The sequence below is a fragment of the Somniosus microcephalus genome, chromosome 2 (genome assembly GCF_052327205.1).
Source record: "Somniosus microcephalus isolate GS21.2 chromosome 2, FLI_Smic_1.0, whole genome shotgun sequence".
In the NCBI taxonomy this organism is placed as follows: domain Eukaryota; kingdom Metazoa; phylum Chordata; class Chondrichthyes; order Squaliformes; family Somniosidae; genus Somniosus; species Somniosus microcephalus.
This window is the reverse complement of record NC_140988.1, coordinates 274996251-275140429: the sequence shown is the minus strand read 5'-3', so window position 1 is coordinate 275140429 and position 144179 is coordinate 274996251.

The window sequence follows — 144179 nt, the reverse complement described above, 5'->3', positions numbered from 1 at the left end:
AGCAGGTGTAGAAGAAGCAAAATGGAATATGGATGGGGAGGTGCTGAATGTAAAGGGAAGTGTGCGTGATGTGAAGTGAGGAAGGAATGGCGGAAGGAGTTGATGGCTGCCCAAGCGGTAGGAATTGAGAAGAGAATGGTATTATTGTGTGGTGTGAAGAGAGGAAAGGAAGGTGAGTGGGTTTGAAATGAGCAAGAGAGGTATTTTAGCGTGTTTGTATGTTGAAGAATGTGATGGAGGGGAAGTAATAGCTGAGAGTGGTGGGCAGGTGGTGAGGGGAGTGTTGAGAGAGGTGAAGAACTGCACTCCCACTTGCTGCCCTTATGAGCTTGTTAAACCTCTTTCTACATTGAACTCAGGTCCGGGGGGGGGGGGGGGAGGGGGGAGATGCTATTGGCACTGAGCCTGTCAGCCACCTCTGTGAACGCCTGCCTGACAGTGATCTTGGAGATGTTCCTGTGGGTACTGGGAAACTGTACCTCTCTCCTGGCCCTCGCTTCCTCCACTCGGACACTAGGACCGCCAGAGTGGGATCAGGAAAGCGGGAGGGGCTGGGTGAGGGTGGGGGGTAGCCTGTTTACCAATCTCTGCAGCCAAAATGTCCTGTACAGTTGCTGTGAAACATGCAAGCCGGGGATGCAACTTCAACAACAACAACAAGTTGCATTTATATAGCACCGTCCCAAGGCGCTTCACAGCAGTGTTATCAGACAACATTTGATACCAAGTCACATAAGGAGGTATTAGGACAGGTGATCAAAAGCTTGGTCAAAGAGGTATGTTTGAAGGAGAGTCTGCACTTTAAGAGGCTGTTGTTGTTTTTGTATCATCACACTCTTCTCTTGGAAAATACAGTGAAGTAGTGGAAGGATTCTCGGGCTGATTAACAACCTGACTGGCCGTAACATGCATGCTCACATCCGTGAACCAGCCAAGAGGGTGGTTCATTCTATGCAGTGGAAGGCTTTTATGGACTCCCACAACCCTTACGATGAGAGGGATGGGCATCCACACCCACCAGACGTGAGTATCCCGTTGGACATCAACCCAGAATTTAGAGTCGGTGCTCCAGTCTCCATTCACCAGGGTTTGAACCCTACAACTTCTAACGCAGAGGTGGGAATGTTACCAGTAAGCCAAAGGCTCACTCCATTTTAAGAGGTGCATCCCGCTTTAAGTATAGTATGTGCCTGAACCTGCATGAATCATGTGAGTGGGGTTCCCTATTCTGCATGTGATTGGGGGGGCAGCCTGCCCTTCAAATGTTAATGAGGTTCAGGAGTTAAAATGGGATGGGCTTTATGCTGTCATGGGGATTCCTGTCCTCCCCACTCCCGCACTCGCACGATACCTGCCCCATGGAGGCATTGGGACCATTTCTGGGGAAGGTGGGACCTGTACAAGCCGGACGGGTTACACCTCGACAGAGCCAGGACCAATATTCTCGCGGGGAGGTTTGCTGGTGCTGTTGGGGAGGGTTTAAACTAGCTTGGCAGGGGGATGGGCACCAACATATAGGAGAAGAAAAGAGGAAGAAGGTGTACGAAAGAGTGAGTGCGTTGGATAGTACTAGAGAAGAAAGTAGTACTAGAGGCGGAAGTATAACCATATTAGATAGGAGCAGACTAAGAAAGACTAAAAAATATTCAAAAATGGGTTTAGAATGCATGTACGTAAATGCACAAAGTGTGATGAATAAGGTTGGTGAGCTACAAGCACAATTAGCCGTGTGATAATATGATGTTGTGGCAATAACAGAAACAGAGCTTAAAAACGGTGAGGACTCGGCACTTAATATTCAAGGGTACAAGGTGTTCAGAAAAGATAGAGAAGGAAAAAAGGGAGATGGGTGGCAGTGCTGATTAAGGAAGATATTGTAGTGTTGGAAAGGGAGGATATTCTTGAGGGGACAAGAACAGAATCCATTTGGTTAGAGTTGAAGAGCAAAAAGGGTATGATCACACTATTGGGGGTATTCTACAGGCCTCCAAATAGTGAGAGGGAGGTAGAGGAGCAAATCTGCAGGGGGAATCGCAGAGATATGCAAGAGCTATATTGGGGGACTTTAATTACCCAAATATTGATTGTGATAATGCTAGGCTAAAGGGAAAGGAGGGGGAGGAACTTATGAAATGTGTTCAGGAGAATTTCCATGACCAGTATGTTCTTGGCTGAACTAGGAAGGTGGCATTGCTGGATCTGGTGCTGGGGAATGAGGTGGGCCAGGTCGACCAAGTGTCTGTGGGAGAACACTTGGGGACGAGTGATCATTGTATCATGAGATTTAAATTAGCAATGGAGAGGAGCAAGGAACAATCTAGAGTGGAACTTCTAAACTGGAATAGGGCTAACTTCAATGGTATGCAAAAGGATCTAGCCAGGGTAAAATGGAACCAAAGACTGACAGGAAAACTGTAACGGAACAATGGGCGGTCTTTAAGGAAGCGATGTTCCAAGTACTGGCTAGGTACATTCCAACAAGAGGGAACAGTAAGGGAGCCAAAGCAAGGGCTCCTTGGATGACGAGGAAGATAGAGAAGATGATGAAACAAAAAAAGAGGGTGTATGCTGCATGTCAGGCGAATTCTTCAAGGGAGAACCAGACCAAATATAATAAGTTGAGAGGGGATGTGAAGGTGAAAATAAGATTGGCAAAGAGAGAATATGAGAGTAGAATAACGGTTAACATAAAAGGAAAACCAAAAATCTTCTACCGGCATGTAAACAGTAAGCGGGTAGTAAGAGGCGGGGTGGGGACAAAGAAGGTGATATATGCTTAGAGGCGCAGGGCAAGGCTAGAATACTCAATGAGTAAGTATTTTGTATCGGTGTTTATTAAGGAGATGAATGCTGACAAAATATCGATAGCGGTGGAAAAGGTAGAAGCAATGGAAGGGGTGAAAATTGACAGGCAGGATGTACTAGAAGGGCTGGGTATGCTTAGAATGGATAAGTTGCCTGGTCCAGATGGCTTGCATCCCGGGTTGCTAAGGGAATTGGGGGAGGAGATAGTGGAAGTGCTTGCCATAATTTTCCAATCTTCCCTAGATGCGGGGGTGGTGCCTGAGGATTGGAAAGTGACAAATGTGACACCATTGTTCAAGAAAGGGTGTAAGGACAATCCTAGTAACTACAGGCTGGTGAGTTTAACATCAGTGGTGGGTAAAGTTTTAGAAACAATAATCAAGGAAAAAGTTAATGGGCACTTGGAGAGGTTTAAGCTAATTAAGGAGGGCCAATACGGATTTGTAAAAGGCAGATCATGTTTGACTAATCTAATTTAATTTTTTGATGAAATAACAGGGAGGATCGATGAAGGGAATCCAATTGATGTTGTCTACATGGATTTTAGGAAGGCGTTTGACAAAGTACCACATAGAAGGCTGGTTAACAAAATTGAGGCTCATGGAATAGGTGGATCAGTGGCAGCTTGGATAAAGAATTGTCTTAAGGACAGAAAACAGCAAGTTGTGGTAAATGGCTGTTTTTCAGACTGGAGGATGGTAGACAGTGGTGTTCCCCAAGGGTCAGCGCTGGGGCCACGGCTGGTGTATTGCGTCCAGTTCTGGTCATCACACTTTAGGAAGGATTTAAAGGCCCTTGAGAGGGTGCAGAGGAGATTTACCAGAATGGTTCTGGGGATGGGTGATCTTAGCTACAAGGACAGGTTGGAGAAGCTGGATTTGTTTTCATTAGAGCAAAGGAGGTTGAGGGGTGATTTGATAGAGGTGTACAAGATTATGACGGGTTTGGATAGGCTAGATGGGGAAAGGCTATTCCCACTGGTTGATGGTACAAGGACTACGGGACACAGATTTAAGGTTTTGGGCAAGAGATACAAGGGGGGGGGGGAATGTGAGGAAAAACGTTTTTACGCAGCAAGCGGTGAGGACCTGGAACTCGCTGCCGACGGAAGTGGTGGAAGCAGAAACACTCAATGTTTTCAAGGGGAGACTGGATAGGCATTTGAGGGAAATAAACTTGCAGGGCTACAGGGATAGAGCGGGAGAATGGAACTGACTCGATTGCTCTGCAGAGAGCTGGCGCGGACTTGATGGGCCAAATGGCCTCCTTCTGTGCCATTATGACACTTGGGCCTAGAAATTCAGTTGGGCGCGCCAGCCGTTAGCGCCTTTGGAGGAGTAGATCTCGAGCGCTAGGCGCTTAGCGCCCGGGCGCAGCGCGATCTGCGCCTCGCCCCAACTTCAGTACACATTTAGCGCCAGCGCAAAGTCTTAGCGCGTGCCCTGCTGCGCGCGCAGATCATGACGTCATTTACTAGTGCAATGCCCTTTGTGCGCCCCGAACCGGAACTTCACTCGCGCCGGGCCATTGTGCGCCGGGCGACCCTAACGACTGTGAAGTGGAACGGTACACAGCCGAGGCGGGCCGCGGGGAGCGCTAATTAAAGGGCATTTACCCTGCACTATAAAGGCCAGCCATTTTGCAGCATTCACTCTTGTGCAACGGTGTTTTGGAGAGAGACCAAGGAGGAGAGCTTACTGGTTTGGACCAACACTAGGACAGGTATTTTTGGCTCAGGCCAGAGCTTAGCAATTATCTTTGCCTTCATTGAGAGCTCATTGTTTGCCAGCATATAATGGGGGCTGCATTGGGTGCCAACGCTGACTTTCAGCCTTATGCCAGAAGGGCTTACAGACGCCGTGAGAGAGTGGCAGCCCTGGCTAGATGCAGAGGGGGCAACAGGCGTCGCCAACTGAGGCCTTACCCACCCAGGGTATACCGCCAGCAGTCCTCCTATCTGACCATGTCTGCCGCGATGTGTGTAAGGAGGCTGCGATTCAGAAGGGAGGTGGTTGCAGACATCTGCCAGCTGCTTCAGAGAGATCTGCAGCCACAGCTGATGCGCAGGACGTCTCTGTCGGTGGCAGTGAAGGTGACGGTGGCTCTCAACTTCTATGCCACCGGCTCCTTCCAATCCGCTGCTGGGGACATCGCTAACATCTCCCAGTTCGCCGTGAATTGCTGCATCCGCCAGGTGACCGAAGCCCTTTTCAGAAGGAGACATCAATTCATCTCCTTCCCCATGACCCTGGACAAGCAGCAGCAGCGTGCGGTGGGATTTGCAAGAATAGTGGGCTTCCCCATGGTGCAGGGCGCCATTGACTGCACGCATGTGGCTTTGCGGGCACCTCTGGAGCATGCCGAGGATTACCGCAACCGGAAGGGCTACCATTCCCTCAACGTACAGCTGGTGTGTGACCACAGGCAGCGCATCCTAGCTGTCAATGCCCGCTTTCCAGGCAGCAGCCACGATGCCTTTATCCTGCGACAGACAACTGTGGCTGACATGTTCCAGGCACAGCCTCCCCCAAGAGGATGGCTTATCGGGGACAAAGGCTATCCTTTGTGTACCTGGCTCATGACCCCACTCCGCGCGCCCACGACCCCTGCTGAAGAGGCATACAACGAGAGCCATCAAGCGACTAGGAACATCATAGAACAAACAATCGGCGTCCTCAAGCAATGGTTCCGCTGTCTCGATCGCTCCGGGGGAGCCCTCCAGTATTCGCAGGAGCGAGTCTCCCAATTCGTCGTCGTTTGCTGCATGCTGCAAAACCTGGCTATCCGCAGGGCTCAGGCACTGCCACCTCACGTTGGACCCCCACCTCAGGAGGAGGAGCAGGAGGAGCATGAGGAGGAGGAGGACGAGGAGTACCAGCCCAGGAGGGAGGCACAAGGTCCAAGGGCCGCCCGTCGGCGGCTTATTGAACGTCACTTCTAGGTCCCCTGTCAGGGAATGGCTTGTGCCAATGAAAGAACATGATTGCAGCTGCTCCGCAAGCCCTCAGCCGGTTAAGGCAACAAACACTTCAAAGATCAAACATGGACAATGTTAATAAATAAAATGCTTTATTGTACAAACTCAGGGCCCTTCCCACATGAAAACCAAAAACAGACGAAACCCCCAAAAAACACTCAAACACATTACTCGCTCCCACAACCTGGAGAGGATTAACAAAACAGTGCAACTAAAATGGCCGTCATCCTCGGACTTCGTAAAATACAAACATCACATCCTCGGCCTCAAAAAACAAACATCCAATTCTCGGCCTCAAAAAACACAAACATCCAATTCTCGGCCTCAAAAAACAAACACAACTGGCCACACATTCGACTTTTTGGCCCACTAGGGCGATGCCTTGGCCATCTTTGAGTGGCCCCTGCCCGCCCTGCTGCTCCTCCTCAAAGTAAGGCCATTGGCTGCTGCAAGGCTGGGGGAAGGCTCCAGAGGGGCACATGTCGTGACGGCAGATGCCCTTGGGGGTCGGCCTAGTCGAGGTCTGGCCGTCGAGCGGGCGGCTGTTGAATGCTGCAGCTGTGGCTGGCCAGCATCAGTCGCTGCAGCAGCTCCTGGCAGCTCCACTGGGGGAGTGGCAGTGGCGGCTGGAGGAATGGGGGCAAGCTGGCGGATGGCAGGCGCCCGCTGGTCACCTGAGACACTGGCACTCGCCCGGGCCAGCACTGCAGCATGCGCACCAATCTGCCGAGGGACAGACCGCTGTGCTGCTGCAGCGCGCCGGGTGCCCTGGCGATGCCTGGCTGACACAGCGAGTGTGGCAGCAGTGAGTGCCCGTGTTGACCTGTTCAGTGACCTCATCAGAGCACCCAGTGACTGCACGGCACCACTGATCAGCTGCCCACTCGCTGCCTGGGCTGCCCCGAATGCCGCCCGACTCGCTGCCTGATCTGCCCCGAATGCCGCCCGACTCACTGCCTGCTCTGCCCCGAATTCCGCCAAACTGATGGCCTGTGAGGCCCCGACGTCGGTGACACTCCGAGAGAGGGACTCGATGGCCTCAGGCAACCGTGCCACTACCCCCATGAGCTCCGTGTGCTGGCGCTCCGAGTCCGCGGACAAGTCCTCGAGGCGTTCCAGCTCCTCGGCGAAGACCATCTCCGGACTGGAGGCCGGACTCTCCCTCTGGGGAGAAGGCCGCCGAGCTGGCCGACCCTTCCTGCGTTGCTGGACGCCGCTGGGCCCAGCAATTGAACTCCCCTCCGACCCTTCCCCCCTCTGGGGAGAAGGCCGCCGAGCTGGCACCCCCCTCCCGCGTTTCTGCAGGCCGCAGGTCCCATGAGCTCCCCTCCCCTCCGACACTTCCGCGACGCCCCCCTCCAGGGAAGACGTGTCCCCTACATTGGCATGGGTTGCCACGGCTGAGGGTTCCCCTGATGGGCCGCATTCCTCTTGCTCCTCCTCCTCCTCCTCCTCTGAGGGGCTGTCACTGGCAAGTTCAGAGACCTCCTCCTCACCATCTGAAAGCAGGAAGGCACAAGAGTAGCTTTAGAGTGAGGAGAGGGCGTCAGCGAGGGATGCATGAGTGGTGGCATTCAGCGCATTGGTCGGACAGTGGCAAAGGATGTAGATCTGATGCGCAAGTGGGACGAGAGAGGTCCAAACGTTGATGTCCTTACCATTGGTGCCCAGAACAGGGTTGGCATCTCCACATGCAACGGGGCCAATCACCTGGCCACCCATGATGCGCTCCACGCGATGTTGCAGCTCGGTGAGCGGCTGGACCTGGGGTCGGCCTCCCCCGGTTGCAGTCCGGCTCTTCTTGTTATCGGCCAGCTTGGCCTGCAAGAGCAAGGACGGCCTCTAAGTACAGTGTGTAGCCCTGATCTTGTGTGCACTGCCTCCCATGGTGGAATAGCCTGGCCAGTGTGTCGCCCTGACCTTGTGTGCACTGCCTCCCATGGTGGAATAGCCTGACCAGTGTGTCGCCCTGATCTTGTGTGCACTGCCTCCCATGGTGGAATAGCCTGGCCAGTGTGTCGCCCTGATCGTGTGTGCACTGCCTCCCGTGGTGGAATAGCTTGGCCAGTGTGTTAAGTGCAGAATGTGCAATTGATGTTCATGCCTGTTCCATAGCTGCTGGATGAGGGCTGGCCATTAGGGCTTTCAGGTCCCTTTGCCCATAATGTGAGGTGCACATGCAAGGATGAGGAGGTCACTGGAAAGGGTACTCACCCTGACAATCCGCGTGAGGTCATTAAACTTTTTGCGGCATTGGACACCGGTCCTGGGGACCTCGCTGTTGGCTGACACCTTGCTGGCGACATGCCTCCAGGCTCTCCGGTAGGCGCGGACCGGCACCTTCCTGCCATTGTCCGGGTACAAAATATGGCGCCTCTTCTCCACACCACCAATCAGCACACTCAGATCACGCTCTGAGAAGCGCTGCACTCATTCATGGGCCCTCTGCATGGCTTCAGGTGCTATTTGGGTCCAGCAGCAGTGTTCAGGCCTAGCTGGAGGGCTCCACTATCCAGGGCGTGGCAGCAGACAAAGTCGACCCTTCCCCCTTAAGAGCTGGCCGGCGCCAGGGTGTCTGCTGTCAATCACGAGATGGCCGCACCTGCGCTGCGCCCGGCCTGGGCGCTCTCGCTCAGCACCTCTGGCTTAGCGCCTAAAGAGAGGCGTCCAGCGCCAGTTTTAGCGCTCGAGCAAACTCTTAGGGCGAAGCGAATGAATATCGGAGAAGTGGCCTCGATTTGGCGGCGGGCGCAAACTTTAGCGGCCGCCCGACTTTAACGCCCCAAAAGTGGCTACAATGAATTTCTAGGCCAATGACTATAACTATAAGTTAAAATCGGAGCTTATATTTCTGGATTATCTCACTCTACTGAGGAAGGGAGGATGCAGCAGAGGCAACTGAATGGATGGTCTCAATCTTAGTAGCAGAGATATCCATGAGCTCCTCACACGTACTTTTGGAGGTGAAGGTGGAGAGGGCAGGGGAGAGGAATTTATGGAGACAGTTGGTAGTAGAGAAATGAAGCCAGTAGTTATCTTTGTATTCAAGTTGATCCTGGAGTCATGAGCAGTTTTGGCAGAGGAGAGCAGGGCCCAATATTGCTCGACAAGGTGCAGCCAGATCTGGCAATGAACTTCTGAACCAGTTGTGTGCTGTATATGTTCAAGTTGGCGCCCCTTGGAGTAAGGGAGTGAAGATGGGGGTCTGTACCAAAGGAAACGATCCAGGTGGGAGAGAGTAAGGAGTTTTACTGGGGCATAAAAAAGACTATTTTATTGAAGAGTCCTGTTGTTTATCAAGCAATGTTATAAATACATTCTAAAATAGGGATTTTCCCCCCTATTGTAGACTAATTCTACCGTTATTATGTCCAATATTGTATGTTTAGTAATTTGCTCTGTCTTACTGCTTCTTTGTAATACTTGATCTATTAATTTTAGCTGAATGAATTGATCAGTCGGTGTGATATTTACGTCCTTTTGGAGAACGCAGGGGAATGTGGTAGTCATCCCGTGATCTACTGTGGCCAATATCACAAGGAAAAAATAACATAGAAACATAGAAACATAGAAGATAGGAGCAGGAGTAGGCCATTCGGCCCCTCGAGCCTGCTCCGCCATTCAATGAGATCATGGCTGATCATCCAAATTCAATACCCTGTCCCTGCCTTCTCCCCATATCCGTTGATCCCTTGATCCCTTTAGCCTTAAGAAATATATCCAACTCCTTCTTGAATATATTTAATGAACTGGCCTCCACCGCCCTCTGTGGCAGAGAATTCCACAGGTTCACCACTCTCTGGGTAAAGAAATTCCTCCTCATCTCAGTCCAAAATGGCATACACCTTTATCCTTAGACTATGACCCCTGGTTCTGGACTCCCCGGCCATCGGGAACATCCTTCCTGCATCTAGTCTGTCCAGGCCTGACAGAATTTTATAGGTTTCGATGAGATCCCCTCTCAATCTTCTAAACTCCAGTGAGTAAAAGCCCAATCGACACAATCTCTCCTCATACGTCATTCCTGCCATCCCAGGTATCAGCCTGGTGAATATTTGCTGCACTCCTTCCATGGCAAGAACATCCTTCCTCAGATAAGGCGACCAAAACTGCACACAATACTCAAGGTGTGGTCTCACCAAGGCCCTGTACAACTGCAGGAAGACACCCTTGTTCCTGTACTCGAACCCACTTGCTACATACCATTTGCCTTCTTAACCGCCTGCTGCACCTGCGTGCTTACCTTCAGCGACTGGTGCACAAGAACACCCAGGTCTCTTTGCCCTTCCCCTTCTCCCAATCTATTGCCATTCAAATAATAATCTGCCTTCCTGTTTTTGCCACCAAAGTGGATAACCTCACATTTATCCACATTATAGTGCATTTGCCATGTTTCTGCCCAATCACCCAACCTGTCCAAATCGTACTGGAGTTTCACGACATCCTCCTCACAACATACCCTCCCACCCAGCTTTGTGTCGTCTGCAAATTTGGAGCTACAACATCCAATTCCCTTGTCCAGATCATTAATATACATTGTGAACAGCTGGGGTCCTAGGACCGATCCTTGCAGTACCCCACTAGTCACTGCCTGCCACTCGGAAAACGACCCGTTTATTCCAACTCTTTGCTTTCTATCTGCCAACCAGTTCTCTATCCAAGTTAATACCTTGCCCCCAATCCCATGTGCCTTAATTTTGCAAGCTAATCTCTTATGCGGGACCTTATCGAAAGCCTTCTGAAAGTCCAAATACACCACATCCACTGGTTCTCCCTTATCTATTTTACCAGTTACATCCTCAAAAAATTCCAGTAGATTAGTCAAGCACGATTTACCTTTTGTAAATCCATGTTGACTTTGTCCGATCCTGTCACTGCTTTCCAAGTGCTCTGCTATTGCATCTTTTATAATGGACTCTAGCATTTTCCCTGCTTTTTCTCTACCACCTTTTTTGAATAGTGGGGTAACATTAGCTACCCTCCAATCCATGCGTACTGTTCCAGAATCTATCGAGTTCTGGAAGATGACCAGCAATGCATCTACTATCTCCAGGGCCACTTCCTTAAGTACCCTAGGATGTAGATTATCAGGCCCTGGGGATTTATCGGCCTTCAATCCCGTCAACTTCCCCAACACCATTTCCCTACAAATACTGATTTCTTTCAGTTCTTCCCTCTCATTAGTCCCTATGTTCCCCGACATCTCTGCGAGGTTATTTGTGTCCTCCTTTGTGAAGACAGAACCAAAATATGTATTTAATTGGTCTGCCATTTCTTTGTTCCCCATTATAAATTCCCCTGATTCTGACTGTAAGGGACCTACGCTTGACTTCACCAATCTTTTTCTCTTCACATATCTATAAAAGCTTTTACAGTCAGTTTTTATGTTCCCTGCAAGCTTACTTTCATAATCTATTTTCCCCTTCTTAATTAATCCCTTTGTCCTCCTTTGCTGAATCCTAAACTGCTCCCACTCCTCAGGTTTGCTGCTTTTTTTGGCCAATTTATATGTCCTCTCTTTGGATCTTATGTTATCCCTAATTTCCCTTGTTAGCCACGGTTGAGTCACCTTTTTTGACTTATTTTTATGCTAAACTGGGATAAACAAATTCTGTAGTTCATCCATGCGATCTTTGAATGTTTGCCATTGCCTACCCGCTGTCAACCCTTTGAGTGACATTACCCAATCAATCCTACCCAACTCGCGTCTCATACCATCATAGTTCCCTTTATTTAAATTCAGGACCTTAGTCTCTGAGTCAACTGCTTCACTCTCCATCTTAATGAAGAATTCTATCATATTATGATCGCTCCAACCCAAGGGGCCTCGCACAACAAGATTGCTAATTAATCCTTTCTCATTGCATAATACCCAGTCTAAGATGGCCTGATCCCTAGTTGGTTCCTCGACATATTGGTCCAGGAAACCATCCTGTATACACTCCAGGAATTCCTCCTCCACAGTATTGTTACTAATTTGGTTAGCCCAATCTATATGTAGATAAAAGTCACCCATGATGACTGCTGTGCCCTTATTGCACACTTCTCTAATTTCCCTTTTAATGCCATTCCCAACCTCTGCATTACTGTTTGGGGGGTCTATACACCACTCCCACTAACGTTTTCTGCCCTTTGGTATTTCTCAGTTCTACCCATACAGATTCCACATCATCAGAGCCAATATCTTTCCTTACAATTGTGTTAATCCCCTCTTTAACCAGCAATGCTACCCACCTCCTTTACCTTTTTGCCTATCTGTCCTGACTATTGAATACCCCTGGATGTTGAGTTCCCAGCCTTGGTCCCCCTGGAGCCATGTTTCCGTAATTCCAATCATATCATATTCATTTACCTCTATTTGCACTGCTAATTCGTCCACCTTATTACGAATGCTTCCTGCATTAAGACACAAAGCCTTCAGGCTTGTTTTTTTAACACTCTTAGACCTTTTAGAATTATTATTTACTGTGGCCATGTTTGTTTTAAACCCTTGATTTCTCTGATTGCCACCTTTGTTTTTCTCCTTCCTGTCTTTTGCTTCTATCCTTGTTTCCCTTTCCTTTGTCTCCCTGCTCAGGTTCTCAACCCCCTGCCATTTTAGTTTAAACCCTCCCCCACAGCACCAGCAAACACTCCCCCAAGGACATCAGTCCCGGTCCTGCCCAGGTGCAGACCGTCCGGTTTGTACTGGTCCCACCTCCCCCAGAACCGGTTCCAATGTGCTAGGAATTTGAATCCCTCCTCGTTGCACCATTCCTCTAGCCACGCATTCATTTGAAGTATCCTTCTATTTCTACTCTGATTAGCACGTGGCACTGGTAGCAATCCTGAGATTACTACCTTTGAGGTCGTATCTTTTAATTTACCTCCTAACTCCCTCTATTCAGCTTTTAGGACCTCATCCCGTTCTTTACCTATATCGTTGGTACCTATGTGCACCACGACAACTGGCTGTTCACCCTCCCTTTCCCTAATTTTCTGCAGCTTCTCCGAGATAGCCTTGACCCTTGCACCAGAGAGGCAACGCCCCATCCTGGAGTCTCGTTTGCTGCCGCAGAAATGCCTATCTATTCCCCTTACAATAGAATCCCCTATCACTATAGCTCTACCCCTCTTTTTCCTCCCGTCCTGTGCAGCAGAACCACCCCTGGTGCCAGGGGTTTGGCTGCTGCTGCCTTCCCCTGTTAAGCCATCCCCCCCAACAGTATCCAAAATGGTATAACTATTCGAGATGGGGATGACCCCAGGGGATTCCTGCACTACCTGTCTGCACCGATTATTCTGCCTGATGGTCACCCATTCCTTTCTGCCTGTGCAACCTTTACCTGCGGTGTGACCACCTCCCTAAACGTGCTATCCACGACTTCCTCAGCCTCGCGAATGCTCCAATATCTATTCATCCCCTGCTCCAGTGCCGCAATGCGGTCTGTCAGTAGCTTCAGCTGGACACACTTCCCGCACACGTGGTCGTCAGGGACACAGGAAGTGTCCCTGATTTCCCACATCGTGCAGGAGTGTTATGTTAATTAATAACTAATCGTTTTTATGGAGACATCTCATTCAGGTTCTTTTTTATGATGGGAACCAGTGGGCTGTGGTCTGTCTCAACTATGAAGGTGGGCAGTCCATATATGTAGCCATGAAACTTTTCTAGTCCAACTACCAAGCCTAGGCATTCCTTTTCAATCTGGGCGTATCGACACTCAGTATCAGTCATAGACCTGGAGGCATAGGCAACAGGCTTCCCATCTTCACCCTCTGCTTGTAGCAAGACTGCACCTAGGCCATCTTTTGATGCATCCGTTGACACTTTGATTCTTTTTGTTGGGTCAAAGAAGGTGAGTACAGGTGTGGTTGTCAGCACTGTTTTGAGGTTTATCCACTCTTGTTCATGTCTTTCTGTCCATGCGAACTCATTTGTTTTATGTAGCAGGTCTCGCAGACAGGCTGTCTTGGCTGACAAGTTAGGAATGAACTTTCCAATGAAGTTTACCATCCCCATGATGTGTAGCACTCCTTTTTTGTCAGTGGGTCGGGGCATTTTGAGTATGGCGTTTACTTTTTCCATATCTGGCTCTATTCCTTTACCAGATAGATTATCTCCTAGGAAAGTGACTTCCTGGATGCCAAACTGACACTTGGCTTTGTTGAGCTTTAGTCCATTCCAGCGTATGCTCTGTAGCACTTTAGTCAGTCTCTCATTGTGTTCTTTCAGTGTGGAGCCCCAGATGATGATGTCATCAACATAGACCCGAACTCCTTCCAGACCTTCAATTATGTGTTCCATCGCTCTATGAAAGATTTCAGATGCAGATATTATCCCGAAAGGCATTCTGAGGAAACAATACCTGCCAAATGGTGTGTTGAAGGTACTGTATTTGGTGCTCTCTTCACCCAGTTTTAGTTGCCAAAATCCTTGTGAGGCATCAAGCTTTGTAAAGTATCTGGCACCTGACATTTCACTGGTGATTTCTTCTAGCTTGGGAATCTGGTAGTGTTCATGTTTTATATTTGCATTTAAGTCCTTTGGAACCATGCATATTCTTAGATCATTGTTCTTTTTCATTACACATACCATGGAGTTAACCCAGTCTGTTGGCTCTTCGACTTTCCTGATGACTCCTAGTGTGGTCATTTTGTCCAGTTCGTTCTTGAGCCGGTCACGCAGGGGTGCTGGAACTCTTCGTGGAGCATGTACCACTGGCTAAGCATCCTCTTTTAGCTGGATCTTGTAAGTGAATGGTAGAACTCCAAATCCTTTGAACACATCCTGGAAATTATTCACTACAGAATCCACCAAGTCATCTGGTCTGCTTATGGCACAGTTTATACGGTAGACTCTCTTGACCAGTTCTAAGTCCTCAGAAGCTTTGTCACCCAGTAGTGAATCAAGTCCTTCAGCCACAACAGAAAACATGAGATGATGCACTTTGTCTTTGACTGTCACTTTAAGTCTGCATACACCTAAGCTATCTATTTTCTGTCCATTATAGTCCTTCAGTAGTACTGACTTTTTCTTTATTTTGGGCTTTTCTTTCATATTGTTAATGTCACTCACACTGATTAAGTTTGCTTTTGCCCCAGTGTCTAGTTTCAATGTAACTAATGCTCCATTTAACTGCAGTGGGATCATCCATTTGTCCTCTTTTACTGCATTAACTTTATGTTCAGCATTGTTAATTCCTGAGGGCTGCACATTTTCTGTATCCTTTTTGATATTGTCACATGACACCATTCCTACAAAACATGTCTCACTTCAATCAGTGTCCTCAATTACATTAACTCGTTGCCCTTTCTTAGTTTTTACTTTTGAAAAGCATTGTTTGGCAAAGTGATTGTTTCCATGACATTTTGTGCACATTGTTCCAAACGCTGGACATTGTTTTAACTGGTGTTTGTAACCACAGCATTTACAATTAAAAATTCCTTCCTCCGATTGCTTTTCACTTCTGTTCTGCCCATGTTTCTTCCACTTGTAGGACACAGCAACGACAGCAGCACTTACTGCAATCACATCATCATTGATTTCACTGAAAGTCTTGGCATGCTTTTGAGCTAGCTCGCTAGCTTGGCATATTTTCACAGCAATTTCCAATGTTAGTTCGGTTTCTCTCAACAGACGTTCCCTGACTTTTTTATCATGAATACCAAACACAATCTGGTCACGAATCATGGATGCTTTCAGCTCAGAGAAATTACATGTCTGTGCTTTCAGTTTCAGATCAGTCAAAAAGCTATCAAAAGTCTCATTTTGCTGCTGTGTCCGAGAACGGAAGATGTACCTTTCATAGGTTTCATTCTTTTTGGGAGAACAATGTGTATCAAACTTCTTTAGCACATCGTCTAATTTTTCTCTGTTCTCCTCTGGATTAAATACAAATGTATTAAATACCTCTATCGCCTGTGGGCCTGCAACCGTGAGCAGCAACGCTATTTTCCTTGCATCTGGCTTCGTACCATACCCGATGGCAGCAATGTAGAGTTCGAATTGTTGTTTAAAAGTCTGCCAATTGTAGTCAACATTTCCTGTGAGTTTCATGCGCTCTGGTGGCTTCAAATTCTCCATGTCACATTGCACAATATTCAGCAGATCTTACCAATCCTGGTACCATGTTATGTTCATTAATAACTAGTCGTTTTTATTAAGAACAGCTAGCTTTTGCTAGACACTTTATTGAGCACATGTGGACTAGGTACAGTATCTGTAGAGGCCTCCATCTTGACTGCTGCCTTGTGGGTAGCCTAGAGCATCCTGGGTAGCCCACTCTTATATACATACAGCACCACCTAGTGTACCATTCCAGAATGACAGGTTACTGATCATTACAAGGAGGAGCAAACTATGGGGCTGAGCTGTCCTGATATGACTTACCCTTTACTTCCTTTAAATTAAGTTAAAAAAAAAATTGGCTACCAGCAGCCCCCGCTGCACCTCAGAGCTTAGAAACTATAAACCACAGAGTGTAAGTTTGGAAATAAAAGGAGAAAGAGAGAAATAACATTTAAATTATAACTCTTAGCACGCGACGTTAGACACAGCATGCAGGTTTTGGTTCATAGGAGATTCGGTCTGCTTAGAGAAGCTGCTTGATATGAGCGCAGAGGTTTTGGGAGAAACACTGACTGTAAAGGGTAACTTTTAAGAAAATGCAATCTTAAACAAATATGTGGTCTGAAAAGCGATTGTTTTGTATTTTTGAACTATTTTGACTCTCACAGCTCACCCTGCAAATTTCTATAATGTAGCACATTTTATCATTCTCCACGCCACCCCTCATCTCACTGCATCATCAGTTTTATAAAATGCATTTCATACAGTCCGGTTGCATTGTTTTTTTAGCTTTCCTCAGCAGCTATACTTTGCTCCCTCTCTCCCGTACTGGGGCTCCTTCTGTGTGGTTTATATTTGCTGTCTCATATGTCAGTTATATAATACATATTTTGCATTAATGTGAAACATTTCATCATTATGTTGGGATAAATCATCCAGTATGATTTCTGACACAAAGCTTCCCAAACTGCATTTAAGCAAGCAGTGTGAAATCACCTTGAGGAGATAATCTCACATCACTTTGGTTTCACTTTCACTGCTCTATAACCAGAACCAATACAAAATGAAGTTTAAAACGTTTTCAAGTAATCCAGCAGCTCGAGAACTTTTTAATCTTAAGATTCTCCATGTCACCTTTTTAATGTTAACTATCGTCTCGGCTGTCTGCTAACACTAAAATTCAGCTAGGATTGCTAGTGAGCACAGTTCTATGCGTTTATTGCTATAAGTACACATCACAAATCCGCAGTCTAACTGCACTGTCACTTTCAACTTCCCTTACTTTGTATCGCTGTTGATATTTCTGTACTTTTTTGTACTTTGTCTTACATTCTTACCTTTCTTCTGTCTTCCATTTCTCTTGCCCTTGTCCTTGTCTCTCTTGACCTGTCACTCATGGTATTTATATTGCTTTTGCACTGCAATTAATTGGGTATACAAATACTTTACATATCCTAGCTTCTTTATTTATTGCACTTTGATCTTCTTGGTTCGATCCCCTCCCTTCTCTGATTCTCCGCTCTGTAATCCAAACACTGCAAAGGTTTAACTCAAGTGGAGGCCTGGATACCTAAATCATATCAGCTGACTCTGCACAACAAACAACACCTGTAATGTGGGAGAAAGCTTAAACAATGATTTAATTATGCTTTAAAATACAACAGTTATGTGTCACGTAAAACAGACAAGGTTTGGGCTCAGTGTTTTACTGACAAATAAACCTCACAGGAGAGGCAGCCAACATCTGTTAAAAAGTTCCTGAGTTAGAGTCATTCCTCATTGAGACCCATTATGCATCTGTTATCTATTGCTATTAATACAGCTTCAGTATTGATCAAACTATCTTTGTTAATATCTATTGGGGGGAGTCGACAGTGGAAATGTCATCAGCTGAACAATAATGTAAAGGAATAGCTGAAAATGGACAAATGCCAGACCAGGAAATCCACATAATGCTGCAGTGGTCTCTATTTATTTATTTACTAGCTGGAGTGCCCGGCGGTGCCGAGGCTTTTTTGAGGGCATGTTGTTGTTGGAAGAGAGAGAGAGAGCGACTGGGGGGAAGAGAGAGAGCGACTGCGTGGAAGAGAGAGAGCGACTGGGGGGAAGAGAGAGAGCGACTGGGGGGCAGAGAGAGAGCGACTGGGGGGAAGAGAGAGAGCGACTGGGGGGAAGAGAGAGAGCGACTGGGGGGAAGAGAGAGAGCGACGGGGGGAAGAGAGAGAGCGACTGGGGGGAAGAGAGAGAGCGACTGTGGGAAGAGAGAGAGTGACTGGGTGGAAGAGAGAGAACAACTGGGGGAAGAGAGAGAGCGACGGGGGGAAGAGAGAGAGCGACTGGGGGGAAGAGAGAGAGCGACTGTGGGAAGAGAGAGAGCGACTGGGGGGAAGAGAGAGAGCGACTGGGGGGAAGAGAGAGAGTGACTGGGCGGAAGAGTGAGAGCGACTGGGGGGAAGAGAGCGAGCGACTGGGGGGAAGAGAGAGAGCGACTGGGGGGAAGAGAGAGAGCGACTGGGGGGAAGAGAGAGAGAGACTGGGGGGAGAGGAGAGAGAGAGAGACTGGGGGGAGAGAGAGAGAGAGACAGGGGAGAGAGAGAGAGAGAGACTGGGGGAGAGAGAGAGAGACTGGGGGAGAGAGAGAAAGAGAGACTGGGGAGAGAGAGAGAGAGAGACTGGGGGAGAGAGAGAGACTGGGGGGAGAGAGAGAGAGAGAGACTGGGCGAGAGAGAGAGAGACTGGGGAGAGAGAGAGAGCGAGAGATGGGGAGAGAGAGAGCGACTGGGGGGAAGAGAGAGAGTGACTGGGGGAAGGGAGAGAGCAACTGGGGGGAAGAGAGAGAGCGACTGGGGGGAAGAGAGAGAGTGACTGGGGGGAAGAGAGAGAACAACTGGGGGGAAGAGAGAGAGCGACTGGTGGGAAGAGAGAGAGCGACTGGGGGGAAGAGAGAGAGCGACTGGGGGAAGAGAGAGAGCGACTGGGGGAAGAGAGAGAGAGAGAGACTGGGGGGAGAGAGAGAGAGAGAAACTGGGGGAGAGAGAGAGAGAGACTGGGGAAGAGAGAGGGAGAGAGACTGGGGGAGAGAGAGAGAGAGAGACTGGGGGAGAGAGAGAGAGAGACTGGGGGAGAGAGAGAGAGAGAGACTGGGGGAGAGAGAGAGAGAGACTGGGGGGAGAGAGAGAGAAAGAGACTGGGGGAGAGAGAGAGAGAGAGACTGGGGAGAGAGAGAGAGGGGGAGGGAGTGGGCAGAGAGAGAGAGGGAGGGGAGGGAGGGGAGGGGGGGATGGGGAGGAAGGGAGGGAGGGAGGGGGGAGGGAGGGAGGGAGGGGGCAGAGAGAGGGGGAGAGAGAGCGGGGGAGAGAGGGGGAGGGAGGGGGCGGGGAGTGAGGGGGCGGGGAGAGAGGGGGAGGGAGGGGGTGGGGAGAGAGGGGGAGGGAGGGGGCAGAGAGAGAGGGGGAGAGAGGGGGAGGGAGGGGGCAGGGAGAGAGGGGGAGAGAGAGAGGGCGAGGGAGGGGGGAGAGAGAGAGGGGGAGGGAGGGGGGAGAGAGAGAAGGGCAGGGAGGGGGCAGAGAGAGAGGGAGAGAGAGAGAGGGTGAGGCAGGGGGGAGAGAGAGGGGGAGAGAGAATTTGCAAAATGGGACAAACACCCAATTGAGATCCTACATGCAGAATTCTGTAAAAGTATCCTCCGGACTCAAAGGAAAACCATAAACAATGCATGCAGGGCAGAACTAGGCCAATATCCATTAATAATCACTATCCAAAAAAGAGCCACCAAATTTTGGAAACACCTAGAAATGAGCAACCCCCAATGCTATCATTACGAAGCCCTGAAATGCCAAGAGAGGACCATAAAGAAGAATACCCTCAGTCAACTAGTCTTGGGACTCAGTGAAGTAACTACTAACACTACTCTCAATAACCAGCCCCAGGACAGTGACAGGGTAACACAAATAATTCGACCCAACACAATCGTCGCTAAGCAAAAGGAAAAATATCTGTCATATTGGGCAGAAACAACAAAAACCCAAAGCAAACTCAATTGCTACTTGGCCCTAAACAGACAACACAACATGGCTGATTACCTGACCATGGTAAAGGATAGCAAACTGAGAAAAACCTTGACAATGTACAGACTTAGTGAACATAGCCTGGCGATCAAAAAAGGTAGACACAGGCAGACCCGGCTACCAAGAGAGGACAGGATATGCTCTCACTGCAGTCAGGGAGTGGTGGAGACAGAGATGCACTTCCTCACAGCTTGTAGAAAATATCAGGGCATAAAGGAGAATTTCTACCCAAAATTCACAAAAATATGCCCGGAATTCAGAAATCTGAATGACGACCAAAAACTCCCATACCTACTAGGGGAAGAGAGAAATTGTGTAACATTAGCGGCACACTATGTTACAGCTTGCCATAAACAGAAGGACAACCACTAAATATAAGAAAAGAGTATATACAAATTATATGAATGTATATTTATACACTCAGGGATATATCTGTTTATACACTGTAAGGATAGATCTGTATTTTTGTGCACAACCATGAATGTTTTTCGATGCTTTGGCAACATAAGATGTACCTTGTCATGCCAATAAAGCGATTTGAATTAAATTGAATTGAATTGAGAGGGTGAGGCGGGGGGAGAGAGAGGGGGAGAGAGGAGAGGGGAGGGGGGAGGGCGGGAGAGGGGAGAGGGGGGAGGGGAGGAGAGGGGAGAGGGGGGAGGGGGGAGGGAGGGAGGAAGGGGGAGAGGAGACGGGGGAGAGGGGAGGGGGGAGGAGAGAGAGACAGAGGGAAGGAGAGAGAGAGGGTGAGTGGCCCGCGGCCGCAAATGGAGTCAAGCCCCGGGAACGGGCGTGAGCCGGCTTGAGGCTGTGAGAGAGGGCCGGGCCCGGTTGCCGGGGTAACCCTTCCCCCCCCTTCCCGCCCTCCCGAGCTCCGCCCCCCGCCCGAGCCGGCTTCAAGACCGCCGATTCGCTCGCGCTCCGGGCCGACGTTGACACGCGTGCTGACTCCCGCCCCACCCCTTGTACGGGGAGCGGGCAGGAATTTGGACATGAGTCTAGGTTCGGATCGTACATGGCCCTGTGGGTAGCAGAGCGGGCCCAGGGGCCGTGTAGCCTGATCCTGCTCCTATTTCGTGTGTCTAATTCTGTTAGATTCAGGAGATGGTTCTGTGATAGTAGATTGGCGGTTAGGATCAGATCAGCCATGATCTTATTGAATGGCGGAGCAGGCTCGAGGGGCCGATTGGCCTACTCCTGCTCCTATTTCTTATATTCTTATGTTCTTATGTAAGATGGCGGCGATGGCTACGCTCGCCTCAGTCCCGCGCCGCCAGCCTTTAGAAAGATGGCGGCGACCACGGGCCGCTTATTGAGCGGGACGGGAGGTGCGTAGCTCGGGCGTGGCTGGGCAACAGAGGCCCAGGCTTCGAGGCCTGCCTGCAAAAATGGTGAAAGGTAGGAAAATTATAGAGGTTAGAGAAAAGATTTACAAATGAATTACCTTTTTTTAAAAACATATTGGCCTAGAAATTCAGTATAGCCACTTTTGGGCGCTAAAGTTGGGCGGCCGCTAAAGTTTGCGCCCGGCGCAAAGTCGCGCCACCTTCGCCGATATTCAGTCACATCGCCCCAAGAGGTTGCTGCTGCGCTAAAACAGGCGATGCACGACTATCTTTAGGCGCTAAGCCGGCAGCCCGCGGCTGGGCGCAGCGCCGGTGTGGCGAGTTGTTGATTGACGGCAGACACTCTGGCGCCGGTCAGCTCTTAAAGGGGGAGGGTGGATTTGTTTGCCTGCCACGCCCTGCGCACTGCAGCCCTCAACCTAGGCCTGACCACTTCAGCTTCATCTGCACAATGCCCAGGGCTATGGAGAAGGCCAGGGAGAGAGCGCAGCGCTTCAGCGACGGTGACCTGAGGGTGCTGGTTGGCGGAGTGGAGCGCAGGCGCCATGTTCTGTTCCCAGAAGGTGGCAAGAGGCCGCTGCCCAGCGCCTACCGGAAAGCCTGGAGGGAGGTCTCAAACAGGGCGTCTTCCAACAGCGTGGTTGCCAGGACTCCTGTGCAATGCCGGAAAAAGTTCAACGACCTCACTCGGGTTGTCAGTGTGAGTACCCTTTCCAGTGTCCTCCTCATCCCTGCATGTGCACCTCACTTTATGGGCAAAGCCCTAATGGCCAGCCCTCATCCAGCAGCTATGGGACTGTCATGAAAATCATTTGCACATTCAGCACTTTACACACTGTACAAGCTATTCGACCATGGGAGGCATTGCAGACAAGATCAGGGCTTCACACTGTACTTAGAGGCCGTCCTTTCTCTTGCAGGCCAAGGTGGCGCACAACCGGCGGAAACGAAGTGAGACCGGGGGAGGCCGTCCTGACGTCAAAGAGCTCTCCGACCTCGACCAGCGTGTGGAGCGCATTATGGCAGGCCGGCTGATTGGCCCCGTCGCCAGTGGAGATGCCGACCCTGTTCTGGGCACCAATGGTAAGGGCATCACCTTTTTGACCTCTCTCGTTCCACTTGCGCCTCAGATCAGCATCCTTTGCCACTGTCCGACCAATGCAGTGAATGGCACCACTCATGCCTCCCTCGCTGCCGCCCTGTCCTCACTCTAAAGCTACTCTTGTGCCTTCCTGCTTTCAGATGGTGAATCGCCAGGTGAGGAGGCGGGCCCTCAAGCTGCCACTGTCAGTGCTTCCGAATTAGAGGAGGAGGAAGAGGAAGCCAACCCATCAGTGCCACCCTCAGCCGTGCCAGCCCATGGCGAGGAAGGGGACACGTCTTCCCTAGAGGGGAGCCGGGGGGAAGGGTCGGAGGAGAGTGAAGCTCCGGGGCCCAGCGGGCTGCAGCAACGCGGGAGGGGTGGGGAAGCTCGGCAGACTTCTCCCCAGAGGGTGAGTGCGGCCTCCAGTCCTGCGACGGTGAGCGCAGAGGAGGTGCGGCTCCTGGAGGAAATGGCCGTCCAGGCTGAGCGCAGGCACAATGAGCTCATGGCTGCAGTGGCAAGGATGCCTGACTCCATTGAGTCTTTGTCAAGGAGTGTGCAGCAATTTGGAGCAGCACAGGCCAGGAGTCTGGATCAATTCAGTGCAGCACAGGCCAGGAGTCTGCAGGACTTCGCGGCAGCACAGGCGGCTTCGAGCCAAGTGCTCAGTCATGCCGTCCATTCACTGGTTGTTGTCATGCGGACATAGACCAGGGCCACACGGGCACTAACTGCTGCCACCCTCGCTGGATCAGCCAGGCATCGCCAGGGCACTCGCCGCGCAGCAGCAGCCCAGCAGTCTGTTCTTCAGCTGTTTGCTGCGCATGCTGCAGTGCTGGCCCGTGCGAGTGCCAATGTATCAGGCGACCAGGGAGCACCTGCGATCTGTCAGGTTGGCACCATTCCTGCAGCCGACACTGCCACTCCGCCATTGCAGCTGCCACGAGCCGCTGGACAGACTGCTGCTGCCCAAGCAGAGTTGGAGCAGTCAGCAGCCGGCCCCTCCAGGGCCAGAGCTGGTGCAGGCCGACCCCCAAGGGCATCTGCCGTCTCGCCATCTGACCCTCAGCAGCCTTCCCCCAGCCTTGCTGCAGCCACTGGGCTCCCATTGAGGAGGAGCTGCAGGGCGGGCAGGGGCCAGGCAAGGATGCGAAAGGCATCGCCCTCGCAGGGCAAAAAGTAGAAGGTCTGCACAAATGCTTTGTGGTTGTTGAAAGGCCGAGACTGGTGTAGTTGTGTTTTTGTAAGGCCGAGACTGGTGTCTTTCTTTGTTTTTGTAAGGCCGAGACTGGTGTCTTTTTTAGTTTTTGTAAGGCCGAGACTGTTAGTTTTGTGTTTTTGGAGGGGGCTTCTCCACATGAGGTTGTAATGTGGGAAGGACAGAGGTTTGCAATAAATTAATGTTCTTAAATTGCACTGTGCATGGTTTTTTTGTCAAGTCCTGGTTGCCCTGCTCGGCTGAGGGCTTGTGGAGCGGCTACATTCATCTGCTGACATTGGCACAAGCCATTCCCTGAGAGGGGGCCTAGAACCGACGTTCAATAAGCCGGCGACGGGCGGCCCTTGCACTTTCTGCCTCCCTCCTGTGCTGGTCCTCCTCCTCCTCCTCCTCCTCCTCCTCCTCCTCAGGTGGTCCTCCAATCTCTGGTGGCAGTGGCTGAGTCCTGCGGATAGCCAGGTTGTGCAGCATGCAGCAAACGACCACGAATTGGGAGACTCGCTCCGGCGAATATTGTAGGGCTCCACCGGAACGATCCAGACAGCGGAACCGTTGCTTCAGGACGCCGATTGTTTGTTCAATGATGTTCCTGGTCGCTTGATGGCTATCGTTGTATCCCTCTTCAGCAGGGGTGCTGGGCGAACGGAGCGGGGTCATCAGCCAGGTACACAAAGGATAGCCTTTGTCCCCGAGAAGCCATCCTCGTGGGTGAGGCTGGGCCTGGAACATGTCTGCCACCGAAGTCTGGCGCAGGATGAAGGCATCGTGGCTGCTGCCTGGAAAGCGGGCATTGACAGCTAGGATGAGCTGCCTGTGGTCACACACCAGCTGGACGTTGAGCGAATGGTAGCCCTTCCGGTTGCGGTAATCCTCGGAATTCTCCAGAGGTGCCCGCAAAGCCACATGCGTGCAGTCAATGGCGCCCTGCACCATGGGGAAGCCCGCGAATGCTGCAAAGCCCATTGCACGCTGTTGCTGTTTGGCAAGGGCCATGGAGAAGGAGATGAACTGACGTCTCCTTTTGAAAAGGGCATTGGTCACCTGGCGGATGCAGCAATGCACGGCGAACTGGGAGATGTTGGAAATGTCCCCAGTAGCGGATTGGAAGGAGCCGGTGGCATAGAAGTTGAGAGCCACCGTCACCTTCACTGCCACCGACAGAGACGTCCTGCTCCTCAGATGTGGCTGCAGATCACCGCCAAGCAGGTGGCAGATCTCTGTGGCCACCTCCCTTCGGAATCGCAGCCTCCGAACACACTGCTCGTCAGACATGTTGAGATAGGAGAACTGCTGGCGGTATACCCTGGGTGGGTAAGGCCTCTGTTCCCGACGCCTGTTGCCCCCTCTCCGTCTAGCCAGGACTGCCACTCTCTCACGGCGTCTGTGAGCCCTTTGGATGCAACGGAGAAGGCCAGCGTTTGCACCCATTGCAGCCCCCATAATATGTTAGCAAACAATGATATGTCAATGAAGGCAAAGACAAGTGGAAAGCTGTGGCCTGAAGCCACAAGTACCTGTCCGAGTGTTGAGCCAAAGCAGAAAGCTCTCTACCTTGGTCTCTCTGCAAAGATCCGTCTCTCAAGAAGGAGTGCTGCGAAATGGCAGCCTTTTATAGTGCAGGAGGAATGCCCTTTAATTTGCGCCCCCCGCGCCCCGCATCGACTGAGCACCGTTCCACTCTACCAGTCGCTAGGGGCGCCAGGCGCACAATGGGGCGTCGCGACTGAATTTCCGGTTTGGGGCGCACAAAGGGCGTTGCACGAGGAAATGACGTCAGGATCTGTGCGCGCAGCTGAGCGCGCGCAAAGACTTTGCGCCGCCGCTAAATCGTGAGTGAAGTTGGGGAGAGGCGCAGATCGCGCTGCGCCCGGCCGCTAGCCGCCTAGCGCCCAACATCTCCTCCTCCTAAGGCGCTACCGGCTGGCGCAACCAACTGAATTTCTAGGCCATTGTGTTTTAAAAGCAACTTTTCTTTTACTGGAAATCTAGATTTGAAAAGAAACACGCAGAAAGTGGGAAAAAGAAATGAAGAGTTTGGAATCAAGATGGCGGCCACTCACCTCAACTCAGAAGCATAAGGCCTGCCCACACACGCACCGATTGGTCAACCATCAGGTCACTGAACTGTAGGATTGGTCAATCGTCACGTCACTCGACTCTAGGATGGCCCGCCCGCACACGCAATGAACCCGCCCCCGTGACGCAGCGATTGGTCGACCGTTGGGTCGCTCGACTGTACGATTGGTCAACCTTCACGTCACTCGATGCTAATGAGCGGATAATGAGCGGAATTTTGAACGTTTTCTGGATACCGTCAGCCCAATTTTTGTCCAACCAAAAAGTAAATATGCCTATGAGAGTCCCCTAATGATAAGCTTTCTTTTGATCTAACATATGTGTAGGTACGCTCTATAACTTTTGATTGTATAGCCGGACAGACAGAGAGACAGACAGAGAGACAGACAGAGAGACAGAGAGACAGACAGAGAGACATACTTATTAATTATATATATAGATGCACAGGCAAGGCCAGTATTTATTGGCCATCTTTTAATTGCCCTTATGTGGTGGTGAACCATCTTCTTGAAACATTGCAGTCCATGTGGTAACTTTTTTGCAGTGATTTGATACACAACTGAGCAGCTTGCTAGGCCATTTCAGAGTCTAGAGTCACATATGAGCCAGACTGGGTAAGGATGGCAGGTTTCCTTCCCTGAAGGACATTAGTGAACCCCAGTGGGGTTTTTACAACAATCTAATAGCTTCGTGGATCAACATTACTGACACTAGCTTTCTTTTATTCCAGATATATTTAACTAACTGAAGTCAAAGTCACAAACTGCTGTGGTGGGAACTGTGAACTCACATCTAACCAGATTATTAGTCCAAGCTACTGGATTACTAGTACAGTAACGTAACCACTATACTACCATACCCAATATATTGTGGGACAGGAATGGTAGCATAGTGGCTATGGTGAGCATGAAACTATTGGATTGTCATAAAACCCCATCTGGTTTACTGATATCCTTCAGGGAAGGAAATCTGCTGTCCTTACCCAGTCTGGCTCATATGTGACTCTAGACTTTTAACTGCCCTCTGAAATAGCCTAGCCAGCCACTCAGTTGTAACAAACCGCTACAAAAAGCAATAAGAAGAATAAAACCATCCGAACCACCCAGCATTGAACGAGGAACCAGCTTTGGACACGAAAACACCACACCCAGCCCAATCGACCCTGCAAAGTCCACCTCACTAACATCTGGGGACTTGTGCCAAAATTGGGAAAGCTGTCCCACAGACTAATCAAGCAACAGCCTAACATAGCCATACTCACAGAATCATACCTTTTAGCCAATGTCCCAGATGCCTCCATCACCATCCGGCTATACAATCAAAAGTTATAGAGCGTACCTGCACATATGTTATATCAAAAGAAAGCTTATCATTAGGGGACTCTCATAGGCGTATTTACTTTTTGGTCGGAAGGAAACATCTTGTTGATTACCACCACCGCCCTCCCTCAGCTGATGAATCAGTGCTCCTCCATGTTGAACACCACTTGGAAGAAGCACTGAGAGTAGCAAGGGCACAGAATTTACTCTGGGTGGGGGACTTCAATGTCCATCACCAAGAGTGGCTCGGTAGCACCACTACTGACCAAACTGACCAAGTCCTGAAGGACAAAGCTGCCAGACTGGGCCTGCGGCAGGTGGTGAGAGAACAAATACGAGGGAAAAACCTGCTTGACCTCGTCCTCACCAATCTACCTGTCCATGATAGCATTGGTAGCAGTGACCACCGCACAGTCCTTATGGAGACAAAGTCCCGTCTTCACATTGAGACATCCTCCATCATTTTGTGTGGCACTGCCACCATGCAAAATAGGATAGATTCAGAACAGATCTAGCAGCTCAAAACTGGGCATCCATGAGGCACTGTGAGCCATCAGCAGAATCAGAATTGTATTCCACCACAATCTGTAATATCATGCCCGGCATATCCCTCACTCTACCATTACCATCAAGTCAGGGGACCAACCCTGGTTCAATGAGGAGTGCAGAAGAGCATGCCAGGAGCAGCACCAGGTGTAACTAAAAATGAGGTGCCAACCTGGGGAAGCTGCAACACAGGACTATATGCATGCTAAACAGCGGAAGCAGAATACTATAGACAGAGCTAAGTGAGCCCACAATCAACGGATCAGATCAAAGCTCTGCAGTCCTGCCACATCCAGTCATGAATGGCAGTGGACAATTAAACAACTAACGGGAGGAGGAGGCTCTATGAATATCCCCATTCTCAATGAAGGCGGAGCCCAGCATGCGAGTGCAAAAGACAAGGCTGAAGCATTTGCAACCATCTTTAGCCAGAAGTGCTGAGTGGATGATCCATATCAGCCTCCTCCTGAGGTCCCCACTATCACAGAAGCCAGTCTTCAGCCAATTCGATTCACTCCACGTGATATCAAGAAACGGCTGAGTGCACTGGATACAGCAAAGGCCATGGGCCCCGACAACATCCCGGCTGTCGTGCTGAAGACTTGTGCTCCAGAACTAGCCACGCCTCTAGCCCAGCTGTTCCAGTACATCTACAAGACTGGCATCCACCCAACAATGTGGAAAACTGCCCAGGTATGTCCTGTCCACAAAAAGCAGGACAATCCAATCCAGCCAATTACCACCCCATCAGTCTACTCTCAATCATCAGCAAAGTGATGGAAGGTGTCATCGACAGTGCTATCAAGCAGCACTTACTTACCAACAACCTTCTCACCGATGCCCAGTTTGGGTTCCACCAGGCCCACTCGGCTCCAGACCTCATTACAATCTTGGTCCAAACATGGACAAAAGAGCTGAATTCCAGAGGTGAGGTGAGAGTGACTGCCCTTGTCATCAAAGCAGCATTTGACCGAATGTGGCATCAAGAAACCCTAGTAAAATTGAAGTAAATGGGAATCGGGGGGGAAACTCTCCACTGGCTGGAGTCATACCTAGCACAAAGGAAGATGGCTGTGGTTGTTGGAGGTCAATCATCTCAGCCTGAGGACATCACTGCAGGAGTTCCTCCGAGCAGTGTCCTAGGCTCAACCATCTTCAGCTGCTTCATGAATGACCTTCCCTCCATCATAAGGTCAGAAATGGGGATGTTCGCTGATGATTGTAGTATTCAGTTCCATTCGCAACCCCACAGATAATGATGCAGTCCGTGCCTGCATGCAGAAAGACTTGGATGACATTCAGGCTTGGGCTGATAAGTGGCAAGTAACATTCGCACCACACAAATGCCAGGCAATGACTATCTACAACAAGCGAGAGTCCAACCACCGCCCCTTGATATTACCATCGCCAAATCCCCCACCATCAACATCCTGGGGGTCAAACTTAACTGGACCAGACACAAAAATACTGTGGCTACAAGAGCAGGTCAGAGGCTGGGTATTCTGTGGTGAGTGTCTCGCCTCCTTACTCCCCAAAGCCTTTCCACCATCTACAAGGCACAAGTCAGGGGTGTGATGGAATACTTTCCACTTGCCTGGATGAGTGCAGCTCCAATTACACTCAAGAAGCTCAACACCATACAGGGCAAAGCAGCCCGCTTGATAGGCACCCCATCCAACACCTTAAACATTCACTACCTCCACCACCATTGTACCGTGGCTGCAGTGTGTACCATCTACAAGATGCACTGCAGCAACTCGCCAAGGCTTCTTTGGCAGCACCTCCCAAACCCGCGACCTCTACCACCTAGAAGGACAAGGGCAGCAGGCGCATGGGAACGCCATCACCTTCAAGTTCCACTCCAAGTTACACACCATCCTGACTTGGAAATATATCGTCGATCCTTCATCGTCGCTGGGTCAAAATCCTGGAACTCCCTGCCTAACAGCACTGTGGGAGTACCTTCACCACACGGACTGCAGTGGTTTAAGAAGGTGGCTTACCATCACCTTCTCAAGGGCAATTAGGGATGGGCAATAAATGCTGGCCTTGCCAGCGATGCCCACATTCCATGAACGTATACAAAAAAATTCTGTGGGAGAACTGTGATCGCGCATTTGATGTAAATATTGTTTGCTCAGTTTGTGCAATTAAACCCTGTCCAGAGTCCATTGACTGACATTTCTCAATAAAAGCATATTCAATTAATTTAATTCTGAAGTTACTAATACTGAATTGATCTGAGATACTGAAGCAAATGCCATTTATTTTGATGAGTTATTGCAGCTGGTATTTAAATTATAGGCACAAAGATACTTCACTATTAGCAAAATAAAAAGACAGGTAAACAGAATCCTGTTCTGCTGGTCATTTTCTGACTATTCTTATTTAATGGATCCACTGATTCATTCAGGTTTGGTTTAAAGTATTCACTTTAAAACATACAGCACAAAATGTGTTTCACAGACAAATGTGTGTCATCATATACATAATTGAATACTTCAGAGTTGCCATCCAGAGTCATTGCATAAGTCCATTTGAAAGTCATATTTTGCCCTGCCTAGAGTTTTATATTAATCTGTAATCATCGTTCTTCTTTTTACCCACCCAGTCAGCTAATTGAAGCTCAACTCTCACTGTCATTCGGTACAAGAGTAACCTTATTTTATAGGTCATCAAACCGCATCCCGGAGACACTGTATTCATGAGGGACCAAAGCGGGAATTTACATCTTGCCCCAGAGTTTTCCTCTCCATTTGTTAGCGTGCCAGGTCAGTGAGCTGCCCTCCTGTCAGAGGGAAGATAATGGCTGCAGCACAGCCTCCCACTCATTACACACTCAGTGCATCTGACCTTGTTGCAGACCTCAGATGCATTTTGATTTTTCACATCTTATTCTGAGTTCTTGGTCCGATCTCAGAAATTCTTCAGCATTTTGTTAAAATAAATGGTTTAACTGAATTTAGAGAGCAGATTCAATGCCTGGAATTCTGATTATAGCAGCAGATTTATCCCAATAAAAATATGAAAGAAAAGATTTGTTTTTACTGCGGCCATCATTTTCCGTAAATTACTGAACTTTATACATACGGAATGCTTCAGTGCTTCAGTCAACTCAGAAGAGCTTTTTGTAACAAACCTGCAGCTTTGTCAATGACATCACAGGAAGTTATAGCTCTCCTGTCAGATATCCTGCCACCTGTTCATAAGTTTTCTGGTGTTTAGACTGTTGCCATGTATATGGGATGAAATAAATCACCCATTCATTGTCAAGGAGCAGAAATCATGGGCCCAGATTTTGCTGCAGCAGGGCATCGGATGCCATTTGCTGTTTGTTACACTTGCCCGTGCACATTTAGGCTTTTAAATTTTTTGCGTAGCAAGTTGCTGAAAGTGCGAACTGATAACATCACAACAAGGGAAACCGGGCATCTGGGACCTGAGTGAACAGGACAAGCAACTGTGTATCTCCTTAACCAATCAGATTGAAGGATTGTGAAATAAACAGAGGAATGATGGAGAAGGAAATTAGAGTGGGTGAATTCAATGTCAAATCAGGTATAGAAAGAGAAATAAAGGAGCAGAGAGAAAGACTGGATTAAGAGAGAGAGAAAAAAAGAGACAGAAAGGAAAACTAAAAAAAAATTAAATTTGATGACTTTTAACTCTCCAATGACAATTAATACCTGAAGAAATGAGACTCCACATTTGTAATTGTTAATTTTCACTGCCAGAGAGGTTGACTGGCAGTAATTAACAGTTATCATGTCGTTAAACGGGTACTTGTGCCTATAATGACAAAACTTAACTTTCTGTGGCGAGTTTTGTTCGTATCCACCACGCAAACACAGCAACTTCACGCCATTCAATACATTCCAATGGTGAGGCAGGCAGCATGATGCCATTTTCTCAAAGCTAACGGGGGAACGGCGCAACTCAGACAGCGACTTATAGGTATTGGCATTTAACCAGGCATCTGCTCCTTGCCTAAGGTTGCTGTACCATTTACGCTTAAGTAACGATGAGCACCATTAGCCTCACCATTATTTGGACTGCAAAATCTGAGCCAAGGGTTCTATAGTGACTGTATCTAAACATGTAAAATGATGCCTAATACATATTTAGTGTGTACAGATGTTAGTCAAAGGACAAAAAGATTATTGGGAGGGTAAATATTTAAATTTACCTCAGTAACTATTCAACTTAAGAATATTAAAAATGTATAATAGTCTGGTAGAAATATATTTAGGTTAAATTGAAATTCCTGTCAGAAATGTGAATATTGCATATTGTCATGTTTTCTGCTGCAGTAGTACACCATAACGTAAATTTTCCATTAAAAAAAATGATATGTTGTTGGTCAAAGTTATAATGCTTCTGTGCCACAACTGCTACTCTGAATCATTTCAGGCCATCTGCACAGGGAATCAAACTGCCTCCTCCAGGCTCCCAGGATACTTGTCCCTTTCTGTTACATGCAGTGACACATCTGCAAACACCTTCTTCATACTGTTGGACCTGCTGGCTCACATTCAAGCCAAATGCAACCCGTAGGGAACTGTGAGCCTTTAACCAACTGCTTGGTAGAGAGGCACACTGCCATCAAAATGACAACCCTGTTTTAGCAATTATCTCACTGAACAGCCACTCACTCAATAGCTTGTGAGTTTCACTGCTGCCCATCAAAAGATCTGAATAATTTGCATATAGTTTATTTTGTGAGGTGGGGGAAGGGCTGCTGTCTCGCTGAATGTTATACATTGATGATTTCAGCTGCAGGAACTTATGTGCTAGAACGGAGATGTCCAAAATAAAACTCCTTGTTTTTTTGTTTGGTTTTGTCTAAAACTGTATACAGAAAGGAATATGCTAGTTCACTTGAATGCTGTCAGTAATGGTTATATACTTATCTCTTTTTGTCTGTCAGCTCTTACTGAAATTCTGAAAAGAAAAGCATAGTTACCACCAGTGATTACTCTCGTTGCTATGCCAGTCTTCAAAGGTGTCAACAATGGCCCAGTAATGCCAACAATGGGTCAGTCGACCAATCAACTGAGTAAAAGGTGTAAAACATTGAACTGTTGGTACTTCAGATCTCTCCTCTTCAAGCCTGTTATCCCCTGCTTTCTTGGTAGAAGTGTGAAAGCCACTGTTTAGGACTTTAGAAAGGGTCTCTTCTAAAGTCCTAAGGAATTGCTTTTCACACTTCCCCCCAAGAAAACAGAGGACATGAGGCATTGAAGAATTATCTCACTGCTTACAGAAAGAAAAGAAAGACTTGCATTTATATAGCGCCTTTCACGACCACCTGAAGTCTCAAAGCGCTTTACAGCCAATGAAGTACTTTTTGAAGTGAGTCACTGTTGTAATGTGGGAAACGCGGCAGCCAATTTGCGCTCAGCAAGCTCCCACAAACAACAATGTAATAATGACCAGATAATCTGTTTTTGTTATGTTGGTTGAGGGATAAATATTGGCCAGGACAACGGGGACAACTCCCCTGCTCTTCTTCAAAATAATGCCATGGGATCTTTTACGTCTACCTGAGAGAGCGGTTTAACATCTTATCCGAAAGACAGCTCGAATAGAGCACCTTGTTCAATTATTGCAGAAATGGCGATGAGAGAATGAGTCTTTTATTTTTACAATAAACACTGATGCAGGTAATTGCAAGAGGGATCTTCATAAAACTATATCTGAAAATGTTTCCATACTGTAACTGGCTAAAATAATATTTGTACATGTCCTACCATCTTTTCAATGTCAGCTGTGGCTCAGTTGGTAGCACCCTTGCCTCTGAGTCAGAAGGTTGTGGGTTCAGGTCCCGCTCCAGAGACTTGAACACAAAAATCTAGGCTGACACTCCCATGTGCAGTACTCAGGGAGTGCTGCACTGTCAGAGGTGCCGTCTTTTGGATGAGACATTAAACCGTGGCCTTGTCTGCTCTCTCAGGTGGACGTAAAAGATCCAATGGCACTATTTCGAAGAAGAGCAGGGGAGTTCTCCCCAGTGTCCTGACCAATATTTATCCCTCAATCAACAGCACTAAAACAGATTAGCTGGTCATTATCACATTGCTGTTTGTGGGAGCTTGCTGTGTGCAAATTGGCTGCCGTGTTTCCTACATTTCAACAGTGACTATACTTCAAATCACTTCATTGGCTGTAAAGTGCTTTGGGAAGCCCTGAGGTCATGAAAGGTACAGTATTATATAAATACAATCTTTCTTTTTCAATAGCCAAACACATTGTTCAATGAGCATCAAGGACTTTGGGGGAAAAATTCGGTTGCTTTGTGCCTCCCGTTAGCACCCTAAGAGGACGCTAATGGGGCAAAAAGCAACTAGCACCCGGGCACGGTGGTCTCTGCGCTGCTCGCGAAATTGACCGGACATTTTGCGGCGGCGCTAAACACTACCGCCATGATCTCCTGCACCCACAGACCGTGACGTCAGTCGAGTGCGCAATGCCTCAGTAGCACCCCGGGCTGGATATTGAGTGGTGCCCTCTGCCTTACCGCCTGCCGCTAGCAACGACAGGTTGAGGGGAGCATTTTGCAGTCGGGAAGGGAGTGGGGGAGCGCTATTTAAAGACGACCGTTTCCTGCCTTTTTTTTGTTGGCAACATTTTTGCACCACGCATTCTGAGAGACAGAGAGAGACTTCTGGAGAGATTCAACGCTGTGTGAAGGAGTTTTGGGTACTGAGCAGCACTTTGCAGGTTCATTTTGATTTGACCTTCCTTGCAACGATTTAGAAGAGACTATGGGGGCTGCACTCTGAGCTCTTTCCCTGGGCCTCTCATAGAAACATACAAATATAGAAGATAGGAGCAGGAGTAGGCCATTCGGCCCCTCGAGCCTGCTCTGCCATTCAATGCGATCATGGCTGATCATCCAAATTCACTACCCTGTCGCTGCTTTCTCCCATATCCCTTGATCCCTTTAGCCTTAAGAAATATATCCAACTCCTTCTTGAATATATTTAATGAATTGGCCTCTGCTGCCTTCTGTGGTAGAGAATTCCACAGGTTCACCACTCTCTGGGTGAAGAGATTCCTCCTCATCTCTATCCTAAATGGCTTACCCCTTATCCTTAGACTGTGACCCCTGGTTCTGGACTCCCTGACCATCGGGAACATCTTTCCTGCATCTAGTCTGTCTAGTCCTGTTAGAATTTTATAAGTTTTGTTGTGTATGTAATATGTGTGCTACTTTGAACCTATGGACAGGACTGCACTACTTGTAGGGCGTAGTGATACGCAGTACCACTCCTGGCCATAGGGGTATAAATAGTACTGTGGGTACTGATCTCCCCTCAGTTCCCGCCTGTGGGCATGAAGTAAAGACCTACGTGCAGTCCCTACCTCCAACCAGTAAAGACCTGTTTGAGTTATACGTTTAAGTCTTTGTGTTAATTGTTCAATACAATACACATACTTAACACTGGCGACGAGTCAGGTTCTTACCCTGCGGCAGTTGAAGAGAGGTTTCAAACCTCACCACCCCACTAGAAGCGACAGGCTTAGGACTCTGAAGCCTCCATCATCGACTGAGCACTGGAGTGCAGCAGCCATCCTGACAGCTTCCAGCGACTGACAGAAGTCTTTCTGCAGTTTCCTTGTTCAACCTAGGTGGTGGGGTAAGCCGTGCAGCGTTGGCTGCAAAGGCAGGGCTGGGGAAGTCGGAGCAGATAAGGGCCATCGATCGCGATCGGAGATAAGGCCGGGCCGCCTTCAAGTCCGAGGCGCAGCGCGGGCCAGCGATCGGGACCAAAGATAAGGGCCGCACTCGGACTGAAAGGCGCGGCGGCTGCAGAAGCTCAAGGTGCGAGAGCCGCGGTGCACAGCGCGGGCTATCGATCGCACAGAAGATAAGGGCCGAGAGCCGCTTCGGTCGGGAGCCACTTTGCGATCCAGCGATCGCATCCGCTGATAAGGGCCGCACTCGGGCGATCGCGGCGAAGATAAGGGCCGCACTCGGGGGCTGAAGGGAGACGGCGTCGGGGGACGGGTGAAGACCGCCAAGCGTGGGGAAACCGCCATTTTGTGGGCGGAGGACGACGGCAAGAGCGGGAAGCCGCCATCTTTGATAACAAGTAAAGAAAATAAAATCTGAGAAATTGCAAATCTACAATGCCTAAACACGGGAATATTAGCACCTTTGATAGTGACCTCGAAGGTTCGGCCATATATGTTGAAAGAGTAAAAAATTATTGTAAGGCCAATAAAATTCGTGACCAAGATAAAGCTCTAACATTATTAAATTTAATGGGTGCGAAGACATACGGGCAATTGAAACACCTGTTATCACCAGATGAACCGGCGGATAAGACGTTCGATGAGATTGTTACTGTCCTGAAAGATCATCTAAACCCCACGCCGCTGATGCTAGCGGAACGATTTAAATTTTATGACAGAAGGCAGCTACAGCATGAAAGCAATGCTGAATATTTGCTGGAATTGCGTAAATTAGCGAAATATTGCCAGTTTGGAACGGGACTGACAGATGCACTACGAGACAAATTTGTGTGTGGTTTATTTAAACAGGATACACAAAAGCGACTGCTCAAGGAGAATGAGCTGACGCTTGAGAAGGCGGTCACTATGGCAGCAGCACACGAAGCCGCAGCGAGAGGCACGGCAGTAATGCAGCTACGGTCACCGGAGCTCAGTGCACACAAATTGGGTGTGAGTTCTGGCAAATGTTATTGTTGTGGAAAGACAACGCATGATCAGAACCAGTGTTGGTTTAAAAACCAAGAATGTAGAACTTGTGGTAGGCTTGGACATATAGCTAGAGTATGCAGGTCAGGGAAGAAGACCAGCAACAAGAAGTCACCGCAAGGAAAATACGCAAAGGTACACAAGGTGACCGAACAGGAGTCCGATTCAGACGCTAGCAGTAATGAACCGGCTAGCTTAAGCTGTAATGAACTGGCTAGCTTAAGAGTACTCAACGCTGGTAAGGGTGCAGACCTCCAGACAATTTGGGTCACTCTTCAGATAGAAGGAGTCCAAGTAAAACTGGAATTGGACACTGGATCGGCATTGACGGTCATAAATAAGAAAGATTATGGAAAGTTATTCCAACATATTCCCCTACAGGATACGGGGATTATATTGAAAACATACACGGGGCAAAGAGTGTACCCCATCGGGAAAATAGAGGTTGCAGTGGTCCACAAGGGTGAAGACAGTCAAATAATGGACTTATATGTGATATCTGAAGGAGGTCCTCCACTACTAGGACGGGAGTGGATTAGGAAAATGAATATGGACTGGCATTTCCTACAAACAATAACGAGTGAGAACTCGGTGAAGATAGTCGGCCCAGACTCTGGAACGGATGATGGTAAGCCCAACTCAGGTGCAAAAGACAAAGTTTCAGCACAGAATTCCACTGAGCAACAACAACATAGTTTAACTGTGGATTCTGAGTCTGGCAAGTCTACTGATGTGCCCATTTCTGAGGGACACCGGGCTCGAACTCAACTCCATTTCAAACTACAACAGCAATTAGAACAAATACTTCGCCGTTTTGAGCAAGAGTTGAATGCAACGAAAGAGTTCTTTGATATAGAGTTGGAGAATCTGGAAAGACAACAGAAGCAGCTGATGGAGAAAATGGAGCAGGAGCACACAAAACGTCTAATGTCAGAGGAGTTAACGGTCAGCCAACTCTTGCATATGCTGAAGGACAGGACTCTGAAATGGGAAAAACTTGAACACGAACTTCAATATTCAAACGAAAGGGGTTCGGAGCTCTCAAAGGTTATTGGAAGAGCTGAGGTGGCAACACAGACTGAGATGACTGCAACAGAGCAGCCCTTGGATGCCAAAAGTACGCTGACTCACGTCAACGTAGAACAACAGACCGCTGAAACAGCTGCTCCGGTAGAGGGATTGAATAGTCCGATCAATCAATCTCCAAAAGAAGTTGAAGTAGTAAAATCTCAAATGAGGTCATTAGTAAACGACTTGCTGAAAGCCCAGAAAAAGCTGGATGAAGAGGTACGCACGAAGAAGTCTCTTCAGGAAAGATGTCTGGACTTGGAACAAAAGCTGGCTAACGCCCAGCTGGGTATGGAGGAAATAGAAGACCCTCTCGCTGGCCTAGATCAGGACGACACCGAATATTACTATGTCCTGTCCTGCCCAACTTGTAACTTCGACTCCCACCATACAGAAATCATGGAGGAGCACCGAAAGTCTACGGAACATCGGGAGAAGGTGGCTCTACTACGGAAAAAGGAGGAAGAGAAGGAGGAACTGCGCATGCAGCTGGCAGCTGACAGTGGAGCCCAGAGAGTCTCCAAGAAGCAGAAAAGGAAAAGTCGAAACAGAAGATGACCCATCTGAACCATTATTACCTCTACCAGATCACACACGTGGTCACTCCGAACGGAGCCAATTCAGTTCGGAAGTTCAAACTGTTAAATCCATGGAAGGACTATTGAATGAGTCACTCCAGCAACGTGAACCGACTACACCACAGAGATTGAATCTGTGAACTGTTTTCCGCAGAGACTGAATCTGTGATCTGTTTTGACATGAAGTTATCTATGTATCTATGTTATTCTGTTATGTAAACCTGAAGTTATATATGTATATATGTTATTACGTTATGTTAAATGGGGAGATGACTGTAAAGCTAAGAAGGGAGGAATGTTGTGCATGTAATATGTGTGCTACTTTGAACCTATGGACAGGACTGCACTACTTGTAGGGCGTAGTGATACGCAGTACCACTCCTGGCCATAGGGGTATAAATAGTACTGTGGGTACTGATCTCCCCTCAGTTCCCGCCTGTGGGCATGAAGTAAAGACCTACGTGCAGTCCCTACCTCCAACCAGTAAAGACCTGTTTGAGTTATACGTTTAAGTCTTTGTGTTAATTGTTCAATACAATACACATACTTAACAAGTTTCAATGAGATCCCCTCTCATTCTTCTAAACTCCAGCGAGTACAAGCCCAATCGACCCAATCTCTCCTCATACGTCATTCCTGTCATCCCAAGGTATCAGCCTGGTGAATCTTCGCTGCACTCCTTTCATGGCAAGAACATCCTTCCTCAGATAAGGCGACCAAAACTGCACACAATACTCAAGGTGTGGTCTTACCAAGGCCCTGTACAACTGCAACAAGACATCCTTGTTCCTGTACTCAAACCCTCTCGCTACGAAGGCCAACGTACCATTTGTCTTTTTAACCGCCTGCTGCACCTGCATGCTTACCTTCAGCGACTGGTGCACAAGGACACCCAGGTCTCGTTGCACTTCCCCTTCTCCCAATCTATTGCCATTCAGATAATAAGCTGCCTTCTTGTTTTTGACACCAAAGTGGATAAACTCACATTTGTCCACGTTATATTGCATCTGCCCACGTTAAATTGCATCTGCCATGCTTCTGCCCAATCACCCAACCTGTCCAAATCATACTGGAGTTTATCGGCATCCTCCTCACAGCACACAAGCCCACCCAGCTTTGTGTCATCTGCAAACTTGGAGATATTACATCTAGTTCCCTCGTCCAGATCATTAATATATATTGTGAATAGCTGGGGTCCAAGGACCGATCCCTGCGGTACCCCACTAGTCACTGCCTGCCACTCGGAAAAAGAGCCGCTTATTCCAACTCTTTGCTTCCTGTCTGCCAACCAGTTCTCTATCCAAGTCAATACCTTGCCCCCAATCCCAAGTGCCTTAACTTTACACGCTAATCTCTTATGCGGGACCTTATCAAAAACCTTTTGAAAGTCCAAATACACCACATCCACTGGTTCTCCCTTATCTATTTTACCAGTTACATCCTCAAAAAACTCCAGTAGATTAGTCAAGCACAATTTACCTTTTGTAAAACCATGTTGACTTTGTCCGATCCTGTCACTGTTTTCCAAGTGCTCTGCTATTACATCTTTTATAATGGACTCTAGCATTTTCCCCACTACCGATGTCAGGCTTACCGGTCTGTAATTCCCCATTTTCTCTCTACCACCTCTTTTGAACAGTGGGGTAACATTAGCTACCCGCCAATCCATGGGTACTGTTCCAGAGTCTATCGAATTTTAGAAGATGACCAGCAATGCATCTATTATTTCTAGGGCCACTTCCTTAAGTACCCTAGGATGTAGATTATCAGGCCCTGGGGATTTATCGGCCTTCAATCCCGTCAATTTCTCTAACACCATTTCACTACAAATACTGATTTCTATCAGTTCCTCCCTTTCATTAGACCCTATGTTCCCCGACATCTCTGGGAGGTTATTTGTGTCCTCCTTTGTGAAGACAGAACCAAAGTATGTATTTAATTGTTCTTTCCAGCAGATTTGATGTACAGGTCTCTCGAGGCCGAGATTCAAGGTTGCAATTAGCAGGGTGTGGATGGAGAGCAAGATCGACCCTCCCCTTTAAGAACTGGCTGGCGCCAGTGTGTCTGTGTTCCATTGCTGACTAACATCACATGAGCTTCACTAGTGCTCTGAGGTAGCGCCTCACTCCTCGGCGTTAGTGCCTTATGAGAGGTGTGGAGCGCTCCAATCACCTCCAGGGGTGATAGAAGCCAAGTATCCTTAAATTCATCGAATTGTGTTTGCATTGCATAGTTCAGCAATCAATATTGCAAATAATTCTTCTCTTTAAAGGAGTACAGGAATCATGAAATAACATCATGTACCTTAGTTCACAGTGAATAAAATTACATTGGCCAGCTCTTTGTTCTCTCTGTAACAAAGACAATGCACCTTATACAAAAATGACAAGTTCTTACGATAGCACCAGTACTACAAAGACACATTTATATTAAATATTCTGTCCTGGAACAGGCAGAGACCCACTCTCCTATTTTTGTTTGCTGCTGCTGTTATTCCTGAAAAAAATCTATGCATAAAGAAGCAACTGGAGGTAGATGGCAGCATTTGAGACACAAAAATATGGTTGTCCAATGTGGCCAGGCCTCTAGAATTCACCAGCTTTGTATTGTCAACAGCAGTAGAACTGCCCTCAATAGCATTCTTTCAATGTTAATATGTCTTAATTAATATTTGCTGTGCTGGTAGATTCAGAATCCAGGCTTTCCTAATCCTCAAGTCTTATTTAGGTGCTGGCACAGCAAGAAAACTCCAGGCTTAACATCCTCACTCCTCAGAAAGTACAGCCCCCCCCCCCGGTATAGTCCTCTGCAAGTCTCCCATTAGCTCCAAAGTACTTCTCGCAGTGGAAGGACCTTGATTTGGGTTAAGAACTGCCACACTCCCAGCAGGCCTGCTATTTGAACAGTTTGTCGTGCACACATAATCATCAAGGCATTTGCATAATTGCAGGCACCAGCATGAAGAATTAAATGATAGATGGTTCCAGAGATTTACTTCACATCAGCCATTGTCCACAGGCAATGGGCAATCAAATGGTACTGGTTTCAAACTGGTATGCAACTGACAGTTACAAATGTTCGTTTTTGAAAACCGGTGGAATTAAGGAAAAGGCATCACTATAGTGACTGGATTTACATTCATTTAGCCATTATTAGAGACTAAACAAGATTTATCAATCTTCCTGTTAAGTGGGCTAAAATTTCCTTTGAATAAGTGAGCAGAAAAGGCAACTATCATTAATGTCATAGCCAATTAATGTCCCCAGGTAGCAAATCCATTAGCATCTGCACTAATCCAGCAAAAATGAATGCTAATGGAACTTGGGAACACAATGTGAGGATATGACAATAATACATCACTGACCCATCAAAAACGTATTTGGTTGATCAGTACAATCGTGCGACTACATTTTGCCTGGTGGTTTTCATTGCGTCTTGCCATGACCTGTTATTAATTGGGTTTAAACTCAGTTGGGCACAGTCCTGGTAATTGCACAACAACAGCTGATATTTCTTTAGAGTTCCTCATGTATATGAAAACAACTCAGAAGACTTTACAGGGTGGAAAGAAAGGTGGATACTCAGCAAGAAAGGAAAAGGGAACAGAAAATAGTGGGGGTGGTAGGACAAAAGCAAAACGATGTTTAGGAGGCTTTTGAAAGTTTGGAGGAAGTAGTAAGTTTAGGGTTTAGGAGGGAGCTCCAGGGGCGATATATATTGGATCGGAGGGGGTGAAGAATGAGGTTTGGAGGGCATGCGTGGGATATATGGCAGGAGAAATTCGCCGAGGTAGGGTATAATTATTCTCTGATGCAACAAGTCTCCTAGAATAGAAAATAAAAGAAAGCCAAACTGAACTGAACTAAACTAAATCTTTTGTTCTCTCCCAGCCCGGCCTCTTCATCGATTTCATTCCCTGTGCCTCTTTAGTCTTGATAAAGGGTTTCGACCCGAAACGTTGACTCTAATTTCTCTCCACGGATGTTGCCTGGCCTGCTGAGTTTTTCCAGCATTTTCTGTTGTTATTTCGGATTTCCAGCATCTGCAGTATTTTGCTATTGAACTAAATTGATCCTGTGCTCGGTATAATTTCTTTTCACTTCGTGATTTCAGGTGCTAGCAACAAGCTAAGTACACTTTTGATTTAATTATTGTGAATAAATATCTGTTGTGTTTTATGTTTGATTCAATCTGCTTCATGTTAATGGTTTATGTCTAGTTAAGATACTGTGGGTAAAACTCAACTTCAGCGGGGGCCCAAAACCGGCGATAGCAGATTGGCTCCTCGTTACACACCCTGCCAGATTTCCTCATCCATTGTGAAAAGGAAAATCAGGAGGGGTGCATAATGGGCAGCCGATCTGCTATTGCTCATTTTGCACACCCGCTGAAGTTGAATTTTACCCCCACTGATTTAATTCTGGCAAAGTAATTAAAAAAACAAACCTGTACTCCATCAAATAAGAAATAATAAAGTAATGATTTGATGATATGCCAATAATATTTGTGAAATCCAGCTTGAAGGATTGTTATTTGTTGTGATCTCCAATGTGGTTATGAAAAGGTTCCAAACCTACCAGATGTTACCACTGCTTGTTCATGAGTAACATATGGAGAATCATTTCACTAGAGAAAACCTCAGAGGTCCTCATCAATGAAAGAATGAGTGAATTATGCCCACCTCCTCTTAATCTATTTTTCTACTACCTCCTTCTTTACTATGACATTGTTGGCATCCGTTTCTTTAGTGAATACAAATACAAAGTACTCAATTAGCACCTCAGCCATGCTTTCTGCCTTAACAAGAAGATCTCCTTTTTGGTCCCTAATCGGCTCCACCCTTCCTTTGACTATCCTTTTACTACTTCTATCTTTATAAATGGCAGTTAGAAAGATTACCTGTAATCATCTGGCATTATTCTCTGACTATATAAGCTGTGTCTTTATGCATCTCTCCACTTCACCTGACGAAGGAGCAGCGCTCCGAAAGCTTGTGATTTCAAATAAAACTGTTGGACTATAACCTGGTGTTAGTCATAGAGTCATAGAGTTTTACAGCACAGAAAGAGGCCCTTCGGCCCATCGTGTCCGCGCCGCCCATCCATCCCTGTCCAGTCTAATCCCATTTTCCAGCATTTGGTCCATAGCCTTGTATGCAATGGCATTTCAAGTGCTCATCCAAATGCTTCTTGAATGTTGTGAGGGTTCCTGCCTCTACCACCCTTTTAGGCATTGAGTTCCACATTCCAACCACCCTCTGGGTGAAAAAGTTCCTCCTCAAATCCCCTCTAAATCTCCTGCCCCTTACCCTGAATCTATGCCCCCTTGTTATTGACCCCCCTACTAAGGGGAAAAGTTCCTCTTTGTCTACCCTATCTATGCCCCTCATCATTTTGTACACCTCAATCAGGTCCCCCCTCAGCCTTCTTTGCTCCAAGGAAAACAACCCCAGCCTGTTTAGTCTTTCTTCATAGCTGAGGCGCTCCATCCCAGGTAACATCCTGGTGAATCTTCTCTGCACCCTCTCCAAAGCAATCACATCCTTCCTATAGTGAGGTGACCAGAACTGCACACAATACTCCAGCTGTGGCCTCACCAGCGTTTTGTACAGCTCCATCATAACCTCCCTGCTCTTATATTCTATGCCTCGGCTAATGAAGGCAAGTATCCCATATGCCTTTTTAACCACCTTATCTACCTGTTCCGCTGCCTTCAGGGATCTATGTACATGTACACCAAGGTCCCTCTGACCCTCTGCACTTCCTAGGGTCCTACCACTCATTGTGTATTCCCTTGCCTTATTTGTCTGTCCAAAATGCATCACCTCGCACTTTTCAGGGTTAAATTCCATTTGCCACTTTTCCGCCCATCTGACCAACCCGTTTATATCGTCCTGTAGCCTGAGGCTTTCCTCCTCGCAATTTACCACCCCACCAATTTTTGTGTCATCTGCGAACTTACTGATCATACCTTTTACATTCTCATCCAAATCATTTATGTAGATCACAAACAACAAGGGACCCAGCACCGATCCCTGAGGTAGCCCACTGGACACAGGCTTCCAGTCACAAAAGCAACCTTCGACCATCACCCTCTGCCTCCTGCCACTCAGCCAGTTTAGGATCCAACGTGCCAAGGCACCCTGGATCCCATGAGCTCTTACCTTCTTGACCAGTCTCCTATGCAGGACTTTGTCAAAAGCTTTACTGAAGTCCATGTAAACCACATCCACAGCATTTCCCTCATCCACCCCCCTAGTCACCCCCTTGAAAAATTCAATCAGATTTGTCAGACATGATTTACCCTTGACAAAGCCATGCTGAATATCCCCGATTAATCCTTGCCTCTCCAAGTGGAGACTAATTTTGTCCCTCAGAATTTTTTCCAATAATTTCCCTACCACAGATGTTAGGCTCACTGGCCTGTAATTCCCTGGTTTATCCCTGCTACCCTTCTTGTATAATGGTACTACATTAGCTGTTCTCCAGTCCTCTGGTACATCCCCTGTGGCCAGAGAGGTTCTGAAAATTTGTGTCAGAGCCCCTGCAATCTCCTCCTTTGCCTCCCACAGCAGCCTGGGATACATCTCGTCCGGGCCTGGGGATTTATCCACTTTTTGGCCTGCTAAAACCGCTAGCACCTCCTCCCTCTCGATGCTAATATGTTCAAGTATGTCACAGTCCCCTTGCCCGATTTCTATGACTGCATCGTCTTTCTCCATAGTGAACACAGATGCAAAAAATTCATTTAAAACCCCGCCTACATCATCTGGCTCTACACACAGATTGCCACTTTGGTCCCTAATGGGCCCTACCCTTTCCCTGGTTATCCTCTTGCCCTTAATATACTTATAAAACATCTTAGGATTTTCCTTTATTTTGCTCGCCAGTGTTATTTCATGGCCCCTCCTCGCCCTCCTAATTTCTTTTTTAAGTATGCCCCTGAACTTTTTATACTCCTCTAGGGCTTCTTCCGTCTTTAGTCTTTTGTAACTGCCAAAAGCCCCCCTTTTATTTCTAATGCATTTTTGTATATCCCTTGTCATCCAAGGTTCCCTTTGCTTGTTGGTCCCACCCTTGACCTTTACAGGAACATGTTGGCGTTGTACTCTCTCTATTTCCCTTCTAAAAGTCCCCCACTGTTTTGATGTGGATTTTCCTATAAGTAGCTTCTCCCAGTCCACTTTGGCCAGATCCTGCCTTATCATATTAAAATCGGCCTTCCCCCAATTTAGAACCCTTATTTCCGGGCCGTCTTTGTCTTTTTCCATGACCACCTTAAATCTCACCGAATTATGGTCACTGTCGCCAAAATGCCCTCCTACTGATACTTCCACCACTTGCCCGGCTACATTCCCCAGAATTAGGTCCAGTACCGCCCCCTCTCTTGTAGGACTTTCTACATGTTGGCTCAAAAAGCTCTCCTGGATGCACTTTAAGAATTCTGCACCCTCTAAGCCTTTCACACTCTGACTATCCCAATTTATATTGGGGAAGTTGAAATCCCCCACTATTATTACCCTATTATTTTCGCACTTCTCTGAGATTTGCCTACATATCTGTTCCTCTATCTCCCCCTGACTGTTTGGGGGCCTATAGTACACTCCCAGCAAAGTGCTTGCCCCCTTTTTGTTTTTAAGTTCTACCCATATGGCCTCATTAGAGGAACCCGCTAATATATCATCCCTCCTTACAGCAGTAATTGACTCCTTAATTAATATTGCAACACCCCCTCCCCTTTTACACCCCCCTCTGTCTCGCCTGAAGATTCTATACCCCGGAATATTGAGCTGCCAGTCCTGACCCTCCCTCAACCATGTCTCCGTGTCGTGTGACTTCTTACATCTTTATAAAAGACTTTCGGGCTCCCTTTTATGTTACTCTCTAATCTATTCTCATAAACTCTTGTAAGAATAAAAATATATGTTTTGTATGTGTGATGGACTCGAGACTATTAATATAAGATGTATGTAATAAAGATGAATTTAATGTGTATGGATCTCCCTTGGGTAAGGCAATGGCGCGAAACTTAACAAAGGAAACCTGCATAACAGGATAACCCCCACAGAGACACCATCAAAACTCACCATCAAAACTCAAGAGCCATTAAAAGGTTTTAACAAACAATTAACTTAATCAAGAAATGGCACCAGCCACTGCAGACAGACACATGCTCAAAGGAAAGCCAATCAAGAACTGCCATGAAACTAAGACCCAATCCTGGGGTCTTAGTCTTCCACCAGCTATGCTGCAGCCACTGGGGTAGCACTGCGTGCAATCGGTAATACAGGTAAACTATCCTTTATCCGAAAACCTCGGGACCAGCTGTGTTTCGGTTTTCGGAAAATTTCGGATTTCGGAAGGTATTTTATAAGACTGGGAAATTTGTCGGGGGTGGGGGTCGGCGGGGGGTCGGGGGTCGGGGTCGGCGGGGGGTCGGGGGTGGGGGTCGGCGGGGGTCGGGGTCGGCAGGGGGGTCGTCGGGGGGTCGGGGGTGGGGGTCGGCGGGGGTCGGGGTCGTACGCACGACTTACGCTGAACGAAAACACTTTCGGTTTTCAGAGGATTTCGGTTTTCGGAAGTGCGGATAAAGGATACACTATCCCTTATCCGAAAGGGTGGGGGTCGGCGGGGGGTCGGGGAGAAAAGAATATCGGACAGGCCGCTGCAGCTATTGGACGGGCCGCTGTATTGTTGGGTTCACTCTCCCGGTATACCTCCTTCACACTGCCCGGCTCGGCCTGCAATCTCCTACCCAGGAGGGAACTCAGTGACCCTCTGCCCTGCTCAGCGTAAGTCGTGCGCCACTCTGGTCATGTCGTGCGCACGACTTACGCTGAACGAAAAAACCTTCGGTTTTTAGAGGGTTTCGGTTTTCGGAAGTTCGGATAAAGGGTAGTCTACCTGTATAGGCAAAAGCACACACAAGACAGTCACTAAGGGCATAAGGGCGACGAGTTGATTTCTTGATATCATATTGGATGGATAGCTGTATAAAGTTAGATTGGAAAGTTTGCTTTGTGGTGGCTTTTATTTCAGGATCATAGCCAAGAAGATGCTGTGCTGGTCAGTAACAGAGAGAAGGTAAGGTGTGGGACAAATGTTGCAATTGGAATTAGGGTTGTTGTCACTGGTACATAGGCAGATGATTCCATCCCAGATATCCCAGCCAGAAAGGGGCTGTCTGTGTTGCATCCTTCCTTCTGCTTCCTTCTCTTCTGCTTCCTCCTTTTCTGCGTCTTCCTCTTTCCTCTGCAAGTGGATGCTGTAAATCTGAAATAAAAGCATAAAATGCTGGAAATACTCAGCAGGTTAGGCAGCATCTCGACCTGAGACATGAACTCTGTTTCTCTCTCCATGGATGCTGTCTGACCTGCTGAGTATTTCCTGCATTTTGTGTCTTCTCAGAGGCCTTCCTTTACCATTTGAGGCATTGCAAGCATCCAGCAGCACTCCCTGCCCTCCCTGCACACTTAAAAAGTTTATAACATGTATTGCACCAAGCGACTACTTCAATAAAATTTTAAAAACAGTCCAAAAGCTTAAATGCAAACTTACCTGAAAGATGTGTGAGTCCCTTTAAGAGGTGCTGACAGCGATTCTGTCAGTCTGCTGAGCGCTTGCTTTTCAGAATGAGCTTAGGACCCAGCGCTGAACTCAGTGCTATGGTCGAAGTTCACCAAGGTGACGTTAAGTTGGCGTGCACGTCACCCTCTCTTCATTTACATCTCCAGGGCCAAGCTTTCGACAAAAGAAGGGCGCTAGAGTGGCCGCCGCCATTTTTCACCAGGGTAGTGGCACTAACGATTGGCTGTAAGTAGCCCAATTTCTGGGCCTAAATCTTTAGTCATCCAGAGAGCTCTAGCTTTGGATACCCTCCCATTCCCCCTTGTGGGAATGAGCATAGTCTGTACCCGAACTATCTCCTCTTTGAAGGCCTCCCATTGCTCATTTATTGTTTTACCTGGCAATCTTTGATTCCAATCCACCTGGTCCAGGTTCCCTTTCAACTCACTCTCCTCCAGTTGAGTATTTTCACAGTTGATTGTTCCTTGTCCTTTACCACGTTGTGACTACTGTTTCCCAAATTCTTCCCTACTGAAACATGTTCCAGTTGCCCCACTTCATTCCCCAGAACTAGATCCAGCACTGCTTCCTTCCTCGTTGGGCTGGAATCAAGAAGGTTCTCTTATACACATTTCAGGAATTCCGCCCACTCTTTTGCCCTTTGCAATGTTATTTTCCCAGTCTATATTAGAATAATTGAAGTCCCCCATTATCACTATTCTATAGTTCTTGCATCTTTCCGAAACTTGCCTGCAAATTTGCTCCTCTATCTCCTTCCCACTATTTGGTGGCCTATAGTATACAACGAGCAGCATAACATCTCCTCTATTGTCTCTGTTATTGTCACTATATCATAATCCCATGTGGCAATTTGTGCCTGCAGCTTACCAACCTTATTTACCACGGTCCGTGCATTTATGCACATGTACTCCAAACCCATCCTAATCTGCCTGGCATTTCCCCCTGTCTGATCCCTCCTATTTCCGAACTACTCTTTGTAGGTCATTCTACTTATTTTCTCATGTGTGTGGGTGTGTATGTGTGTATAGTTTGCTTTTTTCCTCACAAATTTTCTGTTTTGCTTCTTTTTAAATCCTGTTCATCTGTAATATCATCCTGTTCTGACAAAGGGTCGATTCCTAAAACATTAACGTCTGTTCTCGCCGCAGATGCCGCCTGAGCTGCTGAGTGTGCCTGGCATTTTCTGTTTTTATGTCAAGAATTGGTATTCAAAGCATTGAACAAAAAACATTTGGCAAAAGTTTTTTTTCATTTCTTGAAAAACGCATAGCGAAATGTATTCTCGCTCCACTTGCTCATGATGTCACTGTAGCTCTCCGGACTCCCCAGGGTCATTGTTGACAGGATGACTGGACAGCCGGAGTTTCCAGGCACCTCTCACCAGGCAGCAGTGGAATGGCATTAGCAGTGCCTGGGATCAAACCATTAGCCTGCTCTTTCAGGAGAGAAATGGGGAACAGAAAAGAAGCATCTAAAAAATAGCAAAGAATAATAACATTAAAAATTCAAACATAGAGGTAATTAGTATTATTAGTAAATATCTGTATGTAAAATATATAGGAGTAATTTTGTGAGGCTTCACTCTCAGCATGAATATTGATTTTTGAGAGTCAATCATCACTGTGTCATCTCTTTCCATACACTATGGGCTTGATTTTGCCATTGGGGCGGGCTGGGGCATGTCAGATGTTTTTCAAGTCCTGAACCCGACTCCAGTGTGATGTGGGAAAAAAGTGTGATTTTCCCCTAATTGGGCAATTGATTTCCAGTGTGTGGGAATCCCTGGCTCAATTAGTCTTTCCATCCTGAAAGTCGCCTCTGATGACGTCATCAATGTTGCTGGATTTAAGGCCTGCAAGCAGCCTTGCTTCTTCTGGAGACTTTAAACTTTATGCCCATTGTTGTGATTGCTTCATTCAGCAACTATGTCCAGCAGTAAGCCAAAGTGTGCTCCACGGTTCGATGATGCCGCCCTGCAAGCTCTGGTGGAGGGAGCAAGAGCAAATAAGGAGGTGCTCTTCCCTTCCTCAGGGAGGAAGAAGCCTCCCCAGCAGACTAAAGCTGTGTGGATGCAAGTGGCCCAGGAGGTCAACTCTGTCTATGTGCCGCAGAACCTGGCTGTAGTGCAGGAAGAGGTTTCATGATCTTCTCCGCACAGGAAAAGTGAGTATGACTTTCCCATCACCCTCATTCTGATCCCCATCACCTCTCCTCACCAGCACTCTGCTTTGCCAACCTCTTCCTCCACATCCCACTTAACACTTACATCCCTGCACCCTTACCCATTCCCTCTCTCTCTATGGTCACATTCACTTAACTATTCTACCATGCAGCCCTCACACTCTCTATCACTGTGATGCAATGACAACTTACAACACACAGGGAAGGCCCTTTGTCTCCTTTTAAGCATCTATGCTGTGGAATCTCTACACTCACTCCTTCATTCTCACTCAAACTCCACTTGTGTTCCTCATTGCAGGAAAAGAGAGCCCACGATAAGAGGGAACGAGCAAGGACAAGAGGAGGGCCATCCTCAGTAGCCCAGCTCACCACGTTGGAGGAGGAGGTCCTGGAAATTGCCGGGATCGAGGAGGATTCCCAAGTGGGGGACGGACAGGCAGGCGAATCACAGCAAGCTGGTGACAGAATAGTTTGGCATCTCTCTCATTGACATTGCATGAGTCACTGATAATGAATCTGATGCTCTAACAGATTGACTTATGATCATCTGCACTATTCAATGTGCATGTAACCTTGACCTCACATCTCTAACTCTTTCCTTTACTCCCCCACAGGACCATCGACAGCCCCCGTCCCCACTGTCCAGGAGGAAGAGCCTGAGCTTCCAGACTCCTCAGAGGAAGCTGCAACATCTGAGGGCGCTGCATCAGCAGAATTCAGCACACACATCACCAGCGCTGACACTCACACCTCGGTGGGACCTTTGGGACATAGAGTAGAGTTGTCACCTGGTGTATCACAGCTCACAAGTGAGCATCAGCAGATGGTGGAGACAGGGACAGCAGTGGAGAGTCCTCGTCGGAGGGCACAGGACGCTCCCAGCTCAGCTCCGCTGCATGTCGACCCTGTGCCTCTGGGTCCATCCAGAAGTAGAGCGGTGCTGGAACTCCAGGAACAGGTGCAGGAGTCTCTGGCAGGTTTTGTGTCCAGGGTCGCTGCGAGTGTGGAGCAAATGGAGGAGTCCATCGCTAACATGAGCAGAGCCTTTGTGGAGGCGTTGGCACATGAACGCATCACCACAGAAAGGATGGGAACCTCCGTGGAAAGGATGGCTACCTCCATGGTAAGGCTGGCTACGGTAGAGGAGAGGATGGCTACGGTAGAGGAGAGGATGGCTACGTCCATGGAGGAGTTTAGTCGCCAGGGTATGGAAAACATGGTAATTGTTCAGAATAGACTGACCTCTCTTGAGGAGTGATGGTCAGCTATTGAGCAAACAAACCAGACCTTCATGCAAGTCCTCGGGAGTAGGACTGCCAGTACAGAAACGGGTCCTCATGGCCCCCCTGAAGTGCAGCAAGGTGATGTCAAGCCACTTGCTAGCTCTGAAGTGGAGCTGACCCATGAGAGGGATGTTGGTGGCAGACAACAAGTAAGTGGGGACTCCTCTCCAAGGACTCACACGACCATGCCACTGCAAAGCCCTCGGTCAGAACCCCATCACAGTCCCCACCCAGCTGAGATGGGCATCTCAACCCCTGCACAGCCGCAAGAGCAGCAGACTGTTGCCAAGCCCTCACAGGTTCGCAACCCCAGAGGATGCCCGCCAAAGGTGTTGAGACAGGAGCAGCAAGAAAGTGAGCAAGGGGCCTTCACATCTGCTGCAGCCACAGGGGAAGCACCATGTAGGAGCACGCGTAAGAGGAAGATACTGCACAAGTAGTCACAAGGGTAGTCACTTGGGTGTAATGTTATGTTTAATTTTGAAAAGCCATCAGTTGGTTATTGTCATTAAAAATTCTGATGGCAAACTGTTGCAGTTGTGGCGTGTGTCATTTCGCTAATGGGACTTCCACATTGAGGGCATAGGATGACTTGCAATTATCAGTATGGGGGTCAGAGTGATAGGAATCCGCAGGTTCTTGGCCATTGTCGATAGTCTGATAAGAAGGTGTGAGGCAAAAGTGTTTGATTGTGCAAGCTAAGCAAATCTGGCCAAGAGGAATGCGTGCCTTGCATCACGGGCAGCAATGTGCTCGCATGCTGCTGCCGCTGGTTGATGCGCCTCTGTAAGCTGGTCATTGTCGCTCTCCTCCTTCTCCTCCTCATCTGAGGAGGCTATGTGATGAGTCACTTGTTCCTCAGGCATCTGCAAGCCACGATGCTGAGCCATGTTGTGAAGTGCACAGCAAACCACGACCATTCTGGAGACCCTGGCTGCTGAGTACTGCAGGGTTCCACCTGATCTATCCAGGCATCTGAAGCATATCTTCAGCAAGCTGATGGTTTGTTCGATTATGGATCTGGTGGAAATGTGGCTGGAGTTGTAGCGCTCCTCAGCTTCGTTGGATGGGCTCCTCAATGGCGTCATTAGCCACGTCTTCAGGGGATAGCCCTTGTCTCCAAGTAGCCATCCGAAAAGTTGGTCTGGTGGACTGAAGAGCGGAGGCACACTAGACTGGTGCAGGATGAAGGAATCATGGCAACTGCCAGGGTACTTGGCACAAACATGCAAAATTTCCTTCTTGTGGTCACACTCCAGCTGTACGTTGAGGGAGTGGAAGCCCTGGCGGTTGACAAAAATACTTGGATTGCGATGGGGTGCCTTAAGGGCCACATGTGTGCAGTCAACGACGCCCTGCACCCTTGGAAAGCCTGCCAGATTGTTGAACACAACCGCACGCACAGTTACACTGGCTTGATCCTTAGAGAAATGGATGTAATTGTGCGCGATGGAAAAGAGGGCATCAGTTACCTGCGTGATGCAAGTGTGTGCGGCCGCCTGGGAGACGCAGCTGATGTCTGCTGCTGATCCCTGGAATGAGCCTGAAGCAAAAAAGTTGATTGCGGTGGTGACTTTGAAGGCCACTGGTAAGGGGTGTCCACTTGCTCCTCTGGGCTCCAGGTCTTGCTGCAGCATTGCGCAGATGTCACCCACTACCTCTCGCAAAAGTTGGAGCCTCCTTTGGCACTGCTGCTCAGTCATGTTGAGGTAGCTGATCCTCTGTCTGTAGACCCTGTTTGGGGGGTAGCTCCTGCGCCGATGTGCTTCCATGCGCTGGCGCCTTCTGGCCTGTGCAGCTTCAGGTGGATCAGCAGCAGCTTGGAGCTCCTGCTGTTGCTCCTGCAGTTGGTGCTACTGTTGGTCAGGGTTCTGCTGCTGCCGCGGTTGGTCTTCGTCCGAATCTGATGTCCAGGAGGAAAGGAAATAAATAGTCCTATTCTTCTGGTATATACCTCAGTTGAGGAAGCGCTCATTCAAGGGTCTTTTTCCGAGTGGAAGGCAGTGACTAGTGGGATACCGCAGGGATCGGTGCTAGGACCCCAGTTATTCACATTATACATTAATGATCTAGACGAGGGAACTAGATGTAATATCTCCAAGTTTGCAGACGACACAAAGCTGGGTGGGCGTGTGTGCTGTGAGGAGGATGCCGAGAAACTCCAGTATGATTTGGACAGGTTGGGTGATTGGGCAGATGCATGGCAGATGCAGTATAATGTGGATAAATGCGAGGTTATCCACTTTGGTGGCAAAAACAGGAAGGCAGATTATTATCTGAACGGCAATAGATTGGGAAAAGGGGAAGTGCAACGAGACCTGGGTGTCCTTGTGCACCAGTCGCTGAAGGTAAGCATGCAGGTGCAGCAGGCGGTTAAGAAGGCAAATGGTATGCTGGCCTTCATAGCGAGAGGATTCGAGTACAGGAGCAAGGATGTCTTGCTGCAGTTGTACAGGGCCTTGGTGAGACCACACCTTGAGTATTGTGTGTAGTTTTGGTCACCTTATCTGAGAAAGGATGTTCTTGCCATGGAGGGACTGCAGCGAAGATTCACCAGACTGATACCTGGGATGGCAGGAATGATGTATGAAGAGAGATTGGGTCGATTAGGCTTATATTCGCTAGAGTTTAGAAGAATCAGCGCCGACCTGTATGGCTGCTGTTTTACGAGCTCCTCCCCAACTGGTATTTTAATGTTGTATTTAATTTATTTATTTGTATTAATGTATTTAATATTGTATTTTAATATATCGTACTGTTAGTTTTTAGTATTCTACTGTTTAGTATTTAGCACTCTAGTTTTAGTATTAGTAATTTAGTTTTTTTTTAAATATTCCACTGTTTAACCGACCTGTATGGCTGCTGTTTTATGAGCTCCCCAACTGGTATTTTAATGTTGTATTTAATGTATTTAATGTTGTATTTTAATATATCGTACTGTTAGTTTTTTAGTATTCTACTGTTTAGTATTTAGCATTGTAGTTTTAGTATTAGTAGTTTAGTTGTTTTTTAAAAGATATTCTACTGTTTAACCGGCCTGTATGGCTTATGAGGGTAGCCGCTGTTTTACGAGCTCGTCCACAACTTTCCACTTTATTTATTATTTTATTGTTATTATTAAACAATTTTGTAAGTACTGTTTCTTCACTTATCCGCTACGACCGTCAATCACTTCTGGACATAAGATCGTCCGGAGATATAGAACCTACCCCCAATTTTTCGAACTGGGATTCTGCTGCTACTATCATCTACCCTCCCACCTGCTTACCTGACTTCATTCCTGTGATCAGGAAGCGACGACGGCGCAAGCGGGGCAGACGAGCAGGTGCATTAGTGAAGCTGAGGCGACGTGAACACCACCCCCCCTTCCGAGTATTCTCCTGGCGAATGTGCAGTCACTGGACAATAAGCTGGACGAACTCAGAGGGAGGCTCACCTTCCAGCGAGACATTAAGAACTGCAATGTCTTGATTTTTACTGAGACTTGGCTTGATCCATCAACACCAGCTTCGGCCATTCAACCAGAGGGATTCAACATTCACCGGCTAGACCGAACAAAGGACTCGGGGAAAAATAGAGGGGGTGGAGTATGCTTTATGATCAACAATTCTTGGTGTTCCGACGTGGAACTACTTACATCTTCTTGTTCACCCGATCTTGAACACCTGATGATCAAATGCCGACCCTTCTACCTCCCGAGAGAGTTCTCATCCGTGATCATTACAGCGGTGTATATTCCACCACAGGCCGACGCAAATAGGGCACTAAACGAGCTGTATGGGATCATTAGCAGGCTTGAAACTTCCCATCCAGAGGCTGCATTCATCGTGGCTGGCGATTTCAACAAAGCCAATCTGAAGAAAGTATCGCCTAAATACCATCAGCATATCACCTGCCCAACGCAGGCCAAGAACACACTAGATCACATTTACACTCCATTCCGGGATGGATACAAGGCCGTCCCCCGCCCTCCCTTCGGCAAATCAGATCACGACTCCATCCTGCTGCTACCCACCTATAGGCAGAAACTGAAACAGGAAAAGCCTGTGATGAGATCTCTACAATGCTGGTCGGATCAATCAGACGCTATGTTACAAGACTGTTTTGATTCCACTGACTGGGATATGTTTCGGAATGCCTCGGACAATGACATCAACACATATACAGATTCAGTCATTAGTTTCATAAACAAGTGCATAGACGATGTTGTTCCGAGGATTGTTGTACGAACATTTCCCAACCAGAAACCATGGGTAAATGGCAATATCCGTGCTATGCTAAAAGCACGGTCCATCGCATTCAACTCTGGGGACATGGGTGAGTACAAGAAATCAAGGTACGACCTCAGAAAAACCATCAAAAATGCAAAAAGACAATACACGGACAAAGTGGAGTCACACTATCATAGCTCAGATTCGCGAAGGATGTGGAGTGGACTACAATCTATTACAGACTACAAAGGGAAACCCAACTGTGTCATGCCCAGCAATGCCTCTCTCCCGGATGAGCTTAACACTTTTTACGCCCGGTTTGAGGCCAACAACAACTGGCCTGTTACAAGGGCGCCCGCGGCTCAGGACGACCGGGTCTTCTCAATCTCCGTGGCTGACGTGAGCAAGACCTTAAAGAGAGTGAACACCCACAAAGCACCCGGTCCAGATGGAATCCCTGGGCGTGTCCTTAGAGCATGCGCTGACCAGCTGGCAGCCGTGTTTACGGATATATTCAACCGTTCACTGTACCAGTCTGTAGCCCCACCTGCTTCAAGATGACGTTGGTTATTCCAGTCCCCAAAAAAACAAAAGTAACCTGTTTAAACAACTACCGCCCCATAGCACTCACTTCTGTCATCATGAAGTGCTTTGAGAGGCTGGTCAAAACCCACATCAACTCGTTACTACCTGACACACTGGACCCACTCCAATTTGCCTACCGCCCAAACAGATCTAGGGATGATGCCATTGCCACTGTACTGCACACTGCCTTATCACACCTGGATAAGAGGAACACCTATGTGAGAATGTTGTTCATTGATTATAGTTCAGCTTTCAATACCATTATCCCCTCCAAGCTTGTCAACAAGCTCAGTGAGCTAGGACTTAACACCTCCCTATGCAACTGGATCCTGGACTTCCTGACAGGAAGACCCCAGGTGGTGAAAATAGGCAGAAACACCTCCTCCACACTGATCCTGAACACGGGAGCTCCCCAGGGTTGTGTGCTCAGCCCCCTTCTGTACTCCCTGTTTACTCACGACTGCGTGGTCACGCACAACTTCAACTCCATCATCAAGTTTGCTGATGACACTACCGCTGTAGGCCTGATCACAGATGGCGATGAGACAGGCTACAGGGAGAAGGTAAGGGCCCTAGGAGAATGGTGCAAGTACAACAACCTCTCCCTCAACATCAGCAAAACAAAGGAGATGATCGTGGATTACAGGAAGCGGCAGGGGGAGGGACACACCCCAATCTACATCGAAGGGGCTGAGGTGGAGAGGGTCAGCAGCTTCACATTCCTGGGTGTATTCATTACGGAGGACTTAACGTGGTCTCATCACATCGACGTTGTAACCAAGAAGGCATGCCAATGCCTGTTCTTCCTCAGGAGACAGAAGAAATTTGGAATGGCCCCCCAGATTCTCACCAACTTCTACCGGTGCACCATCGAGAGTATCCTGTCCGGCTGCATCACTACCTGGTATGGCAACTGCACCACCACAGACCGCAAGGCTCTACAGATGGTAGTGAAAGCTGCACAACACACTATAGGAATTAAACTACCTGCTGTGCAGGATATCTACCCCGAGAGGTGCCGGGGGAAGGCCCTGAGAATCATTAAAGACGCGAGTCACCCCAGCCACAACCTCTTCGCCCTGCTACCGTCAGGTAAGAGATACCGAAGCATACGGTCTCGTACCAATAGGTTTCGAAACAGCTTCTACCCCCAGGCCATAAGACTCATGAATGATTAATTTATTATTATTTATTACTGTTGTTTTATTTATTAGTACTGTCTTTCTATTAGTATTTCTATTAGTATTTTTATCATTGTTATGCCATATTTATTCCAATGTTGGGAGGACTCGTAAAAATCAACATTTCATTGTGCAGTACACACGTGTGTTGCATATATGACAAATAAAATTGAATTGAATTGAATTGAATTGAATGAGAGGGGATCTTATTGAAACTTATCAATTCTAACAGGACTAGACAGACTAGATGCAGGAAGGCTGTTCCCGATGGCGGGGGAGTCCAGAACCAGGGGTCACAGTCTAAGGATAAGGGGTAAGCCATTTAGGACTGAGATGAGGAGGAATTTCTTCACCCAGAGAGTGGTGAACCTGTGGAATTCTGTACCACAGAAGACAGTTGAGGCCAATTCATTAAATATATTCAAGAAGGAGTTAGATATATTTCTTAAGGCTAAAGGGATCAAGGGATATGGGGAGAAGGCAGGGACAGGGTACTGAATTTGGATGATCAGCCATGATCTCATTGAATGGCGGAGCAGGCTCGAAGGGCCGAATGGCCTACTCCTGCTCCTATCTTCTATGTTTCTATGGGGAGAGGGGTTTCCCAGGAGGTCACACTGGAGATGGGTGTTAGGCTCCAAACTTCCACAACAATGAGTATGCCTGCTAAACGTTCCCCCAGACCTGAGACAACAAAGTTCTGCCACCTGCAAATGATGATTGGTGAAAACTCCTTTTTAATGGTGGAGCTGCAGCTGTTAGTAAGCAATCCACTAGTGAGGCCGCCAGGATTCACTGGCATGTTCCAGAGGAGGCGTGCAGCATGTGAGAAAGGTGGGAAAATCAGAAAGGCCTCTCAAAATGGGATTATAGAGGCAATTAAATGGTTGTCAAGGGTCTTAAAGGGCCTATCCCGCCTCTTGGAGGCGGGATGGAATTTGGGTCAGAAAACTCGCATGTGGGAAAATTACTCGGAGGCGGGATGGAGGCAGGATCGGGCCCGTATGCCATATTTTGCGATTTTACCACCTCACACGCCTCCAATCCTGCCTCCTCGGGCCTGGCAAAATCAAGCCCCATGTCTGAGGGCCTTATTTGTTGAGCAACCTCTAGACCCAAATATTTCCTTCCCGCTGATAGGCAAGCATTTCATCTACAAGCACAGCTACAGCGTGGTCAGTAACAAGTGCTCTCTTTATACAGTAACAGACCAAAAGAAAGATTTTTCTTGATCCTAAGCCTGAGTGTATTGGATCACCTGAGTGCAGTACATAAAGGAGAGTCAGGTGCGGAGGACTGCACATCCATTTAAATGAATGGACAGAAAATCGGCTGGTCTCCCTTATAGCCATGCAGTCCTCCCCTCCTGACTGTCCTCTATGCTGTGGCAATTGATGCTTTAATCACCATTGTCATTGCTGTGCCAGTCATAGCTCAATGGTCATACTGAATGGACTTTTCTCCTACATTATCTTGTATTCCTATAACACTATACCAAGTTTAATGTTTTCAAATGCATCATATTATTTTGTGCAAACAAAACATAAATGCATTGTATCAGATAAATCCAATTTACAGCCTTTGCATGGACTAAACTGCTCTTCATTAATCAAGGTGGAAATTTTACTTGCTCAATGCAATAAATGGCCAAAAAGTCAAAAGCTTCACCTTCAGCTTTCCACCACTGAGGGAAAAAAAGTTCTCTGCAACAGTGTGTACCAAGTAAAATGTTTAGTGCAAGCTCTATGCATCATCCCACTGCTTTTTCCGTGTAGTGAGAATCATAGAATCATAGAAATTTACAGCCATTTGGCCCATCTTGTCGATGCCACCCTAATCCCATTTTCCAGCACTTGGTCCATAGCCTTGTAGGTTATGCCACTTCAAGTGTACATCCAAGTACTTTTTAAATGTGATGAGGGTCTCTGCCTCTACCACCCTTTCAGGCAGTGAGTTCCAGACCCCCACCACTATCTGGGTGAAAAGATTTCTCCCAAATCCCCTCTAAACCTCCGACCAATTACTTTAAATCGATGCCCCCTTCTGCTAAGGGAAATAGGCCCTTCCTATCCACTCTATCTAGGCCCCTCATAATTTTACACACCTCAATTAGGACTCCCCTCAGCCTCCTCTGTTCTGTAGGAATTAAACAGCGGGGTTGGGGTTATTGTCTCTGGCCAGTCAGAAGCATCTGAGCTGCTCCAGGGACCCCCATGTGGTTTCGAAGCGCTCCCCTATTCCTGGTTCTGACCGCCGGACTTATTCGGTAGCGATGTAGACAGAAAATGTGACTCGTGGTTTGGGTGCAAAACAGACCAGTATTTATTGAAACAAAAAAAGAAAGAAACAACTTAAAATGTAATTGATACAGCACTTATGCCTGGTACAGCACTCAGTGTCCACTAGAGCGCTCCTTGCTCAGTGCAACACTCCTTTACATACAGTACACTTTTAAAAAACAGCTGCACAGTGTTCACCACAGCACTTTTCTGCTTGGTGCAACACCCCTTTTAATACAGTTTCAATATAGAACTCAGTGTTCACTATAGCACTTCTCTGCTAGTGCAACAACCCTTTTTAAATACAGTTTCAATATAGAACTCAGTGTTCACTATAGCACTTCTCTGCTAGTGCAACACCCTTTTTAAATACAGTTTCAATACAGAACTCAGTGTTCACTATAGCACTTCTCTGCTAGTGCAACACTGTCTTACTTAAAATAGGGGAGGAGAAACGGACACAACGAGGGAAAATCGACTAAAATCACAGTTCTAACAAAATTCCCACTTAATTCCCACCCCTATACCTATTCTAAGTTGCCTTGTAAAAGGCCAGAAAAATATATGCTCACCAATGAAAATGCCTGCTCCGTGCCCTGCAATCTTTGATCTTCACTGCCCCGAAGTAAAAACACCCCAGTATTTTAAAAGTAAACTGCTGGTGTTCCACTCCTTTAGGCAGGCTCCCATGTTGTAGAGGCACGGAGGCGAGGCCACAGAGGGAGAGAGAGAGCAAGAGAAAGATGGCTTCTGAGAAGCTATGTTTTATGCCCCATTTGGGGCCAAAATCTTCCCGCCCAAATCCAGATGTATCTGGGCTAAACAAAAGGGATCCAAACTGCCCCATTGCGTATAATGGGTTTGGATGAATTACACATTCGTTTAAACTGTTTCCAGTTTAAATGTGTCCTCATTGTCTGTGATGGGCTTTTCAATAAAGCTGCAGTTTAAATGTGTCCTTTGAATAAAGCTGCCGTGGCTTGAACTATTTAAACAGAGTCATTGTCCTTGTGGTCAGGCTGAAACCGCAGTAAATCCTTTGTGTACACAAAGTAGCAGTTTCTGTAAACACATTGATTGTCTGCTGCATGGAGGGGAACTCCCCTTTGATTGGCAGATTGACTACCCCATTGAACCTTTTCACAGACACATCCAAGCTACCTTTTCAAGTCCTTTATCTTCTGCCATGCGGTCCGACGGCCATTTTGATCCCTGGATTTTTAAAGGTATATTACCCCAGGTATCTTTTAATCAAAATTAATCTTTAGAACTGTAGGAAATCTCGAAATTATTGTGAAATCCCTACAGTTCCAAAGAATCACATCCTTCCTGTAATGTGGTGGCCAGAACTGCACGCAGTAATCTAGCTGCAGCCTAACTATTGTCTTATACAGTTCAAGCATAACCTCCCTACTCTTATATTCTATGCCTCGACTAATAAAGGCAAGTATCCCGTATGCCTTCTTAACCACCTTATCTACCTGTCCTGCTACCTTCAGGGATCTGTGGACATGCACGCCAAGATCCCTCTGATCTTCTGCACTTCTCAGTGTCCTACCATTTATAGTGAATTCCCTTGCCTTGTTAGCCCTCCCCAAATGCATTACCTCACAATTCTCCAGATTGAATTCCATTTGCCACTGTTCTGCCCACCTAACCAGTCCATTGATATCTTCCTGCAGTCTGCAGCTTTCTTCTTCATTATCAACCATACAGCCAACTTTTGTATCATCTGCAAACTTCTTAATCATACTTTCTATTTCCAGTCCAAATCATTGATAAATACCACAAAAAGCAAAGGACCCAGTACTGAGCCCTGTGGAACACCACTGGGAACAGCCTTCCAGTCACAAAAACACCCTTCGACCATTACCCTTTGTTTCCTGCCTCTGAGCCAATTTTGGAACCAACTTGCCGCTTTGGCAGTGCATATTTTAAAATTTGTATTGGCCTATCTCTGGGAATCATTAATACATTGCAATTAAAGGATGGAATTGTCCGGGGTGGTAGCAGACGGGATTGGTGGCGGGTCAGGTGGGAAAGTTGTTATTTTTAACAGCAGGTTCCATCTCGCTCCCACGCACCTTTCCCTCAGGCACGTCTGTCATCGGCAGGGGACCCAATTGAAATGATTATCAGGTAGTTTACAGGCTCTTAAGTGCCTTTTTTCACTTACTTATTAACATTCCCAGCATGGCCACGGGATTCACACAGCTTGGGAAACACGTCTGTCCTCCTGAGGCGTGAGTTCCGTGGCCATTGCTCCAGCTGATTGCTTGACAGCATGAAAAACAAACCAAAGTAAAAACATGTTGATTACATCAGCTAACAGATTGATAGAGATTCTGTTCTACTTGAAATGCTACTGATAAATGTTAATTCAGAAATTCCTGAAGGGATTTGAGTGCTGAAGGCTCCCCTCCTACCCTGGATGGTGAGGGAAATACATTTTTCACTGGCCATTCTTGGCTGTTGCTTTCCAACAGAACAGTTATTGCTGTGAATTGATCTGCACTAAAAAATGACATTTACCATTTAAATAAATGTTTGTGTTGTTTCTGGTCAGGTTTCTCTCACAGTATACTGATTGTCCAGTTACAGATTAAATCAAGCCATCAACCGTAACAATTTTATTCTCATCACTCATTTCACTGGTTCAATTTGCTTTCAGTCCCTGAATATGACTAATTTAATTTTTCAGTCTGAGACTTTAGGGTGAATTTCTGTGGAGGTTCTCTCACTTGTCCATTGTTAACTTCAACGGAAGAGCTGCAGAAATCCCAGAAACACATTGTAAGCACCACTTACACTGTTTGTCAGGGTTTCCGCAGCTCTTCCGCTGAACTTGCATAAAATTGTAAATCCACCCCTTTACAATTACATTTAAAATCTGCTTAATTTTATATATTACCTATACACACACATCTTTTATTTGTAGCAGTTACTGATACAAAAGTCTATAGATTTGTGACTAAAGCACCAATAACTTCCCAATTAATGTACTTTTGTAGGAATTGCCAAGTGCCTATCTAAGAACTGAGGTCGACTCAGGCGATCAAACAAACAAGTTTCAATGCAGAACTAATGAGTTTAAACAGTTTGTCGAGATCGATACAGGAGAACCACGAAAACTGGTCTTTGCTGGTTGAAGGCTCCACGAGGACTGCCAGGGCGATCCCGTGGGTGGCGTCATGACGTCATCACGTTTCTCCCGCACTTGAGTGGTCACGTGATTAGCGACATGACGTCATCGCGTTTACCCACGCTTTGCCGCAGTCTTAAAGGGACCACGCCCCGTGCATGCAAACAGTATGTACAAACACAGAAATCACTAACAGACTGGTACAGGCTTAGGTTGGAGTAAAACCTCATTAAAGGGAATTATGTACAGTTGCTCAAAGTCCCTCAGTGGCTCTGCCACACTTTTAAAATTATGTTCTGGTTCATATTTGTAGATGGCGTCATATTACTTATGATAATATGATAATATTTTTTAAATATTTCTTTGTCACTCATATATAACTTTTATTATATTATTATAAAGATTCAATGCTCACTTTGTTAGATTAAACTTCAAATGTAATGTGGCCATGGTCCCTTTAAAGATCCCAGCTGAAAATGCATCATGAAGGATGTCACCAGACCCGCTCCATCTCATTGGGCCGGATAACACGCTGGGCGGGCTTAATAGGCCTCATTAAGGTAAGTTCATTTTCAACAGCGGAATGGAGTCAGCAGCGGGGTCGCCACCCGACATGGCCACCACCCGACATGGCCACCACCCGCACCGGACCCGCCCAGGTAAAGAAAATTCTGGCCGAAGTATCTCGATTGGTAGGAATAGGGCTAATTAATACTTTAAAAAAATACATTTACAGTTTGGAATGGGAGTGGTACTAAAATAACCACAGTTTAAACTTTGGCCTGGGTTTTGCATTGACAATAACAGTGAGGCTAGCAGCACTCACCGTTATTATGGAATAAATTGGACAGCAACTTCCGGCGTATGCAGATGCGCAGTTAAATGTGGAAATCAGGAAGTTGCTGTCCGAGTTGCCCTGCTGTTCCACAGGCTGCGCTGTGACAGTATCTTTCCAATAGACTCATCATTGAAATCCATGTAAGGGTGTGAAATTGTGGTATTTACCCACTAGTTACCCATTAAACATGGCAGAACAATTTAGGGCTGGTGTATGCAGGTGTAAGTGAATTTTTAACGGTGTGATAAATCATAATTACTGCCAAACAACTTCTCTGGCACTGAAAATTTAATTTTACAAGTGTGGAGTCTCATTCCTTCAGAGTTAATTAGTGTTGGTGATTTTAAATATATATATTTTTTTAACTTTTTCTTCTGTCTCTTTTATCTCTCTCTCTTAATCTCATCTTTCTTTCTCTCACGTTATTTTCTGTATATGATTTAAATCTAATTTATACTTCCTTGTTTATACTTCTTAGTTTAGACTGTTGTCTTAGTGAGGATTCTTCAATCTGATTGGTTGAAGAGCCATGCAGTTTCTTGGCCCACTCACACACACCACAAATCCTCTGTAGAAGGCATCATGCTGGATCAGACACCCGATGACAGCAACTCTCTGCTCAATAGCCCACAAAAACTCTGTGGACAGCTGTCAGCATAGTGAACGGCAAACTGTTCCTTCGCCGCTGACTGCAAAATCCCGGCCGTTATTTTCTCCTCCCTCTTTTAAGCCCTCTCACTTTATCCATAATCCCCATAAAGAGAACATGAGCTGCTCCTTATCACAGCCAATACTGTATTTGAATGAACTGCTGATAGATATATGAAAACATCCTAGGTTGAATGCTCCAACAATTCTCCCCCCCCTAATTTTGGGGAAAATGGTTCACTTGCTGTTGCTACCTCCCATGGCAGGCTCAGCTGAGATGGGAGTTCACTGCATTGGAAATTATAGGCAGAACTGAAGGCACAATACTCTGACAGAAATGTCAATATTCTAATATGCTATGCCACCATTGCACATGACTCGCTCACAGGCGTGCACCAGTTAACTGTCAGCACAGCTGAAAAAAAATTCCACTTGTAATTTGGCAGCTCAAATTTAGGAGAAAGGAAACAAATCTTTACACCACAGGGTGAATATGGTGTAGACTGTACTGGCAGGGCTGTATATTGCTGGTAAGAACCTTGATATTCGAATCACATACCTGCTCTTCTATAAGGGCTACTGTGCTATGCAAATCATTCAAAAAAGCAACTTGAAGGGTCAAGTGGAGTTAAAAAAAATAATTTAGGTATGTTTTGAAATTGTTCAGTAGGTTGAAAGATTGTGATATAAACAATTTTTGTGATCTTAAAGGACCAGTTTGTTTTATTTATTTTAAATTCAGTTTAATGCACACTTATTCATCCTGAGGATACTTAAAATGTAAAATAAATTGAACTGTTTGAATTTATTTTGAAATAGTTAAGCTAATACACCCTCAACTTTGGCCAATGCCACCTCCCTGTATTCCATTGGCCACCTCCTTGCATCCTGTTTCCGGGTTAGGCACAAAGACAGCTGTTATAGTGTGTTTATTATGCTTGTCCCTTTATCATGAGCAGCCTGTCTCCATGTTTCAGCTTCGATGTAATCACGTGCTGCCTGGGCAATGGAGTCAGACTGGAGGTGGCCAATAGCAAGCAGCCAAAGTTCCCTCAATAAATTGAAAATGGTGGCCTCGAGTGGGGAAGTCAATTCATTCTTCCAATGTCCTGTGCCATGGAATGGGTAAGAGCTTTGATGCACATCCCTATGAATAAGTTCCCAATTATTTTTTTTATTTGTTCATGGAATGTGGGCATCACTGGCAAGGCCAGCATTTATTACCTATCCCTAATTGCCCTTCAGAAGGTGGTGGTGAGCCGCCTTCTTGAACTGCTGCAGTCCATGTGGTGAAGGTACTCCCACAGTGCCGTTAGGGAGGAAGTCCCAGGATTTTGACCCAGCGACGATGAAGGAATGGTGATATACTTCCAAGTCAGGATGGTGTGTGACTTGAAGGGGAGAATCTCAGTTGTGCTGTCAGGAGGTAGACCCGTCAGAGGTCAGGTACTTCCCCACGAGGCGAGAAGATCAGGTGAAAAGTCGTCTCATGACACTCTCGTGCAGTAGCTGGTTATAGAGTGACATTTGCAAAGTCTCCTTGCTCCTCTCTCTCAGTCAGTGATGTTGTACGGCATAGGGCTATCTAAGTGGGAGAATGAGAGAAATAATTGATAAAATGCTTATTTGAAAAAAGTTACTTAAAATGCATAAGTTATAAAGAGAGTAAAAGAGATTGTTAACAATTATACTAACAGCAATTTAATTGAAGTTAACTGCTCCTTTAAAGGAGAAGGAACGTCTTGGGTGAGTACCTTTTGTCCAAAGTACTCTGTCCCTAGATTTTTTTCCACTTTAAGTGCTAATTTAGAACTTTGTTTTAAATGTCAAATGAGAGGACAGAAGCTTCATAGATTAATGGTTGTCAGGTATCCACTTTGAAGCAATTTACATATTGCACATCAGATAAAGATGTGCCTGCTTGTTATTGTCTGCAGTGTTTGAGTACAGATTCGGTTGCACTACAGTGTAATGTAACTATGGATTTTAAACACCAGGGCCTAGAAATTCACTTGGGCGCGGGCAGCTAGCTCGCGCCCAAAAGTTAGCGCTAGGCGGGGAGGCATTAGCGCACGCCGTATATTCATCTTCTGCGCCCCAATTCGGAAGCGGGCGCTATACCAGGGTGTACCCGCCTCCGTTTGGGGCGCTGCAACTGAATATCGGCGCGCTAGTTGCCGCAGCGCCACCCGATGCGGTGCGGCAGGCTGCGGTACTGCAGGCCTCCTCCTTCTCTTAAGGGGGAGGTGCCTGCAACGGCCGGAGCCCCGATCGCGAGTGCTGGCAAAAGAGCCCGGCACAACGGAGAAGTGCCGGGCTCCACGGAAACCAGCTGGCAATGCCGCGGGGGGGGTGGAGGAGGCCGGGGAAGGAGGTGCGGGCAGGCGGCCGCCGAAAAAGCGGCCGGCCGCACCTTCAGCTTTAAAGCGCCCCACTATGGCAGCAGGACGGCCCCGTTTTCTGTTCGCTGTTTGCGCCCGCTTCGGAGGAGGCAGGCGCAAATAAATATGGGGATCGGCGCGGTTTCGGGGCGTTACGGGCCACCGCGCACACCGATGACATCATCGGTCCCGGCGCAGTGCTAACGGCTACCGCCGCCAATACCGCTGCACTCAATTTCCGCGCTACCACCCCGCCGGCGCAAAAGACCTCTTTAGGCGCTAAGTGGGCGCAAGGCCCACTGAATTTCTAGGCCCAAACTCTTTAAAAGGTTGGGGATGATATTAGAGTTAGCTATCTCTTATATTCTATCAAATAATGTTACTGTGGTGCCTAATCACGCAAGATAAACCTCTTCCAATAACTTTATGCCAATTTGACATTAAAAAAAATCCTACTGATTGCTTCACTTTTCTTTGGCAGTCCTGGAAAGTAAATAATTAAACATTTTCTTCCCAACTACAAATAAATAGTCTTGACAATTCCATCTTTTAAAATTGCACCTATATTCAATATTAAATCAGATAGAGAGAAAAAAAAGCCTTAAACTATCTTATAAGACAAGCATTAACTTTTTCCAAATAGCCTGAATTGCTTTAAGGCACAGTATTCAGTGCTCAGAGGTTTAAATCAGGTCATACGTGTTTTTGCAGAAGCTTTTAACTCTGCCGTCTCGCATTTCTACAGAATAGTAGTCATCCATTTAAAGATATTTTCTACAGCCATTTGACAGCCTATATGGGCAATGATTTATGTGGGTCTTGCACAGAAACAAAAAATGAAGAAGCCCGACACTGATTTAACTGAAAGCTGGTGCTGCATCATAAACAGAGTGATTTTACTCTGCGCTGTCAAAGTTGGGCAGAATTTACAGCACCCCCCAGGCTCTTAGGCCTGCAGGCAAGTCGGTGACAGGGATAATCGCAGGCTTCTCCCAAACTTCTCTTTCTTTCCTTCTTAAAATGTTGTTGTAAAGTAACTTTGGTGTCAAGGGGCTGGGGAAACGCAGCTGTTAATAATCTCCTGTTGAAGAGTGAACACATATTTTAAATAATGTTCATTTTAAAGGACAAGGACTGTAAATTTGAAATATACCAGCAAGTGGGCTGAAGGATAATTACCCATTATCCTGAGTGTTTTGCTTTCTCCTGTTTAACCAAACTGGTTTTCCTGAGTGAAAAGGCATATTAAGGTACTAGGTTGCATTCGTAAAGGGATAGAGTACAAATCAAAACAGGTTATATTGTTTCTGTATAAGTCATTAGTCTGGCCACCTAATCAGGGGGAGGCTTTTCTTCGTTCTTAAGGAGTTACAGATGCAAATAACAAAGAAAATTCTAGAGAAAAGGGACGAGGGGGAATGGTGAGTAAGTGGGTTGATCTACCCGATAGCGATGGGATGGTTGGGCCTAATGACATTTTCCTGTTTCTAAAAGTTGTTTTGTTCTTATCTACAGCGCTGCGCTTTTAACGTGTAGAAGCCAAAGCTTACTTCATCATCATTCAAAGGTATTGTCCACAGAATGTAGCGCTGAATTGGGGACAGTCAGAATACTCCATGGAGCACTCTGACACAAGGCAGGGTGTCAGCCAAACAGCGCCTTCAGTGTACCATCAGTGGTTACGTGGTATTCTCTGCTTCTGTCGCTCTATAGACTGACTGAGCTGGGGCAGGGTCTTTTGAAAGTGGCAAAGGACATGGAAAGCAAACTGCAGTAGTGAGTGGAATGGTGATTGAACAGTAATAATGGATGGCAGGTTAGTAGGCCGACTAAAGGACTCCACCAGCTGCCTTGAATGTCAATCAGCCTGTCTGCCCTCAATTCATTAGCACAGTACAGGCTGCCACCCATTAGAACTTAATTATGAACCCACATCTATTTACTAGAAAGGTTACTTTTGTCTCAAAAATTCAGGAAGGTTATGTCATAGATTTTATAGATTCCCAGTGAAACTTTACAAATTAGACTGGGGGTACGCCATTATATTTATTTGTGAGGTTCACCGGGCTGAATCTGCTGGCCTCTGAACTGTTCCACTTAACATCAAACAAGACTGTATGAACAAGTTATTTAAACACTGCGCTGTGCTGGGTTCAGCAAATGTTGCATATTTCTAAGAAAACTTGGATGTTTCCTAGCACCTGACAAATGTGCAAATGAATGGAATGTGAGAAATAAAAAACACCAAGCGTTTGTTTATTTTAGATCCTATTGATAGCTTTGAAGATTTGGACAACCAGCGATTCAATTTTTGCCCCATGTTCACCACCCATCGATTCTGGATTGGTAATTGGGGATAATAGAATGGTGCAACTGGACTAATGTTGAGCTAGTTAACCTTCTAATACATATTGAGGATCTTTAACCCATTACATTTCGAGAAAGATTAAACTTATCTAACATGTTGAAAAGCAAGAATCCGTAGAATCTCATTTGTTCTGTGTATTTTTTTTACAGGATACATCGAGAATAGAGCAGCAGAGAAAATAGGTTCATTTTGCATTAACTATTCTAAATTCACTGGGCACCGATGACCTCTGCTATGGAAATAGGTGCCTAAGACTTGATTACCATGAACGTGTAAGTGCTGCTTTGTGGTTATATTACTATGTGGGATGCGAGTGGATGAGGATTTTTTTTATCAAGGAGCAACAACAGGTGAAACTTCAAAAATAACACATAAATCAAAAACATTTTTAATGAACAAATTAGTACTCAGGGATTCTGTCTGATAGAATCATTTTTGACTTGCAGCCCTCTTTTACATAATTTCCATTCCATGGATACTCTGAAGGATAAAGACAGCAGCATTCAATCATTCAAAAATGTATAAGTGTAGATGGTATGATCTTTCGTAGATGGAAACAAGCAATCTCAATGGTTTTGGACTTCATGCACAGATATTATTTTGTTGGAAGGTATGACCCTCAAAGGTGATAATTAGAATGTTCTTAAGAGATGTGACTACTTGACTTCAGATCCTTAGAGCAGAGAAGGTTAAGGGGAGATTTAATAGAGGTGTTCAAAGGGATTTTGATGGAGTACATAGGGCAAAACTGTTTCCACCAGCAGGAGGGTCAACAACCAGAGGGCACAGCTTTAAGACAATTGGCAAAAGAACCAAATGGGAGATGAGGAGGCGTTTTTTACGCAGCGAATTGTTATGATCTCGCATGCACTGCCTGAAAGGGTGATGGGAGCAGATTCAATAGTACCTTTCAAAAGGGAATTGGAAAAGGAAAAATTTGTAGGGCTATGGGGAAAGAGCAGGGGAGTGGGACTAATTGGATAGCTCTTTCAAAGAGCCGGCACAGGCCTGATGGATTGAATGGCCTCCTTCTGTGCTGTAAGATTCTATGATCCCTTCATTGCTGTGCACAATGTGTCATTTCAGTGTGGTGCAACTGAGTCAGTACTTTTTTTGTTAGTCTCCTGTGTTCCGCAATGAGATGTGGCCTCAGGGCATCACCAATACTGTTCCATAGTTGCCATATAGGAGTCGTCAAGGTGACTAGACCTTGAAAACTCCTATATGGAAGCTATAGATTTTATTTCTGTGTGAGTCTTATATCCCTCAGATCCCTGATCTCCTTTTGTTGAGACAGTTATGGGCTGGAATGTACCATGTGAAATACTCAAGACTGATACTGGTTCAAAAGCAAAATATTGTGGATGCTGGAAATCTCAAATAAAAAGAGTAAAAGCTGGAAATATTCAGCAGGACAGGCATTATCTGTAGAAAGAGAAACAGAGTTAACATGGACAATTTTAACCCTACTCACTCACCTGGCAGTTGAGCAGTTAAAATTGCCCTGGCCTCTTACCTGTCCAAAAGCCCCCAGATCACAACATCTGCAATTTTAACCTGCTTTCCTGAACAGGCAGCAAGGACCCGCGCCGGAGTCAACAGGGACTTTCTTTACATATGCATGCTGTGGTCCAATGACATCATTGAGACCCGACTGTAATTTTAATTCAGGCAGAATGTGGTACTGTTCCTTGAGCTTCCATTGAGATTCATTGAAATAGTATATGTGATGTCCGAGTGGTAAGGTCCGAAACTGAGAGAAGCGAGTTCTTAGGCAGAAAACCCAAATGTTTATTACACGGTGTAGCAGAGAAACATCTCTTACAGGCTACAAGCAAAACACAATGGCCTAGAAATTGGGTTGTGGGCTCGCCAGGGCTGTAGCGCCAGAAATTTTGTGCCAGCATTAATGCGGCAGCGCCTGACGAAAATTCGGTTGCGCCGGCCCCAGAGGGCGGCGGGCGCTAAAGGAGGGTTTTAGCGCCTGAAAACGGGCGTTGAATTGGGTTTCCCGGCGCTAATCCCCCGCTGCGGCACCCGATGCGGTGCGGCAGGCTGGGGAACTGCAGGCCTCCTCCTTCTGTTAAGGAGGAGCTGCCTGCAGCCGACAACTGTCCGGCGGATTCCCCCGACATCTGAGCCCGGCACCTCGGTGAAGTGCCGGGCTCGCAGCACACACTCATCAGGGCCGCGGGGGGGGTGATGCAGGAGTCCGGGAAGGGAGGTGCGGGCAGGCGGCCGCCGGGAACGCGGCCGGCCGCCGCTCCACCTTTATGCGCCGGCGCAAAGGCGTGTAAGAACACTTTTCACATTCGTTAGTTGCGCCTGCCACGGGCGAGGCGGGCGCAACTGAATTTGGGCTTGGGGCCGGGTTACCACGGCAACCGGGACGCTGTGCACACCGATGACGTCATTGGTGCCGGCGCAGCGCTACCGGCTAACGCCGATGGTAAGGCCCAAGTCAATTTGCAAAACGGCTATAAGTCCGGCGCAAGGCCCTCTAGCGCCACTAATTGGGCGCTAAGCCCACTCAATTTCTAGGCCAATATTTCTAACTGCACGATGCAAGATAGAGGAACCCCTCTGAGTCATACCCATAATGCAATGCCACATTACCATACTAACTGGTGTACCAGGACATTACCTTAAACACTGGTGAATATGATCCCTTAATCTTTGGCTCCATCTGGTGGATAACTTAAACATTACATCCCAGATTACTATAGTGCATGAGATTGAGGACAGAGGGGTCAGAGTGGGAGTGGGATGAAGAATTAAAATGGCAAGCGACCTGAAACTCAGAATCCATCTGGAGTTAAAATCAAGGCCGTTTCAGGTCAATGACCTTTCATCAAAACTACAAGAAGTTAGAAATGTAACAGTTTTTAAGTAAGTACAGAGGCAGGGAAAGGGGGGAGAGGAGGAAAGAACAAAAGGGAAGATCTTTGATTGGGTGGAAGGCAGGAGCGATTAAATGACAAAAGGGACGATGGTGCAAGGTGAAAGGGGATGGTAATGGGACAAGTAAAGGAATAAAAGATTACCAGCACCTGCTGTCCGAATAAATGGGAGCAATGGTTATGATCTGAAATTGTTGAACTCAATATTGAGTCCAGAAGGTTGTAAAGAGTCTCAGTGAAAGATGAGTTACTGTTCCTTAAGCTTCCATTGAGATTCATTGGAATAATGTATGAGGTCGAGGACAGAGGGATCAGAGTGGGAGTACGACGGAGAATTAAAATGGCAAGCAACCGAAAACTCAGGGTCACGCTTGCGGACTGAACAGACATGTTCAAGAAAGTGATCACCCAATCTGCATTTGGTCTCTCCAATGTAAAGAAGGATGCATTGTGAGCAGCGAATACAGTATACTAAATTGAAAAAGTACAAGTAAATCGCTGTTTCACCTGGAAGGCGTGTTTGGGGCCCTGGACGGTGTAGGGGATAGTGTGGGGTGGCGTGTGCGCCCAGTCAGTTATGCCCCTGACTGTTTGTGAGCGGTTCGAATCGCTCCCACGCCCCTGGGTTCTAGACACCGGACTTAGGTACAGGCAACGATACAGAAAACTCGAGTAGACAGGTGGTTTGGATGCAAGCAAAACCAAGATTTTATTGAACAGAGAGGAGGGGGGAGCCGAGCATGGCGGCCAGAGGTCGGATCATGAGCGGGAGAAGCAGGCCACCACACATGGAGCTGGCAACAGTGAGGAGGAGGCCGCAGTGACGAGGACGGAGCAGCTGAGGGACATCGTGCTCCCACTGCCACTGGAAGCCATTGAATTGACTTTCTGAACATGGCGCTGTAAGAATAGCTGACGTGTCCCTATGGGGAGTAAGCATTCCATTGTACTTGTACTAGTACTGGTTACATATGGCAAATAAAATTGAATTGAATTGAACAGAGAAATTAATACAGTCTTTAAAGGAAGTTATCATTATAACATTACAGGCAAATACAAATAACTACACTTATGCAGGGAATGGGGAACACACGGCACATCGAGGGAAAACAACTATCTTAACAATCCCCTTATCCTTATCCCACCCCTATACCTAACTAGATTAAGCTATGAGGGGTCAGAATTCATGTTCACCAATCCAAAGGTAAAAGCCAACTGTTAACGAATGCGAGTTTAAAAGCCTGGGTTTTTGGTCCTTCTAGGTACCTTGTCGCCACGTGGTCCTCAGGGGTGCGGTGTTGGGTCGGTTGCTGCGACACACCCTCTCCCCTCCGCTACCGTCGTCGTCTCGTCTCGATGGGTTCTCCTCTTCTTCTCCCTCGGGCGGTCGTCAGCGGCAACGTTACGTCGATGAGACAATTAGCAGTTTTTACTGTTTAGATTTTACTACCCATCCTTCGAACGCTAGCATATTCGTTATGGTGTGGACACCTGCATTTATTTGCAGTGTTCAAGGTGTTTGCCTTCACCGTCCTTAAGGACTTTCTTCCCCAAGCATCAGCTTATAACTAGGCGCTTGGTTTAAATTATCGATACATTTTTCGCTGCCCTGCTCTGCCCTTATCGAGTTATTATCGTCTTCTTCGTCTCCACTCGTCTCGTCTTGTCGGACTACTATACAAGTCCTGGGCTACCTGCTCAACTTCGTCTTGCCCCCTTTTCTGCAGCCTGGGCATCCTAGATGGCTGTGGACTTGGGCCTCGCTCCCCTTCCCAGCAGTTGGTATGGTGTCCTTGGTTACTGAAAATCTGCTCCGGGGAGAGAACCCGCCATGAGGCCAGGGCACGAGTACGAGCGGCAGCCCAAGAGGCCGGATCCATGAGAGCAGGGTCAAGGGCAAGAGCAAGAGCGCAAAAGAGAGATTGCTACCCGGGGCCTTCAGTTATACCTTTTTCGAAAACCCTTATCTTCGCGCCAAATCAGGTTAGTTCTTTGTCTTAAACTTGGCGGGCTAGTTTAAACAATGGTAGCAATTTATACTGATGGTTTTTAGATGGCCGGTAATCGCAGTTACCGGTCCAATAATCGACTTGTATTGTCCTGAGTGTTCCTTGATGGGCTTGTCCAACCTCGATGGCTGTGTTAATCTGTTTTCGATAATGTATGCAGACTGTTTGATGGCTTTAACTATAGGCCTCACTGAATTTAGATCTGTCTCCAATTCGGTCTAATACATAATTCAAAGTCCTGTCTCATTCCAAAATACAAAGTCTCTCTTCACAGAAAACCTGCAGCCTTAGTTTCGATTTCTCCCAAGCTGTCTGCGCTGCAGAATCCATTCTGGAACCCCACAGGCTTTCTGCCACGAGGCATGGACGCCATCTTGGGTACCCCTTTTAATTTAAAATGTCTAGGCAGGGTCCCTTTTATTAATAATAACCTGCGGAGAGATGCAGAAATTTTGCAAATCTTACACTCCCCCTGTGATACTAAAACTTGCTTGAAGTATCATGCTTTAAAGTGAGCAAAATTTTTCTGACCCTCCATAGTCAACCTTCCCCTGTAATTATCTATCTAATATACCCACGACACATGCACTTCCCATTCCGCGAAAATGTAGTGTACATCAGCATACAGAGAGTAAAATTACAGACTTTACACACACATCCAAGCATGGAGGGGGTCTAACACCTCTGCACCACTTGGTACACATATCTTTATTAAACCGCGTCGCAACACAAACAACAAAAGAAAACCTTCAATTAAAAAAACAACACAAAGAAACAACACTTCTTTAATCGAAATACAGGGAAAAAACTTAAACCGGTGTATCTTCCTCCACCTTTACATAATGTTCCTTCCAAAAGCTCTGGTTTCGGAATTTTGACCACCGACCTTTTCCCTTACACTGAATGCAAACTAAATACAGCACTATCCCTAACTGGCAGACCACAAGGATGTGGGAAGCCAGTCTGATCCACGAAGGGACCTCTATATTACTGTAAAGGTTCCACCAGGGTGGAGTCACAATATCCAATATCTTCGTCCCTATCTCTACTGTTTTCTGCTCGAGAGTGTAAAAATGTTTCTGTGAAACTATAACGGCTTTTAGAATTTTGGTCAAATGTTCAAGGAGAGGGGGAATTTCGTAGCCAAAGTGCGCTATGTACTTTTGCAAGTTCGTAAAATTCTCCTTCACAGTGAGGTGAACAGTGGAGGGTTCAGGAATGGGGACAATTTGTTCCTGGGCCACTTGAACTTCTGCCTCGGGTTTAAAACAGAAACTGCTGTCACTGACCGGACACCAGCTATGCTGTCCATGCTGGTAGTGGGACGCGCCGGTGGTGACACAATATGTCCCACCCCCTATATATGCTACCTGCGGGGGGACATGGCCTTGTGCCATTGCCTCCATGGTACAATATATAGGTTTTGCGTCAGCAGCTCTGAACCCACACTGTGGTCTTGAAAAGGCATTCAAGTGCTGGGGACACAGGATTATATGTGCTCCCCGGCTCCGGCACCCTGAGAGGTCAGTACCTGTCATAGCGTGCTCCCACTTAATGACGTAAGGCGGAACCACTGTGAAACGAATGTGTGCACCCCCCTGAATGACTCCAATGTTCTCAACCCTGTATACCGGTGCGGGTTGGGCTGTCCTACCCATGACCGGCATCCTAACTACTACTCCCATGATTGTGTGGTTGGACCGCCCACAATCCACGGGGACTGGATAGGCTTCGGAGGCTAGCCAGAGTTGGCACGGGCTCAATGCATTCTCAAAAGTGTGGAGGGCTGCGAGGTGCTTGTTGCTAATCCAGGAGGGGACCAAACCTTGTTTTAAATCCTCCAAGTTACTGCGGCCCTCGCCCAGTAACCACCTCCCGTATAACACGCACACCTCATTCTGCGCAGCCTGGTCAGAAGCATTTCTGTCCTCCCTTATGAGAGCATTTACCATCTTTGCGTGCTTTTCCAACTCAGCTATGATCTCCTTTAAATGGACCATCATGGCCTGGTTCTCATGCAACTCTGAGCCCACTACCTTGTTCTCATCCAGTAATATCTTTTTTAATTGCGTTTTTAAACCGTTTATCTGGGTCTGCAGCTCTATGTCATCCAGGCTGTTGATGACAGAGGACCCAGTATTAAACGCAGTAAAAACATCATTCCATACACCCGTTCTTTGCCTCCCTGGGTTACACAAAAATTCTCGGTGTGTGGTGTAGAGTTCGGTCTTGTCCACGTGGGCAAAATCGAACTCGTAAAACTTCTTGAACATGCCCTTTAATAGGGCCTGGTATAACTGCTCTGTTTCTTTGGGGCACCACTCCGGTAAATGTATCTCCGTGAGATTTAGAATCACGGAGGCTACTGCGTAGTGTACCCCCGGTACAGCATCTGATCGGTGGGGACTAATACCAACCCATTCCCTGGTCCCTTGGTGCTGGTGGGGCAATCTTCTCTGGATTACCTCGCCGCCTGCGCCATGGGCGGGGCACAAGCTCAGTGGCATTGACTGGAATCTGGGTGTATGGGACCGCACACACCTTCAGGCTGGTATTCCACCTTATCCCCTCCCCTGCGTCTTGCCATTGCCAGTGGAAAACAATGGATATGCCCGCGGGGCAGACCGTCTCTGACCCCCACATACAGATGTAAATCCTTTGGTCCGGTTCCCACCATTTGTCCCAACATACACTTAGTACTCCATGAGTCCCGGTAATTGTCCGATGGGTGTTATTACCCAAGTGTTCCCATTCGACTTCAGGGTTCCTCATGTCCTTGCTCAACTGAGCCACCACCATCTATCCAGTGGAATGTGTCCTTTACACGTCAAACATATTCGCTTTCCAACGGTGACGCTGACCCTCGTGGTAACGACTCATACCCGGGGGGCACAGGAGGGAGGCTTCCCCGTGCGTGAATCTGGTTTGGCTGGAGTACTGAGATGAATTGTACCCCAACCATCCTGGCCATCTTCCCTCATGGAAATAGACGGCGGTCTCCTCCGCATCCCGTTCGACGCTCCCATCGATCGCCAAGGGCGCCGTATCTCCCAAACACCCGTAGATGTGGGAGTCCTGGATGTTGCCCCTCCTCTCCTTACTCATCCCGATCAGGGCGAATAGGATCACGATCCATTCCATCCCGAAAATCTTTCTGCAAAAAGATGCAAAAACATGCAGCCAGGTCCCAAAGAAATTCTCTGGCTTGGTGAGGCATGGTCGGTTCCCGCGACCTCGACCCAAATATACACTCTCGGCAGATTTCTTACATAAAACTACCCATCACCTTATTTAACCTAAGCTAAACACCCAGACTTAAACTAAATAATTACACCTTACTTAAAACTTAAACTTAAAACTATACGATATACATCTGCCGCCTGTCTCCGGGCGGCCAGGCTAATCCCTGGTCGGACTGCAGCTCGCCGCTACCCCCGGCATGACCGCACCATCTTTGATTGTTGGTCCCTCACAGCCCGAGGCTGCTGGCTGAGGACCTCTGTCCTTGGATCTCTCCCTGGCTCAAGGGCAATCTTGTTGTACGAGGCCCCTTGGGTTGGAGCGATCATAACATGATCGAATTCTTCATTAAGATGGAGAATGAAGTAGTTGACTCAGAGACAAGGGTCCTCAATTTAAATAAAGGAAACTACGATGGTCTGAGGAGCGAGTTGGGTAGGATTGCTTGGGGAATGGCACTCAAAGGGTTGACAGTGGATAGGCAATGGCAAACATTCAAAGACCGAATGGATGAGCTACAGAATTTGTTCATCCCAGTTTGGCATAAAAATAAAACCAAAAAGGTGACTCAACTGTGGCTAACAAGGGAAATTAGGGATAGCATAAGATCCAAGGAGAGGACATATAAATTGGCTAGAAAAAGCAATAATCCTGAGGATTGGGAGCAGTTTAGGAGTCAACAAAGGAGGACAAAGGGATTAATTAAGAAAGGGAAAATAGAATATGAGAGTAAGCTACCAGGGAACATAAAAACTGACTGTAAAAGCTTTTATAGATATGTGAAGAGAAAAAGACTGGTGAAGTCAAGCGTAGGTCCCTTACAGTCAGAATCAGGGGAATTTATAATGGGAAACAAGGAAATGGCAGACCAACTAAATACATACTTTGGTTCTGTCTTCACAAAGGAGGACACAAATAACCTTCTAGAGATGTCGGGGAACATAGGGTCTGATGAAAGGGAGGAACTGAAAGAAATCAGTATTTGTAGGGAAATGGTGTTAGGAAAATTGATGGGATTGAAGGCCGATAAATCCCCAGGGCCTGATGGTCTACATCCCAGGGTACTTAAAGAAGTGGCCCTAGAGATAGTCGATGCATTGCTGGTCATCTTCCAGAACTCGATAGATTCTGGAACGGTGCCCATGGATTGGAGGGTAGCTAATGTTACCCCACTATTCAAAAAAGGTGGTAGAGAAAAAGTGGGGAATTATAGACCGGTAAGCCTGACATCGGTAGTGGGGAAAATGCTGGAGTCTATTATAAAAGATGTAATAGCAGAGCACTTGGAAAGCAGTGACAGGATCGGACAAAGTCAACATGGATTTACAAAAGGTAAATCATGCTTGAATAATCCACTGGAAATTTTTGAGGATGTAACTGGTAAAATAGATAAGGGAGCACCAGTGGATGTGGTGTATTTGGACTTTCAGAAGGCTTTCGATAAGGTCCCACATATGAGATTAGCGTGCAAAATTAAGGCACATGGGATTGGGGGCAAGGTATTGACTTGGATAGAGAACTGGTTGGCGGACAGAAAGCAAAGAGTTGGAATAAACGGGTCGTTTTCCGAGTGGCAGGCAGTGACTAGTGGGGTACCGCAAGGATCGGTCCTAGGACCCCAGCTGTTCACAATATATATTAATGACCTGGACGAGGGAATTGGATGTAATATCTCCAAATTTGCAGACGCCACAAAGCTGGGTGGGAGGGTAAGCTGTGAGGAGGATGTCGTGAAACTCCAGTACGATTTGGACAGGTTGGATGATTGGGCAGAAACATGGCAAATGCAATATAATGTGGATAAATGTGAGGTTATCCACTTTGGTGGCAAAAACAGGAAGGCAGATTATTATTTGAATGGCAATAGATTGGGAGAAGGGGAAGTGCAAAGAGACCTGGGTGTTATTGTGCACCAGTCGCTGAAGGTAAGCATGCAGGTGCAGCAGGAGGTTAAGAAGGCAAATAGTATGTTGGCCTTCGTAGCAAGAGGGTTCGAGTACAGGAACAAGGATGTCTTGCTACAGTTGTACAGGGCCTTGGTGAGACCGCACCTTGAGTATTGTGTGCAGTTTTGGTCACCTTACCTGAGGAAGGACATTCTTGCCATGGAGGGAGTGCAGCGAAGATTCACCAGGCTGATACCTGGGATGGCAGGAATGACGTATGAGGAGAGATTGTGTCGATTGGGCTTATACTCACTGGAGTTTAGAAGATTGAGAGGGGAGGGGATCTCATCGAAACCTATAAAATTCTGTCAGGTCTGGACAGACTAGATGCAGGAAGGATGTTTCGGATGGCTGGGGAGTCTAGAACCAGGGGTCATAGTCTAAGGATAAGGGGTAAGCCATTTAGGACTGAAATGAGGAGGAACTTCTTCACCCAGAGAGTGGTGAACCTGTGGAATTCTCTGCCACAGAGGGCGGTGGAGGTCAGTTCATTAAATATATTCAAGAAAGAGTTGGATATATTTCTTGAGGCTAAAGGGATCAAGGGATATGGGGAGAAGGCAGGGACAGGGTACTGAATTTGGATGATCAGCCATGATCTCATTGAATGGCGGAGCAGGCTCAAAGGGCCGAATGGCCTACTCCTGCTCCTATCTTCTATGTTTCTATGTTTCTATGTTTGGGAACTGGAGGGCTGGTGACCATGGCTTTCTCGGCTGGGGCGTCCGCGGGGACTTTCTGGGGGCTTTGGCGGGTGGGGCTGTCCTGGCCGCTGGTCCTTTTACCCGAGCCGCTGCTCTCCCAGGCTTGACCCCTCCCGAACCTGGGTTGGGGACAGGTAACTTTTCACAGCCTGCTGCTGCGAGCTGAGAGTCTCCGCCCTCGTGTCCCATGGCTGGGTCGGGGGCGGGGTTTTCGACCTCAGGTCCCTCCCTCTCTATACCTGGGTTAGGGGTGTAAGATTCGCAAAATTTGTGCATTTCCCCAAAGGTTATTATCGATAAAAGGGACCCTGCGTAGACATTTCTTTTGAAATTAAAAAGGGTACCCAAGATGGCGTCCGTGCCTCATGGCAGAAAGCCTGCGGGTCTCCAAAATGGATTCTGCAGCCCAGGCAGTTTGAGGGAAATCGAAACTAAGGCTGCTGGTTTCCTGTGAAAAGAACTTTGTGGTTTGGGACCCAGACAAACTTTGAATTATGTATTAGGCCGAATTAGAGGCAGATCTGAATTCAATGAGGCCTACAGTTAAAGCCATCAAACCGTCTGCATACATAATCGGAAACAGATTAAACACATCCATTGAGGCTGGACAAGCCCATCAAGGACTTTCAGGACAATACGAGTCAATTATCGCGCCAGTAGATGCAATTACCGGCCATCTAAAAACCCGTCAGTATAGATTGCTACCATTATTTTAACTAGCCCGCCAAAAATAAAACAAAGAACTAACCTGATTTGGTGGGCAGATAAGGTTTTTCGACGAAGGTATAATTGGAGGCCCCCAGGTAGCAATCGGGGGTGGTAGTGGAAGAAGAAGAAGAAGGAACTGCTGCTCAGCTGCTGTTGGTATTGCCGCTCCCCGGTTCTTCGACCCCTTGCCCTCGTGGCTGCCGCTCTTCCCCCATCCCGCGCTTACCACCTGGCCTTTGCCCGTGCCCTCTCCAACTCCATCTGGACTCGCCCCAACACCGGGTCAGGCGAACACGGGCAATTCAGGCCAGGCGAAGCGGGACGCGACGAGGGGAGGAGGAGGGAAGACCACCCGGGGAAGGGCAACTGAGGGTAGGCTTCGAACCATCGGGCCTTCAGCCTCAGCCGACCTGCGAGCATCTTCATGCAAACTCAAGCTGTCGGCGAAGAATCATCCCTGCAAGGTAAAGTACCCAAGCAGAGATTGTAACTTTTTTAAAATTTTTTTATTCATTGATGGGATGTGGGCGTCGCTGGCTAGGCCTGCATTTAGTGCCCATCCCTAATTGCCCTTGAGAAGATGGTGGTGAGCCGCCTTCTTGAACCGCTGCAGTCCATATGGTGTAGGTACACCCACAATGCTGTTAGGAAGGGAGTTCCAGGATTTTGGCCCAGCGACAGTGAAAGAACGGCGATACAGGTCCAAGTCAGGATGGTGTGTGGCTTGGAGGGGAACTTGTAGGTGGTGATGTTCCCATGCGTCTGCTGCCCTTGTCCTTCTAAGTGGTAGAGGTCGCGGGTTTGGAAGGTGCTGTTGAAGGAGCTTTGGCGAGTTGCTGCAGTGCATCTTGTAGATGGTACACACTGCAGCCACAGTGCGCCGGTTGTGGAGGGAGTGAATGTTTGAAGGTGGTGGATGGAGTGCCAATCAAGCGGGTTGCTTTATCCTGAATGGTGTCGAGCTTCTTGAGTGTTGTTGGAGCTGCACTCATCCAGGCAAGTGGAGAGTATTCCATCACACTCCTGACTTGTGCCTTGTAGATGGTGGAAAGGCTTTGGGGAGTCAGGAGGTGAGACACTCGCCACAGAATTCCCAGCCTCTGGCCTGCTCTTGTAGCCACAGTATTTATATGGCTGGTCCAGTTCAGTTTCTGATCAATGGTAACCCCCAGGATGTTGATAGTGGGGGATTCAGCGATGGTAATGCCATTGAATGTCAAGGGGAGATGGTTAGAGTCTCGCTTGTTGGGGTACTCGAACCTGGACAACACCCTTGCAGCACCCGGAGCCCACGTGACGACGGCAGGCTCCAGAGAGCACCAAGAGTGAACCCCGAACCCAACCGCTGTTTGAGTCTAACAAACCCTTTTGATTGGTGAGCATGAATTCTGACCCCTCATAGATAAACCTAGTTAGGTACAGGGGGTGGGCTAAGGATAAGGGGATTGTTAAGATATTTGTTTTCCCTCAATGTGCCGTGTGTTCCCCATTCCCTGTATAAGTATAATAGTATTATTATGACTCTCTTGTAATTTTTGCCTGTAGAAGTGTACACTAATAATTTTCCATAAGATTGTATCAAGTTTTCCTCATGGTTTTGTTTGCATCCAACCACCTGTCTACTCGAGTTTTCTCTGTATCGCTGCCTGTATCTAAGTCCGGTGTCCAGAACCCAGGGGGCGAGTGATTCGAACCGCTCAAAGAAGGTAGTCAGAGGCAAAGCTGACTGACCCGAACACGCCTGTGCAAAACCCTCTACAGGGGCGGGGTTTTCGCCCTCAAGTCCCTCCCTCTCGTCTGAATCCCAGAAGAGTGGGGGCATGTCCCAATCGATGGGCTGGATGGCCTCTCCCTTCAAGCAAGCCACAGCGCCTGCTTGTGCAGTCTGTGAACTCGCTCGCGCTGCAGGCTGAGGATCTTTATCCTCAGACCTTACCTCAACTGGCTGTTTTCCCCTTTCAGGCTGAAACAGCTTGCACTGGTTGACATAGCCAGTGGCCTGTTTTAAAACCTGCGCTGAAGGTTCGCCCGCTGCCCCGGACGGACATTCTAGGGGCTGTCTTTTCTCCTTTCTCACCGGGACGGTCTTACCGCCGGCCCTTTCTCCGGTGCACAAGGTCAGACCGAGGAATTTCACCTCCTGCTGGCCGATCTGCGCATTCTTGGGATTCACTTTGAAACCCTTCTGTCCTAACAGCTCCAGTAGTTCAGCCAATAGTGGGCCATGCTCCTCTTTCGAATCAGTGAACAGGAGCAGGTCATCCACATATTGTACCAACTGTCCGGGCTGACTAAAGTCCTTCAAGCTGTCTACCTTGCACTGATGGAAGATGCTGGGGCTGTTATGGAAGCCCTGAGGCAAGCAGTTCCACGTGTACTGTTGCCCTTTAAATGTAAAGGCAAACTTGTACTGATCCTCCCTCCTTACAGGGATGGACCAAAACCCGTTGGAAATATCCAGCACCGTGAAATTGGTCGCGGATGCTGGAATACTCCCTATCCGGTCGGCAACTGCTGCCACTGTAGTTGCACAGGCTGGGATGTTACTATTGAGCACCCGATAGTCCACCGTGGCCCTCCAGGAATTGTCCGGTTTTCTAACCGGCCACAATGGAGAGTTTACGTGGGTGGCTATCGGCCTCAGAACTCCCTGCTGTACTAACGAGGACATGGCTGCTTCCATGTCTGGCTCTGCTTCCCTGGGGAAGTTATACTGTTTCTGTGGTTGGGCCATGGGGTCCCCTTCTACTCTGACCTCAAACCCTGTGACCCTCCCGCAGTCGTGTTTGTGCGTGGCAAATGTGGCCAGGTGGGCCTGCACAAATGCCTGGAACTCTGGTGGGGTGTTGCTGACCATGAGCCCGAGGTTATAATCCTCTTTGGGCTTCATGGTGTAGAGGGTCCCCTTCCCTTCCCTACCCGGGATAACTATGATCTCACCGTTCTTTACTTTTCCTGCCCCCCAGAGGCAGTGATTCCTCAAATCCACCAGGATCCCGTGACCTACGATAAAGTCGGCCCCCAGGACCCCTCTTCCACCCTCCACTTCCCAATTCATTAGGACACACATCCACTTGGAGCGGAGCGTTCCAATCCGAATGGCGAGCGGGATGGAGACCGAGCCAGCCTGTTCCTTACCCGTGAACCTTGATAGACTGTATGGGACCCCGCTGGAGAGAGGTGAGGTGGTGGGGTTAGCTGATTCCCCCATGTCTAACAGATAGGTCCCCGCTACCTTTTCCACCTCCATCTCCAACATGGGTCTCCTCCACTCATCATATCGGAGCGAACACAGATACACAGGCTGCGCCGGCTCTAGTCACGGCTGTGGGTTGGATGGGGCTGATGGGGTGAGAGCAGGCGGCTGCTACTCTCCCCTGGCCAGTCAGCAAGGACCTCATGGCACTCAAAAGTGACTCGACCTCTGCGGAAGGGGTCCCTACCCCTGCCTTTTGGGCTGGGGCTGTGGGATGCTTTCCCTTGTTATCCTTCCAAGGGATCTTACACTCCTTCCGCCAGTGACCATCCTTCCCACACCCGTAACAATTGGTCTTTGTGCTGGGGGGGTTACTCCCTTCCTGGTGCCACTCTTTCCTACCCGGTCTGGGTTTTACCTCATGCAGCTTACCCTGGGGTGGGTGTGCATCGGCTCCCCTACCGTTTTTATAGGCCAGAGTGAGCTGCCTAATCACAGTGATCTCTGTGGTCTGGGGATTTTTGGGGTCGAACCAGGCTTCTGCCTTGGCCCGGATCTGTGGCAAGCTGTTCGCCACCAGGCAATGGAGCCAATGCGTCAGAGAATCCCCGTTGAGGAATCCCTGGTCCCGCGTCCCCGGGCAGGCTTTCCGGTACACTGGCCACAACTGGTCCGCAAAAGCCTGCGGGGTCTCCCCTGAGAGCTGTACCGTCTTCTCCACGCGAGAGAAAGGACTTCCCTCATCCATCCCCATGGCCTCCAGAACCGCGTCTCTAAGCTCCTCATACCCGCTCTGTCCCCTCTTACCCTCTTCAGAGAGGGATTGGAGGAGATTACTCTCCAGGGAGAATAGCAGCATCTTGGCCTTCTCAGCGTCATAGCAGTCATTGACGCTGGCGGCCTGCTCTATTTCCCTGAAGTGGATCGAGGGGTCTCCCTTGGCGGAAAGCTTCGGGACATGGTTGACCATAACCCTAAGCTGCAGGGTGTTAAAGGGTAATACTAACTGGTTTTGAAGGGGTCCCTCATCTTCGCCATTGGCGGGTGGGCCGAACCTCCGATGCCGTGCTGGGCACATCGGTTCCGGAACCGACTTTTTGGGTGGGGATAGCTCTACCTCCGCCTCCACCTCTGGCTCCACTCTGGGTTCCACCCCCACTTGCTGCCAAACCTCGCTGAAACTTGGCGCTATGGGTGGTGGTCGTGAGGTCTCCTCTCTCTCAACCGGGTCGTCCCTAGACACTACCGGTGACATTGGAACTGTTCTCCCCTCGTTCCCCATAAAATCTGCCTGACCTGCCTTTGGGCTTATGAGGCATACCATGCCTTTTGCCTTACGGAGGGCCCGGCTCAGATTTTCTATCGTCTCTTTACAGGGGCCGTGATCTGCCTCCTCAAACCCCTGTTCATTCGCTAGCTTGTAAGTGGCTTTTACCTCCTGCACTTTCTCTTTCTGTTCCCTAACCTGCCTTGCCATGCGGGCGTTTTTCTCCTGCAACCTTGCCTCATTTCCCTTGGCCTCGGAGACTTGGCACCGTAGGTATTCCAACTGGGCCTTGTGTTCTCTCACTAAATGCACTCTTTCTTGGTTCAAAGCCTGCAAAGCTACTAACAACTTTTCCCCTGCGAGAGCCTTATCCTGGATTTCCAGGGCTGACTCCCTTAACTCGACTGCCTGTGCAGCAACGAGCCCGTCCAAAGGCTGGATCTGCATTTTAAAGCACATCAGCCAAATTGCCTTCTCTAAGGACTTATTGTGTTCCTTTTCCTCTGTCCACTTGGCTGCTGCATCTACCGGATGCCCAGCCTTTAACAGAGTGGTGATCCACTTCTTAGTGATATTCACCTTGCTAAACACATAATCAGAAATCCTTTCCTCCATAACGGTCCGCTTATCCGAACCATTGTCTACCATATCGCAACCCTGATGCTGGTGTCCTGCCGCGGTCGTCAGTTCTGTAGGGGGTGGTGTGGGGTGGCGCGTGCGCCCAGTCAGTTTTGCCCCTGACTGTTTGTGAGCAGTTTGAATCGCTCCCACGCCCCTGGGTTCTAGACACCGGACTTAGGTACAGGCAGCGATACAGAAAACTCGAGTAGACAGGTGGTTTGGATGCAAGCAAAACCAAGATTTTATTGAACAGAGAAATTAATACAGTCTTTAAAGGAAGTTACAATTATAACATTACAGGCAAATACAAATAACTACACTTATGCAGGGAATGGGGAACACACAGCACATCGAGGGAAAACAACTATCTTAACAATCCCCTTATCCTTATCCCACCCCTATACCTAACTAGATTAAGCTATGAGGGGTCAGAATTCATGCTCACCAATCCAAAGGTAAAAGCCAACTGTTAACGAATGCGAGTTTTGAAGTCTGGGTTTTTGGTCCTTCTAGGTACCTTGTCACCACGTGGTCCTCAGGGGTGCGGTGTTGGGTCGGTTGCTGCGACACACCCTCTCCCCTCTGCTACCGTCATCGTCTCGTCTCGATGGGTTCTCCTCTTCTTCTCCCTCGGGCAGTCGTCGGCGGTAACGTTACGTCGATGAGACGATTAGCAGTTTTTGCTGTTTAGATTTTACTACCCATCCTTCGAACGCTAGCATATTCGTTATGGCGTGGACACCTGCGTTTATTTGCAGTGTTCAAGGTGTTTGCCTTCACCGTCCTTAAGGACTTTCTTCCCCAAGCGTCAGCTTATAACTAGGCGCTTGGTTTAAATTATTGATACGTTTTTCGCTGCCCTGCTCTGCCCTTATCGAGTTATTATCGTCTTCTTCGTCTCCACTTGTCTCGTCTCGTCGGACTATTATACAAGTCCTGGGCTACCTGCTCAACTTCGTCTCACCCCCTTTCCTGCGGCCTGGGCGTCCTAGATGGCTGTGGACTTGGGCCTCCCTCCCCTTCCCAGCAGTTGGTATGGTGTCCTTGGTTACTGAAAATCTGATCCGGGGAGAGAACCCGCCACGAGGCCAGGGCACGAGTTCGAGCAGCAGCCCAAGAGGCCGGAGCCACGAGAGCAGGGTCAAGGGCAAGAGCAAGAGCGCAAGAGAGAGATTGCTACCCGGGGCCTTCAGTTATACCTTTTTCGAAAACCCTTATTTTCGCGCCAAATCAGGTTAGTTCTTTGTCTTAAACTTGGCGGGCTAGTTTAAACAATGGTAGCAATTTATACTGATGGTTTTTAGATGGCCGGTAATCGCAGTTACCGGTCCAATAATCGACTTGTATTGTCCTGAGAGTTCCTTGATGGGCTTGTCCAACCTCGATGGCTGTGTTAATCTGTTTTCGATAATGTATGCAGACTGTTTGATGGCTTTAACTATAGGCCTCACTGAATTTAGATCTGTCTCCAATTCAGTCTAATACATAATTCAAAGTCCTGCCTCGGTCCAAAATACAAAGTCTCTCTTCACAGAAACCTGCAGCCTTAGTTTCGATTTCTCCCAAGCTGTCTGCGAATCTTACAACGGTGGGAAGGGAAGAGGTGAAAGGGCAGGTGTTGCATCTCTTGCGCTTGCAAGAGTCGGTGCCATGGGAAGGGGAGGGGGTGTTGGGGGTGTTGCAAGAGTGGACCAAGATGTCGTGGAGGCAACAGTCCCTTCGGAATGCTGAAAGAGGAGGGGAAGATGGGTTTGGTGGGGGAATCGTGCTGGAGGTGGCGGAAATGGTGGAGGATGATACGTTGAATGTAGAGGCTGGTGAGCTGGAAGGTGAGGACAAGGGGAAGCCTATCGTCGTTCTGGAAGGAGGGGAAGGGGTGAGGGTGCAAGGTGGGAAATGGAACGGACACATTCAAGAGCCCTGTCAAAAAATACTGGTTGTTTCTTCTTTAAATTTGACTTATAAAAGGCACAAATAAGAACAGGTGTGAAATGGTTTGTGAAATTATTTATTTTTACTCTTTTACCATTATTTGCTAAGGATATCATTCTGAACCTTACTTATAACTAGAGAGGATAGAGTGAATTAGAAGACTATTCGCTTTTGCAGTTTATCGACTATCCAAAACCTGATTTTTTTGCAGTAAGTGCAGTTTCTTTATTTTTTTCTTGTGCCTGAGTTTTTCTATTGGAGTTTTGTTGTCAGTGTTTCTCTCTTCCATTACTACTGCCATTTTCCTTAGCATTGCTGACTACTGTCACTATGCCAATATAAAAATTAATTAACAATTTTTTCTTCACTTTTTTTTAAATATCAGTCTTAAAGGAGTGTGTGTATGTTCCTTGGAGCAGCTCCAAGGAAATTAATGTTTACTTAATGAACTCTCATTTCTTTTTCAGAGGCTTTTTTGAATGCTCAAATCTGTCCTTAAATTTTATATTAAAATAATTAGAAAATTGATTTGCTTATTCCACCTGTCCCATTTCTCTCCAGCTCAGCAATGATAGAAACATAGAAACATAGAAACATAGAAGATAGGAGCAGGAGTAGGCCATTCGGCCCCTCGAGCATGCTCCACCATTTAATGAGATCATGGCTGATCATCCAAATTCAGTACCCTATCCCTGCTTTCTCCCCATAACCCTTGATCCCTTTAGCCTTAAGAAATATATTCAACTCCTTCTTGAATATATTTAATGAACTGGCCTCCACCGCCTTCTGTGGTAGAGAGTTCCACAGGTTCACCACTCTCTGGGTGAAGAAATTCCTCCTCATTTCTGTCCTAAATGCCCTACCCTTTATCCTTAGACTGCGTCTCCTGGCTCTGGACTCCCCGACCATCGGGAACATCCTTCCTGCATCTAGTCTGTCCAGTCCTGTCAGAATTATATAAGTTTCAATGAGATCACCTCTCATTCTTCTAAACTCCAGCGAGTACAAGTCCAATCGACCCAATCTCTCATCATACGTCATTCCTGCCATCCCAGGTATCAGCCTGGTGAATCTTCGCTGAACTCCTTCCATGGCAAGAACATCCTTCCTCAGATAAGGCGTCCAAAACTGCACACAATACTCAAGATGTGGTCTCACCAAGGCCCTGTACAACTGCAGCAAGACATCCTTGTTCCTGCACTCAAACCCTCTCGCTACGAAGGCCAACATACCATTTGGCTTCTTAACCGTCTGCTGCACCTGGATACTTACCTTCAGCGACTGGTGCACAAGGACACCCAGGGCTCGTTGCACTTCCCCTTCTCCCAATCTATTGCCATTTAGATAATAATCTGCCTTCCTGTTTTTGCCACCAAAGTGGATAACCTCACATTTATCCACATTATATTGCATCTGCCATGTTCCTGCCCAATCACCCAACATGTCCAAATCATCCTGGAGTTTCTCAACATCCTCCTCACAGCACACATGCCCACCTAGCTTTGTGTCGTCTGCAAATTTGGAGATACTACATCTAGTTCCCTTGTCCAGATCATTTATATATATTGTGAATAGCTGGGGCCCAAGGACCGATCCCTGCGGTACCCCACTAGTCACTGCCTGCCATTCTGAAAAAGACCCGTTTATTCCAACTCTTTTCTTTCTGTCTGCCAACCAGTTCTCTATCCAAGTCAATACCTTGCCCCCAATACCATGTGCCTTAAATTTACACGCTAATCTCTTATGCAGGACCTTATCAAAGGCCTTCTGAAAGTCCAGATACACCACATCCACTGGTTCTCCCTTATCTATTTTACCAGTTACATCCTCAAAAAATTCCAATAGATCAGTCAAGCACGATTTACCTTTTATGAATCCATGTTGACTTTGTCCGATCTTGTCACTGTTTTCCAAGTGCACTGCTATTACATCTTTTATAATGGACTCTAGCATTTTCCCCACTACCGATGTCAGGCTTACCGGTCTGTCATTCCCTGTTTTCTCTCTACCACCTTTTTTGAATAGTGGGGTAACATTAGCTACCCTCCAATCGATGGGTACTGTTCCAGAATCCATTGAATGTTGGAAGATGACCAGCAATGCATCTACTATTTCTAGGGCCACTTCCTTAAGTACCCGAGGATGTAGATTATCAGGCCCTGGGGATTTATCGGCCTTCAGTCCCATCAATTTCTCTAACACCATTTCCCTACAAATACTGATTTCTTTCAGTTCCATCCTTTCATCAGACCCTATGTTCCCCGGCATCGCTGGGAGGTTATTTGTGTCCTCCTTTGTGAAGACAGAACAAAAATATGTATTTAGTTGGTCTGCCATTTCTTTGTTCCCCATTATAAATTCCCCTGCTTCTGACTGCAAGGGACCTACGCTTGACTTCACCAATCTTTTTCTCTTCATATATCTATAAAAGCTTTTACAGTCAGTTTTTATGTTCCCTGCAAGCTTACTCTCATATTCTATTTTCCTCTTCTTAATTAATCTCTTTGTCCTCCTTTGTTGAATCCTAAACTGCTCCCAATCCTCAGGATTATTGCTTTTTCTGGCCACTTTATATGTCCTCTCCTTGGATCTTATGCTATCCCTAATTTCCCTTGTTAGCCACGGTTGAGTCACCTTTTTTGTTTCATTTTTATGCCAAACTGGGATGAACAAATTCTGTAGTTCATCCATGCGGTCTTTGAATGTTTGCCATTGCCTATCCACCGTCAACCCTTTGAGTGACATTCCCCAATCAATCCTACCCAACTCGCTCCTCAGACCATCGTAGTTTCCTTTATTTAAATTGAGGACCCTAGTCTCTGAGTCAACTACTTCGTTCTCCATCTTAATGAAAAATTCGATCATATTATGATCGCTCCGACCCAAGGGGCCTCGTACAACAAGATTGCTAATTATTCCTTTCTCGTTACATAATACCCAGTCTAAGATGGCCTGATCTCTGGTTGGTTCCTCGACATATTGGTCCAGGAAACCATTCCGTAAACACTCCAGGAATTCCTCCTCCACAGCATTGTTACTAATTTGGTTAGCCCAATCTATATGTAGATTAAAGTCACCCATGATGACTGCTGTGCCCTTATTGCACGCTTCTTTAATTTCCCTTTTAATGCCATCCCCAACCTCCGCCTTACTGTTTGGAGGTCTATATACCACTCCCACTAATGTTTTCTGCCCTTTGGTATTTCTCAATTCTACCCATACAGATTCCACATCATCAGAGCTAATATCCTTCCTTACAATTGTGTTAATCCCTTCCTAAACCAGTAATGCTACCCCACCTCCCTTTCCTTTTTGCCTATCTTTCCTGAATATCGAATACCCCTGGATGTTGAGTTCCCAGCCTTGGCCATCCTTCAGCCATGTTTCCGTAATCCCAAACAAATCATATTCGTTTACCTCTATTTGCGCAGCCAATTCATCCACCTTATTATGAATGCTCATCGCATTAAGACACAAAGTCTCGTTGCACTTCCCCTTCTCCCAATCTATTGCCATTTAGATAATAATCTGCCTTCTTGTTTTTGACACCACAGTTATATTGCATCTGCCATGCTTCTGCCCAATCACCCAACCTGTCCAAATCATACTGGAGTTTCTCGGCATCCTCCTCACAGCACACACGCCCACCCAGCTTTGTGTCGTCTGCAAACTTGGAGATATTACATCTAGTTCCCTCGTCCAGATCATTAATATATATTGTGAATAGCTGGGGTCCAAGGACCGATCCCTGCGGTACCCCACTAGTCACTGCCTGCCACTTGGAATAAGAGCCGTTTATTCCAACTCTTTGCTTTCTGTCTGCCAACCAGTTCTCTATCCAAGTCAATACCTTGCCCCCAATCCCATATCCTTAATTTTACATGCTCATCTCTTATGCAGGACCTTATCGAAAGCCTTTTGAAAATCCAAATACACCACATCCACTAGTTCTCCCTTATCTATTTTACCAGTTACATCCTCAAAAAATTCCAGTAGATTAGTCAAGCACAATTTACCTTTTGTAAAGCTATGTTGACTTTGTCCGATCCGGTCACTTTTTTCCAAGTGCTCTGCTATTACATCCTTTGTAATGGACTCTAGCATTTTCCCCACTACCAATGTCAGGCTTACTGGTCTGTAATTCCCCGTCTTCTCTCTACCACCCTTTTTGAACAGTGGGGTAACATTAGCTACCCGCCAATCCATGGGTACTGTTCCAGAGTCTATCTAATTTTGGAAGATGACCAGCAATGCATCTACTATTTCTAGGGCCACTTCCTAGGATGTAGATTATCAGGCCCTGGGGATTTATCGGCCCTCAATCCCATCAATTTCCCTACAAATACTGATTTCTATCAGTTCCCCCCTTTCATTAGATCCTATGTTCCCCAACAACTTTGGAAGGTTATTTGTGTCCTCCTTTGTGAAGACAGAACCAAAGTATGTACTTAATTGGTCTGCCATTTCTTTCTTCCCCATTATAAATACCCCTGATTCTGACTGCAAGGGACCTACGCTTGACTTCACCAATCTTTTTCTCTTCACTTATCTATAAAAGCTTTTACAGTCAGTTTTTATGTTCCCTGCAAGCTTACTCTCATACTCTAATTTCCCCCTCTTAATTAATCCCTTTGTCCTCCTTTGTTGGATCCTAAACTGCTCCCAATCCTCAGGTTTACTGCTTTTTCTGGCCAATTTATATGTCCTCTCCTTGGATCTTATGCTATCCCTAATTTCCCTTGTTAGCCACGGTTGAGTCACCTTTTTTGTTTTATTTTTATGCCAAACTGGGATGAACAAATTCTATAGTTCATCCATGCGATCTTTGAATGTTTGCCATTGCCCATCCACCGTCAACCCCTTGAGTGACATTCCCCAATCAATCCTACCCAACTCGCACCTCATACCATCGTAGTCTCCTTTATTTAAATCCAGGACCCTCGTCTCTGCATCAGCTATTTCACACTCCACCTACAGTCCTGGTTTTTAAACCAGCATTGGTTCTGGTCGTGTGTTGTCTTCCCACAACGATAACATTTCGTTGCACCCGAAGTAATTTGATCCACACTGAGGACCGCTGCCTTCAGCTGCATTTCCGCAGTTCCTTTCGCTGCGGCTTCGTGTGATGCTGCAATAAGGACAGCCCTATCCAGTGTAAGGTCGTTCTCTTCGAGCAGTCGCTTTTGCGTTCCTTCCTTCGACAACCCGCACATGAACTTGTCTCGCAATGCCTCTGTCAGATTTCCTCCAAACTGGCAGTATTTCGCTAGCCTATGCAGTTCGACCAAGTATTCCGCGTTGCTTTCCTCTTTCCGTTGCATTCTCACATAAAATTTGAATCGTTCCGCCAACATCAGCGGTGTGGGGTTCAAGTGATCCTTCAGAACAGCAACAATATTATCGAAGGTTTGATCCGCCGGTTTAACTGGTGCTAGAAGATGCTTCAATAGCCCGTATGTCTTCGCCCCCATCGAGTTTAGCAAGGTTATAGCTTTATCATCATCCTCTATTTTATTGGCCTCACAATATATCTCAATGCGTTCTACATACGTGGCCCAATCTTCTACCTCAGAATCGAAATCGTTGATGTTACCACGCTTAGGCATCTTCACCTCCCTGATAAACAACAACGAAATATTTCTTTAACTCTTTTTTCCAAGATGGTGGTTTCCCCGCGCTTATCTTCTTTCCCCGCCCCTTTCAAAATGGCGGTTCCGGCTTCTGTCTTTTTCTCCGCCTACTGGCGGCTTCCCGCGGTTTCCCGCGCTTATCTTCTTTTCCCGCCCACTTTCAAGATGGCGGTTCCCGCTTTTCTTCCCCTGGCGGGAGGGGTAAGCTTTTCCCTCGGGCGACGGCCGCTGGCTTTCGGGGTTCGCAGCCTGCGCTTCGGCTTCAGCGCGTTCCCTTCTCTCGGCCGGGCAACCGGCTCTGGGTACAACCCGTTGACGGCGAACGGTCTCAGCCGCTGGCTGGATCTTGCTCAGTCTCCCTCGCTCGGGCTCTGTCTCTCCCGCTCGCGCGGCTCTCGCTCGGGCTCTGTCTCTCCCGCTCGCGCGGCTCTCAATCGCGCCTCCCAGCCCTCTCGCAGTCCGGTGCTTCCCTCCCCGGCTGCGGCTGAGTTCTCCATGATTTATTTATTTTATCTCTTCCCGCGCCTTACGATCCCGGTCGCAGCGCTTCGTGGCCTCGGTCACTGTCCGACCTTTTTCACCCCAATCGCGCCTCCCAGCTTCTCGCAGTCCGGTGCTTTCCTCCCCGGCTGTGGCTGAGTTCTCCGTGACTTATTTATGTTTATATCTTCCCGCGCCTTACGATCCCGGTCGCAGCGCCTCGTGGTCGCGGTATTTGTCCGGCCTTTTTCGCCGTCGCGGTCTAGTCGTCTCACGACGCTCCCCAGCCCGCTTGTACCGTGGCTTCTGCTCCACGCTGCCCCAGTCTCAGCGCCTCTGGGCCCGACTTCTGTCCGGCTCCTTTCCCCCTCGACCGTGGTCGAGTGCACCGCCCTTATCCTCCGTTTATTTGTTTCTATTTTCCCTTTACTCACAGTCACCGTGGCCGACTTGCTTTTCGTGTTGATCGGCTCACTCACCACCATGGCAGAAGGGACAATCCGTGCCTGTTGCTGATGGAAGACTTCGTGTTTGAAATCTTCCTCCTTTCTTGGTCTGCAGACTCGAGTTTTCTCTCAGCAAAACGACGAGGGCGGGTGCCTCTTCTCGACGCTCGTTTACTTCTTCAGAAGTATTGTTGCCGCAGGGTAAGATCGAACTCGTCGCCACTGTAAAGTCTGTGGGTTGTATAGCGAAGTAATACACAGACTACAAGAGTAACTTGAACAGGACTTTACTATTCGAAGGTCAGGGCGAATCTGCCCAATAAATTCTGCCACAGCACTTATATACCGGTGTGGTCACCGTCGGTATTACAGTATACAGCAGCCAGGATAAAGTAGTGCCACACCTAAAATAGTTCTCTTAAAGGTGGACGGTTACATACAATAGTTCTCTTAAAGGTAGAACAGTTACATACACTACAGCGACGTCTGTTGGCCCTCCTCTGTCTGGCTATGCCTGCCCCTCTCTCCCTGCGTCTCTGTGCCCTTTCCAGATGGTTCAGCAGCAGGACGTTCCCCTCCAATGCAGCCCCCATATTAATAGCGCACAAGAAAGTTTTCCCGTTGTAAATGCTCACCAGCAGCAAGGTAATGGTCAGAAGACTGAAGTTCCTCTGCTAGCGCTGGCTCACTGGTCAAATGGCTCTCAGAGTGCAGCTCAGCAACTCTGTGAAACTCTCGAAGAAGTTGTGCTCCCAAAATGGCTGCCGCTTTTATAACAGTGCAGTCCCCTTTAAAGAACGCCCCCCCAGCCCGAGAGCGACTGGGGAACGTTCCAGGTAAGCTGTCCTTATTAGCGCCAGGCGGAACGGAGGGGGGGCGCCACTGAATTTCCGGTCCGGGGCGCCAAAAAGGCGTTGCACACTGAAATGCTGTCATGATCTGCCTGTGCCTGTGAGCGGGCGCTAAGATGTAGCGCCAGCGCTAAAAGTCCACTCAATATGGGAAGAGGCGCAGGGTTCGCTGCGCCCGGGCGCTAGTTGGTTAGCGCCCCACTTCTCGGCCTCTTTAGGCGCTAATCGCTGGCGCTACCAACCGAATTTCTCCCCCATAGAATCATAGGATGATACAGCACAGAAAGAGGCCATTTGGCCCATCGTGGCTGTGCTGGATGGGCATTTTGTACATACCTTTTGTCTGAAGCCAGCCACAAGTGCATCATATTTCTGCACGGCTGTTTGGGAGATTTTCTTTTTATTCTGAGAATGAATCTGTACATTCCTCTGTGTTTGAATCATTTTGTAAGATACAACATGCATTTTGCTGCTGGTGCTTGAACTGCTCTTGGAATATGGCATGTTGGTGAATTCAATCCCCCCATCCCCCCAACCCCCCCGCCACCCTACCAATCCTGATTAGCCCAACCCAAGAACAAACGTTGTTTGGTCTGGGATTAAATAGGAGGAGAATTCTCCAGAACTTGTTGTGATACCATATTTAAACTGCAGGAGCTGACTACGCAGTGAGAAAGCTGAAACTGTCCAGTTGCGTCCACCAGTTGTATAAATGCATATTACGTCAGTCCATTGTAACTGTTTCTATGGATGCTGAAACATTTCAACATTTTCATTGTATGAATCTGATTTTTCTGTCTCTATCTATATACATTTTTTTATATGAAGGTTTCCAGAAGGTGCCGAGTTTCACGGGATGAGGTGGAATTTGACAATGTTTTGCGATGTGGTCTGAAATGTGTCGCTGGGAGATTTTTTTTTTAATTCTCTGCTGTTCCACGAGATGTGACACCCAGTGGAGTAACTTCATGGAATATTTATGCCTTTACTCGGTTGAGTCAGGCTTGGAATGGATTTGTTTTGTACTGTTCTGACCAGGCTATTTACTCATTGCAGTAAAAACGTCAAATAAGTTATTGAGTTTCATTTAGCAGGACAGAGTACAAAAGAGGTTGTATTGTTGCTTTATGAGAACAGATCGGGAGTACTTTGTGCATTTCTGGCCATCTAATCTTAGCAAGGATATTGTTCCTTTTGAGAGGTACAGTCGAGCATCAAAGATGGTTCCGGGTGTCAGGAATTTAATTTCTGAGTAAATGTTTTATTTTGCCTCCAGAATTGTAGAGGTATAAAAACAGCCTGCTTACCATGAGTATGAGATGGCAAATATAATTTCATCAATTCTAGTGCATCTAAGATGCCAAAGTGGAAAACCAATAGGATGAATCCCTGCATTATTTTTCTATGAGAAATGATCCATTCTGTAGATGGAACATTTTCAATGGAGCAGTGTGATCCCATATTAAGGCTACAGCCAATCCCAGGAAATATAAAAATTCAGCTGCAAAAGATCCAGAATTAAACTTCTGTTCTGTGCACCATGAATATAGCTGATTCCAAACACTGCACTTGTTGGTGTGTTTTCATTAAGAATCTTTACAGCTTTATTAATGATTCAAATGGCAAATCCTCCACAGACAAATCCCACAGAGGAGCAATACTTGATTAATGACCTGGAAACACTTTTCCTTTTCAGCTGATTAAATAAAATTGACTGGATTTTTACATTTTTATAATAAAATGACCCGCAGGGCTGAGATGACACAGTTGAAGCAGCATTGTTCACTCTTCAGCAGATTTTTATTTTGTCACTTGTAAAAATGAAAGGGCTGGCTCTTCAAGCAGAAAAAATGCACTTTACCAGTGCCCATTGCCAACAAACTAACACTTTATTCAACAAATGCAATTACTGGAAGAAATAGCTCAGAAGGTGCTCCTTTTGATTTTTCTTTTAAATGAATACTTTATGGTCTTTTACACGTTATAATTTGCCATCATAATATTGTTGTTTGGAATGGATGTTGTCAGGTAAATATCATTTACAGTTTTATAGGACTTAGTTGCTTTAGAAATGTCAATAAGTAATTATCTAGGGGCCAACATTCCTCTCCATTAATTTTAGCAAAAAAAGTAAACACAAGTAAAAACTGATAGACTGTTTGGAGAAAACACCTATGGGCCATTCGTTTATTGCTTTGAGAAGCGATGCCTACTGCCACTTGTGCAGGACTATATAACCACATAGAACTGCCACTGACATGAGTGCCAACCAACTTCGTTCCTTCGTGCAATATATTCTCTCTCCCATCATAGCATGTATAATCTAATTGACATGAATCTGCTATTTAATAAATATTGCTTTCTTTCATATATGTTGTGATGTTCCTTTACAGCAATACTTATGCTTTAATTGCTCTTTAAACTATATACATCTTCTGGATCTCCAATCAGATCCTATGAATAGCTGACATTGCATTCATTCTTTGACTGGTATACTGTCACACTTGGCACCTCCGTTCTTCATTTGTAGGGTAACCTGCCTCATCAAAAATCTGGCGGCATTTCTCCATAACAGAGGTTACCAATATCTGCAAGGCCTTGTCCATAAATCTACTTCAGCCACGTCCTCAAAATTTGCACACTCCACATTGAACATTTATACCAGTTAAGCAATTTGTTAACTGCTTGAGAAGAATTAAAAGATTGTAGGAGTCTATGCACTCCTAACAAATACACTGTGAACTAAACTGGTAGTTAACAAACTTAGTTTAATGCACTGAAAGTATTACAAAACAAGAAATGCAGGAGAAACTCCAAACAGGTCTGTACACTAGCTCACTCCACGAGGACTAACTGGAAACGCCCTCCAACCCTGACGTCATCACGTTTCCCGCCGTTGGGAACGTCATGTGTGACGTCATCGCGTCAGATCACGATTTTATCGATCCCGCGCTGTTTAAACAGGGCAAACATTAAAAGGTAACAATAATGATTAAAGACAATTGTACAAGTTACTGTGAGAGTCTCTTTGGTGGCTTTGCCACATACGCCCCCCCAGAATTGTCTTTAATGAGGAAAGTCAATCGCCGAGGAGGTCAGACAAGCCTGTTTGACCGACTCCCAAATTCCCGGAGTCACCGATTGCCATCGTGGCCGCGGGGGACGCACTGGATCCGGTGTTCTTGACTCGCGGTGGTCTGTTCAACGGTCTGGGCACGAAAATACATGGTGGTCGGCAGCAGCGGGCCTTCGGGCCGAAACGAGTGTGGTACAGGTAGACTACCCTTTATCCGGACTTCCGAAAACCGAAACCCTCTAAAAACCGAAGGTTTTTTCGTTCAGCGTAAGTCGTGCGTACGAACGAAAAAACCTTTGGTTTTTAGAGGGTTCCGGTTTCGGAAGTTCGGATAAAGGGTAAGTCGTGCGCACGACCCCCCGCGGACCCCGCCGGCCCCGACAACCGCCGACCCCCCCCCGCGGACCCCGCCGGCCCCGACAACCGCGGACCCCGCCGGCCCCGACAACTGCCGACCCCGCCAGCCCTGACAACCGCCGACCCCCCCGCGGACCCCGCCGGCCCCGACAACCGCCGACCCCGCCAGCCCCGACAACCGCCGACCCCCCCGCGGACCCCGCCGGCCCCGACCCCCGCCGACCCCGACTGACTTACGCTGAACGTCAGCGTAAGTCGTGCGCACGACCCCCCGCCGACCCCCCCGCGGACCCCCGCCGACCCCCCCACGGACCCCCGCCGACCCACCTTCCGAAATCCGAAATTCTCCTTCATCCGAAACTCGGCTGGTCCCGAGGTTTTCGGATAAAGGATAGTCTACCTGTAGTAACAGTAACCGGCTGTCGGAGGTGCCGGGGCTGGGGTCGGGCCCCCTCAGGGTGGGGTGTTGCGCGATGGCGCAGTGTTGTTGCCGGACCGCGTAAATTTTATCCGCCTCTTCGGCAAGCGCGATGCAGTCCCCGGTGTCCAATCTGGCGAGGGCTGCCTGGACGTGTTCGGGCAGCTGCATAAGGAACAGCTCGCGGAACAGGAAACATGGGGGTTCGGACCCCAGGAGCATCAGCATGTGGCTCATTAGTTCCGAGGGTTTGGAGTCACCTAACCCTGGTAGTGTCAGTAAGCGGCGAGCCCGCTCCGCCTTGGTAAGGCCAAATACCTGCAGCAGCCGAGTCTTGATGGCTACATACTTGTCAGCATTCGGGGGGTTCTCCAGAAGGCTGATGATCCTCGACGCTGTCGAGCTATCGAGGGCGGAGACCACGTACAAATATCGGGTCTGGTCCTGCACGATGTTGCGGAGTTCAAACTGCGCCTCGGCCTGCACAAACCAGGAGGCCGCCTGTTGTTCCCAGAATTGGGGGAGCTTCAAGGCCACAGCGTTGGCATCCATCACTGGCCTGCGTTCCGTGTCCACCGCGAAAAACGATCGCGAGATTCGGGGTCACCAATGTAGGAGTCTATGCACTCCTAACAAAAACACTGTGAACTAAACTGGTAGTTAACAAACTTCGTTTAATGCACTGAAAGTATTACAAAACAAGAAATGCAGGAGAAACTCCAAACAGGTCTGTACACTAGCTCACTCCACGAGGACTAACTGGAAACGCCCTCCAACCCTGACGTCATGACGTCATCACGTTTCCCGCCGTTGGGAACGTCATGTGTCCCACGTGATGACGTCATCGCGTCAGATCGCGATTTTATCGATCCCGCGCTGTTTAAACAGGGCAAACATTAAAAGGTAACAATAATGATTAAAGACAATTGTACAAGTTACTGTGAGAGTCTCTTTGGTGGTTTTGCCTCAAGATCATTATTGCAAGTGCAAAGCAATTGCTAGTTTTTTGTTGCTACAGACAAAATCGTATTCTCAGCCACGGCTCCCAATTTCATGGGGTTGTTAATTACACTAAGAGACAGGATACATCTCTGTTTTTCATTAGAAGAGGGTAATTTAATCCACAGTGCTCTGACTGTTAAGGGAAAATGCCTTGCTGTATATATAATGGATGCACGATGGCGCCCAATGGATACCCATGTTATTCTATGGCCCCGATATTTATGGAGAAGCGGGGAATGCCAAAAATGGCCGAAGTACCCGGCAAGGCTGGGAATGTGGAGGTCCTGTCAATCTATTGATCGGCACCTCATCCACTAGCTTAAACATCCACTCCTTTCACAATCTACGTACTGTAGCTGTAATGTATACTATCTAGAGGATGCACTGCAGCAAGTTGCCAATGCTTCTTCGGCATCAGTTCCCAAACTAGTGACATCCACCATCTAGAGAAACAAGGACAGCAGTTTCATGAGGACACTATCACCTCCTGTTACCCTTCCAAGGCACATACCAACCTGACTAGGAAATATATCATCAAATCATCATCGTCACTGGGTCAAATACCTGGAACTCACTACCTAACAGCATTTTGGGAGTACTTTCACCACATGGACTGCAGCGGTTCTAGAAGGCCCACCACCACCTTTCAAAGGGCTACTAGGGATGAGCATAAAATGGTAGCCTTGCCAGTGATGCCCACATCCCGAGAATGAATATATACCAAAGAAAATTGCGCCTTATATCATCTGAATCAATGAGTTAGTGTGAATCTTCAGTTTAGTGGTTTCATACATAGACAAGCTAGAATATGTTGCTAAATTTGCTGCCAGTCTTTGTACAAAAAGAAACTCCACTCTTGTGGCTTCAGTTCTGTACAAAAGACTCTATGGAATAATCACAGCCCTGAAAAGCCCCTGATTATAATAAGTTTACCATAATAACCTGAGAGAAAGCAGCAGTTCACTATGGGATCATGTTACTGTAGTATGGAATCATTGGATTAATTCTATTTATCTACCTCAAAAGTAACATTATCAATTCAAATTATACCATTATGCCCTGTAGAGGTTTAATTCTTGATCTACTTTCAAAAATTTATAACACACTTTTCATAGTAAAGTTTCAAATTTGGCAGAACATTATTCATCAGTGTTAGAAGAAAATGTTGGAATGTATTCTTATTTTTGAATCTTCCATTTAAATTACAATTTTGTTCAAGTTCATATTTTGCTTTACTGAATGTTAAAGAATGTGAAAGGCCAAGGCTTTACAAGCTCTCACAGGTGACTTTGTGTTTTTCACATGCCCTAAACATTTCTTCTGAAAAAGTTTACAGGACAGGTATGTGTGAGGAAAGCCATTTGGCCCATTCTAGTTCATCCAGCTAGCAAGAATCTCCAGTTCCCCCATTACAATTGTTTCTAATGATTCCAGGTATATTTTATCTCCTCTACCTACCCAAGAGTCTATTCCATGTGTTGACTATTCTCGTGTAAAGATGAACTTTTGGACTTCAGAGCTAAATTTGTTTTAACTTGTTTGAACTTGTGCCATCTTATCCTACTGCCATGGTTTAATTTGAAACCATTGGAGAGGAAAATCCAATACCACTTGTTTTACTATATTGCCAAAAAATAAAATTACCCCGCAAGTTCCAGATTTACCTTTTCTAAACTGTTTATTACCTAATGTATCTTTATGAGGTCTCTTCACAGTTGCCTCTTTTCAAGGTGGAAAATGACAACAATGAATTGGTTTTATATAGTGTCTTTAATATAGAAAAATGTCTCAATGCGCTTCACAGTCAAAAAATGGATGCCAAGCCAAAGAAGGAGATATTAGGAGAGGTGACCAAAAGCTTGGTCATAGAGATGGGTTTTAAGGAGGACTTTAAATGAGTAGAGAGAGAGGTGGCAAGACTGTGAGTAAAGATATGAAGGGTGAAATGGTGGCATGTGGTTAGAGCTCCAAAGTGCTACACCTAGGTACATAGGAACAGGAGTAGGCCATTCGGCCTCGCGAGCCAGTTCTGCCATTCACTCAGATCATGGCTGATTTGTACCTCAGCTCCATTTACCCGTCATTGATCCATATCCCTTGATACCCCTACCTAACAAAAATCTATTGATTTCAGTCTTGAAAATTCCAATTACCTTAGCATCTATAGTCTAGTGAGTGAGTTCCTGATTTCCACTATCCTTTGTGTGAAAAAGTGATTCATGATTTCACTCCTGAATGGCCTATCTCTAATTTTAAAATGGTATCCCTTGTTCTGGATTGCACCATCAGAGGAAATAGTTTCTCTGTATCTACCCTGTTCCATTCCTTCATCATTTTAAACACCTCAATTAGATCATCCTTCAATGTTCTAAACTCAAGGGAATACAAGCCAAGTTTATGCAACTTGTACTCATAATTTAACCCTTCAAGCCTCGGTATTGTCCTGGTGAATTATGCGCTGTACCCCCTGCAAAGCCAATATATTCTGCCTGAGGTTCAGTGCCCAAAACTGAGCACACTACTCCAGATGGGGTTTAATAAAAAGGTTTGTACTGAAACCTCACTTTGTATTCCAGCTCCCTTGAGATAAAGGCCAACATTCCATTAGTCTTTTTGATTACTTTTGAAGACTTTCTGACCCAGGTCTTCCTTCCAGATGCTACATGCCCATGAATTTCGACAGGCTTAGTTCCTAATCTCACCTTCTGTATTCCTGTGAGATTTTAGGAATGTACTTTCCCACAAGGAGGTAGGAATGGAAAAAAACACTTAAAAAAATGAATTTAACGTGATACAAAATCTCTAAAAGAGCTCTACTTGCCCAAAAAACCAGCCATGGACAACTAAAGAGGTTCGGGTCAGCATAAAACTAAAGGAAAGGCTATACAAAGATGCAAAAAATTGCACAGATCCTGGCGAATGGGAAAGATACAAAGAACAGCAAAGGGTCACAAAACAGATAGCAAGAGCTACAAAAAGGGAGTATGAAAAGAAACGTGCAAGGGATATCAAAGTCAATACAAATAATTTTTATAGTTACATTAGGAAAAAGAGGGTGGTCAGGACCAATGTTGGCCCCTTAAAAACTGAAAGTGGTGATATTGTCAATGACAGTGGGGAAATGGCGGACATGTTGAATAATTACTTTGCATCAGTATTTACAGTAGAAGAAGAGGGCAGCATGCCGGATATCCCAAAGAAACTAATATTGAATTGGGGACAGGGACGCAATAAAATTAACGTAAGTAAAATAACAATAATGAAGAAAATAATGGCACTAAAGAGTGACAATTCCCAGGACCAGATGGTTTCCATCCCAGGGTTTTAAAGGAAGTAGGTGAGCACATTAGAGATGCCCGAACTATAATCTTTGAAAATTCTCTAGATTCAGGAATCATCCCTTTAGATTGCAAAATTGCACATGTTGTGAAGGAATAAGCCATATAACCTATTCAGAAAAAAACACTATCTCATGAAGGAGTTCTGGCCTTATTAAAACATGACAAACTGGGTTTGGAAATTTAGAAACCTAACGATGAAATAGGTATGAAAGCATTCTAGCTATTGAGATAAGATAGTTGTTGACACTGAATCAATAACCTTATTGAAACAGAAGGTTAAAGGCTCCCGACAGGTTGATCTTTTTGGAATGAAACAATGGTTCACCATGGATAAGGTGTTCTAATTTACACCTCGTAAAGAATTCAGCGCACCCAGCACCAGCGCAGACACTCACACCTCAGTGGGACTTTCGGGACATAGAGTAGTGTTGTCACCTGGTGTATCACAGCTCACAAGTGAGCATCAGTAGATTGTGGAGACAGGGACAGCAGTGGAGAGTCCTAGTCGGAGGGCGCAGGACTCTGCCAGCTCGGCTCAGCAGCATGTCGACCCTCTGCCTCTGGCTCCATCCATAAGATCAGAGCTGATGGAACTCCAGGCACAGATGCAGGAGTCTCTGGCAGGTTTTGTCTCTAGGGTCACTGCGAGTGTGGAGCAAATGGAGGGGTCCATAGCGACCATGAGCAGAGCCTTTGTGGAGTCATTGGCGCACGAACGCATCACCACAGAAAGGATAGCTACCTCTGTGGAAAGGATTGCTACTTCCATGGTAAGGCTGGCTAACGTAGAGGAGAGGATGGCTATGGTAGAGGAGAGGAGGGCTATGGCCATGGAGGAGCTTAGTCGCCAGGGTATGGAAAACATGGTCATTGTTCAGAATAGAATGACATCTCTTGAGGAGCGATGGGCATCTATTGAACAGAGAACCCAGACCTTCATGGAAGTCCTTCTGATTAGGACTGCCATTGCAGATACGGGTCCCCATGGTCCTCCTGATGTGCAGCAAGGTACTCTCCAGCCACTTGCAGGTGCTGAGGGGGACCTGACCCATGAGAGGGAGGTTGGTGTCAGACCTCAAGGAAGTGGGGGCTCCTCTCCAAGCGTTCACACTTCCATGCCACTGCAGAGTCCTCAGTCAGAGCCACACCGGAGTCCATACCCAAGTGAGATAGACGTCTCAACCACTGCACAGCCGCAGGAGCAGCTGACTGTTGACGAGCCCTCACAGGCTCACAGCCCCAGAGGATGCCCGCCAAAGATATCAAGACAGGAGCAGCAGGAAAGTGAGCAAGGGGCCTCCACATCTGCTGAAGCCACAGGGGAGGCACCACTTAGGAGCACGCGTAAGAGGAAAATTCTGCACAAATAGTCAAAAGGGTAGTCACTTGGGTGCAATTTTGTGTTTATTGTAAAAATGCTATCACTTCGTTATTAAACATAAGAATTCTGATGGCAAATGTGGCAGTTGTGGCGTCTGTATTTTCGTGATTGGGACTTCCACATTGAGGCCTTAGGAATACTTGCAACTGTCAGTATGGTGGTCAGAGTGCTAGAAATCCTCTGGTTCTTGGCCATTGTCAAAGCTCTGGTAAGAAGCTGCAAGGCAAAAGTGTTTGATTGACTAGACAAAGCAAATCTGGCCAGGATGAGTGCGTTCCTTGCATCCCGGGCAGCAATGTTCTCGCGTAATGCTGCCACTGGTTGATGGGCCTCTGCAGGATGTTCGTTTTCGCACTCCTCCTCCTCCTCCTCCTCATCTGAGGAGGATATGTGAGGAGCCACTTGGTCCTCAGGAATCTGCAAGCCACGACACTGTGCCATGTTGTGAAGTGCACAGCAAACCACGACAATTCTGGAGACCCTGGCTGCTGAGTACTGTAGGGCTCCACCTGATCTATCCAGGCATCTGAAGCGCATCTTCAGCAAACCGATGGTTTGCTCGATAATGGATCTGGTGGAAATGTGGCTGGAGTTGTAGCTCTCCTCTGCATTTTAGGCTGGCCTCCTCAATGGCATCATTAGCCACGTCCTCAGGGGATATCCCTTGTCTCCAAATAGCCATCCGTTAAGTTGGTCTGGCGGACTGAATAGCGGAGGCACACTAGACTGGCGCAGTATGAAGGAGTCATGGCAACTGCCAGGGTACTTGGCACAAAGATGAAAAATTTCCTTCTTGTGGTCACACACCAGCTGAACGTTGAGGGAGTGGAAGCCCTTGCGGTTGACAAAAATACCTGGATTGCGATGGGGTGCCTTAAAGGCCACATGTGTGCAGTCAACGATGCCCTGCACCCTTGGAAAGCCTGCCAGATTACCTAATCCAACCGCTCGCGCCGTGACACTTGCTCGATCCTTGGTGAAATGGATGTGATTGTGCGCGGGGGCAAAGAGGGCATCGGTTACCTGCGTGATGCAAGTGTGTGCGGCCGCCTGGGAGATGCCGCTGATGTCTGCTGCTGATCCCTGGAATGAGCCTGAGGCCAAAAAGTTGAGTGTGGTGGTGACTTTGATGGCCACTGGTAATGCTTCTCCACCTGGTCCTCTGGGCAGTAGGTCTTGCTGTAGCATTGCGCAGATGTCAGTCACTACCTCTCGCGAAAGTCGGAGCCGCCTTTGGTACTGCTGCTCAGACATGTTGAGGTAGCTGACCCTGTGTCTGTAGACCCTGTTTGGGGGGTATCTCCTGTGCCAACAGGCTTCCAGGCGCTGGCCCCTTCTGGCCTGTGCTGCCTCAGGTGGGTGAGCAGCAGCCTGGTGCTCCTGCTGCTGCTGCTGTTGCTGGTGCTGCTGTTGTTCCTGGTTCTGCTGCTGCCGCGGCTGGTGCTCGAGCTCCTCTAATGCCCAGATGGGAAGGAAATAAATGGCTCCCATGCTTCTGGTATATGCCTCCGTTGAGGAAGCGCTGAGTGAAGGTGATGAGAGGGATTTCCCAGGAGGCCACACTGGAGATGGGTGTGAGGCTCCAACCTTCCACAGGTGTGGTTAAGCCTTCTAAAAGTTGCCCCAGACCTGAGACCACTAAGTCCTGCCACCTGCAAATCATGGCTGATCACATCTCCTCTTTAATGGTTGACCTGCAGTTGATAGTCAGCAATCCAATAGTGCTCCCACCAGGTTTCATATTCGTGTTTCCCACCAGGCGTGTTTCACGTGGGAAAAGGGTTAAATTCACAAGGGCCTTTCAAAATAGGATTATAGAGTGGTTATTTAGTGGTTGTTAAGGGCAACCTGGGATGCAAGCCATCTGGACCAGGTGACTTATCCACTCTAAGCCTACCCAGCCTTTCTAGTACATTCTGTCTATCAATTTTCACCCCTTCCATTGCTTCTAACTTTTCCACTTCTACTGATATTTTGTTAGCATCCACCTCCTTATTAAACACCGATACAAAGTATTCATTGATTACTCTAGCCTTGCCCTGCGCCTCTAAGCATATATCACCTTCTTTGTCCTGAATAGGCCCCACCCCGCCTCTTACTACCCGCTTACAGTTTACATGCTAGTAGAAGATTTTTGGGTTCCCTTTTATGTTAACCACCATTCTACTCTCATATTCTCTCTTTGCCAATTTTATTTTCATCTTCACTTCCCCTCTCAACTTATTGTATTTGGCCTGGTTCTCCCTTGAAGAATTCACGTGACATTCATCAAATACCTTTTTTTGTTTTACCATCTTCTCTATCGCCCTCGTCATCCAAGGAGCCCTTGCTTTGTTTCCCTGACCCTTCCCTCTTGTTGGAATGTACCTAGCCTGTACTTGGAACATCCCCTCCTTAAAGATCTCCCATTGTTCCGTTACAGTTTTTCCTGTCAGCCTTTGGTTCCATTTTACTTTGGCTAGATCCTTTTGCATACCATTGAAGTTAGCCCTATTCCGGTTTAGAACTTCCACTCTAGGTTGCTCCTTGCTTCTCTCTATTGCTAATGTAAATCTTATGATACGATGATCACTTGTACCAAGTGTTCTCCCACAGAGACTTGGTCGACCTGGCCCACCTCATTCCCCAGCACCAGATCCAGCAATACCTCCTTCCTAATTGGGCCAAGAACATACCGGTCAAGGAAATTTTCCTGAGCACATTTCAGAAATTCCTCCCCCTCCTTTCCCTTTACCCTAGCATTATCCCAATCGATGCTTGGGTAATTAAAGTCCCCCAATATTACCACTTTAGAGCTCCTGCATACCTCTGCGATTTCCCTGCAGATTTGCTCCTCTACCCCCTTCTCACTATTTGGATGCCTGTAGAATACCCCCAATAGCGTGATCAGACCCTTTTTCCTCCTCAACTCTAACCAAATGGATTCTGTTCTTGTCCCCTCAAGAACATCCTCCCTTTCCAACACTACAGCATCTTCCTTAATCAGCACTGCCACCCCACCTCCCTTTTTTCCTTCCCTATCTTTTCTGAACACCTTGTACCCTTCAATACTAAGTGCCTAGTCCTCTCCGTTTTTAAGCCACATTTCCGTTATTGCCACAGCATCATATTGGCAGACGGCTAATTGTGCTTGTAGCTCACCAACCTTATTCATCACACGTACATGCTTTCTAAACCCATTTTAAAAATTTTCACAGTCTTTCTTAGTCTGCTCCTATCTAATATGGTACTACTTCCGCCTCTAGTACTATTTTCTTCTCTAGTACTATCCAACACACTCACTCTTTCATGCAACTTCTTCCTCTTTTCTACTCCTATATGCTGGTGCCCATCCCCCTGCTAAGCTAGTTTAAACCCTCCCCAACAGCACTAGCAAACCTCCCCGCAAGATTATTGGTCCCGTCTCTGTTTAGGTGTAACCCGTCTGGCTTGTACAGGTCCCACCTTCCCCAGAAATGGTCCCAATGCCTCAGGAATCTAAAGCCTTCCCTCCTGCACCATCTCTCCAGCCACACATTCATCTGTTCTATCCTCCTGTTCCTGTACTCACTAGCACGTGGCACCGGGAGTAATCTGGAGATTACTACCTGTTAGATCCGTGTATCTTGATGTTGTGTGTCCTTCAATAATTAGACAAGAGACTGCAGGGAACAATCAACAGGTGTTTACTGGATGAGGGTTACTCTAAAAACTAACTGTACAGATCCCTACTCAGGGTTTATATACAGGTGTGGTCACTGCCGGTACTACAGTATAAAGGAGCTGTAAAAAGTAGTTCTCACCTTAAAGGTACATACACTACAATTCCTCCCCTTTTAGATTAACAGTACCATAACATTCATTTAACAATTAAATATCAACTAATTACAATTAACACTTTTAACATGCAACATTAACTGAAAATAGTCTATTTATAAATTCAGTCTTTGGGGAGGCTTCCTGATCCTTTCTGGATAGCGCCTTTCCTGAGTGTCTTGCTCTTGGTGCGGAGGCGATTCTGGCCCCCTGTCGTCGGTTGGTTCATCAGCTTCCGATGCTACTGTTTCTGGGGTAGATGCTACCTGTATGTCGGGTTCATCACCAGGTACGCGAGACATGGGGTTGACTCGTTCCTGTGACTCTAGGATCTGGTCGACATGGCATCTCACAATGTTCTCCCCAACATCCACTGTGTACATTAGTGGCCCCTGCCGTGTGCATATCGTTCCTGGTTGCCATTTCTCTGTTCGGTAGTCGCGGGCCAAGACTGGCTGCCCTACATTGAAGCTCCTTGTCGGCTTCTCATTGATGTGCTGGAATTGCTTATTCTGAACATCTCATTGTACATTTGGTCTGAGCAAATCCATACGAGATCTCAACCTTCGGTTAAAGAACATCATGGCCGGGGCCTGGTTGGTGACTGCATGTGTCGCATTTCTGTAGGCTAACAGGAAATTGTCCACCTTATGCTGCAGTGGAATGTCGTCATCGCACATGGCCCTTACTGCTTTTTTAAAGGTTTGTACGAACCTCTCAGCCAATCCATTTGTGGCTGGATGATATGGGGCGGATGTGTAATGCCTTACCCCATTCCTTTTCATAAATCTTCGAAACTCTTCGGACACAAACTGTGGTCCGTTATCAGAGCAAATCTGCTCTGGCAAGCCGTTCCTGGCAAATATGGTCCGTAGGACTGCAATAGTTTTCTCCGTGGTGGTGGAGGACATTTTGATCACCTCAGGCCATTTCGAGTGCGTATCCACGGCTATTAAAAACATTGAGTCCATGAATGGACCAGCAAAATCAATATGCACCCGTTGCCATGGAGATGAGGGCCACTCCCATGGGTGTAGAGGGGCATGTGGTGGTGCATTTTGGACCTTCTGGCATCCTGAGCAGCTCTTTGTCAGGTCCTCGATTTGCTGATCGATCCCCGGCCACCACACATAAGCCCTAGCAAGGCTTTTAATTTTCACCCCTCCCAGATGACCTTCGTGAAGCTCATTGAGCACTCTCTCCCTTAACTTGGGTGGAATTACCACTCGGGATCCACACATCAAGGTCCCCTGGCATACTGACAGCTGTTCTCTTCTGGATGAGAATGCTGGCAACAGTGAGTTGCCATGTGCTGGCCATCCCTTCACCATCAAATCATATACCCGAGACAGTGTCGGGTCTTTTCGGGTCTCCTTTTCTATATCAGCGTTAGTTACTGGCAAGCGTTCAATTATAGTCGAATAAAATATTTTGACAGGGTCCACTGCTGGTGCTTCCTCCGCAGTAGGCAGTGGCAGGCGTGATAGCCCATCAGCGTTTCCATGCTGTTTTGTGCCCTTATACTCGATTTCATATTAGTTTGCCCCTAGAAAAAGGGACCAGCTTTGTAGCCGTTGCGCAGTCATCACCGGAACGCCCTTCTTTGGATTAAAGATGGAGACAAGTGGTTGGTGGTCAGTCAGCAAGGTGAACTTCTGTGCGTGCAGATAGTGGTTGAACTTTTTCACTCCCCACACTAGGCTGAGGGCCTCCCTGTCAATCTGGGCGTAGTTACGCTCGGCTGAGGTTAGTGACCGAGACGCAAAGGCTACTGGCCTCTCCGAGCCGTCCGGGAATTTGTGCGACAGCACCGCTCCAATGCCATAGGGTGATGCATCACACGCCAACCGAATTGGTAGTGCTGGGTTGAAATGAGCCAACACCTCTTTTGATGTGATCAACTCTTTGCACTTCTGGAAAGCTTGTTTACATTCGTCATTCCACTTCCATGGTACCCCCGTTTGCAGTCGGGTGTTCAGTGGGTATAGTACTGTAGACAAATTTGGCAAGAACTTATGGTAGTAGTTCACCAGCCCGAGGAACGACCTCAGTTGTGACACATTTTCCGGTGCTGGAGCCTTGACTACTGCCTCAATCTTTTCAGGGGGCTTATGTAACCCCTCTTCATCAATAACGTGGCCACAATACGAGACCTGCTTCTGGAAAAACTCGCATTTGTGGCGATTAGCTCGGAGCCCATATTCCTTCAATCTAGTGATCACTGTCATTTTCGCCCGTGACCAGGATGTCGTCCAAATAACACTGGGTCCCTGGAATCCCTTGCAGGACTTGATCCATTGCCCTTTGCCAAATAGCCGGAGCTGATGCTACCCCGAACACCAGCCGATTGTATTGGTAGAGACCTTTATGAGTGTTGATCGTGAGGTACTGTTTCGAGGCTTCTTCTACCTCCATTTGCAGGTATGCCTGGGTCAGATCAATCTTAGTGAAGCGTTTCCCTCCAGATAGCGAGGCGAAAATATTTTCATTCCGCGGAAGCGGATATTGTACAGTGTGAAGGACTGGGTTCACTGTCACCTTAAAGTCCCCACAGATGCGAACCTTCTTTGGTTCCCCAGGCGTATTACTCAACGACCTCTTCATTACAGGAATGATGGGTGTAGCCCACTCGCTCTAGTCCACTTTGGACAGTACTCCTGAACGTTCCAAACCTTCCAGCTCTGCTTTGACGGCTGGGCGGATCGCATAAGGTACCGGTCTGGCCTTAAAAACCTTTGGGCTTGCATTTTCCTCTATTTTGATCATCGCTGTTATGCCTTTTAGTGTTCCGAGTCTCTGCTGGAACACTTCTTGAGCATCAGTTAGCATTTTTGACAGTCGTCCAGGTGTGACGTCATCATCCTTTTTGGCATCTACAGTCAGTGCTTGTATGGAATGCCAATCTAGCTGTATCTTCCGGATCCATTCATGTCCTATTAGTGGTGGTCCTCCATCTGACAATACATATAGGTCCATTTTTGGTGTTTCCTTGCCGTTATATATAACGTTCACCCTTATTTTTCCTTTGGGGTAGACTTTTTGCCCCGTGTACGTCTTCAAGACAGTCTCTGTATCTCTCAAGGGTATATGTGAGAATAGCCGCTTGTAGTCCCTTCGGTTTATGACTGTTAGGGCTGATCCTGTGTCCAATTCCATTTTCCCTTGGACTCCGGCTATCTTGAGCGTGACCCAGATAATTTGGTGATCCTCTGTTTTGATCACATTATGTAGTTTCAGACAACCCAGCTCCTTGCTTCCAGAGTCTGTATCACTTTTCTGTTCGTCTGCACTACTCTCCGTCACCTTATGTACCTTCTTGTACTTCTCCTGTGGGGATTTCTTGCTGCTGGTTTTCTTTTCCGACCTGCAGACTCTTGCTATGTGTCCTACTTTTCCACACTGTCTGCACACTTGGTCCTTGAACCAGCAATCCTTATGGTCATGTGTTGTTCTGCCACAGCGATAGCACTTCACTGTTCCGTATGACATTTCATTTGTGCCATATTCTTGCGGTCTCCGTTGTATCTCTGCCACGCCCCGTGCTGCTGCTTCGTGTGATACTGCCATGCTGAAAGCCTTGTCCAGCATAAGATCCTTTTCTGATAGAAGCCGTTTCTGGGTTCCTTCACTTTGAAGCCCACACACAAACTTGTCCCTTAAAGTATCTGCTAGTCCCGTTCCAAACTGGCAGTGTTTCGATAGCTTTCGCAGTTCCGTTAAAAACTCAGCATTACTTTCATCTTTATGCTGGTTCCTTTTGTGAAACTTAAATCTTTCCGCTATCAGCAGCGGTGTGGGGTCTAAGTGGTCCTGTAGGATTGACACTATGTTTTCAAAATCCTTTTCCACTGGCTTCTCTGGGGTTACTAGGTTTTGCAGTAAGCCATATGTTTTTGCACCCATTGAATTCAACAATACCAGCGCTTTCCTGTCATCTGGCACTTAATTCGCCTTGCAGTACACTTCTATGCGTTCGACATATGTCGTCCAATCTTTGACTTCATTGTTGAATGCTGTGACACTGCCACTCTTCGGCATCCCTGGGTGTGGTTAGACTGGCTCAAAATGGCGTCTCCCGCGCTCTCCCTTATTCTCTGCTGCGGCTCAAAATGGCGTCTCCCGCGCTTTCCTTTCTTCCCCGCTGACGCTGCTCGGCCCTTGAACACCGGCTGCGCTCTGCACGTTTTCCTGCGCGCCTCTCTCTCGCGTTGACACTGCTCGGCCCTTGAACACCGGCTATGCTCTGCTCTCTCTCGTTGACGCCGCTCGGTCCTGAACACCGGCTGCACCCTGTGCGCTCTACCCTCTCTCTTCTCCTGTCGACGCCGCTCGGCCTTTTTCTGTGCCGTCAGTCGGCTCTAGCCGCCGCTGTCCGGGAAGGGTCTGCGCCGTACCTGTTGCCAGCCCGTTTCGCTGGACCACCGTGACTGGAGAACCAAGCTGTCTGGACCTTCTCTATAGCACCCGATCCAATGTGACGTTGGTTGTGTTTCTGACGTTGTTCGGGTACAGGAGGTTGTCTCACTAAATTGGACCTCTTTGCACCTGTTCTCCATCTGGAAAACAAATGCAGCATGAGTCAGATTCTAGAACTTAATCTGGAAGGAGGATCTGAGTCAGAAAGTCTTCAAAAGTGGGAGAGGTTGATGCCAACAGCAAAGAAAGCATGTGTATTGACTAAGTTAAAACATATGTGAGTATAAGTACAGGGATCAGCAGCACATGCGAAGCTATTTAAATGATTGCAAGTGGTTTAGCCAGGGAAGAAAATGCACTTATCCTTTATGGTAATCTTGACGTTTGTAAGAGGTGGATTAAAAAGAGGTGTTGAATGTGACAGAGAATCAGAAAGCAGTGGAGTGTAAAGGTGAAATACAAGGCTGACACAATGGCAGCGCCTTGACCTGTGAACATGTCGTAGTAGAGGCCACAATCTGCTTGTGTCAAATCAGTCTTCAACTTTCACCAGCAGATAAGTACGCAGAAGGGGCTTGGGCTAATTCTAAACAAATGCATCTTAAATTTTATAATTTGATAACTAAGTGAAGCACTGATATGTAACCAATTATTACAGCCAGATCAGGTAAGTAGAGATCACCCACAATGTACTTGTAAATAGCAAAAGCACGTTTTTTTAATGCATAATTAGATAGGGCTATATTTCTATTTTGTCCTTTGGCACTCCGACATGACTTCTCCAACAATACAATAGCAAAATGCTGCGGATGCTGGAAATCTGGAATAACAACAGAAAATGCTGGAAATACTCAGCAGGTCAGGCAGCATCCATGGAGAGAGAAACAGAGTTAACGTTTAAGGCCTGTGACTCTTCGTCAGGACTGGAAAACGTTAGAGATGTAACAGATTTTTAAGCAAGTGTATGGGCAGGGAAAGGGAGGAGGGGAGGAAAGAACAAAAGGGAAGGTCTGTGATAGGATAGAAGGCCGGAGCGATTAAAAGACAAAAGGGATGATGGTGCAAGGCAAAAGGAGATGGTAATTGAATAAGTTAAGAAACAAAAGATGACTCTAGATGAGGTGTAAATGGTAATGGCAGAATCATCAACAGTTGCCATGTGAGAGAAAAAAATAATAATAAATACATAAATTGGACTTCTCCAGTTGTGTTGTTAGTAACTCGCCAGGCTCAAATTCATCAGAGAAGTGGCCTTATAACAATATTTTCCTGTTGCATCTGTATTTTATGCCACCCAAGTAAGTAAGGGTCAGTTGATGTAAGGACCAATGGAACAGCACTGCTAAAAGGTCAGTTGAATTTACGAAAAACAATTATATGGATTTTGAAGGCCTCAGGAGAAGGGACAATCACTGTCAAAGGAACATGGACTTTCACAAGTGCATGAGCTCTAATTCAGTCCAAAGGATACAGAGGAAAGAAAAAAAGAGAAATTCATAAGGGAATGCACCAGCACAGGAACTAGAGCATGCAAGAATTTCAAGTGTAAAATGTACAAAAACAGGCAGCCAAATGGGTCTCTTAAATCTCAATTACATATGGTGGTTTCATATTCACTATTCTTTTTGTGATGCCATTGCTTAAGTGTTGCAATGTGGTTAACACATGACTGAACTCTCTAAAACTGGAACATAGGCCCGGAATTTCCTGCAAAGTTCCCGAGTAACTACAGTGTAAGAGTGGTGTGCACTGGGTTTTTTTCCTCGAGGAAATTTGCAGGTAACCAATTTACCTTGGTTTTACACTGACACATTGGTACACTTAAATTTCCACGATTGTTTGTGCTGCTTATAAGATATGTCCCTCTGCCGCTCATTTACACAGCCACGCCCCATGCATAAGGCCAGCTCACAGCTGTAGGCACAGCAGGGCCCGGTCACGTGATGTCAGCATAACTGAATTTTGTTTCAAATTCATCTTACTGAGACCTGCACTATACTTAACAAAAGTGCTGTCAGTCTCAGTGCACCCAAAACCTTTTGATTCCCCCCCAACCCCCCTCACACGTTCAGAAGGACTAAGCAGTGAAAATGGGCTTCCCAATGGGCATACTCCTGTTCTGCTCAGGAAGGAGGAGAAGCAGAGGTTCAGAGTGAGGCACCATGGCAGAAGGTATCGGCAGAGTGAAATCACTTTCACAACAACAAAATGGCTGGCAAATTCCTCAGAACTGCTCCTGCTATGCTGACATTCATTCTCCGAAAATGGGATGCCACCTGATAAACTCCATTGAGCAGTACACAATAGCATTTTAATAAAAGTTGAGGAAATACCAGTGAAATCTGTAGGATTTTTTCTCTCGATATTCAACAACACAAACCTTACTGAAAATGTGAACGTATTAATACGACATTTGTTAAAACATATTTATGTCGCATAATTTTACTTATTTGTTCAACAATGAGAAAGTTATCGCATTCGTAACTTTTACCATTAATGTTACGGTGGTGTAGCTGTGTTCCAGTTCCCTCAAGTTTCATTTTAACTCAGGCAACTGCTTTATAAGTGGTTTTCTTCAGCGCCCTTTTAAAATATATATTAAATACATATATATAGTTAAAATAATTATAACCATAAGCTCTGTTTCTGTAAATTTCTGTTGATTGTTAATATATCTTCAGCTCAAACGGTGAATGTTGATGGTGCCAAGGAACTGACTGACAGCAGTGATTGAGTCCAACAGTGTGAGGGATTTCAACTAGTGTCAGTATTATCCCAGGGTGCTTTATTGAGCTTATCATTTCAACTGTGTAGGCTAATTCGCTTTCCCTGACTGTTGGGTTTAATAACTTCTCCCAGCTAGTTCTCCTAACGATGTCAATAGCATTTACTGTTTAAACAAAAATGTTCAAATAATAAACAGAAACAGATATAATCATAATTTTTCAAAGGGTCGCTGATGGTGATACTCCGTGTTTATGGTTAGGTAGGTCTGAAAGTAATTATGATTGAGTTGAAACCCATTTTCAACTGTGTTAACTGTTTCACAGTGTAAGCACCATCATGGTCAAAGCCAATGTAACCTCTGAGTGCAGCTCCTGCTGTCAGCCATTCTGAAGTTAATACAAATTAAGTACACAAAATCAAAGACAAAATCAGACTAATAAATTCAATTTCTATCATTTTTTTTATTTGAAAGCTGGTGATGTGGTGAAATTGAAGTCCGCAGCATAATATTGTAAATTGAATGGATTCCATGGGGAAAAAAAAGCTAGACTTTTCACGAGTCCAGATTGTAACTTTTTACTGTTCCATTCCATTAATAACAAGTTTTTAAGACTTTGAAGCTTAAGTCAATGGAATTGGGGGAAATAGCGGGTTAACACAATGGATAATTTTTTGTCTTTACTACTTGGGCCTAAAGCATTGCCTGTGTGCAGCACAGAGAAGAATGTTAGGGAGACGGGAGCGCACGCCTATAATGGAGCCCGTCCAATTTTCTTCTCCGTGCTCCACCCAAGTAATGCTTTATGCCCATGCAGTAAAGACAAAAATCTACCCCAATGTCTATTTGAGTATAACCCTGGGACTGAATCCAGATCAAATTGGGGGCATTCCCGAGCTACTGTGGGAATTTCCGCACTTACACCCCCATTAGGCCCAACAAAACTCTCACCACTTGAGAACTGCTGAGAGCTCTATTTAGGGCCAACAGTCAACAAGCTGAAGGTAGAGGGTTAATTACCTTTTTACATAAAGGTCCCTCGCTTCCTTAGGAGCTAAAGAATAAATTACCTGCTATTAATGTTGGCCTAGGAAGGGCCTTGAGGTCCCCTTAGTAGAGTGGCTGTGGTGTGCTCTGAATCCTAGAATCATACAGCGCAGAAAAAGGCCATTCGGCCCATCGTGCCTGTGCCGGCTCTTTGAAAGAGCTGTCCCACTCCCCGGCTCTTTCCCCATAGCCATGCAAATGTTTTCCTTTTCAAGTATATATCCAATTTCCTTTTTAAAGTTGCTATTGAACCGGCCTTAGAGGCACAGGTCACCCACCATCAATATGTTAATGACTCAGTCTCCACAATTTGGTATGAGGCCTATGGCTGGTTCCATGGGAGATTAACTGCACTTGCATTGGCCCTAATGTTATTTAGAATTGGAAAAAAAAGCTTTAAACTCTTTTTGTTCTTCTATCCAACATTCTTCTTCCCTAGTTTCTTTCAGAACAATGTTTTAAATGCAACTTTAATTGTACTCTTTTCTACCCATTCTACCTCAACGTATTAGAGCGCAACGCTGACTTAATTTCACGCTCTGCAAACTTGGACCTTTGCGCTGAGTTTAGCACTGGATCCTAAGCTCGCTCTGAAAAGTAAGTGTGCAATAGACTGACAGAGATGCTGTCCGCACTTCTTAAAGGGATACACACATCTTTCAGGTAAGTTTGCATTTAAGCTTTTGGACTGGATTTTTAATATTTTATTGAAGTAGTGGCTTGGTGCAATACATGTTAAAAGATATTAAAGTGTGCAGGGTGTGCAGGGAATGCAGCTGCATGTTTGCAAGGCCCCAGATGGTAAAGGAAGGCCTCTGTGAAGACAGAAAATGCTGGAAATACTCAGCAGGTCAGGCAGCATCCATGGAGAGAGAAACAGAGTTCACCTCTCAGGTCAAGATGCTGCCTGACCTGCTGAGTATTTCCAGCATTTTATGCTTTTATTTCAGATTTACAGCATTCACTTGTAGAGGGAAGAGGAGGACGCAGAAGAGGAAGATGCAGAAGAGGAGGAAGCAAAAGGAAGCATGCAACCCAGACAGCCCCTTTATGGTTGGGATATCCGGGATAGAATCATCCACTTGCGGTCCCAGTGACCACAACCCTAATTCCCTTTTCAACATTTGTCCCACACCTTACCTTCCCTCTGTTACTGACCATCACGCCGTCCTCTTGGCCACAATGCTGAAATAAAAGCCACCACAAAATAAACTTTCCAATTCAACTTTATACATCTATCCATCCAATATGACAACAAGAAATCAATTCATCATCTTTAAGCATTCCCTTAGTGATTGTCTTATGTGTGCCTTTGCCTATCCTACTGATGTCACGCAGTGCTACCCCAGTGGCTGCAGCATGGCTGGTGGAAGGCTGCTGACTTTCAGTGGGGGACACTGCAAATGGCCTTGCTGGTCGACCTTGAGGAGCTGATGACTGAGAGTGTAAAATCAAGTGATGGTGTTTCTTCTTCTTCACTCTCCTCTCCCTCTTCTTGGTCAACCACTGGCTGGGCAGGCTGCATTTCATGGGTGTGTGAAATGAGGAAGGCACAAGGGTGGAGTTGTGGTGAGGGGAAGGGCGGGAAAGCAAGAGGTGCATGCCAGAAGGAGGAAAACGTATGAGGATACCAGCATCTTGTGTCCTTTCAGCCTCACTGCTGGCCTAGGGTTCAGACATGCCCCTGCCAAGAATGGCCAGCACTGTCTTCTCCAAGGGGGTGAGGTGAAGCTAGGAATGGGAGGTGTGCCTCGTGATTGGTACAGATTGTTGTTAGGTGAATGATTGGGTTGGGGGGGGGTGGTGGAGTCGTGCATTGAGCAGTGCGTGATGCTAGTGGTGCAGTTGGTAGGAGACAGCTTTTGAAGATGCATTCACTGACCTTAACCACTGGTCTGAGGACATGAAGCTTCTTTGGGCACTGGAGCCAGGTCATTGGGGCGACACTGCTGGCAGTGATGGCCTTGGTAATGTACTCCCACATCGTTCTTTCTGGAGGGCCTCCTGGCCCCTGTGGGTAGAGATACTCTCCTGCAGTGTTGAACCCCTGTTCAAAGCTGGAGTGCTGCATGCAAGAGCTTGGGTGCCCCTTCCCTAGCTTGCTGAGCAATTTGTGTTAGTGCTGAAGAACTTCTCCTGTTTAATTTAGGTACGGTAGGCAATTCAGCTTTAAAAGCTGAAGACCCCCATTTGGGAATTCTTTTTAATGTTAGTTTTTTTTCAGAAGGTAGTTGAGCTATAAGGGCTAAAAACTGCCTATTTTTAAATGGTTTTATTTCTTTCATTTTAGAAGGTAGCTCCCCTTTAAGGGACTGCATTGCTTTCTAAAATGACAGCCTTGCTTTAAGTGAACTGGTAGAATAGATAAGGGAGAACCAGTGGAAGTAGTGAATTTGGATTTTCAGAAGGTCTTTGATAAGTCCCACATAAGAGGTTAGTGTGCAAAATTAAAGCACATGGGATTGGGGATAATATACTGGCATGGATTGAAAATTGGTTAACAGACTGGAAACAGAGAGTAGGAATAAATGGGCCTTTTTGGGGTGGCAGGTGGTGACTAGTGGAGTACCGCAGGGATCAGTGCTTGGGTCCTAGCTATTCACAATATATATCAATGATTTGGATAAGGGAACCAAATGTAATATTTCCAAGTTTGCTGATGACATGAAACAAGGTGGGATTGTGAGTTGTGAGAAGGATGCAAAGAGGCTTCAAGGAGATTTAGACAAGTTGGGTGAGTGGGCAAATACATGGCAGATGCAGTATAACGTGGATAAATGTGAAGTTATCCACTTCGGTAGGAAAAACAGAATGGTAAAGTATTATTTAAATGGTGCTAGATTGGGAAATGCTGATGTACAAAGGGACCTGGGTGTCCTTGTACACCAGTCACTGAAAGCAAACATGCAGGTGCAGCAAGCAGTTAGGAAAGCAAATGGTATGTTGGCCTTCATTGCAAGAGGATTTGAGTACAGGAGCAAGGATGTCTTACTACAGTTATACAGGGCCTTGGTGAGACCACACCTGGAGTACTGTGTGCAGTTTTGGTCTCCTTACCTAAGAAAGGATATACTTGCCATAGAGGGAGTGCAGCGAAGGTTCACCAGACTGATTCCTGGGATGGCAGGACTGTCGCATGAGGAGAGATTGGGTCGACTAGGCCTGTTTTCACTAGAGTTTAGAAGAATGAGAGGGGATCTCATTGAAACGTATAAAATTCTGACAGGGCTAGACAGACTGAATGCAGGAAGGATGTTTCCCCTGGCTGGAGGCTCTAGAATGAGGGATCACAGTCTCAGGATACGGGGTAGGACATTTAGGACTGAGATGAGGAGAAATTTCTTCACTCAGAGGGTGGTGAACCTGTGGAATTCTCTACCACAGAAGGCTGTGGAGGTCAAGTCACTGAATATATTTAAGAAGGAGATAAATAGATTTCTAGACACAAAAGGCATCAGGGGGTATGGGGAGAGAGCAGGAATATGGTATTGAGATAGAGGATCAGCCATGATCATATTGAATGGCGGAACAGGCTCGAAGGGCCGAATGGCCTACTCCTGCTCCTATTTTTCGATGTTTCTATGTAAGTGAAGGCTGTTCTTGCTGCAATGACACTATGGCCACCCTGCATTGTGCCTCCTGCTGGGACTACTGCCACGAAAACAGCCTTGCACAGTAAGTTTAGCGCTGGGTTAATGTTAATTAGCAACCAGCACCAATATCCCGGTCCTGCCAGCGCCATTAATTTCAGCGACAGTTAACTCCGGCCCACGGTGGCACGGCAGGTTTTTAGCGGTCTCAAATTTCTAGGCCTAAAAGTTGCTGTCAGTTTTACAGAGTAATGACGCCGAACGCTGACAGTTTCGCAGTCATTACAACCGCAAATTCCAGGCCATTTAATGAGTTTTTAATTTACCCCTGTTCCCATAGCGAGTATCAAAAAGCAAGATAATATCTCATATTATAGAGCTGAAGGAGGTCACCAACGTGACAAGCAAATAATTTGTGAGGGCCCAAGCAAAGCTGCTACAGAAATAATAAATGCGCAACAGTCGCTCCCGAATGAGATGCTGACGATCGTGTATGACCCACAGTTATGACAGCACATGGGTCTGTTAGTCTGTGCGGCTCTACTCACAGCCTGGAGCCGTCTAGACATGAGCGTAGGATGCGGGGTTGGTCCTACACTGTTAAGTGACCGCAAACCATGTTCCCAACTGTTGAGGTTCTGCACCAGACTTGGTGCCTTGCAAAAACTTATCCTATAGTGTTTGTTCATTCCATATCCATACAAGCAATACATACCGCATAGAGATGTGTGACTAACAGCTCTCAGCATGGCCTTCTTCTTCTGTTCCCCAAAGAAGCAATTTGTCTTAGCACCACATTGATAATTCTGATCTGCCGTAATATGCCCTAAAACCAGGTATATTGAGGGACTAAAGCCACATTCCCAGGGTACACAAGAAACAGGCAGCACCAGTTGAGCACGCAACACTTTCATACTGCAGGAAACTGTACAGGTCAGACGACAGGAAGGTCTTATACCAACCCTGTTATGTGTTATAGATTCACAGTTTCCCACAATTAAAGTTAGGATTCTCCAGGGTAAGAGCCGAGACTTATAACCTACCTGCAAAAGTCAATTTTAACAGAGCTATCAGCATTGAAACATTCTGAAGCTAATGTCCAAGCCAGCCATTTCAAGCACTGAAGCAGTTTTTGGCCAGATCACTGTAGTTTCTGCTCAAAAAGAAAAACATAAAAATAAACAGACTCTGACTCCTATGTATAATGGCAAAAGAAGCAATGTCTTGTCTAGAATGAGAGGACTTACTGTGTAGGTTAACTATAAAATGCCTTTAGACTCTTAAGTGTCAAGACAACTAACTTTAACAGAATATCTGTTCATTATGACCGTGAATGGATGTATCACTATACATTCAACTAAAATGGACTTTTTGAGTTACCAGATTTAGCTAATGTAAGTGGAAATTCTATGAGATTTAATCAAACGTCGATAAATTGTTTCCTTGACAGACATACACAAGCATGTCAAATCCTTGTAATCCCCTTCCTACTCAGGCTACATTGCCATTGAACAGATGTAGTTATCTAATGACAGTAAAGACTCAACCAGTTCCATGTGAATAAACGTTTTAAAAAAAATGTAATTTCTAGAAAATGCTACCTAAGCTATAAGAGTGATTACTATTATATCCACAGTGTCATTGATCGAAAACTGTGCGGATCATTTCACTTCGGAAGGAAGTCCACCTTCATCAGCATCAAAACAAGTTGAGCAGAAAAACTGCTTGTCCAAATGATGTTTACACTGCTGCTGTGATGCCTATATTGAGTGATGCCTCACAGCACAACTTGAATTCAGGCTCATTTGTTGAAGAATAGTTGTAAGATTTTAATCAGTCCCAGTTAGTGCCCATTCCTTAGTTAAGGTATGTCTAAAAAAAATTAAGACCTTCTTCTGCATTATATTCTGTAAATGTAAAAATGTATAAGACTTTATGTTACATATTTAAGTTGTGCAGGTGCTACTGTAGTACAAAATTGTTTTATGTGCCTTCACGCTGTGCTATTTTAACATGTAAATTATGTATTATTTGTGCTTTCTGCCTCACTGCTATGCTGAAGATGTCATTATTTTGTCTTCATTGTGAGAGAGAAATGACTTTATGTCTGGAGGAGATTGTCTCATTTGAATGATTATTTCCTTTTTTTAATCATAAAGAAATGGATTTATGCACTGGCATCTTCTAACAATTCAGTGTTTTCTGGTACCCAGACTGTGGTGGTGGGGTGGGGGGTGGGGAGAATGGTGGGAGGCATGATTAATGTTGGCAAGGCTGTGGGTGTGATTATTCTGTTGGTTAAAGGGATATCATGAAAAGATCTTGGTTTTACACCCCACCCGATTTTACCCTTTGTTGCAGTCAATGCAGTATAAAATCGGGCGTGGTGCAAAGCAGGCATCTGACCCAAACCTGCCCCGTTCCCACCTGGTGGATTAGGTTAAAATTACCTCCATTGAGATCAGCTAGCCCCATCCCAGAACCAGGTATTGGACCTGGCTCTCTATGACTTACTCACTAAGCCAGTGGAAGATCCTGTCAAATACTTCTTCATGAAGACAGTGCCATTTTAAAGGTTGGTAACAGTATAAAACCTTTTTACAACATGTTACTCTAATAGTATAGATCAACTGTTGGATTCTTCCACTTGAGCACAGCCAGTACAAATCAACGTGGTAAGTATCAGATTTATTTTGTACATACAAACCTACATGTACCACTATATGTAGCACAAATAAAGTGAATCACCAGCACTAATCAGGCCCACAGGACTATAGTGAAGCTCACAGAGTAATAGAATATTAAAGTGTAATCTTGCTGAGGTTAGCTAATGTTGCTTAGTTTTGCTTCATACACGTATCAGGAATAAACACATAAGCATAGTTGACACAGAATGCACTGTATACACAAACTATTTTAATAAGAGTGCAGTTTTATACTACTTAAAGAGATTAGAGTACAATCTTCAGCCACACGACATTCTATAAACAATTAGCAGGTTAGCATTTGTAATTGTGACATGGGAATGTTGACTATCAAGCTATACAGTTCTTATTACATACTTAAAAGGACAAACTATCACAGAAATGAGAACAGGAAAATATTTTGACTTTGTACACGTAAATGGAATCAATTGCAATGCTTTATTATTAATGAAATCAATAAAATGTATATAGTCAAATAGGCAACAAAAATGTAGTGCTCATGACGTAAATTACAATGGATGTAAATATCTATATATATAAAGCGGTCGATCTGTCTGTCTGTCATTCCGTCTGTCTGTCTGTCTGTCTGTATTGTATAAACTCAAAAGTTATAGAGCGTACCTACACGTGTGTTACATCGAAAGAAAGCTTACGATTCCAGAACCATCATAAACATATTTACGTTTCGGCGAGACAAAAATTGCGCCCGTGGTATCCAAAAAACGTTCAACATTCCGCTCATTATCCGCTCATTAGCATCGAGTGACGTCGAGGTCGACCAATTGTATGGTCGAGCGACCCGACGGTCGACCAATCGCTGCGTGGCGGGGGCAGGTTCCTGGCGCGTGCGGGCGGGCCCTCCTAGAGTCGAGTGACGGGACGATTGACCAATCCTACGCTTCGGTGACCTGACGGTCCACCAATCGGTGCGTGTGTGGGCGGGCCTTATCGTTTTGAACCGAGGTGAGTCGCCGCCATCTTGATTCTAAACTTTTCATTTCTTTTTCCCGCTTTCTGCGTGTTTCTTTTCAAATCTACGTTTCCAGCAAAAAAAAAGTTGCTTTTAAAACACAAATTGTTTTTTTAAAAAGTTAATTAATTTGTAAATCTTTTCTCTAACATCTAGAATTTTCCTACCTTTAACCGTTTTTCCAGGCCTGTAAGCCTGGGCCTCTGTTGCCCAGCCATGCCCGAGCTAGGCACCTCCCGTCGCGCTGAACAAGCGGCTCGCGATCGCTGCCATCTTTGTGAAGGCTGGAGGGGGCGGGCCTGAGCCGAGCGTCGCCACCGCCGCCATCTTAGTAAATGCGGGTGGGGCAGGAGTCAGCGCGGGCGACTTGAGTCCGGCCGGGCCTCACGCGCTAGGTTGCGCGGCGGCGTCTCTCTCTCTGCTCTTGAAGCCGGCTCGGGCGCGGGGTGGGGCTCGGGAAATCGGGCCTCGGGAGATCGGGGGGGGGACCGAGCCTCGGGAGATCGGGGGGGCGGGGCTCGGGAGATCGGGCCTCCGGAGATCGGCGCTCAGGAGATCGGGGGGCGGGGCGCGGGGCTCAGGAGATCGGGGAATCTCGGGAGGGCGGGGCTCAGGACATCGGGGGCGGGGCTCGGGGACTCCCCCCCTCCCTCCCTCTCCCCCTCCTCCCCCCTCTCCCCTCCCCTCCCCCCTCTCCCTCCCCTCCCCCTCCCCCTCCCCTCTCCCCCCACCTCCCCTCCCCCTCCCCCCTCCCACTCCCCCTCCTCCCCCTCCCCCTGCCCCCTCCCCCTCGCCCCCTCCTCCCTCCCCCTCCCCTCCCCCCTCCCTTCCCTCCCCTCCCTCCCCTCCCCTCCCCCCCCTGCCCCCTCCCCCCTCCCCTCCCCCCCCACTCCCCTCCCCTCCCCCCTCCTCCCCCCTCCCCTCCTCCCTTCCCCTCCTCCCCTCCCCTTCCTCTTCCCCCTTTCCCCCCCCACCCCCTCTCCCCCCCTCTTCCCCCCGTCGCTCTCTCTCTTCCCCCAAGTCGCTCTCTCTCTTCCCCCCAGTCGCTCTCTCTCTTCCCCCCAGTCACTCTCTCTCTTCCCCCCAATCGCTCTCTCTCTTCCCCCCAGTCGCTCTCTCTCTCTCTCTTCCAACAACAACATGCCCTCAAAAGACCCTCGGCACCGCCAGGCACTTCAGCTAGTGTACAATAAAGGTGCAGATCAACGAATAGTATCAACAGATACCAAGAGAATTTGAGTCAATACTCAGTTCTTTTCTGTGAATTAATTAGTTGTTGCCAATTCATTCAAGAGATGATTGTACAGTCCAGTGTGGGGTGTGTACCTCAGGCATCACGGCAGATTACTTTCCATCCATTTGGATGGAAAACTACAGACAGTGCCTCAGCAATTTCTTGAGATGTGCTCCCTGTGAACACTGATCATGTTGGCAACACCAGATCACAAAATCAACCTTAAGATTAGTATTGATTGGTATTGCTGTGCTACGCATGTGTCACATTTCAGGACGTTTTTGATCATTTTTCTACATAATGCATTGGCAAGAGGGTTAAGCATAATGCTGGGTTTTCTCACACGCATATTCTCACAAGTTTTATTTTTTTAATGGTATGTAGATGAAAGGCAGTTAATATGCCAATGAAGTTATGTTCACCAAAGGAGCAATTTGTTGGCTCCTCTCGCTATTTGATAAATTCCTCACACCCATTATATTGGAAAGACTTTGCTCTCTTTTGGCTGTGAATAGTGAGAGATAAACCAAAAACAGACACAGAGGGAGTCAGTCATGTTTTTGAAACAAAATGCCGTGACGCAGTCAGACATCAAAGACTGTGAGAAGGTTAGAATACAGGTAAAGATACTGTTTAGGTCAAGCCAGACGACCTGCTGATGTGGGTAATTGTAGCATTTTTATTATTTTTGTATTATTATCCGAATACATGTTGTACCGATTGAACTAAGTGACTGTGATCATAACTGTTGCTCTGTACATTAACTCACTATGAAATAAAACAGCTTAATCATTCGTATCTGGCCTTTTCTCACCAAATATTTGCTCAGTGCACCTTCACAGAAGTTCAACAATTACATGAGTGAAAGACATGAATATCCAGTTCTGATTACAAGGAGATATTGGCTCAAAATTTGCGGTCAGCGGCTTCCCGCGGGGGGAGGCCTCCGACCTGCAAAAAATCTACGAATTTACCTGGTGGTCTGGGACGTTCGTAGATTTGCGCTCCTGGGCCTCTCCGGGCACCCGTGGGTAGAGGCCCACATATCCATGGGGCGCATGCGGTTCACAAGCACCCCTGGGATCATGTGGGCCGGCCCAACCAATGAAAGAAGGGGAATCCCCATTCATACTTATGGAGTTTCCGCATGTATGGAACTTCCATAAGTATGAATGGGGATCACTTAAAAAATAGACGAACACATGAAATAAAAAAATTGCATATTTAAAATTAAGTAAAATGCCATTTAATTAAATATTTTAAACAAAGATTTAATTTAAAAAAATTTTTTAATATGTTTTAACGGGGCTAAAAATAAACTTACCTTAGGGTTTTTAATGTATAAATGAGTGATAAAAAAAAAAAATTCTATTTTTTTAAAACTCTTACGCTGGTAAAAAGCAGGCCTTACGCCTGCTTTTACCAGGTGTAAGCATTTCAAGGACATTCGCTGGGCAGAAGTTAGGCAAATAGCGCAACTCTCCGCCCATGGAGGCACATCTCCCGGGTATGCAGATAATCTGTCAAGAATTCTTGACAGAACGCAAGTTCCGGGTTTTCGCGCATGCGCTTCGCATGCCTAAACCTGAACTTGCGGGGCACCTACGGGCGCATACACACCTCGTACGGACTTGTAGAGGCCGCAAATTAGGGCCCATGATCATTACACCTCTGGGCTTTGCTAACACGACTGTTCACATTTACATAAACGATTTGGACTTGGGAATTGGAAGTACAATTTCAAAATTTGCGGATGACACCGAATTGGGGGAGCAGTTAATACAGAGGAGAACTGAGACAAAATACAGGAAGATATCAATAAATTTGCAGAATGGGTGTGTAATTGGCAAATTAACTTCAATATAATTAAGAGTGAGGTGGTGCATTTTGGTAAGAAGAATAAGGAGACCACATATTTCTTAGAAAATCATTTTAACCCCCAAAAACGCTTGGGTCGGGTGGGATGTTAAAATGTAAAAAATCTCTACCCCGAACAACAGAAAACTTACCTGCTCCTGGGATGTGGCCTCTCTGGAGCATTCCCCACAGGACAGGGAGCCAAGCCTGTCAATGAGGTTGGCTTCTGGGTGGGGAACCTGTTTAAAAAAAACACGCTCGCCATGGAGTTATAACTCTACGGTGTTCAGAGATACTCGGACTTCCCCCAACCAGATCTCCTCCACCCCGTTCCCTCCGCCCTGCTTGGAAAGCCCACTCCTGTAAATATTGGGGCCTAAGTGTCTAAATGGGGTTGAGGAGCAGCAGGATCTGGGGGTACAAATCACTAAAAGTACCGACACAGGTTAATAAGGCCATCAAAAAAGCAAACAAAGCAGTGGGGTTCATTTCTAGAGAAATAGAATTGTAAAGCAGAGAAGGTATGTTAAACTCAAAAAGACCAACTTGGAGTACTGTGAACAGTTCGACATAAGAACATAAACATTTCAGAAATAGGACCAGGAGGGGGTCATTCAGCCCTTTGAGCCTGTTCCGCCATTCAATAAGATCATGGCTGAACTTCTACCTCAACTCCACCTTCCCGCACTAAAAGAAAATGAAAGAAAGACGTGCCTTTATATGGCACCTTTCACAACCACCGAACGTCCAAAAGCGCTTTAAAGCCAATGAAGTACTTTTTGAAGTGTAGGCACTGTTGTAATCTATCCCCATATCCCTGGGTTCCCTTAGCATCTAAAAATCTATCGATCTCTACCTTGAATATACTCATCGACTGAGCATCCACAGCCCAATGGGGTAGAGAATTCCAAAGATTCATAACCCTTTGAGTGAAGATTTTTCTCCTCATCTCAGTCTTAAATGGCTGATCCCTTATTCTGAGACTCTGGCCCCTAGTTCTGGACTCCCCAGCCAGGGGAAACATCCTCCCAGCATCTAGCCTGTCAGGTCCTTTAAGATTTTTAATATTTTTATATAGATTTCTATATTTTTCAATTAGGTCACCTCTCATACTTCTAAAGTCTAGGGAATATAGGCCTAGTCTCCTCAATCTCCCCACATAGGATAATCCCGTCATCCCAGGAATCAGTTTGGTAAACCTTTGTTGCACTCCCTCTAAAGAAAGTATATCCTTCCTTAGGTAAGGAGAACAAGACTGTACACAGTACTCCAGGTGTGGTCTCACCAAGGCCCTGTATAATTGCCGTAAGACTTCTTTACTCTTATACTTCAATCCCTTTATAATAAAGGCTAGCATACCATTTGCTTTCCTAATTGCTTGCTGTACCTGCATGTTAGTTTTCTGTGATTCATGTACAATGAAATCTCTTTTAAAACCCTAGGATGTAGGCCATCAGGTCTAGGGAATTTGTTGGCTTTTAGTCCCATTAATTTCTCCAGTATTATTGTGAATCTTTCTGAGGGTGCACTGTCACAGGACTCCTGCATACCACGCACCAGGTTCTTTACTATTTTTAAGTTCCTCATTCTCACTAGACCCTCGGTTCCTTACTATTTCCAGAATGTTTTTTGTGTATTCTACTGTGAAGACAGATACAATGTTTTCATTTAATGTCTCTGCCATTTCCTTATTCCCCATTATAATTTTGCTTGCCTCTGCCTGTAAGGGATCCATGCTTACTTTCACTAATCTCTCTTTTTTACATACCTATAGAAGCTTTTACAATCTGTTTTTATGTCTGTAGCTAGCTTACTCATATTCTATTTTCTCTCTCTTTAGAATTCAGCAAAGGATGACCAAAACATTTATAAAATCCTTACAATCCTCAGGCTTACTATTCTTTTTGGCAACATTATAAGCCTCTTCCTTTAATCTAACACTATCTTTAACTTCTCTTGTCAGCCATGGTTGGACCACTTTTACCCGTGGAGTTTTTATTCCTTAAGGGAATGTATATTTGTTGCAAATTATGAATTATTTCTTTAAATGTTTGTCATTGCTTAGCTATCGTCATATCTTTTAATCTAGTTTTCCAATCAACGTGGCTAGAGGAATGGTGCAAGGGGGAGGGATTCAAATTCCTGGGACATTGGAACCGGTTCTGGGGGAGGTGGGACCAGTTCAAACCAGATGGTTTGCACCTGGGCAGGGCCGGGACTGATGTCCTAGGGGGAGTGTTTGCTAGTGCTCTGGGGGAGGGTTTAAACTAAAATGGCAGGGGATTGGGAACCTGAGCAAGGGGACAGAGGAAAGGGAAACAAGGATAAAAGCAAAATATAGGAAGGAGAAAAACAAAAGTGGCAGTCAGAGAAATCAATGGTTTAAATCAAACATGGCCACAGTAAATAATAATTCTAATAGGTGTAAGAGCGTTAAAAAAACAAGCCTGAAGGCTTTGGCCTAGAAATTCAGTTGCGTTCGCCAGCCGTTAACGCCATAAGAGGGGTAGATTTCCAGCGCTAGGCACTTAGCGCCCGGGCGCAGAACGAACTGCGCCTACACCCAACTTCAGTTGTCATTTAGCGCCGGCGCAAACGCCCGCTCAGCTGCGCGCGCAGCTTATGACGTCATTTCGTCGTGCAACGCTGTTTGAGCGCCCCAAACCGGAAATTCAGTGGCGCCCGCCCAATGTGGGCGTGGCGCTGTTAAGAACTGTGAAGTGGAACGCAGCAGAGGCCCTGCGGGCCTCGGGGAGCACTAATTAAAGGGCACTTACACTGACCTATAAAGCCCAGCCATTTTGCTGCAATGACTTTAGTGCTTTGGATTTCTGGACAGAGACCAAGGAACAGAGCTTACTGATTTGGGACAACATAGGAGAGGTATTTTTGGCTTCTGGCCAGAGCTTGGAAATTTGATTCATTGTGATTTCACTGTTTGCAAGTTTATTATGGGGGCTGTATGGGGTGGCAACCCTCAGTTGCAGCATTATGTGCGAAGGGCTCGCAGACGCTGTGTGAGAGGGCCAGCCATGCCTAGACGCAGAGGGGCCATCAGGCGTCGGCAACGTAGGCCTTACCCACTCAGGGAATACCGGCAGCAGGTGTCCTATCTCACCATGACTGCCGCGCAGTGTGTTAAGAGGCTGCGCTTCAGAAGGGAGGTGGTTGCAGAGATCTGCCAGCTGCTTCACCGAGATCTGCGTCCGCAGCTGATGTGCAGGACGTCTCTCTCGGTGGAAGTGAAGGTCACGGTGGCTCTGAACTTTTATGCAAGCGGCTCCTTCCAAGCCGCTGCTGGGGACATAGCAAACATCTCCCAGTTCGCCGCGCATCGCTGCATCCGGCAGGTCACCGATGCCCTTTTCACGAGGAGACACCAATTCATCTCCTTCCCCATGACCCTAGAGAGGCAGGAGCAGCGTGCAGTCAGATTTGGCAGGATCGCGGACTTCCCCATGGTGCAGGGCGCCATTGACTGCACGCATGTGGCTATGCGGGCACCTATCGACAATGCTGAGGATTACCGCAACCGGAAGGGCTACCATTCCCTCAATGTACAGCTGGTGTGTGACCACAGGCAGCGCATCCTAGCTGTCAATGCCCGCTTTCCAGGAAGCAGCGACGATGCATTTATCCTGCACCAGACTACGGTGGCTGACATGTTCGAGGCACAGCCTCCACCAAGGGGATGGCTTATTGGGGACAAGGGCTACCCTTTGTGTACATGGCTCATGACCCCGCTCCGCGCGCCCAGGACCCCTGCGGAGGAGGCATACAACGAAAGCCATCAAGCCACAAGGAACATCATAGAGCAAACGATTGGCATCCTCAAGCAACGGTTCCACTGCCTGGATCACTCCGGCGGATCTCTACAGTATTCGCCGGATAGAGTCTCCCAGTTCGTCGTTGTTTGCTGCATGCTGCACAACCTGGCTATCCGCAGGACTCAGGCACTGCTACCTGACGTAGCACCACCACCTCAGGAGGACGCGCAGGAGGACCATGAGGAGGAGGAGGAGGAGGAGGAGTACCAGTCCAGGAGGGAGCCACAAGGTCCAAGGGCCGTCCGCCGGCGGCTTATTGAACGACACTTCTAGGCCCCCTGTCAGGGAATGGCTTGTGGCAATGAACGCACCTGAATGTAGCCGCTCCGCAAGCCCTCAGCCGCTTAACGCAACAACCACTGGAAACATGACACCTGGACAAGCTGAATAAATAAAAAGCTTTATTTAACAAACTCAGGGCCCTTCCCACATGAAACAGAAAAACAGACAACACCCCCCAAAAAACTGTGAAAAGAATATCTCACTCCCACAACCTGGGGAGGAATAACAAAATTTGCCCATCCAATTGGCCTTCATCCTCGGCCTTACCAAAAGAAGGCCCCCCCACAACACAAACACCCCCATATAAAAAACACCGTTGCCACCATACTCTACTGTGTGTGCCGAGAGGGCGAGTCCTTGTGCAGCCTTGTGCGGCCCCTGCCCGACCTGTTGCTCCGCCTCAACCTGGGCCCTGTGGGTGTTGCAAGGCTGGGGAAGGCTCCTGAGGGGCAGAATGCGTGACGGCAGATGCCCTTGGGGGTCGGCCTAGACGAGGTCCGGCCCTGGAGGGGCCGGCTGCTGACTGCTGCAGCTGTGGCTGCGCAGCATCAGTCTCTGCAGCAGCTCGTCGCACCTTGGCTGGGGGAGTTGCAGTGGCAGCTGCAGCAATGGGGGCAAGCTGGCTGATGGCACGCGCTCGCTGTTCGCCAGAGACACTGGCACTCGGCCGGGCTGGCAGTGCAGCAAGCGCAGCAATCTGGTGGAGGCCAGACCGCTGTGCTGCAGCAGGGCGGCGGGTGCCCTGGCGATGCTTCCACGACACAGCGAGTGTGGCAGAAGTGAGTGCCCAAACTGCCCTGGTCTGTGCCCGCATCAGATCAGTGAGTGTCTGCACGGCACCACTCATGAACTCGCGACTCACGTCCTGCGCTGCCGCGAGTTGGTGGACACCCCTGTCCTGCGCTGCCGCGAGTTGGTGGACACCCCTGTCCTGTGCTGCCGCGAGTTGCTCGACAACCCTGTCCTGTGCTGCCGCAAGTTGGTCAACACCCCTGGCGTGTGCTGCCGCGAGTTGCTCAACACCCCTGGCCTGTGATTCCCCGAAAGCAGCCACACTATGAGCCAGGGACTCAATGGCCTGAGGCAACTGTCCCACAACCCCCATGAACTCCTTGTGGCGCCGCTCCGAATCCGCCGACATTTGATCAAGGAGGCGCACCTCCTGGGCGAGGTCCGTCTCCGGACTGGAGGCCGGACTCTCCCTCTGGGGAGAAGGCCGCCGAGCTGGCCGACCCTTCCCGCGTGCCTGGACGCCACTGGGCCCAGGAGCTACACCCCCCTGCAACACTTCCCCCTGGCTCTCCTCCAGGCAAGACGTGTCCCCTCCATTGCCATCCCCTGGCGCAGATGATGCTTCCCCCGATGTGCCGCCTTCCTGTTGGTCCTCGTCGTGCTCCTCTTCCGAGGGTCTGGCACTCTCTGCTTCAGGGACCTCCTCCTCACCAGCTGAAAGCAGGAAGGCACAAGAGTAGCTTTACAGTGAGGACAGGGCGTCAGCGAGGGAGGCATGAGTGGTGGCATTCAGCGCATTGGTCGGACAGTGGCAAAGGATGTAGATCTGATGCGCTAGGGGAACGAGAGAGGTCCAAACGGTCATGTCCTTACCATTGGGTCGCAGCACAGGGTCGGCACCTCCAATGGCAACAGGGCCAACCACCCGGCCACGCATGAGTCGAGCCACGCTCTCCTCCAGCTCACTGAGCTCCTGCAACTGGGCACGGCCTCCCATGGTGACATTCTGGCTCTTCAAATTCCGGGCCATCTTGGCCTGCAAGAGAAAGGACGGCCTCTAAGTACATTGTGGTGGCCTGTTGTTGTGTGCACTGCCTCCCATGGTGGAATAGCTTGGCCAGTGTGGTGCCCTGTTGTTGTGTGCACTGCCTCCCATGGTCGAATAGCTTGGCCAGTGTGTTAAGTGCAGAAAGTGCTATTGAGGATCATGCCAGTGCCATAGCTGCGGGAGGAGGGCTGGCCATTAGGCCTTTGAGGTCCCTTTGCCCATAATGTGAGGTGCACATGCAAGGATGAGGAGGACACTGGAAAGGGTACTCACCTTGACCATCCGAGTGAGGTCGTTGTACTTCTTGCAGCATTGGTCACCAGTCCTGGGGACATCGCTGTTGACTGACACCCTGTGGGCGATTTTCCTCCAGGCTCTCCTGTACTGCCTCCTGGGAGCCGTCTTGCCACTGTCCGGGCACAAGATCTCTTTGTACCTTTCCAACCCCCTAACCAGCACCCTCAAAGCATGCTGGGAGAAGCGCTGCGCTCGTTCACGGGCCTTCTCCATGGCTTCAGGCGCTATTTGGGTCCACCAGCAGTGTTCAGGCCTAGCTGCAGGGCTCCACTATCCAGGGCGTGGCTGCAGACAAAGTCGACCCTTCCCCCTTTAAGAGCTGGCCGGCGTCAGGGTGTCTGCTGTCAATCAAAACATGACCACACCTGCGCTGCGCCCGGCCTCGGCGTTATCAGTCCGCACCGCCGGCTTAGCGCCTGAAGATAGGAGTGCAACGCCAGTTTCAGCGCTCGCCCAAACTCTTGGCCAGATCTACTGAATTTTGGCGAAGTGACCTGCAGTTTCTGGCGGGCGCTAACTTTAGCGACCGCCCGACTTTACCGCCCCAAAATTGGCTATACTGAATTTCTAGGCCTTTGTGTCTTAATGCGAGGAGTATTCGTAATAAGGTGGATGAATTAGCTGCGCAAATAGAGGTAAACAAATATGATTTGATTGGGATTACGGAAACATGGCTCCAGGGTGGCCAAGGCTGGGAACTCAACATCCAGGGGTATTCAATATTCAGGAAAGATAGGCAAAAAGGAAAGGGAGGTGGGGTAGCATTGCTGGTTAAAGAAGGGATTAACAGAATTGTAAGGAAGGATATAAGCTCTGATGATGTGGAATCTGTACGGGTAGAACTGAGAAATACCAAGGGGCAGAAAACGTTAGTGGAAGTGGTATATAGACCTCCAAACAGTAATGCAGAGGTTGGGGATGGCATTAAAAGGGAAATTAGAGAAGCGTGCAATAAGGGCACAGCAGTCATCATGGGTGACTTTAATCTACATATAGATTGGGCTAACCAAATTAGTAACAATACTGTGGAAGAGGAATTCCTGGAGTGTTTAAGGGATGGTTTCCTGGACCAATATGTTGAGGAACCAACCAGAGATCAGGCCATCTTAGACTGGGTATTATGTAATGAGAAAGGATTAATTAGCAATCTTGTTGTACGAGGCCCCTTGGGTCGGAGCGATCATAAGATGATCGAATTCTTCATTAAGATGGAGAATGAAGTAGTCGACTCAGAGACTAGGGTCCTCAATTTAAATAAAGGAAACTATGATGGTCTGAGGCGCGAGTTGGGTAGGATTGATTGGGGAATGTCACTCAAAGGATTGACGGTGGATAGGCAATGGCAAACATTCAAAGACCGCATGGGTGAACTATAGAATTTGTTCATCCCACTTTGGCATAAAAATAAAACAAAAAAGGTGACTCAACCGTGGCTAACAAGGGAAATTAGGGATAGCATAAGATCCAAGGAGAGGACATATAAATTGGCCAGAAAAAGCAGTAAACCTGAGGATTGGGAGCAGTTTAGGATTCAACAAAGGAGGACAAAGAGATTAATTAAGAAATGGAAAATAGAATATGAGAGTAAGCTTGCACGGAACATAAAAACTGACTGTAAAAGCTTTTATAGATATGTGGAGAAAAAGATTGGTGAAGTCAAGCGTAGGTCCCTTGCAGTCAGAATCAGGGGAATTTATAATGGGGAACAAAGAAATAGCAGACCAATTAAATACATATTTTGGTTCTGTCTTCACAAAGGAGGACACAAATAACCTCCCAGAGATGTCGGGGAACATAGGGTCTGATGAAAGGGAGGAACTGAAAGAAATCAGTATTTGTAGGGAAATGGTGTTAGGGAAATTGATGGGATTGAAGGCCAATAAATCCCCAGGGCCTGATAATCTACATCCTAGGGTATTTAAGGAAGCGGCCCTCAAAACAGTTGATGTTTTGCTGATCATCTTCCAGCATTCAATGGAATCTGGAACAGTACCCATAGATTGGCGGGTAGCTAATGTTACCCCACTATTCAAAAAAGGTGGTAGAGAGAAAACGGGGAATTATAGACCGGTAAGCCTAACATCGGTAGTGGGGAAAATGCTAGAGTCCATTATAAAAGATGTAATAGCAGAGCACTTGGATAACAGTGACAGGATCGGACAAAGTCAACATGGATTTACAAAAGGTAAATCGTGCTTGACTAATCTACTGGAATTTTTTGAGGATGTAACTGGTAAAATAGATAAGGGAGAACCAGTGGATGTGGTGTATTTGGACTTTCAAAAGGCTTTTGATAAGGTCCCGCATAAGAGATTAGCATGTAAAGTTAAGGCACATGGGATTGGGGGCAAGGTATTGACTTGGATAGAGAACTGGTTGGCAGACAGAAAGCAAAGTGTTGGAATAAACGAGTCTTTTTCCGAGCGGCAAGCAGTGACTAGTGGGGTACCGCAGGGATCAGTCCTTGGGCCCCAGCTATTCACAATATATATTAATGATCTAGACAAGGGAACTAGATGTAATATCTCCAAATTTGCAGACGACACAAAGCTGGGTGGGCGTGTGTGCTGTGAGGAGGATGCCGAGGAACTCCAGGATGATTTGGACATGTTGGGTGATTGGGCAGGAACATGGCAGATGCAATATAACGTGGATAAATGCGAGGTTATCCACTTTGGTAGGAAAAACAGGAAGGCAGATTATTATCTGAATGGCAATAGATTGGGAGAAGGGGAAGTGCAACGAGACCTGGGTGTCCTTGTGCACCAGTCGCTGAAGGTAAGCATGCAGGTGCAGCAGGCGGTTAAGAAGGCAAATGGCATGTTGGCCTTCGTAGCTAGAGGGTTTGAGTACAGGAACAAGGATGTCTTGCTGCAGTTGTACAGGGCCTTGGTGAGACCACATCTTGAGTATTGTGTGCAGTTTTGGTCACCTTATCTGAGGAAGGATGTTCTTGCCATGGAAGGAGTGCAGCGAAGATTCACCAGGCTGATACCTGGGATGGCAGGAATGACGTATGAGGAGAGATTGGGTCGATTGGGCTTGTACTCGCTGGAGTTTAGAAGAATGAGAGGGGATCTCATTGAAACTTATAAAATTCTGACAGGACTGGACAGACTAGATGCAGGAAGGATGTTCCCGATGGTCGGGGAGTCCAGAACCAGGGTTCACGGTCTAAGGATAAAGGGTAGGCCATTTAGGACAGAAGTGAGGAGGAATTTCTTCACCCAGAGATTGGTGAACCTGTGGAATTCTCTACCACAGAAGGCAGTAGAGGTCAATACATTAAATATATTCAAGAAGGAGTTGGATATATTTCTTAAGGCTAAAGGGATCAAGGGGTATGGGGAGAAAGCAGGGACCAGGTACTGAATTTGGATGATCAGCCATAATCTCATTGAATGGCGGAGCAGGTTCGAGGGGCCGAATGACCTACTCCTGCTCCTATCTTCTATGTTTCTATGTTTCTACCTTAGCCAACTTGCCCCTCATAACTACGAATTTTGCGTTGTTCAGAATTAAGACCTTAGTTTTGTTCTTCACTAAATCAGTCTCAAACTCAATCTAAAACTCTGTCATATTATGATCACCCAGAGCCTCCTTTACTACAAGGTTATTAATTAATCCTGCCTCATTGTACAACACTAGATCTATACCCTGTTCCCTAGCTTCTTCCTCAACTTGATCGAGCTTTTTGATGAAGTAGCAGAGAGGCTTGATGAGGGCAACACGGTTGACATGGGGGGCGATTTTCTGATGCTGGAGGAGGCGGGTTTGGAGTCGGGAATGGCGGGAAAATTTGAATTACTGAGGCCGGGTCAGAAACCCAACTCTAACCTGCCTCCGTGGGATTTCGCCGGTGCCGGTTTTGGCATTCAGGAAACGCTCCCGCCTCCAGCTGGCCATGCTTGTTAAGGGCCTCTCTAATCCTATTTTGAGAGGCCCTCTTGAAATTACCATCATTTCGGTGTGCTTCATGCAACTTCTGAACCACTCCAGGTAAACTTGGCGGTTTGACTCATGGGTGGCCTCCTCACTGCTGCAGGTCTAACAAGACCTCGTTCACTGCAGCAAGGCTTACTTGCAGGTGCCAGACCTTGGCTCTAAAAGGTCTCTGAGCACTTTTAGAAGGCCTTCCGAAGTCGGAGGTGCTACAGCTTGACTCCATCAACTAGAGTCATAGAGTCATAGAGTTATACAGCACAGAAAGAGGCCCTTTGGCCCATCGCGTCCGCGCTGGCCATCAAGCCCTGTCTAATCTAATCCCATTTTCCAGCATTTGGTCCGTAGCCTTGTATGCTATGGCATTTCAAGTGCTCATCCAAATGCTTCTTGAATGTTGTGAGGGTTCCTGCCTCTACCACCCTTTCAGGCAGTGACTTCCAGATTCCAACCACCCTCTGGGTGAAAAAGTTTTTCCTCAAATCCCTCTAAACCTCCTGCCGCTTACCTTGAATCTATGCTGTAATGATATCAGCAAATAGAAATGGTATTTGCCTGTTCGATTATGATGCCTTAACAGCATGTTTGTATGTATTGATTGCTTGTGCCTGACCAGCAGAGGGCATGTGACCGAGACAAGCAAGGCAGAGGAGTTTAGTTTCAGTTTCGTTCTAGATGCATCACTACCCTGATGTCTCCTGTAAAAGCTGTATAAAAGAGTTGAACAAGCTTTAGATTAAAAGACTGTGGGCTAGATTTTCAGTCGCTTGCGCCAGCAGTTAGCGCCTTAAGAGAAGTGATTTCCGGGCGCTATGCGTGTAGCGCCCGGGCGCAGCGCAGTTTGCGCCCCGCCCCAAATTAAGTTGCCCGTTAGCGCCGGCGCAAAGTTTAGAGCCCGCCCGGATGCGCGCGCAGAAAATGACGTCACATCCTCGTGCAACACCCTTTGGCCGCCCCGATTCCAAACTTCAGTTGGACCGCCCCATTGTGCGGCGGGCAGCCGGAGCGTTTGGAAAAAGGAACGCAACACAACCAGCGCAGGCCCCGGGGGGCGCTAATTAAAGGGAACGTCCTCTCCAGTATAAAGGCCAGCCTTTTTTCAGAAAACAGTCTTGTGCAACGCATTTCTGGAGACACAACAAGGAGGATAGCTAACTGGTTTCAAGCAGCAAGAGCCAGGTATTTTTGGACTCAGGCCATAGCGCTGTAAGTGGCCATTTGGAAATTAGACTGTTTGCCAGGATTTGATGGGGCCTGCATGGGGTGCCAACGCGGAGCTGCAGCGCCATGTCCGTAGGGCTCGCAGACGCATTGTGAGAGGGGCAGCCCTGGCTAGAGGCAGAGGGGGCTACAGGCGTCGGCCACGTAGGCCTTACCCAGTCAGGCTATACCGCCAGCAGCGCTCCTACCTAAACATGAGTGCCGCGCGATGTGTTAAAAGGCTCCGATTCCGAAAGGAGGTGATTGCAGAGATCTGCCACCTGCTTCGCCGAGATCTGCGGCCAAAGCTCAGGTGCAGGACGTCTCTGTCGGTGGAAGTGAAGGTGACGGTGGCATTGAACTTCTATGCCACCGGCTCCTTCCAATACGCTGCTGGGGACATAGCAAACATCTCCCAGTACGGCGCGCATCGCTGCATCCGCCAGGTGACCGAAGCACTGTTCAGAAGGAGAAGCCAATTCATCTCCTTCCCCATGGCCCTCGAGAGCCAGCATCAGCGCGCATTGGGATTTGCCAGACTCGGGGAATTCCCCTTGGTGCAGGGCGCCATTGACTGTACGCATGTGGCTTTGCGGGCCCCTCTGGAGCATGGCGAGCAGTATCGCAACAGGAAGGGCTACCATTCTCTGAATGTGCAGCTGGTATGTGACCACAAGCAGCGCATCATGGCAGTCAATGCCAGCTTCCCAGGCAGCAGCCACGATACCTTTATCCTGCGGCAGAGTACTGTGCATGACATGTTCCAGGCACAGCCTCCCCCAAGAGGATGGCTCATCGGGGACAAAGGCTATCCTTTGTGCACCTGGCTCATGACCCCGCTCCGCGCGCCCAGGACCGCTGCTGAAGAGGCCTACAACGAGAGCCATCAAACCACCCGCAACATCATCGAGCTAACTATTGGGGTCCTCAAGCAGCGGTTCCGCTGCCTTGATCGCTCCGGAGGAGCTCTCCAGTATTTGCCGGACCGGGTCTCCCAATTTGTGGTGGTTTGCTGCATGCTACACAACCTGGCTATCCGCAGGACTCAGGCACTGCCACCTGACGTTGGACCTGCACCTCAGGAGGAGGAGCAGGAGGAGCATGAGGAGGAGGAGGAGGAGGAGGAGCAGGAGTACGTTCCCAGGAGGGAGCGACCAGGGCCAAGGGCCGCACGACGCCACCTTATTACACGGTACTTCTAAGCCCCCTGTCAGGGAATGGCCAGGGGCCATGAGGGAAGATGAATGCAGCCGCTCCGCAAGCCCTCAGCCGGCGAAGCCAACAAACACTAAGAAGAACAACCATGGAGACTGCATGAATAAAGATAATTTTTTATTGCACAAAAATGAAAAGCCCTTCCCACATGAATCCCCAAAAACAATAAACGGGCCCCACAAAAAGCCCAACAAACGACTCACTCCCACAAACTGGGGAGGAGTCACTCCACCTTTCTTCAAACCGGGCCTCAACGTCGGCCTAACGCAAAAAATAAGCCCTCCAACAACACAACCATGGGCAAAATAAAGATGGCCACCGCCATATTAAAGGAAAGCTGCCCACACCCTCTACTGAGTGGCCCGCGAGGGCGAGACCTTGGCCAGCCTTTTGCCTCCCCTGCCCGGCCTGCTGCTCCTTCGCAAGCTCTGCCCAGTGGCTGCTGCGAGGCTGGGGGAAGGCGCCTGAGGCACAGATGCCCTTCCGCCAGATGCCGCTGGGGGGCGGCCTACACGGCGTTTGGGCCTCGAGGGGCCGCCTGCTGAGTGGCGCACCTGAGCCTGGCCACCATCAGCTGCAGCCGCTTGCCCTTGACGCCCCAGTGGGGGAATGGCGGCGACGGATGGCGCAATGTGGGCCAGCTGGCGTCTGGGATGCGCTGGCTGGTGCTGTGGCGCGGTGGCACTCGGCCGGGCCCGCACTGCAGGATCCGCAGCAATCAGCCGAGGGGCGGCTTGCTGGGATGGTCCAGCGCGGCGGCTGCCCTGGTGATGCCTGCCTGAGACAGCGCGTGTGGCAGCAGTGAGTGCCCCTGTGGTCCTGGTGTGTGCGTGCATCACAGCCGCCAGGGTCTTGATGGCATCAGTCAGCATGCGGCCACTCGCGGCAGTTGCTGCCCCGAACTCGCGCACACTGGTCGCCAGCGACTCGATGGCCTCAGGCATGCGCCCCACCACGCTCATGAGCTCCGTGTGGCGCCGGTCCGAGTCCTCGGCCATCTTATCCAGCTTCCGCACCTCCTCCGAAGTGAAGGTGTCCGGACTGGAGTCGCGACTCTCCCGCTGGGGAGGAGGGGGCCGAACTAGGGGACCCTTGCCGCGTTGGTGGCGGCGAGTGTGCCGAGCAGCAGCACTCCCCTCTGATCCTTCCCCCCTTTGGGGGGAAGGCCGCGGGCCACGCGCACGGCTGCTGGGTGGCTGGACGCCACTGGTCCCAGAAGCTGCATTGCCCTGCGACAGTTCCTCCAGGCACTCGTCCAGTGAGGAGGTGTCAAGCATTTCCTCCTCTCCTGCGGGACGTGACTGTTCCCCCGAAGGTCCGGCTTGCTCCTCCTCCTCCTCCTGGTTGGAGGTGCTGTCACTGGCAGCTTCAGGGTCCTGGTCGTCACCAGCTGAAAGCAGGAATGCACAAGAGTAGCTTCAGAGTGAGGAGACGGCGTCAGCGAGGGAGTTAGGACTGGTGGCATTCAGCGCATTGGTGGGACAGTGGCAAAGGATGTAGCTCGGATGGGCCAGTGCGACGCGAGAGGGCCAAAAGGCGAGGTCCTTACCATTGCCGGGCAGTGGAGGGTCGGATACACCGCACGCTGTGGGGACAATCACACGGGCTCCCATGAGCACACACACGCGCTCCTCCAGCCGAGTGAGCTTCTGCAGCTTGGCGCGGCCACCCCTGGCACGGGCCTGGCGATTAAACGCTACTTTAGCCTGCAAGAGAAAGGACGGGCTGTAAGTGCGCAGTGAAGCCCTGATGTAGTGTGCACTGCCTCCCATGGTGGAATAGCTTGGACAGAGTGAAGCCCTGATGTAGAGTGCACTGCCTCCCATGGTGGAATAGCTTGGACAGAGTGAAGCCCTGATGTAGAGTGCACTGCCTCCCATGGTGGAATAGCTTGGACAGAGTGAAGCCCTGATGTAGAGTGCACTGCCTCCCATGGTGGAATAGCTTGGACAGAGTGAAGCCCTGATGTAGTGTGCACTGCCTCCCATGGTGGAATAGCTTGGACAGAGTGAAGCCCTGATGTAGTGTGCACTGCCTCCCATGGTGGAATAGCTTGGCCAAAGTGTAGAGTGCCGAATGGCCATTTGATGCTCATGACTGTCCCAATGCTGCTGGCTGAGGGCTGGCCAATTGGACTTTCAGCTCCCTTTGCCCATCATGTCAGGTGTACATGCAAGAATGAGGAGGAGACTGGAAAGGCTACTCACCTACACAATCCTGGTCAGATCGTTGTATTTTTTACGACATTGTTTGTGGGTCCTGGGGGCATCGCCGGTGAACGTCACCCTCTGGGCGATCTGCTTCCAGGCTTTGGTGTAGTCATGGTGGATTGGATTCCTCCCACTCTCTGGAAACAAGATCTTGCGCCTCACCTCCAGAGCTGTGACCATTATGTCCAGATCACCCTCTGAGAAGCGCAGGGCACGCTGACGGGCCTTCTCTGGCGTTGCCATGACTCCCTGGGGCTGAGCAGCAGTGTTGAGGCCTCTTTGCAAGGCTGCAGTGTGCAGGGCGTGGCAGCAGACCAATTCGTCCCTTCCCCCTTTAACAGCTGGTCGGCACCACGGGGTCTGCTGTCAGTGCAAAAATGACCGCACCCGCGCTGCGCCCCGCCTGGGCGCTATCCCTCTGGACCGCCGGCTTAGCGCCTAAAGGTAGGAGTGGAACGCCTCTTTTAGCGCTCCACCACTCTCTTAGGGCGAAGCCACTGAATTTCCGGCAACGGGGCGCTACTTTGGGGCGGGCGCTAACTTCGGGCGGGCGCTAAGGTTAGCGCCCCAAAACTGTCTATACTGAAAATCTAGCCCATTCTCTTTCATAAATGTCTCGTCATTGAACACACAAAGAAATCAATACATATGCCCCCTTGTTATTGACCCCTCTACTAAGGGGAAAAGTTCATTTCTATCTACCCTATCTATGCCCCTCATAATTTTGTACACCTCAATCAGGTCCCCCCTCAGCCTTCTCTGCTCCAAGGAAAACAACCCCAGCCTGTCCAGTCTTTCTTCATAGCTGAAGCGCTCCAGCCCAGGTAACATCCTGGTGAATCTCCTCTGCACCCTCTCCAAAGCAATCACATCCTTCCTATAGTGTGGCGACCAGAACTGCACACAGTACTCCAGCTGTGGCCTTACCATAGTTTTGTACAGCTCCATCATAACCTCCCTGCTCTTATATTCTATGCCTCGGCTAATGAAGGCAAGTATCCCATATGCCTTTTTAACCATCTTATCCACCTGTTCTGCTGCCTTCAGGGATCTATGTACATGCACACCAAGGTCCCTCTGATCCTCTGTCTTTCCATTCATTGTGTATTCCCTTGCCTTTTTATTCAGTTCAAAATGCATCACCTCACACTTTTCAGGGTTAAATTCCATTTGCCACTGTTCTGCCCATCTGACCAACCCATCTATATCTTCCTGTAGCCTGAGGCTTCCCTCCTCGCTATTTACCACCCCACCAATTTTTGCGTCATCTGCGAACTTACTGATCATACCTTTTACATTCTCATCCAAATCATTAATTTAGACCACAAACAGCAAGGGACCCAGCACCGATCCCTGCGGTACCCCACTGGATACAGGCTTCCAGTCACAAAAACAACCTTCCACCATCACCCTCTGCCTTCTGCCACTAAGCCAGTTTAGGATCCAATGTGCCAAGGCACCCTGGATCCCATGGGCTCTTACCTTCCTGACCAGTCTCCTGTGCGGGACTTTATCAAAAGCCTTACTGAAATCCATGTAAACCACATCCACTGCACTACCCTCATCCACACACCTAGTCACCCCCTCGAAAAATTCAATCAAATTAGTCAGACATGATCTTCCCTTGACAAAGCCATGCTGGCTATCCCTAATTAATCCTTGCCTCTCCAAGTGGAGACTAATTCTGTCCCTCAGAATTTTTTCCAATAATTTCCCTACCACTGATGTTAGGCTCACTGGCCTGTAATTCCCTGGTTTATCCCTGCTACCCTTCTTGAATAATGGTACTATGTTAGCTGTTCTCCAGTCCTCTGGCACATCCCCTGTGGCCAGAGAGGTTCTGAAAATTTGTGTCAGAGCCCCTGCAATCTCCTCCTTTGCCTCACATAGTAGCCTGGGATACATCTCGTCCGGGCCTGGGGATTATCCACTTTTAAGCCTGCTAAAACCACTAGTACCTCCTCCCTCTCGATGCTAATATGTTCAAGTATATCACAGTCCCCCTGCCTGATTTCTATGTCCACATCATCCTTCTCCATAGTGAACACAGATGCAAAAAATTCATTTAAAACCCCACCTACATCTTCTGGCTTGACACACAGCTTGCCACTTTGGTCCCTAATGGGCCCTACTCTTTCCCTAATTATCCTCTTGCCCTTAATATATTTATGAAACACCTTAGGATTTTCCTTTATATTGCTCGCCAGTGTTATTTCATGGCCCCTCATCGCTCTCCTAATTTCTTTTTTAAATATCCCCCTGCACTTTTTATACTCCTCTAGGGCTTCCTCTGTCTTTAGTCCTTTGTATCTGCCAAAAGCCCCCCTTTTTTTCCTAATCCATTCTCGTATATCCCTTGACATCCAAGGTTCCCTGGGCTTGTTGGTCCCACCCTTGACCTTTACGGGAACATGTTGCCATTGTACTCTCTCAATTTCCTTTCTGAAAGACTCCCATTGCTCCGATGTGGATTTTCCTTCAAGTAGCTGATCCCAGTCCACATTGGCCAGATCCTGCCTTATCATATTAAAATCGGCTTTCCCCCAATTTAGAACCTTTATTTCCAGTCCATCCTTGTCGTTTTCCATGACTACCTTAAATCTCACCGAATTATGGTCACTGTCACCAAAGTGCTCACCTACTAACACATCTACCACTTGCCCGGCCACATTCCCTAGAATTAGGTCCAGTACCGTCCCCTCTCTTGTAGGACTTTCTACATGCTGGCTCAAAAAGCTCTCCTGGATGCACTTTAAGAATTCTGCACCCTCTAAGCCTTTCACACTCTGACTATCCCAGTTAATATTGGGGAAGTTGAAATCCCCCACTATTATTACCCTATTATTTGCACACTTCTCTGACATTTGCCGACATATCTGTTCCTCTATCTCTCCCTGACTGTTTGGGGGCCTATGGTACACTCCCAGCAAAGTGCTTGCCCTCTTTTTGTTTTTAAGTTCAACCCATATGGCCTCATTAGAGGAACCTGTTAATATATCATCCCTCCTTACAGCAGTAATTGACTCCTTAATTAATAT